The sequence below is a fragment of the Aquarana catesbeiana genome, linkage group LG09 (genome assembly GCF_042186555.1).
Source record: "Aquarana catesbeiana isolate 2022-GZ linkage group LG09, ASM4218655v1, whole genome shotgun sequence".
NCBI classification, from domain to species: Eukaryota; Metazoa; Chordata; class Amphibia; order Anura; family Ranidae; genus Aquarana; species Aquarana catesbeiana.
The window spans coordinates 255,765,767-255,909,945 of NC_133332.1; the positions used below are offsets into that span (position 1 = coordinate 255,765,767).

The 144,179-nt window shown below is 44.0% G+C and overlaps 1 protein-coding gene across 10 annotated transcripts; it reads left to right on the forward strand.

Moving 5' to 3' along the window:
• The first annotated feature begins 10,560 nt into the window (after positions 1-10,560).
• On the forward strand, positions 10,561-104,453 carry VSIG4 (V-set and immunoglobulin domain containing 4). Of its 10 annotated transcripts, XM_073600221.1 has the most exons (16): positions 10,561-10,741; positions 15,907-16,002; positions 34,663-35,013; positions 47,981-48,031; positions 52,275-52,331; positions 54,445-54,501; positions 61,547-61,678; positions 63,376-63,507; positions 69,352-69,417; positions 71,536-71,604; positions 73,245-73,316; positions 73,602-73,667; positions 87,832-87,963; positions 92,473-92,574; positions 95,538-95,559; positions 101,307-104,453. In XM_073600221.1, exons 2-16 carry the CDS (start codon positions 15,930-15,932, stop codon positions 101,482-101,484), a joined length of 1,560 nt encoding a protein of 519 aa, XP_073456322.1. In that variant the 5' UTR covers positions 10,561-10,741; positions 15,907-15,929; the 3' UTR covers positions 101,485-104,453. The 10 variants fall into 10 exon arrangements, with proteins under 10 accessions (XP_073456322.1, XP_073456324.1, XP_073456326.1 ...); XM_073600223.1 differs by lacking the exons at positions 10,561-10,741; positions 73,602-73,667 and having other exon boundaries at positions 15,843-16,002; XM_073600225.1 differs by lacking the exons at positions 10,561-10,741; positions 61,547-61,678 and having other exon boundaries at positions 15,844-16,002.
• The last annotated feature ends 39,726 nt before the right edge of the window (positions 104,454-144,179 follow it).

Consider the following 144,179-nt stretch of genomic DNA (forward strand, 5'->3'; position numbering starts at 1 on the left):
ATATTGTTTATAGATTTCTGTTTGAAGGCCATCACTACCCGGGGATTTGCTATTAGCCATTGCTGCCACCACCACAGTGAGCTTTTTACCTGTAATGGGAGCATTATTCAGCATCCTACGGTCCCTAGTAGACAATTTGGCGACGCTTCCTCCGTGGGGTCGACCTTAGAGGCACAGACATCCCTAAAGTGATTACTTAATATAGAGGGTATTTGAATAGAATCTATATGAGATACCCCTTGCTGCGAACGATAGATCACCGCTAGTAAATGCCCTGTATTTTCTCCGTCATCAAGGTACTAAGGTTTCCCAATCTTTAGTAGCTGTTTTAACCCCTTCATGCCTAGGCAGAGGCCCTAGAGAATAAAATGGCGATCGTTGCATAAAATGTGAAAGATGATATTACGACGAGTTAATAGATACCTAACATGTCATGCATTAAAATTGCGCACACTCGTGGAATGGGGACAAACTGCGGTACTTAAAAATCCCCATAGGTGGCGCTTTAAAAATTTCTACGGGTTATTAGTTTAGCGTTACAGAGGGGGTATTGCACTAGAATTATTGCTCTCACTCTAATGATCGCAACCATACCTCATGTATGGTTTGAACACTGTTTACATTTGTGGCCCAGGCCATCTTTATGTAGAGCAATAATTATTTTTTCTGATCCTCAGAGAGTTCTTTGCCATGAGGTGCCATGTTGAACTTCCAGTGACCAGTATGAGAGAGTGAGAGCGATAACACCAAATTTAACACACCCGCTCCCCATTCACACCTGAGACCTTGTAACACTAACCAGTCTCAAGGCTAGTTTAAGTAGTGCCATAAAGTTGCATAGACAGAAATCTAATCATGATAGGGCCCCTATGTGTGGCTGAGTAACGTTTCTTGTCTGGGCACTTATCCCTCCACACATCTCTCAAACCAAGCTCCAAGATCAACAACTTTATATTTATTGATTGAACACGTATCAATGTCTTTTTTCAAGCTACCTTTTAAGTGATAAGTAATAAAATAAGTGACATTTTAATTATATAAAAAATGTTTTTTTTATATAATAAAATATATATATATATATATATATATATATATATATTGTTTTTTCACTACTGGAGGCATATTTAAAGTCCCATTATTGTCTATATTGTAAATATCTTTATATTAGGGATGATGCCTTTTGTTTTTTTTTTGTTTTTTTTTTAAATATCTCTTTATTTGAAAAAGTTATCCGATACATCATGTACAACAGACACATCAAGAAAAAAAGGAAAAAAAAAAAAAAAAAGAGAAAGATACACAAATAGTGACTGCCATTAAAATCGCCAGCTCAGTAGGATCATCCATTACTCCCCTAAATTTCTCTGCATCCAGTATGTACCAATACAGACATGTCCATAGGCTGTATCTTACAAAAAGGGAAATATAGGAACAATTTCTTCATTTTCCCCTATTTTTTTCTTCCCCTCCCCTCCCCTTTCCCCCCCTCACCTGGCATACATCCTCACACATACTCTACATTCCCCTCATCCTATGTCAACCTCTCTTCACCTCTTATTCAACTCACTCCCAGTCCAGCCATGCTTTCCATATTTTCTTGAATTCCTTATAATTACCCCTTTTCTTGTAGATATACTTTTCCCTACATATCACTTCCGTTACTGCGTTTTCCCATTCTGCCAGTGTCGGGGCCTCCCTCCTCTGCCAATGCTGCGCGATAAGCTTTTTTCCCTGGAACAAGCATCTATCTCTTGACGTCTGTATGTCCTTTGAGATTCCTCCTTCCCCCTTCAGACCCAACAGGCACTCTCCCGCCTCCACCCTCAGCGATGTCCCAAACACTAAATTTATTTTCCCCACTATTCCTACCCAATATCTATGCAACTTGGGGCAGCGCCAGAACATGTGGATCAAGTCCCCATGCCCCCCTGCACATCTTTGACATTTCGCATCAGGTCTCTTGCCCCACTTGAATAGTTTCAGGGGTGTATAGTATGCTCTATATAACAGATACAAATGAGACATCACTTGTGAAGGAGAGAGGGTGACCCTGGTACCCAGCGCCAAGACTTGATCCCATTGACCGTCGCACATTGTTCCCACATCTTTTTCCCATCTAGCCCTGTTTTTATTTTCAACCAGACCTTCTTGAACTGCTGCTTTCAAGCAGCCATACATGTCCGAGATCAGCCCCTTTGTGGATCCCGCATCGATCAGCTTTCTCAAAGAGGTCATTTCACACCACACTGGTGCTTCCTTCCCAAATTGTGCCTCCAGGGCATGCCTGAGTTGCAGATATCTGTAAAATGACCTGTTGGAGATCGCATACTCCTCTACCAGTTCCCGAAAGGACTTTAACCTCCCTGCCCTATATACCTGTGCAAGGTAGTGGATACCCAACCGGTCCCATTCCTCTACGCGCCCCATTTTTTAGGGATGATGCCTTTTGTAGTACATTAATGATTGTTGTATTAGTGTGGCACTTCATCACCATTCTTTCAATGGAAACATCAAAACTGATGTGTCTTAGGTTGGTGCAAAGTGGTCCTATTGATTATATTTATGTTTTCATATAATAGATCATTCTGTTTTCATTCTAAACCCATAGATTGACATTACTATTGGCGTCTTACCGATATGCGTGTTTGTCATTTGTGTTGCCAGGTCTTGAGGAAGTTAGATGGGTGTGAGCTCTCTGGGTCTTACTAAACCTGGTTGCTTCATTCTACTCTTGTGCCACATTATTATATTTACAAATTCTATTTAAGGTCATGAATATAGCCAAAAAAAACATGCAAATGAGTGTTCCAATATATTCCTTTTGTCTTCCATGTACTGATTAGGGGGAATGAAATTAAGAGATTTTATGTCCCCCCAAATTTCAGCATAAATTGGAAGATTTTGCCAAAATCTTGTCATTTTGGTAAAAAGCATTGAATTCAATCAGGAAGATGAAACTAGGGTGGTTTTTGGTGGTTTGTAGGTGTGATATGGGTGCCGGAAGCTTCTGCACCTGTTCTTGTACAAAAATAACCTGACGAGTCTCATTATTTTCTTTTTTTCTGACACAGCGAGCTAAAAAGAAATTGTGAAAATAGTAGAATAAAAATTTGAAAGCTCCAGCACATACATAGTGATCAAACATTAAAAAAATACAATATACACTAAATACAATAAACTTCCCTAGATGACACCCCTTCACCAACAAAAAAACTACAAAAATATATATATTCTTCAAGCAAATTTAGCTTACACAGCTCAATGAGCAAAATCAGAGTTTTTTATTTGGTGAAACTATTCATCCCCTAGTCGTGTTGCTCTCATTTGTCAATGTTGTCAACAGTTCGACCTAACAGGCCTAAAATTAGCAAAAGACCTGAATTCGAACACCACTGAAATCAATGGTGATGGAATTTGGGTGGGCTGTTTGGCATTTTGAAAGACCCAATATACTCAGCCCTGAAAGGGGGCTTCAAGAGTACCTGATTTGATGAATCTCCCCTGTCCAGCTGTCATTGTGGCAGTGGCCATAATGGCACCTTAACTTTTATAATGTTTCTATGGTTAGTGTTGATCCTTCAGGGAAAAACAAAGCATTCAATTGGCAGCCAAGCCACTGACTTGCCAGGGCCCTTTCTAATGATTAAAGCTATTTTGGCCATACTTCTCCTGTAGGTCGTAGCAGTGCACTTATTTCTGCAGTCCCGTGACCCAGATTTAGCCCGGTGTTGGCTAACATCACAGAGCCGGTCTAGGCTCTCCAGGGATCCAGGGAACCCAACAATAGTTTTGGGATCTGCCCAGAAGCCTGACCGGCAGCTGGCTCAGCCTCTCAGCACCAACTGAGAGCCTGAGCCAGCTGCTCTCATCCCCTTCAAAGCCTGGCACTCCAGTAAGCACTGGAGGTGCAGAGCACACAGGTGGTAACTGACAGTCCCCACTCTCTGCTCAGTGAAGACCTGAGTTTTTTACTGTTTTTAAAAATAAACATTAACTTGCCACACTTAGAAGCGCCCTCTGGTTTACATTTTACACAACGGTCATGTGATCTCTCAGTTCTCAGTGTACAGCCAACGGGGGAAAGCTGCAAGATTGGATCAATAGGTTTTTTGTTTTTTTTCTATTTCTGCACTCCTCTTTTTCTCTTTTAATATAATAATGAATTTAAACTCAGGATGCAAGTTTCAAAATATGTTGCCAGTCCAGAAAGTAAAAGGAAATCTCTGCAATGTGGGGAGTATTCCTACTATAAGTTGTTCCATAACATGTGTCCCTAATTGGAAGAGTTCCCCTTACCTTAAAGTAGAATTTTGATTTTCACGTCGCTTTCTCATTGACAGTGGTCACCAGTAGAAATAGAGGGGATGAATCCTCCCAGTAGGGACACAGATAGCAATAAAAACCTGACAGATGTGAAACTACACTTTTCTAATTACATATTCCAATCCCATGCTGCTGGGGAGCCTGAGATAGGTGTTAATGGTTCAGGTTACGTTGCTATAGATCAGTGTTCTCCAAACTGGTAGTGGCCCTTTGCTTGCCTTTATCCGGCCCTTGAGACGTTTTTCTTGCCACTCACAACAACAATGGGGCATAATTCCAGCCACTGTCACCAACAATGGGGCACTATTCCTTCTACTGACACCAACAATAAGGTATAAATCGTTCCTCTGACAGCATAAATGGGGCACTATTCCTCCCAAGGACACCAACTATTTCCCCCCCTAATACCAAAGATCAGGCATTGTTTACTCCCACTGGGCACAGTCCGGCCTCCCTTACTTCTGAAGGACAATAAACTGGCCCTTTCTTCAGAAAGTTTGGAGACCCATGCTGTAGATCAACAAATGGATGGCCTCTTGTCCTGCACCTTAAGAAAAGGGACATTCTTATCAGAATAGTGGGGTACACATTTTGGACAAAGAGAACTGGTTCTCGAGAGGTGCGAAAGAGGCTGGAACAACTTATCCTGAAAAGGTGCGGGGACCGCCAATGCCTCCTGTTACCCACATATAATGTCATCTTAACATGCCTACTGGTTCTCCAGGGGTGTGAAAAAAGGCCATCTATATGACAAACTGGAACAACCATTCCTAAAAAAGGTGTGGGGACCTACAACACCCTCTGCCACCTACATATTATGTCATCTTATCATGTCTACCACAAGGGTTAGACAACAATCCACACCTCCAGCCATGTAACTCAACAATGATGTACTGGTACCACACCTCCTGTCTTGTTCTTGGACATCTGCCTTGACACATTCTATGGTAATTGTATTGGGGTGACAGAATCACTAGTGTGGATATACTGTAATTACTGGGGTATGTTACATAGTAGGCGAGGTTGAAAAAAGACACAAGTCCATCAAGTACAATCTGTGTGTGTGATTATATGTCAGTATTTATTACATTGTATATCCCTGTATGTTGCGGTCGTTCAGGTGCTTATCTAATATTTTTTTGAAACTATCGATGCTGTTCTTGACTCTCTAGTTCCAGTACATCCTTCCTGAGGACTGGTGCCCAGAACTGGACAGCATACTCCAGGTGAGGCCGGACCAGAGTCTTGTAGAGTCGGAGAATTATCGTTTTATCTCTGGAATTAATCCTCTTTTTAATGCATGTCAATATTCTGTTTGCTTTGTTAGCAGCAGCTTGGCATTGCATGCCTTTGCTGAGCCTATCATCTACTAGGACCCCCAGGTCCTTTTCCATCCTTGATTCCCCCAGAGGTTCTCCCATTCCTGACACTAAATAACCACTTGTCCTCTGGAGGATTTACCCCCTTCATGACCAGGCTATTTTCTTGTGATACGGCACTGCGTTACTTTACCTGACAATTGCGTGGTCATGCAGCGCTGTACCCAAATAAAATGTACGTCCTTTTTTTTTCCCCACAAATTAGGCTTTCTTATGGTGGTATTTGATCACCACTGCGTTTTTTATTTTTTGCGCTATAAAGAAAGGATAAAACCAACAATTTTGAAAAAAATAAAAACAATATTACTTTCTGCTATAAAGCATATCCCTTAAAAAAAAAATCTAATTTCTTCCTAAATTCAGGACAATATGTATTCTGCTACATATTTTTGGGGGTAAAAAAAATCACAATAAGCGTATATTGATTGGTTTGTAAAAAATTTATAGCATCTACAAACTATGGGGTATATGCTGTAATTTTTTTATTTATTTTTTTACTAGTAATGGTGGCGATCAGCAACTTATAGCGGGACTGCGTTATTGCGGCTGACAATCTGACACTAGCTGAAACTTTTAACACTGTGAGGACCAATGACACTAATACAGTGATCAGTGCTAAAAAGATGCACTGTCACTGTACTATGGACACTGGCTGGGAAGGGGTTAAACATCAGGAGCGATCAAAGGGTTAAATATGTGCCTAGCCAGTGTTTGTGTACTGTATGTGGTGCTTTTACTAAGGGGTGTCCTTTGCAGGAAAAGAAAATCCATCACATCACTGCTGACAGGATGGAGCTCTGCATTGTTTACATAGGCAGAGCTCTGTTCTGTCACTCCTCGCTGATCAGCAGGTGGAGGTGGAAATCCATTGGCTGGCACTCGCTGATTGGCTTCTGCTGTAACTAATCACAGCAGAAGCAGCGCACCCTTTACCCTTTACGGAAGTGCAGAATCACGTATATATAGGTAATTCTGCACAGCGCTGCTGCCCTGTAGCAGTAAATTTGCTATGGGGCGGCCGGCAAGCGGTTAACCACTCATGCCGATATACTTCGGCGGAAGGGCACATACAGGCATATTAACGTACCTATACGTTGCCCTTTAAGAAGCGACTTGCAGGCGCTTGCAGGTGTGATCGCGGGTCCCGCGGACTCGATGTCCGCGTGGATACCCGCAATCATCTCACGGAGAGGAAGAATGGGGAAATGCTGATGTAAACAAGCATTTCCCCGTTCTGCCTAGTGACACTGTCACTGATCACCGCTCCCTGTAATCGGGAGCGGTGATCAGTGTCGTGTCACACATAGCCCATCCCCCCCACAGTTAGAATCACTCCCTAGGACACACTTAACCCCTACAGCGTCCCCTAGTGGTTAACCCCTTCACTGCCAGTCACATTTACACAGTAATCAATGCATTTTTAATCACACTGATCGCTGTATAAATGTGAATGATCAGCGACTGACTCTATGTGAGGTGGAGGAATCTGATGGTGGAGGAATTGGGCATTAGCAAGGACAGGGGGTGCACCATCGTCCACAAAGATTTGGGTAAGCAGAAGATCTGTTTCTGGTTTGTGCTGCACAAGCTGACAGGTGAACAGAAAGCAAAACAGATAGAAACCTTTGGAGATTTCATTACCACGTGTGACCTAGATCCATCCTTTCTGTGGACCATCGTTGCAGGGGGTGAGACCTGATGCTACCAAGTGGCAATCAATGGAATGGCATTGGTCTTCCCTGCGACCATGCTGACTTCCTTCTGTTTCTCCACCTGAAGACTGCCAAGAAATGCGCACGTTTTGCAGACATTGATCGAGTCCTAAGGAGGCCTTTGCTGACAGTCTCCAGAAGCTTTCTGAACGTTGCCAAAAGTGTGTTGTGAAGGATGGCGATTATTTTGAAGGCCAATAAAGGTAATTTGTTTATATGTTCTGTTTTATTTGTTTTCTGATACCATTTACCAAACTTTTTAGACACACCTCGTGTGTATATAATCCTGTACTTAAGGGATTCCTTTTGAGTCAAGGCCTAGGTGGTGCAGACTGTGCCACTTCAAGCCAGGTTTTGGGTACCCTGTGAAAAATTAATATTTTGTTTGTGAATGGTCGTTATTGCCACTGCTTTTTGATATTGTTTACAGTTATTGTCACAGTTATTTACTCTGCCAAGTGTTCTGTCCAAATTCCTCCAGCCTTGGTGTGTCAGAGGGTGCAGTGTGGCCTTGAGGGTCATGATCACTAGGAACCAGTTAACACAACCATTCAGTAGCTGCTCAGGGTAAGTGGGGACTCGGTTCAGGATTTTCCTCTTCTGTGAGTGAAGAACGACAGCAGCCACATGCCCAAAAGCTATCACAGACCTTGTCGATGCTACTAAGAGTTGTATGGAGCAAAATGGACCGGTTTGGGTTGGGTTGAGTGTAGTGATCGACATCCCTAAAGGCACCTGAATAGAAGGACACATCCACCAAACAGTTATGGCTTCAGCTCCTGAACAGTGGGTGTTCATCTTGGGCATGAAGATAGTCTGAGCCACCTCCCACTCCTAGGCGTTACTGGAGTGGAGAAAGGGAATCATGGAATGCTTCAAAGGTGAGAGTTTTTATCTAACAGGTGACGTCGAGGCATGACTTATCCATCCCAGCCCTCCAGCAACTTCCTTGGCGAGTTCCAGCAAGGTGGCTCAAGACATAGTTGGTTACTACAGCCTCTGTAACTTCATCTGGTCTCCCGTCCACCTCTAATTTCATGAAGCTAAGGAGGATGGTAGAGATCTTCTCGAAGAGTCTGTTGGCACCAGCCAACTATGACTACAAAAAGCTGCAATTTTACCCTCTGGAGAAGGACTTTGGCAGCTGAATAGACCAAGCAATGCAGGTTGTGGAAGAATAGAAGGTGGTGGACGCCATAAAAAGATAGTGAATAATTGAAAGACTTGAGAAAAGCCAAGCATCACCACCAAAGTAGTGTTGACCAGGGCCTGGCAACGAAACCATGGAAGAATTCCTGTCAATGCTCAAAATATTACAGACTCTCCAGTGAAGTTGTGTGCCAGAATGCCATCTGATTTGATGGTTGGAACCAAAGATTAGATTCCAGTAGAAAAGTTTTACCCGAGGAATGCCCCGATCACACCTGTATGAAAGGGGAGGACCTATGCCGAACTCTTGTGGACACTATTCTCTAAGAATGAGTTTAATGTGGTGTGTCCAAAGAGTGCCCAGTGCCAAATTCACCTTCAGAAGGACAATACATTTAAAGAAAGATATCGACAGATTCCACTGGGTGATTTGGAAGACCTCTGAGAGCAGTTGGTGGGGTTATCCAAAAGCACCTGAGTCCTTATGCGTCTCCTATAGTGTTGGTCCAGAAGAACGGTTCACTGAGGATGTGCACTGACTACCGCACCCTTAACAGAAGGACTATTCCCAACCGATATGCCCCCCCACAGATAGAGGGTGCTCTGCAAGGCGTGTTGACACCAGCCATGACAGACTATGTGGGGTGTTGTATCAGCAGCACAATGGAATTCTAATACTTACCACTCATATGAGCCAGAGCCTTACCCCCAGTGAATGAAACTATGCCATGCACAAACTGGAGTTTCTTGCCTTGAAGTTTGCAGTGGTGGACAAGTTAAAAGATTATCTGTATGGCAAGGACTTCGAGATCAGCACAGATAATAATCTGCTCAGGTATATATATGCTCATCACGGCCAAGCTGCTGCCACAGGACAGTTGTTAGCTGCTGTATCTGGCTTCCTGGCAGCCTGGGAGTTGGAAATAGGAATGCTGATGCCCTATCAAGGTGACCCAATGATCCTGATTCTCCCTAAAAGCAGTGAAACTGACTGTTGTTGCAAGGAGTCCAAGCCTTGTGTCTGGGGTTTAGCATTGAGCCAAGGGAGCGATGGGGCTACAGCCACTGCCACAGGCATCCCTAAGTTCTACTGTGACCTCACCCAACTGAAAGGCAGTGACCTATTTATTCTCTCTAAGAAATACCTAAGAAAGGATCATGCGGAAGACACTATAGTCTGACTCAGAAAGATCTAGAGAATCATCATTTGGTGCTTTTGCCAGTGAGATGTCTAAAGGAGGCACAATTGGTCCACAAGGAATGGGATCTGTTACAGCTACAGTATGTGATGGGGTAGTCTACCGAAAAGGCCTCTTGAGTGATTGTGAAGACAAGTCGCATTTGTTTCTATATATAAGAAAACTGTTATCGGCTTTGCATGATGACCTTGGTAACTAAAAAACGGAGAGGGTTTTTAAGCTAGTGAGAGACTGTTTCTGCTGACCCTTTATGCCGGCTGAAGTTGAGAGTTACTGTCACTCTTGCCTACACTGCATCCAGAGAATGACATTGCCCTCCAGAGGTGCCCCAATGAGCCACCTCCAAAGTCCAGGACCCATAGAGTTAATGTGCATGGACTTCTTGTATCCTAAACTCGATACAAATGGATATGGAAATGTCCTGGTGGTGAAAGACCATTTCTGTCACAGCCACTGCTCCTAATGTTACATCTGTGCAGGTGCACAGGCCCAAACGTACCCAGCATGAACAAGGCCATAAAAGTAGAGTATAATATTCTCTTCACCTGATGACAGCGCTCAGTTTATCTAAGGCTAACAGTCCCGCTCTGACATGCTAACAACATTAGAGCGGGACTGTTTGCCTTAGATAAGCTTTTTGATCGCCGCAGCCTTCAGTATTGAGTGCACATGCTGTACCTGTCATTAGACTTGAGACTTCGTTCACAGTATACTACCCTCGGACCTGTTTATACAGATAGACCGCTGAGCTAAGATCTTCTATGTTATTGAGCATGTTGGTTTAGATAAGCTCTGTTATCGGGTGAGGAGAAAATACTCTACTTTTATATAATTGCTTGTTTGGCTACTCTTAGAAGCGCTCTCCTCCTTTTGTCTTTTAGATTCTCACTGTGTCTGTTTGAGATGTATCTGGTTGCAGTTGCTGCTGCTTGAAGATTAGCAAGTCGTCCACCTTCAACTGAATCTACAATTTGAACTTGTGAGAATTTAATTTTATTCCTCCACTGTAGTCTCGCAGCTACCCTGCACTGGCAAGGTGATTCGTAGATCGATTTTAAATTTTCTGTATACTATTTATTTAAAGGCTAATCCTGCCTGTAAATGCAGGATCATGCAGTGCTGCAGCACTTCAGTACATCTCTGTGATGTACTGAAGTGCTGCAGCACTGACATTTATCAAAAAGACAATTGTTGAAATTTGCAGACAAATGACATTTTATTCCTGGCTTCCTTAAAAAAAAAAAAAAGAAAAAGAAAACTGCACACAGACCCCTCCAAAGAAGCTGTCAATGACTGTAATTTGCTGACAATTAAGCTGGCTTTTGGTTGTGGGGGTCTGCGGGTGGAGGGCTTATCGGAATCTGGAAGCCCCCTTTAATAATAAGGGGGCCCCAGATACCACAAATGGCCATATTTTGGCAGTGATGTCCAGGCCCGGACTGGCCATAGGGCACACCAGGCATGTGTCCGGTGGGCTGGGGGCCGCATGTCACATCTCCTGAGTCTGTCAGCTGCTTGGGCCGGCCCTGTTCATCCGCCGCCGGCCTTTTGCGGCCACCTCCGCGGCTGACTCCGTGGAGACGACCACATTTCTTTCTGGCAGAGTCCCAGGTCCCCACTCTGCAGCAGCTGGGCTGCTCCTTGTGCCAGCGGTGCCGCTCACCACGGCCGGCTCCATGGCTGGCTACGCGGCCGTCCGGCCAGCCTCCAAGCTTAATAAGCTTGCAACTGAGAAGAAGTCAGGTCATGTGAAGGGGGTGGAGCTGGAGGAGACCCCCTTCTGTCATGTCGTGAAAGGACCTGGACGGACTGCTGGAAAGGTAAGTGACCCTATGCCAGCCTGCTAATGTGTTTTTTTTTTTTTTTTGTTGTTGTATTTTTTTAATCTTGCCTGCTAATGTTTTTTTTATCTTACCTGCCTTCCAATGTTTTTTTTTTTTTTTTTTAATCCTGCCTGACAATTTTTTTAAACTATATATAATAAAAGCATGCTTTGGTCAGTCTCTCTTAGAGATCCATTTTACACTGGGGCGTTAACGGTAAAGCGCCGCTAGTTTTAGCGGCGCTTTATCGCGGCACTTTGGCGCCGCTAGCGGGGCACTTTTAACCCCCAGAAGGGGTTAAAAGCACCCACTTAGCACTGCTTTCAAAGTGCTTTTTAAGGAGCTTTGAAAGCATTCATTTTAATGGGCAGGGGCGGTGGAGGAGCAGTGTATACACCGCTCTCACACCGCTCCAAAGATGCTGCTTGCAGGACATTTTTTCCTGTCCTGCAAGCGCACCGCCCCAGTGTGAAAGCCCAGAAGAGGTCTACCACCAGACCTCCTGTGTAACTCTAAACTGGTAACTTGTAAAGACTTTAAAAGCGTTGCCTATGGAGATTTCTAGTTAAAGTAATTTTGCCCTGTTCCTCGGGCAGATGCAATTTTAAAGTGTGACATGTTTGGTATCTATTTACTCAGCGGTAATTTACTTGGTTATATTGTGTCTTTGTGCATTAAAAACCATTAAAGTGCATTTGAAAAACCGCTGCACAAATATCATCTGACATAAATATGCGCAGCACCCACTATTTTATTGTCTAGGGTCTCTGAAAAAAAATCTATAATGTTTGGGGGTTCCAAGTCATTTTCTAGCAAAATAATTTTTTTTACATGTAGGAGAGAAATGGCAGAATTGGCCTGGACTGGAAATTGACAATTTGGCATTAGGAGAGTGTTTACCTGACCAAGTTGTTGGCGGCCTTTCATTGTCCAGTCATAAGCTGGGAGAATTGAGGTGACCATGCTGTGTTGCTTAACGACAGCAGAGAAAGGTCAGGCTGACTGTGCTATATGCTAGGGCTGCGTAAATCACAGGAGTGCATGGATACAAATTAAAATCCTTTGCAACAAAATTCAGGTCCTTTTTATATGTAGTTCAGCTGGAGTTCAGCTTAACCGCTTGCCGGCCAGCCGCCGTCAATTTACTTCGACAGGTTGGCACGATACCGGGAACCATCGTAGCTGTACGTAGGCGCGCACTGCGGGGGTGCCGATGCTCACGAGCGAGCACGAGAGGCAGAACAGGGACGTGTGTGTGTAAACACAAAGATCCCTGTTCTGAGAGGAGTGACAGATCGTGTGTTCCTAATAGCTAGGAACCACGATCCGTCAATTCCTCTAGTCAGTCCCCTCCCCCTTCAGTTAGAAACACGTAGCAGGGAACACAGTTAACCCCTTGATCGCCCCCTAGTGTTAACCCCTTCACTGCCAGTGACATTTTTACAGTAATCGGTGCATTTTTATAGCACTGATTGCTGTATAAGTGTCAATGGTCCCAAAAATGTGTCAAAAGTGTCCGATGTCTCCGCTATAATGTCGCAGTCCCGATAAAAATCGCATTTTTTTTTAAATGGGCTACTCAGCTTAGAATGACAAGGCCTATTTTTTGTCCCAGTCCGGGCCTGGTAATTTGCAAAGTCAGTGGCAGCAGAAGCTATCATATGATATGATATCTATATAGATATATATATATATAGATATATATATATATCTATATATATATATATATATAGATATATATACAGGTATGCAGAAGAAGTGCAGCTGCTACAGTATATATGATTTTTAGCTCCCACTGAAGGGGCAAAAGTTTGGTGTGAACCTTTTAGAATTCAATGAAGGGACCGTGCTCACTACTCAGGAAGCCTTCAAGGGTTAAACATAAACTAAAACCGACAAAATAAGGCAACATTATATCACAAAATAAACAGTGAATCCTAGTAAATTAAAATATGAACACATGTCTGAACGTTTGCCTTTGCGTGCTTGGAAGGGGGCACTTTACATTTTTTTTTTTTTTTTTTTTAGATTATTATTTAATTCATTTTATTAATTTTTTTACAATGTTGCTTTTACTTTTTTTTTTTTTTTTTTTTTATATCAATTTTTTTACTGTCACAAGAAATGTAAACATCCCTGTGACAGGTACTCTTTATGGAGGGATCTGGGGTCCATAAGACCTCAAATTCCTCCTTTGCCCTTGACAGCCTTCAAAACGCCAAGATCGGCGTTTTTGAACACTTTACATTTTCAGAACGTGGCGCCGTTAGGATGCCGGTAAGATGGAAGTGATGTCAAGTCATCGCTTCTGGGTTACCATAGCAGGGACCCCATCAAAAGCCGATCCTGACTTTCTTTAGGTCTCCCAACTAGCGGGCGGACATGCCGGCTAGTAGCTCGGGTCTCTCTGTGGAATGGGAGAGCCCGAACCAGGCGCGGAAGGCGGGCTGGGAGGGGGGAAACGTCCCCTCCTGCTTCTTTTAATAACAACTGAGTGGCTGGTTAGCCGCTCCAGTTGTTATTGCAAGAGAGCTGAGCAAAAGGCTTTAAAAAATGGTCCTGGTGTGATGCCTGCACCCCGGTACAACCACTTGAAGTCAAATGACGTAAGAGGTACGTGATTTGGCGGCAAGTGGATATAATTAAACTGGAAGCAATGAATTCTCGAATCTCAGGGTTGGAAGTATATTGAGGGATGCCATAGGAGTAGAAACTTTGCATGAGTGTCCGCCAAGATAGTTGTAGGTTTTCAATAATGATATCTGTTGACCTTTTTTTTAATAGTTTCAAAACTTAAGCTGGCCATACATGGATCAAAATTCAGCCGTTTCAGCCGGGACCAGCCAAATTTTACTCCATGTATGAGCTCCCTAGTTGTACACAAGTTGATTTATCGACTGTCGGGTTTTCCCAAACAATTAGTGCCACCAGCTAAAGCCAGCAACACAAATCATTGTTCCGCCTGCAGGGAAAGCTCCCCACCATCAGAACACAATAGTATAGTGGGAGGGATTCCCCCATCAACATTAACTGTGTTGATGGGGGAATCAAGCAATTTTCTTTCCTTCCACCAATGGTGGAAGGAAAGAAAATTGCATAATCTATGGCCTGCCCTAGGCTATGTTTACACTAGTTCCAAAACAAGGCGTTTCTCGAGGCTAGGTTCACATCTGTGCGGGTGGTGCCACTGCGGGACCCGCATGAATACTGGCAGCTGCAACCTCACCCTCACGGGACCTGTGGGCAGGTGCTGTAAATCCTAATGGCACGCCACCTGCCCTGGAAATTGCCACGTGTACTGGGAACCTTGGTTCCCATGTGGGCTGCAATTTCAAAAAGAGTGCATGGATTTCTTTTCTGCATGTTGCGGGGCACAGCAACTCCTTCAAATGAATGGGCTCTCGTGTTCGCGCAAACCGCAGCCCTTGCGGCTACACAGTTGTGAACCTAGCCTGAGCATTTTTGAAGATCCATGAACGCCTGTCAAAATTGCAGCACACAGTGTTATTCCTGGCCATCAGCACTGTTGTTCCTTTCCACTATAGTATTCTGACAGCGAGGGAGACTTCCCTACCATCAGAATTCATTGATCAGTGCTGCCGGCTATAGCCAGCCACACTGGCCAGGTAAGAAAAATCCGAAAGAGTGGTTGTACAGAAGTCATCAAACTATTAGATAAGCACCTGAACGACCACAACATACAGGGATATACAATTTAATACTGACATATAATCACACACATGGGTTGGACTTGATGGACTTGTGTCTTTTTTCAACCTCACCTACTATGTAACTATGTAGATCAACTTCTGGACAACCAACCTGCCCATACATGGTTTGAAATTTGGTCCGTCCCTACTGAACCGGCCAAATTTCGATCCATGTATGGCCGGCTTTAGAGTGGGGGGTTTTCCAGGCTCTGGCTATCATAAGTTTTGTGGCTGTAAAAATGTGGACAATTATCATAAGCTCGGAGCAAAAAATATTGGTGATAGATTTATTCAGCTTCTCTTGTGTGATTTTTATTTGGAGGTTTCCAAAAAAGCATTTTCACTCAAGGTCAGATTTAATTTATAAACCAAATTTTGTTATGCATATTGCACAATGTAAGAAAAAATTTACAGTACATGCAGTCACTTTAATAAAGAGCAACTGAGTCTTGAAGCCAAAATTGTTGAAATCTGTGACATTGTGAAACGCAGCTTTTTGCTATCTAGTAAGGAATTCAAAAAAGGAAGGAAACCAAATTGTGAGGTCCTAAACAGAAACAATAAGAACAGAACAAAAAAAGGAAGTATTGCTTTGTCTGTTGTCATTGCAGCGAGAACTTTGTTGGGAAGTAGAATGGCACATCGAAGGGTGATGGGGCACATCAGGTGGCTGGTTGTCTTTGTCTTCATCTACAGATTTGGAAGTGGTGAGTTAAAAATTCTCTTATCTACATATGGGAAATCTTTACTACTTTAGTATAATATTCTGTTATCACAAATGGTGATGATCTAATTGGGAAATTGCCAATTTTGACTAAAGCATGTGGATCCCCCTCCAAATAATTGAGTTTAGGTGTCTCTGGTGTTAATTCTACAACATACAAAGACATTTTAGACATTGGGGCTTTTCCAACCTTGTGGTAGCAGTTTGGGGAAGACCCTTCCTTGGTGCATCATGACTGTGCCCCTGTGTACAAAGACAGCTCTATAAACACATGGGTTGATGAGTTTGGTGTGGAGGAACCCAAGTGGCCTGCAGAGGTCTCATATTAACCCAAAAACTGCTTAAAAATTAAAAAAATATATATAATTTTTTTTATTTAGCATTTGGACACTGCAAAGACATGTTGGTAGGTAAATTAGATCCTGTCTAAATTGGCCCTAGTATGTAAGGTGGGGACGACCTTGGATTGTAAGCTTTTTGAGGGCAAGGACTGATATGAATGATACCATATGTACATTTTGAACAAACAATATCCATGATCAATAAAAGGTAAATGCATTTGGGGTAATGTAGTTTATTTAATGGTTTGTAGCAAGAGAGGTAACAATAAGCTGCCCTTGGTTCTCTCTTACTCCACTGCGCCAAAGACCAGAGACAAAACTAAATGATTGTTGTGTAAATGAATACAAGATGTGCACATACACAGTGTACAGTGAAAAGCTGCCACTTAAATAAATGTGTAAATTGTTCTGAATCCCAAAACTATACCTCTCACATGTATACAGATAGAGATAGTGGCGCTAATATATATTTGTACGCCGATCAGACTGCTGGGCCTTAGAAGGTTGGGTGAAAGACACACCAGTTTACACTTCAGGTCCGCTGTGACCACGGTGCAACGTTTGATCATTGATCCTGTTGTTTGCTGTGGATTTATTCAAAAGCTTATTTGTTTCAGTTTAAAAGTGAGTGCAACCATTGAAGTGTGTGTAACAAGGGGTTAAATTCTGTGTTACATTTATTCATAGGTTCATTCATATATTTACCCTTTCAGTTATGTGGTCAGTAAATGCAAGGATTAAAACACACAACACAAAGAATGTAATAAAAAGTTTTACTTAGCTTCGATTAAAGATGTATTACAGATGATACAATACAGGATAAATATAACATATTCAATTCCAGGGGACCCCATAACTACTGAAAGTTCTGGAAGGCGATGGTCTGTTCAAACTCTAGGCACATTCATGTCCTTAGAAGAAATCCACTGGCCTTCTCTATTGTCTGACCTTTTAAAGGCTAGATGGAAGGCGCGAAAAAGCTGGTTTTATCTGGTACTAACAAAAGACTTACCATAAAGTTCCCGAGAGACAGTGTCTGTGAGTGACCATTTGTGAGATCGGAAACGTAGATTATATATATATATAATTATATATATATATATATATATATATATATATATATATATATATATATATATATATATTTATATATATATAAGCAATCACCTTAAAACTATTACTAAGTTTCTTGTAATTCAACAACTAAAGTTATATATGAAGATAGACCCATACTACATTCCACCCCTTGACTTACAAGATTCTTAGTTTAGTTTATCCTTTCGCTTGTACTCCAATATAAACATTTCTGACTTCATTAATTTCATCCTTCACATTTCCAGTATTATGAGTATGTATGCGAAACACTCCTCATTATTAAATATGGTCCATCTCCCATATATCCCACCCCTTGGGTATTTTCCACATGTAAATCAATGTATAACAGATTTACATCCTTCCGCACCTTGTCTTATTTATCTAAAGTTCTATCTCTTGACCCACTTTCTCTGTCTGATTTACCTGTCCAGGAAATCTCATTCTGCTATGTTAGGGCTGACAAATAAAAAAAATGTCCAAGCCTTTAAAAACAACTATATGCTGGACTAACAAAATAACACCAAACTTCCTTTTGAAAGTACAGGCATGAGCATCAAACTTTCCTTTCCAAGAGTTTAAACGCATAGATACTTGTCAAAGTCCTCCATATCTGGTGATGGACAGCAGAGTCTTAGAAATCCGGTTACCAGATCGCAGCTGCAGCATAGCACTTGCAACACTGTAGAACTGAAAGAACTGTAGAATACAAAGTCCATATCCTTCGGACTATTGCAGCTCACAAGTCATAGACGTGCAGGCACATAACCACATAGTAGCTGGAACTTTTACAGACAGTTCAGGCACATGACCATTAGAGCAGATAAAACAGTTCAAGTACTTCACCATCAGATTCAGGTACTTAACCATGATAGCGGATGGAACAGTTCAGGTACTCAACCCTCAGAACAGGTGGAACTTGCACCAACAGTTCAGCTGCTGATCATTGGTAAAGACTTTATAGACTGTTGCTGCTGTCAAAAGTGTTTGTCTCCTTTCTCCAATATGCTTCTAGTTGACATCATGGCAGGTGTGTTACCAAATATATCAGTCCAACATTCCTTAATTAACAACAATGCCCATATAGCCCGTTATAGATTTCTAAACAAGCAAATCAATAATCATTAGTGACCTGGCTTAACACTGAAAAACTCAGCTTTCTACATGAAAGGTGAAATATTATTACAGGTATATTACTTATCCCCCACCTGAACTATACACTACTCTGTCTCAAACTATAGGCCCAACTTTAAACTGCTTCATGTGTGTTTCCTCTATGCACTTTGATCTCCTTCCACACTCTAAAGACATTCTGGCAGGCTAACCGGCTCTTGTCTACACTGATCCCAATATGTGCATATAATATGCCCATGCATATGTGTCACTGTATTCTACATGCCAGTCCCACCCCAAGCAATCAAGGAGAATTGAGGAAAACAAAACCTGAGAACCTATTTTATAACTCTTTTTCTTTACCAAGAAAATTTTATGAAAACTCAATCAGGTGTATAGAAGAGGGTGGTCAAAGAATCACTGAGTGTCAGATATAACTGACCATATACCCGTATTTATCAGCGTATAACACGCACAGGCGTATAACACGCACCTTCATTTTAAGAGGGAAGTTTCAGGAAAAAAAATTAAATTTTAAATAAGGAACTTTGAAGCAAAATAAGGGTCAGTGCCCATCTGCAGCCTCACCATTGCCATCAATGCAGCCTGATCAATGCCCATCTGCAGCCTCACAAGTGCCATCAATGCAGCCTCATCAGTACACATCAATGCAGCCTCACCATTGCCATCAATGCAGCAGCCTCACTATTGCCATCAGTGCAGCCTGATCGATGCCCATCTGCAGCCTAGAGGGGACAGGGAGGGGGGCGGGACGAGCGCCGACAGATTACATACAGTGAGAATCTCCTATGAGAGACAGAACAGTGGTCCAATAGCGGCCCAGGAGACGGGAGTTCCTATTACAGAGGCCGCCAAGTAAACAGGAGATTCTCACTGTATGTAATCTGATAGTGCTCGTCCTGCCCCCCCTCCCTGTCCCCTCCGAGGCAGCTAAAACTGAAGTATTTGCACCCGATTTTCATGGTGAAAAAGTGAGTGTTATACGCCAATAAATACAGTATATAGCACTAGAACTCACCTCATGTTGAAAGACTTGAAAATTGTGTTCATTGCAATAATATTAACCTAAAAATAAATAAAGAACCGCGCTACGTGCATAAGTGTGAAAACATAAAGCAAAGTGAATCGTGAGTGACCAAATTTGAAAAAATCCTGCTGCTAAACACTAAAACCTCGATATAAGGCAAAGATCAAATACATAACAATCAGTGTAGCGCTGGACAAAAAAATGTGACTAGTGACTGAAAATTAGTGCACAATCTCTGATATTACCAAGATATAATGCCAAATAAACTATTACTATGATGTAATACCAAATAAACAATATAAACACACATAAAATATTTATCTAAGGCTTATATCAATCTATGGTGCATAGTGAAATTCTCATGAGTGATATTCCTTATAAATATGGGTCCATGCCCAAATTGGTATATGTGAAAAGAATAAATATATAACACAAATAGTGAAAATAAAAAGTTCAAAAATTGTGTCCCAAATAACAATGTGTTAATTCCAAAGGAAATCCAGAAAAAGCTGTGTTGCAGGGTTCGGGAATACTTGATCCACCTCTCGTGTAGCCCACCACCAAATGGTAAAATTGAAGGCTTACCGAAAAGCCTGCGACCGCCCTTACTCAGGGGGGTCAAAACAGGCTTAGTTGTGGAAAAATCCAGAGATAATGAAGCCTCCGAGTTCTCTCTCACCTCATCAGACAGGCAGCCCACAGCAACGGGGACCCCGATGTGGAAATATACTCATAGGGATATCTTCAATATTTCATCTCGGACAAGGTCAGGTGCAAATAAGCCACAGCTCTCCATACAGTTCCTTTTCCTGTCTCGATATATATTAAATAATATTAACCTAAATGCACAATTATAAGTAGACATAAGTACTTTTTTGTCCTTGAAAAACAAAATGATTACTTTAAATTTAAACTGTCAATCATGCAGGAAAATGTACTTTATATGTAAAACCCCAGGCACACTCCCACAGTGGTACCAAAATAATTATGGCAGAATATACAGAAGTAGATGCTGCCATAATTTAGCTTACATATACACAGAAAAGAACCATATGTAAATGTTTGGGTATTCTTCTTATATAATTCCAGATATCAAAAATTTTGCTGTCAATATTTAAACATTATTTGTTCTATATCATTTTATAATCAACTCAATCAGAGAAAACCCTTATAAATCTATCATGCAGCATCGAGAGTATTAGCTGCTCTGGTTTACAATCAGTTCCAATGAAAACTTTCAGTACATTTGCATATTGCATAAAAATAACAACAAAAACAACATAAATTATTCAGTTTGACTGTAATCTTCATCTTTAGTTCTTGGACATCAAACCATATCAGACAGGTGATGCCGTTTAATATTGTCTAGGAACTAAACAAAATAAAAGGTATTTAGTGTGATATTTTTACAGTTCCTTCCTAGAAAGTAACACATAGTTAGCAACAAACACATTTAACCAACACTTTCCACAAACTACAAAACATATGGCCATTATTTCTGTTATTCATGAGTGCACTTTTTATCACCCTTTTTTATTAATTGAGCTCATTTTACTTAATTAATTATCACCACGTGGATTTTCATTAAAGGACATCCATTCAAAGTTGTCATTAAATCGGCGTTGCACCCAAAAGTGGAACTTCCGCTCATCGGATTCCTCCCCCCTCCGGTGTCACAGTTGGCACCTTTCAGGGGGGAGGGGGGTGCAGTTACCTGTCTAAGACAGGTATCTGCACCCACTTCCGGGAATAGACTCCCGCGGGACACAGGTCCCAGGAGATAGCGGGGACCATTGAGAAAGCACAGCGCGACTCGCGCATGCGCAGTAGGGAATCGAGAAGTGAAGCCGCAACGCTTCACTTCCTGATTCCCTCACTGAGAATGGCGGCGGCAGCACCCGAGGATCGAGGGACGGTTCGGTCTCGGGTGCCGACATCGCTGGACCCCGGGACAGGTGAGTGACCTTATTTTAAAAGTCAGCAGCTGCAGTATTTGCAGCTGCTGACATCTAAAAAAAAAAATGTTCGCGGGACTCCCGCTTTAACCATGGTTGAAATAATTCACAAGAACATTATATGGTGTTCATTACATTTGTGCACAAACATTATACATCACCAAACTCGTATTGATGATTCTATTGCAACCTCTTGTGCAATACCATACAGATCTACGAAACTTCTAGGAATAGATCTGGTTCCTTCTGTATTAATGAAAAAAACATTAGTGTTGTATCCTAGCACATGACACTATTACATTCACCAATAAAATTATAATAATCATGACTGCTATTCAGGATTTTAAAGGGTGTTAACATCAATCAGCCATTTACTTTCTTTGTTTCAAATAATCCTAGATTTTAACAAAAACTAACAATTTCAACTAGGATGTTATTTTTTTCAACATAATTAAGCATTTCTTAGATGTTCAGCACTGTCCTGCTTTTCACAGGCACAAGCTTGTTTAAGGGGGGGGTTTAAGGGGAAATCTCCCTCTCTTAAAGTGGTGTTCCGGCCGAAATTATACTTTTTAGATAGAAATACCCCTATAATACACAAGCTTAATGTATTCTAGTAAAGTTAGTCTGTAAACTAAGGTCTGTTTTGTTAGTTTATAGCAGTAGTTTGTTATTTTATAAACTTACAGCAGGCCATGGCCATCTTAAATCTGGGCATCTGAAGCCAGACTGTATTTCTTCCTGGATCTCATCCTTGCAGATCTCGCACATGCTCAGTGCAGCACAAGCAGTGTAATAGGTTTCAGGTCAGGTTTCCATAGCAACGGTAGTGTCAGAGGAAGTTGCCGCTCTTCCCAGAAGGCATTGCAAACAGGAAATGATGCGATGGGCCGCGGCCAGGGAGGAGGAAGTGAAAAATGAATACAGCAGATATACAGTAGGTGCTGAGAAAAAAATAAAAAAATATCCAATTTGTTTACAGTGCACAGTTTAGTGAGGGATGCTGAAGAGTTGTACAAGTGGGTGGAACTCCACTTTAAGGGATCGTCTCCATCCAAGCAGACTCACAAATACAGTCTACAGCTGCAGCTCTTCCTTTCACAACATGCTGGACTATTGTCCATTGTCGGGGGGGGGGGGGGATGGGGGTTGGGGAGAGGGGGATGCTGCAGGCTGCAGGCTGCATCCATTCCTGCTAACTACTGATCTTTTCAGTTAAACATACAAAAACTCACTTAAACATCAGTAGCCAAATGCATTTTTACATATCATCCATACAAGCAACTTTTCCTCGCCAATAGCTAGCTAAACAACCAACAAAAGAGCTCAGCATTTAAACTCAACACATATATTACTGCAGTAATCACAATCTAAGCATCAACACAGGTCATATTTTTCCTTTTCCTACCTGTTTTCTGCTCATCGTTTTCAAACCTCAAAGAACAACTATTTGAGCACCAGCGAAAGGGCCACTCTTCCACCTAACGCGGTCATCAGCTCCTCTCTTCCATATCTCAAAAAATCTAAAGCTTGCCGGGGGTTCGCTAAGCACACAATGACTGGAAACATTCGACCATCTACCCTCTTTGCTATATTTATCCAATTTAAATCAAACATATCTGCCACTAACTGCCACCAAAGCAAAGCTAGCAACAAACCTCCCATCACAGTGCACGCTAATAATACAGTTTCCCAATTGTCAAAAAACATTACAATTCACAACAGTATTACTACCCTGTTTCCCCGAAAATAAGACCTAGCGTGATTGTCAGTGATGGCTGCAATATAAGCCCTACCCCCCAAATAAGCCCTACCCTGTTTCCCCAAAAATAAGCCCTACCCTGAAAAGAAGACCTACAAGGACTTTAACTAGAGCTTATTTGGGGGGTAGGGCTTATATTGCAACCATCACCAACAATCACGCTAGGTCTTATTTTCGGGGAAACAGGGTAGGATTAATCACTGCACATCAAACCAGCACTGAAAGGGTTAAATATCCTGCTCACAGCGCCATTATGTAACAAGGGGTTAAATTCTGTGTTACATTTATTCATAGGTTCATTCATATATTTACCCTTTCAGATATGTGGTCAGTAAATGCAAGGATTAAAACACACAACACAAAGAATGTAATAAAAAGTTTTACTTAGCTTCGATTAAAGATGATACGATACAGGATAATTATAGCATATTCAATTCCAGGGGACCCCCATAACTACTGAAAGTTCTGGAAGGTGATGGTCTGTTCAAACTCTAGGCACATTCATGTCTTATCTGTACACATGTGAGAGGTATAGTTTTATGATTCAGAATAGTTTATTTAATGTAGTGTTTTGCATCTTTTGCATTGTTTTTTGTGCATTTGATTAGTATGGGTACTGTTGCTCTACATTTTTTGATTTTCCTTTTTGCTCCACTGTCTGTTTTATTTCTTTCTTTGACAAAAAATAATGAGGACATTGAGGGACCGTTTTGGCACAAGAAGAGGATCAGGATAGACGAAAGTAAATTAATTTAAATCGCATTGCACCCTTTAAAATTACCTTCATTTAAGCCTCCCATAGTGACTTCCATGTATTTCACCAAAATTATTCAATTTTTGCTGTCCCAATATTTGCTTAAATCTTGTGGAAATAAAAAATCTAAATTTTTTAAAATTTATAATACACATATGTTCTTTGTAGTCTATCAGCTAAACAACAAATAAACTACCATATCTCCATATAGAGAAAGATAACGATCCACTTTTCCTTCCATACTGTCAACCACCCAAGCCACAGTGCCTCCCCATCACCCACCTCACCTCCCAGGCCAAGGCTTAAGTCCAAGGTCACAACACCTCCCTCCCACCCATCTCAATTCCAAGTCACAGCCCCTCCCTCCACCTACCTCGCTTCCCAGGTCACATCGCCTCCCTCCACGCACCTCACTTTCCAGGTCATAATATCTCCCTCCATCCACCTCGCCTCCCTTCACCCACCTCACTTCCCAGGTAACAGCCCCCCCCCACCTTACCTCCCAGGTAAATGCTCCCTCCTCCACCCACCTCACCTCCCAGGTAAATGCTCCCTCCTCCGCCCACCTCACCTCCCAGGTCACAGCCCCTCCCTCCGCCCACCTCACCTCCCAGGTCACAGCCCCTCCCTCCGCCCACCTCACCTCCCAGGTCACAGCGCCTCCCTCCACCCACCACACTTCCCAGGTCACAGCGCTTCCCTTCATCCACCTCACCTCCCAGGTCACAGCATCTCCCTCCAGTCACCTCACTTCACAGGTCACAGCGCCTTCCTTCCCCCACCTCACTTTCCAGGTAACAGATCCTTCCTCCACCCGCCTCACTTCCCAGGTAACAGATCCTTCCTCCACCCACCTCACTTCCCAGGTCAAAGCGCCTCCCTCCACCCACCTCACCTCCCAGGTCACAGCGCCTCCCTCCACTCACCTCACCTCCCACATCATGGCACCTTCCTCCACCCACCTCACCTCCCAGGTCACAGTACCTCCCTCCACCCACCTCATCTCCCAGGTCACAGCACCTCCCTCCACCCACCCACCTCACCTCCCAGGTCACAGCGCCTCCCTCCACCCACCTCACCTCCCAGATCACAGCGCCTCCCTCATCCCACCTCACCTCCCAGGTCACAGCAACTCCCTCCACCCACCCACCTCCCAGGTCACAGTGCCTCCCTCCACCCACCTCACCTCCCAGGTCACAGCGCCTCGCTCCACCAACTTGACCTCCCAGATCACAGCACCTTCTTGTCACCGACCTCACTTCACAGGTAACAACTCCTCTCATCGCCCACCTCACCTCCCAGGTCATAGCACCTGCCCCTACTCACCTCACTTCCCAGGTCACAGCACCTTCCTCCACCTACCTTGCCTCCCAGGTCACAGCACCTCCCTCTACCCACCTCACTTCCCAGGTCACAGCGCCTACCTCCACCTACCTCACCTCCCAGGTCACAGCGCCTACCTCCACCCACCTCACCTCCCAGGTCATAGCACCTGCCCCTACCCACCTCACTTCCCAGTTCACAGCACCTCCCTGCACCTAGCTTAGTTGCCAGTTAACAGGGCTTCCCTGCACCCACCTCACCTCCCAGGTCACAGCGCCTCCCTCCACCCACCTCACCTCCCAGGTCACAGCTCCTCCCTCCATCCACCCACCTCACCTCCCAGGTCACAACGCCTCCCTCATCCCACCTCACTTCCCAGGTCACAGCGCCTCCCTCCACCCACCACACTTCCCAGGTCACAGCGCCTCCCTTCACCCACCTCACCTCCCAGGTCACAGCATCTCCCTCCAGTCACCTCACTTCACAGGTCAGAGCGCCTTCCTTCCCCCACCTCACTTTCCAGGTAACAGATCCTTCCTCCACCCAACTCACTTCCCAGGTCAAAGCGCCTCCCTCATCCCAGCTCACCTTGCAGGTCACAGTGCCTCCCTCCACCCACCTCACCTCCCAGGTCACAGCGCCTCGCTCCACCAACTTGACCTCCCAGATCACAGCACCTTCCTGTCACCGACCTCACTTCCCAGGTAACAACTCCTCTCATCGCCCACCTCACCTCTCAGGTCATAGCACCTGCCCCTACCCACCTCACTTCCCAGGTCACAGCACCTTCCTCTACCTACTTTGCCTCCCAGGTCACAGCACCTCCCTCTACCCACCTCACTTCCCAGGTCACAGCGCCTACCTCCACCCACCTCACCTCCCAGGTCACAGCACCTTCCTCCATCCACCTCTCCTCCCAGGTCACAGCACCTCCCTGCACCTAGTTCAGTTGCTAGTTGACAGGGCTTCCCTCCACCGACCTCATCTCCCAGGCCACAGTGCCTCCCTCCACCCACCTCACCTCCCAGGTCACAGCGCCTCCCTCCACCTACCTCACCTCCCAGGTCACAGCTCCTCCCTCCACCCACCTCACTTCCCAGGTCACAGTACCTCCCTCCACTAACCCGATATCCCAGGTCATAGCACCGTCCTGTCACTGACCTCACTTCCCAGGTAACAGCTCCTCCCTTCGCCTACCTCACCTAACAGTTTACAGTTCCTTCCTGCACCCACCGAACCTCTCATCTCATAGTGCCTCCCTCCACCCACAGAACCTCTCAGGTCACAACACCAATCACCAACCCCTTTTCCCCCAGTTCACAGTGCCTCTCTGTCACTCACCCCCATCCCCCCCCTTTCCCCTGTCTCAGCACCTACTGCCACCTAATTTTTCCCCAGTCGCAACAGCTCACTGCCACATTCTTCACTCCCCTTCCCCCCACCAATAGTGCTTTCCTTCAATCCACCTGTAGCAACCAAGCTTCGATCCACCTCCTTGCGATGAAGCTTATACCCCATCCACTACCCTTACTCATCACAGTTCAAGTACTATCTGGTGGCACAGTGGTGTAGTGGGTAGCATTCTCGCCTAGCAGTAAAAAGGGTCGCTGGTTCGAATCCCATCCTGCCTGGAGTTTGCATGTTCTCCCTGTGCCTGTGTGGGTTTCCTCCGGGTACTCCGGTTTCCTCCCACGCTCCAAAGACATGCTGGAAGGTTAATTGGCTTCTGTCCAAAATTGGCCCTAGTATAGTAATGTGAGTTGGGGACCTTGGATTGTGGGCTCCTTGAGGGTAGGGACCAATGTGAGTGTGCGATGTGTGTGTGGAGCGTTAGGTAAATTGACGGCGCTATATGGGTACCTTAAATACATAATGATATAATAGATAAACATCTATTGTGTCTGTACAGACACAATGTACAGGGATAGGGATAATTGTAGACACTCACTCAGGTTGAACTGGATGGACTGGTGTCTTTATTCAACCTTACTAACTATGTAACTATCTACCTGACCTCCCCCAAAGCACAACATCTCCCTTCGACCAACCTTCATCAGCCCTCATCATAGTGCCACCCCACCATACACCTCATCCCTAGCACTTTGCTTCTACCCATTTCACCACCTTGGTTACAATGCTTACTTTCCTCCTACCCCACCTAACACCTCTTTGTCATAGCCATCACCTCCACTCCATCAATGCAATGAGCTTGTCTACTCCACAAGTATCCCCTCTGCTGCCTCTGTCCCCCGTCTCCCGCACACTATACTCTGCACTGCTCCACTGACTTGGGATGCGCACCACACCTTTGCTAGTAATCAAAAACGATAAAGAACTAAGCTTGTATAGGAATCCTCAGACTACGACACTTCTGGGAGTGTCAGGCCACTGGTCCCCCTCTGTCCTCTGGGGTTCTATATGCTGGACCCTACATCTCTAGAGGACACAATGGTGATGTGAGGTCTGTCAGAAGGAAACACAGGGCAGGACTAGGAAACTGACATACCCGGAAGTGTCGGATTTAGACTATTCTTCTAAAAAAGGTGGATTGGGTATGGCTGGTGAGATTGCTTGAGATAGGACTGCAGTGTGCACAGGATCGCACTGGATCTCTGGCAGGATCAGTGGGTAGTTTTTAGCACTTATTGAACAGATGTAACAAAACACTTTCAATGGTACATTAAACAGACCAAAACTGAAGCAAATAAGAGAAGTTCATTGTTATGGTTTACATATTCCTTAATTCTTTTGTATGCAGGCAGTACGTGACAAAATCCTTTAAAGAAGTGAAGATAATGAATGTTCCTTCCTGAAAGCGTAATTTTTCTGTTTCCTTCATACAATATCAGCTCTTTATCCAAAGAAAACTAAAAGCAGGAAATAATAATGTAGAATATCCCCCAGTATTTCCAGTTTTGCTAGACATAAAACCAATTCATTTATAAACAATGCCCCATAGTTCTTCAAAGCTACATCCATTATATTGCTATTGATGCCCTTTGTGTTCCCTGCAGTTGCAATATAGTAAAAGGAGTTGATGGAACAAGAGCTTGCAAATAACCGGCCCGCTTTTAATGAAGCAACTTGTCAGATAGGGGTGAAAAAACAAAGTATTACCTAAAAAAAAAAAAAAAACCGAACTCATTTTTTTTAGTTAAAAAACTCAGAGGTCAGCAGTATTAAAATTAAACGAGCAGCCTTTGCTGCAATACTCACCTTCTATCCAACATGACCTCCTCTCTACTACTAGACCCGCATCAGTCAGCCCACTTCTGAGCCCAGGCTGATATGGATGGACCCTAGGTGCCATGACACTAATCTCGGAGTACTTATGCCTGGAGTTCTGCTTTAACAGCAAATGTATCCAAACAATTTTTAGGGTAAAAAAAAAAAAAAATCTGTAGTACTGTAACATCTATGCAATACATGTACATTTCCCATGTTTTTATCACTTTAAAGACCCTACCAGTACAGGAAAATACCTGTTGATCTTGCAGAAATGCTCCCAATTCCTACATTCTATTGTAGGTTGACAACTCTAAGAGCCCATTCACACCTGAGCGTTTTGTAGCTTGAAGCCTGAAGCTACAAAACGCTTGAGGGGAAAAAATCCATTATTCTCTATGTCGATGGTTCACATCTCCACTCCAAGTCGCCTGAAGCTCAAACAAGTTCTGGCCCCTTTTTGTTCGCGCGAATCGGGCAGATGTGGGCGTTTTTGGAGCAGGAAGCAGATGACAAAATCTAACAACATAGCAACAAATGATGAAACAGATGATCATTTTTCCTATTGGCTAATAAAAAAAATGCCAAAGCTCAAAAACGCCAGACAACGCTGCATGGAAATGCGCAAATATGCCCAAAAAAACACATGACAAAACGCCGGAAGAAACGCTCAAAAACGCTACGCTCAGGTGTGAATGCAGCCTAAATGGTGTCAGCCCTGCCCAGTTGTTTTTTGTTAAACTACCGAACCACTCCTCTCAACAGCATAGGAACTATGTATTCAGTAGTCCAAGATAATAACTGGATAGGGATGATAATACAGCTTGGGATAACATAGGAAGTGTGCACAAGACACATGCTATCTCTAAATGTCTGGCATAATCAATAGGTATTCTGTTGCACTTACTTAACAAATATAACTAAGCCCTTTCAATGGTATATTTATATATCGTAAACTTCCAGAGAAACTTCAAATTGTGAACCCCCAGGAGCTTTTGTCATAACGTCATAATGCAGCTGCAGCGATGACCGCGATATCGCCCTTCCCACCCTTCCCACTGTTTCGAGGGGGATGCTGTTAAGCAATTTTACTTTGCCTTTACTGGATCCAAAGGGTGCAAATAAGAGAAGTTCATTTTTAGGGCTTACATACACTTTAACTTGATATCTGCTAAGGAGGACATTTATAATAAATAAAAAAAAATGACTTCATAAAATTGTCCAGGGTTGTGGTAGGCTGTGCTTTTGATTAAAATTTAGAAGTGGGAAGCAGACGTGGAGTTAGGCCCAGGCAGTGTCAGTTAACATTAGATTGTCCGCCATACTGTCACAGTAACACTATGAGTCGCTGATCACCACCACCATTACTAGTACAGCGTCTATAGTTGCGTAAATTCCAGTATATATAACATAGTTTGTAAACACTATAACTTTCACAGAGACCAATCGATATACACTTGTTGGGATTTGTTTTTTTTTTTTTTTACCAAAGATGTGTAGCAGATTACATCTTGGCTTAAATTTATGAGGAAATTTGATTTTATAGGATATATTTTTATAACCGAACCTAGAAATTTTTTTTTTTTTTTTCAAAATGTTCTGTCTTTTTTTGTTTATATAAAATAAAAAACACAGTGGTGATCAAATACCACCAAAACAAAAGTCTTAAAAAAAATGATCAAAATTTAATTTAGGTAGTGTTGCATGACCGAGCAATTGCTGGTGTAGTGTTTGGGGGTTATTTAGCTCAAATGTAGTGCCTGCTAGCGAGTACAGTCCACACCAAATATTTCTATTTCAGGGCTTGTTGGCCCACTTTTATTAAAGTTCAAACAAAGTTCCAGAAACGAAAACAAAGAGTTTCCCTCACAAAAGGGTATTCACCATATGGGCAAATTCAGCCTCTTGGCTTACACATACAGCAGTGCTGCTCAGGCCTTCCACTTCAGGCTCTCGTCTGTCTCCTACAGACCGTTTCCTTACCAATACCGTACATATAGATAGCAGCCCCTCGCTGCTCTGACCCTCAGGCTTAGGTTTCTGGCTTTCCCACTGCTCACATGCACTCCTTGGCTTTCTCCCTTGCACGCCTGGACTCCTAGGGAGGGCAAGGCCGTCTTTTCTCTTGGGCACGCTGGGGACGGCCGGGGGGTATGCCGGTTGGCCAGTCCGGCCCTGGCTGGGGTCGCTGTTCAGGTAGGGTCCCCCAGGCAAGTGGGGCCCCCGGGCAACTGCCCAGCGACCCCAGCCAGGGCCGGACTGGCCTACCGGCATACCCCCCGGCCTTCCCTGAATGGGCGGGATTGTCCCGCAAAGGGAGGGCTTTCCCGATGTCCCACACGTGCACACAGAATCCCGCAGCCTGAGGCAGGTTTTCTCACTGTGCATGTGAAAAATCTTCTTTGCTTGGACCTTCCAGCTGCTTGTCTAGATGGTGATTGGCTGCAGCTCATAGCAATCATCCTGTACTCACACCGTGACTCACTCTGTGCGTGGGGGCGGGGTCAGTTGCTGATCTGTACTGAAGACGAGGAGGTGCTTTCCAATGGAGGAGGGCAGGTCAGTGTGCGTCTGATAGAAAAGTTGCTGCAGTTAAGCTGTGGCAGTGTCCTGACAGATGACAGACGGATTTCTGGTGAAGCCCGTGCCCAGAATCTTATCAGATTATTGGAAGACAGAAGCTGTGCTCAGGCTGCAGACACAGAGCACCACTTGTTCTGTCTGCTTCATCTGTACAGGACTCTGCAGGAGATAAGGAGAGTGTGTGCTGAGAACTGGGGAAGTGTTCTGTGTCTCAATCTGAATTGTACTGTTTATGCTTTCTCTCCTGAGCTCTCTGTCCACCCCCATTCATCCTCAATCCTGCAATCTCCCCATCCACCACTCCCCCATCCACCCCCATCCCAGCCATCCTGTGATCCCCCCATCCCAGCCATCCTGTGATCCCCCCATCCCAGCCATCCTGTGATCCCCCCATCCCAGCCATCCTGTGATCCCCCCATCCCAGCCATCCTGTGATCCCTCCATCCCAGCCATCCTGTGATCCCCCATCCCAGCCATCCTGCGATCCCCCTATCCCAGCCATCCTGCGATCCCCCATCTAACCCCATCCCAGCCATCCTGTGATCCCCCATCACAGCCATCCTGCGATCCCCCCATCCACCCCCCATCCCAGCCATCCTACTATCCCCCCATTCCAGCCATTCTGCGATCCCCCCCATTCCAGCCATTCTGCGATCCCCCCATTCCAGCCATTCTGCGATCCCCCCCCATTCCAGCCATCCTGCAATCCCCCCATTCCAGCCATCCTGCGATCCCCCCTATTCCAGCCATCCTGCGATCCCCCCTATTCCAGCCATCCTGCGATCCCCCCATCCCAGCCATCCTGCGATCCCCCCATCCCAGCCATCCTGCGATCCCCCCATCCCAGCCATCCTGCGATCCCCCCCATTCCAGCTATCCAGCGATCCCCCCCATTCCAGCCATCCTGCGATCCCCCCCATCCCAGCCATCCTGCGATCCCCCCCATCCCAGCCATCCTGCGATCCCCCCCATCCCAGCCATCCTGCGATTCCCCCCCCCATCCTAGCCATTCTGCGATCCCCCCCCATCCCAGCCATCCTGCGATTCCCCCCATCCCAGCCATCCTGCGATTCCCCCCATCCCAGCCATCCTGCGATTCCCCCCATCCCAGCCATCCTGCAATCCCCCCATCCCAGCCATCCTGCGATTCCCCCCATCCCAGCCATCCTGCGATTCCCCCCATCCCAGCCATCCTGCGATTCCCCCCATCCCAGCCATCCTGCGATTCCCCCCATCCCAGCCATCCTGCGATTCCCCCCATCCCAGCCATCCTGCGATTCCCCCCATCCCAGCCATCCTGCTATCCCCCCCATCCCAGCCATCCTGCTATCCCCCCCATCCCAGCCATCCTGCGATCCCCCCCATCCCAGCCATCCTGCGATCCCCCCCATCCCAGCCATCCTGCGATCCCCCCATCCCATCCTGTGATCTCCCCACCCACCCCCCATCCCAGCCATCCTGTGATCCCTCCATCCCAGCCATCCTGTGATCTCTCCATCCCAGCCATCCTGTGATCCCTCCATCCCAGCCATCCTGCGATCCCCCCATCCCAGCCATCCTGCGATCCCCCCATCCCAGCCATCCTGCGATCCCCCCCATCCCAGCCATCCTGTGATACCCCCATCCCAGCCATCCTGTGATCCCCCCATCCCATCCCATCCTGTGATCTCCCCACCCACCCCCATCCCAGCCATCCTGTGATCCCTCCATCCCAGCCATCCTGTGATCCCGCCATCCTGCGATCCCCCCATCCCAGCTATCCTGCGATCCCCCCATCCCAGCTATCCTGCTATTCCCCCATCCCAGCTATCCTGCGATCCCCCCATCCCAGCTATCCTGCGATCCCCCCATCCCAGCTATCCTGCGATCCCCCCATCCCAGCTATCCTGCGATCTCCCCATTCCAGCCATCCTGCGATCTCCCCAACCACCCCCTACCTGCACTCTGTGCATAGCTCATCCCAGAACCCTGCATTCTGTACATAGCTCATCCCAGAACCCTGCACTCTGTATATAACTCATTCCAGAACCCTGCACTCTGTATTTAGCTCATCCCAAAACCCTGCAGTCTGTACATAATGCACTCCAAACCCTGCATGCCTTTATCCTTTTTTTGAAATGAATGTGCTGGGGTTTGTATGTATCCATGAGACTCTTGCTTGCGAAACAATAATAAAAGCATATTTTATAGGTACAGGGAAACCTGAGTTTTGTTTAATGATACCCCTTAAGCTCCTCCCACTGTCAGAAGTTTGACCACACCCACATTTGCAGCAGCGCGCTATGCAAGGTTACTTCCTTCCTCAAGTGTCCCTCATTCGGAAGTTCAAAAGTTGGGAGGTATGCCTACCGTAATACCGGGAAATTTTCCGGGAGGCCGCCTGTCCTGGGGCCACTTTGAGTTGCGGCTGCAGCGCTCCGCTCTCCCCTCCTCCTCCTGTGTATCAAGGAACTGGCTGGATCTGTGTTCGGCGGCCTTCGCTGTAACAAGGTCCCGTCCCCCCTAGACCGGCTCGTGTAATAGTAGATTCAATCAGTGTTCCGCCTATCACACGAGCCGGTCTAATGGGACGGGACCTTGTTAAAGCGCGGCTGCCGAACATAGACCCAGCCAGCTCCGTAATACACAAGAGGAGATGCCCGCTGTGTGTGTTACCAGGCGATGGTGAGTCTGTATTAATTGGCACATTGATGCTGCATTCATGGGCAGAGTTTGGGGGCAATTGTGGGCACAGTGAGACTGCATTCATGGGCACAGTGAGGGTGCAATGGTGGGCACAGTGAGGGTGCAATGGTGGGCACAGTGAGGCTGCAATGGTGGGCACAGTAAGCCTGTATTCATGGGCACAGTGAGGCTGCAATGGTGGACATAGTGAGGCTACAATGGTGGGCACAGTGAGGCTGCATTCATGGACACAGTGAGGCTGCATTTGATGGGCACAGTGAGGCTGCATTCACAGGCACAGTAAAGCTGCATTTGATGGGCAATCGTGCATGATTGTGTAGACAGGGCCCCAGTGCACTGTATTGCCCTGGGGGCCTATAATGCTCTTAAGATGGCACTGAGGGAGTCCGGAACCATGTTCAGGTGTCTACAAAAAGACCAGCACACACCTGACCAATTAGTGTGTTGGCAGTTCTGAAAATCTGGACCCAGGACTGGAGACTTCATCCCACCCGGATCACTAAGAAATCTCCAGGCTCCAGGTCCCCAAACTGTTTTTTCTAACCATAAGGAAGCTGAAAATCCAGTTTCCTCCTAATCAAGAAAAACCCCTGAAGCCCCTCAACCTGCCTGGTTGAGAATCCTGCATCAACATCATCCTGGTGGGGTGCCACACCAGTTAAAGTAGCGCAATGCTGAACAGCAAAAAGCCTGGTCATGAAGTGGGTAAAACCTTCCGGAGCTCAAGTGGTTAACAAATTTTATTTTATTTTCTTCACCCAGGTTTATGTGACATCTCCCTCACCATGGAAAAGACAGTGATGGGCTATAGAAGTGAATCAGTGGTCATACCCTGCACCTATACAACATCGAATAATGAAGTCGTGATCAAGATTCAGTGGGAATTTGAAAACCATGTTGTCATATACAGAGCTGATGAACAAGACCATATCCCTCTTTTTAAGTACAGAAAGCGTGCAGTAATATCAAAATCACCCTCTGGGGATGTGTCCTTGATCCTTCAGAGAGTGGACATGGATGACAGAGGGAACTTCAAATGCAAAGTCACCGGGAGAGACAGCAATGGCAAACTGATAACGCAAGAACACGTAACTATACTTAAAGTCCTTAGAAGTAAGTGTGTACCTATAAACACGGTAGCTTTCCTAAAGTGTATCTAAGACCAAATTGTTTTGTGCAATTTTGGATGGAGTGGTGAGGGGCTGGGACCCCTGTCAGGTTTGTATGGCTCTAGAGATGAGCGGAAGAAAAGCGCCAAATGATCATCTCAAGAGTCTAATGGCCTGTTTTACAATCGCAGGTAACAGGAGGGCAAAAGGGCAGCCAACGCAATTCAGGGCCAAAATCCCTCTTCTTCGGGGCCTAAAACAATGTAGCACAAAGTATCTATACTGGACACAAAATATAGCTCCAAGAAAAGATCATAAGCAAGAGCAATAGTGTACAGATGATTTTGCCTGTATCCATGGCCAAGTGATGTCACATGTCAATTGGCCATGGATACAGGCATGCTTATTTGTAACTATTGTTCCTGTTTGAGACCCTGTACTGGAGCTATATTTTGAATCCAAGAGATACTTTTTGCTACATCATTTTAAGCCTTCATGAAGGTAAATTTTTGTCTCACTGAAACACTGAAGATACCTTTGTCGTTACCTGTGATTGCATTAAAGGACATTAAACTCTTAAGATGATTGTTTGGTGTTCTGTCTTGGATCATCTATTCATGCATTTCTTAATATGGGTGACCCCTGTTCCTCGGGAGGTCCCATATTTTGTAGAACTGCCAAATCCAAGACATTATGCCGGTGTCTTGTCGAATACTGTCCCCCATCGGAAAGTGTCCGCCCTGTACTGCACAGGCACAGTATGGAGGACAAACGAGACGCCGAAAGTCTCCGAAGTTTAACAGCTGATCATCAGCTGTACACGGCGCCTGCGCTTTTATTCTCACCCTGTGTCCAGGTTCATTCCCTACTATCCAAGTGGACATAGAGTTAGAATAAATAGATGCCGAGTGCAGCGAGGCCGTGCCCAAAGCGTGGCGAGCAAAGCCAGCCCATGAGGGGCCCTCTTACAAAGCCATCACTAATAAGTGCCCAAGCGCCGTGTACAGCTGATGGTCAGCTGATCAACTTCGGACACTTTTGGCATCTCCTTCTCCTCCGTACTGCGCAAGCGCTGTGCCTGCGCAGTACGGGGCGGACACTATGCGATAGGGGGACACTTCTCGTCAGAACACCGGACCTAAGGGTTAAAGAGATAGCACCTCATCTCCACTTCCCTTTGGAAGTTTGTATTACTTGTCTGTGTCTCTGCTGGGAAGATTCACCCCTCTGTTTGTCTTGGTGGCCATTTTCTTTGAGACTGAAACAAGGAGAAATCCAATATTTTGAGTTGTTACCAGAACAGGAATAGCGGAGAAATGTATAAGAAAGGAAGTTAAGGCATGTATCCTTACTGGGACACAGATGAATAAAATAAAATAAACTGACAGAGCGGGCCAACCACAAGTGCTCCTCCCCCACATTCCCTATGCCATTACTTTGCTGCTAGTAGAATAACCTCAGAAGACTAGAAGTGAAAGCCCTCCTATATTCAGTGAGTGAGGATGAAACTACTAAATAAAATAAGAGACAGGATAAACTCCAAATGGGTGTCACTGGACCAGTTGGAAGATTTCCCTTCTATTCCTCCACAAATAGAAAGAGGGGACACGACAATAAAAGCTTGACAACAGTCAACCCTTCCCTACCCTTATCCAAGACAAAATAATTTTTTTTTACCTAGAGCAGTCATTCACAACCAGGGTTCCTCCAGAAGACTGAAAGGGGTTCTTTGAACTGTGGCTAATTAACCTCCCATCGGGATGGCGCCTGCATAGTTCCAGGCCAACGCCACTTGGCATAGCCAGCTGCATGACACTAATGATCTTTTTAGCTATCTATAGGAGTGGCATTCTTCCCACTGACCTCTAGTGTAAGGGACATTTTCCTCTGTGACTACCAATATTAGGGGCATTCTTCTCACTGACCACTAAGGGCCCTTCTTTCCACTGGCCACCAATATAAGGGGCATTCCTCCCACTGGCAACCAATATATGGGGCATTCCTCCCACTGGCAACAAATATATGGGGCATTCCTCCCACTGGCAACCTCTCACCTCCCATAGATTCTGAGAAGATCTGATTTCTACAGACGGCATGCATGTGCTCCGGCCGTTTGGTGTCGCTGTGAGGAATGGTGGTGGAGGTGGAGGGGTGTAGTATGACCTCCGGCAGTTGGGTGTCGCTGACAGCCAAGTGACAGTGATACCCAACTGCCGGAGGTCCTACTACACCCCTCCACCACCATTCCTCACAGCGACATCAAATGGCCGGAGCACATCATTAGACTAAGAAGAAGTTAAACATTAAACCCATGAATGCCATCTGTAGAAATCAGATCTTCTCAGAATCTATGGGAGGTGAGAGGACAGAAAGAAAAGCCAAACCCCCCACCCCCCGAGACTGACAGAGACGGCGCATTAGAGTTCTGATTGGAGGTCCTAAGAATAGGCATTCACTGTTTGGATTCTGGAGACACCCATTACATCCAAGCTCAACTAGATCTGTAGGGGTCTTCCTGTGAGGTGAGAGGCTGGGGCAAACCATAAGCGCACTTCGGATGGTGGAAGTGGTTTATAATCTGGATGCATCGGATGATTTCTTTTTACACCTTCACTTAAATTTATGAACTTTTCTCTGATTGAACATCTTGATGATTTGGATTCATCAATTTCTCTTCATACAAGCACTTTGTATATGAACTTTTGTTTATTTGAGCACTATTATATTCATTGTGTTGCACTGTCACTTTAATATGGCACCTTATGGTGCGTGAAGTTCAGGTTATTTTGGTGCACTGTGACTTTGTGTATTTTAATGTTATTAATTATAGTTGTTTCCTTGATATCATAGCTCATCAAGTGAGCGCCACATTTAATTTTATCAAAGTGGCCCACTGTCAGTGGAAAGAATGGTGCCCTTTCGTTGGTGTCAGTGGAAGGAATAGTGCAAAAAAATATATATAAACAGCGCTTGCAGGATATGAATTCAAATAAATTATATATGTGTGTATATATATATAAATAAATATATATGTGTAAACCTTGAAATACAAAAGACCTAACAGCTGTCACAAAAGGTAATAAACCTCACAAAGTAAATAATGGTATATAAACAGTGCTTATAGGATAACTATAAGCGAGAATGAAAACATATAAAATCAAGTGGCAAAAAACAGGGATTATTAAATCATTGTGACCCTGCAGTGATAATTTCAATATAGTAGTAAATAAACATATTCAATAATCAAAGTGATAAGTGCTCAAAATCAAATAGTACTTCACTATTAGTCCTTTCTCTTTCTCCCCGTTCCTTGAGTTTGGTCGTTTACTCTGAAAGTCCCAGAACAACTTTTGAAGAGGCTCCTTTGCATATCCATTCAGCATATACCAGAACTTATTGATCACAGCGTTTTTGATCTCAGACTGCAAAGCTGAGGGTCTATGATTTCTGGTGAGTGGGGTCACAAGAGGGGAGTGTGGCACACGGCACCAGTCATTTTCTTGGAGCACAGATGCACTTTATTTGGAGCACTTATCACTTTGATTATTGAATAGGTTTATTTACTATTATATTGAAATTATCACTGCAGGGTCACAATGATTTATCCCTGTTTCTTGCCACTTGATTTTATATGTTTTCATTCTCTCTGATAGTTATCCTATAATCGCTGTTTATATACCATACAATGGGAGGAATAGTGCCTTATCATTGGTGTCAGTGGGAAGAATAGTGCCTCATCGTTAGTGTCAGTGGGAGGAATAGTGCCCCATTGTTGGTGTCAGTGGAAGGAATAGTGCTCCTTCACCGGTGTCAGTGGAAGGAATAGTGCTCCTTCCCCTGTGTCGGTGGAAGGAATAGTGCTCCTTCGCCGGTGGCGGTGGAAAGAATAGTGCTCCTTCCCCGGTGTCAGTGGAAGGAATAGTGCTCCTTCCCCGGTGGCGGTGGAAGGAATAGTGCTCCTTCCCCGATGGCGGTGGAAGGAATAGTGCTCCTTCCCCTGTGTCGGTGGAAGGAATAGTGCTTCTTCCCCTGTGTCGGTGGAAGGAATAGTGCTTCTTCCCCGGTGGCGGTGGAAGGAATAGTGATCCTTTCCCGGTGGCGGTGGAAGGAATAGTGCCCCTTCGCCGGTGGAATAGTGCTCCTTCACCGGTGGCGGTGGAAGGAATAGTTCTCCTTCCCCGGTGGCGGTGGAAGGAATAGTGCTCCTTCCCCTGTGTCGGTGGAAGGAATAGTGCTCCTTCACTGGTGTCAGAAGGAATAGTGCTCTTCGCCGGTGGAAGGAATAGTGCTCCTTCGCAGGTGTCGGTGGAAGGAATAGTGCTCTTCGCCGGTGGAACAAATAGTGCTCCTTCGCCGGTGGAAGGAATAGTGCTCCTTCCTTGGTGTCGGTGGAAGGAATAGTGCTCCTTCGCCGGTGGAAGGAATAGTGCTCCTTCGCCGGTGGAAGGAATAGTGCTCCTTCGCCTGTGGAAGGAATAGTGCTCCTTCACTGGTGTCAGAAGGAATAGTGCTCTTCGCCGGTGGAAGGAATAGTGCTCCTTCGCAGGTGTCGGTGGAAGGAATAGTGCTCTTCGCCGGTGGAACAAATAGTGCTCCTTCGGCGGTGGAAGGAATAGTGCTCCTTCCTTGGTGTCGGTGGAAGGAATAGTGCTCCTTCGCCGGTGGAAGGAATAGTGCTCCTTCGCCGGTGGAAGGAATAGTGCTCCTTCGCCGGTGTCGGTGGAAGGAATAGTGCTCCTTCGCCGGTGTCGGTGGAAGGAATAGTGCTCCTTCCCCGGTGTCTGTGGAAGGAATAGTGCTGCTTCGTCGGTGTCGGTGGAAGGAATAGTGCTCCTTCCCCGGTGTCGGTGGAAGGAATAGTGCTCCTTCGCCGGTGTCGGTGGAAGGAATAGTGCTCCTTCGCCGGTGTCGGTGGAAGGAATAGTGCTCCTTCGCCGGTGTCGGTGGAAGGAATAGTGCTCCTTCGCCGGTGTCGGTGGAAGGAATAGTGCTCCTTCGCCGGTGTCGGTGGAAGGAATAGTGCTCCTTCGCCGGTGTCGGTGGAAGGAATAGTACTCCTTCGCCGGTAGAAGGAATAGTGCTCCTTCGCCGGTGGAAGGAATAGTGCTCCTTCGCCGGTGGAAGGAATAGTGCTCCTTCGCCGGTGGAAGGGATAGTGCACCTTCGCCGGTGTCGGTGGAAGGAATAGTGCTTCTTCGCCGGTGTCGGTGGAAGGAATAGTGCTCCTTCGCCGGTGTCGGTGGAAGGAATAGTGCTCCTTCGCCGGTGTCGGTGGAAGGAATAGTGCTCCTTCGCTGGTGTCGGTGGAAGGAATAGTGCTCCTTCGCCGGTGTCGGTGGAAGGAATAGTGCTCCTTCGCCGGTGTCGGTGGAAGGAATAGTGCTCCTTTGCCGGTGGAAGAAATAGTGCTCCTTCGCCGGTGTCAGTGGAAGGAATAGTGCCCCACTGTTGGTGTCGGTGGAAGGACTAGTGCTCTATTGTTGGAGTCACTGGAAGGAGTATCCATCTGTAGCCCCCAACTGTCCCTAATTTCAAAGGACTGTCCCTGATTTGGAACCCTCTGTCTCTCATTCCTCCTCATTTGTCCTTCGTTTTGGTCTGATCTTTATAGTAGTATATAAAATGCACTATTTATCTTTCAAAAAGTGTTTACAATGCTAAACCTTTCATCCAGTTTCTGAATTGTTGCATTTGTACATTTCAAAACCGATGTAAAGGAAGAGTAATAGTAAAAAAGCACTTGCTGGCTTAACTAAACATTTTTTTGTATAACTCTCCTTTAAGGGGGTCGTGGCAGGGTGTGTGTTCTATGCTTAAATACTTTTGCTAATAGGTGTCCCTCCTTCCCATCTGAAAAAGTTGGGAGGTAAAGTTGGGGCGGTATGCCCCATCGTTGGTGTCAATGTGGAAGGTTAGTGCCCCATCGTTGGTGTCAGTGGAAGGAAAGCGATCCACAGTGGACTGCCTAATTACTGCCCTTGGCCCCATTGTTGGTGTCAGGGGCAGTAATTATGCCCCATCATTAGGGCCAGTGAGAGAAATAGTTTATAATTGGGAGAAATGGTGCTCCAAGGGCCAGATAAAGGCAAGCAAAGAGCCACATCCAGCCCTCGGCCGTAGTTTGGAGACCACTGATTTAGGGTAAAGCTCAATATCCATTATACCTTAAACATACATATGTTCATTATCTTACTGCTCTAAACTGATAAGAAAGCTAATTGATTTGTCTGGTACTAAACTTTTCTCTCCGTAATCTACAGATCTTTAAAATCATAATCATTAAACCTTGCCATTGTATTGTCCTTTCAAGAGGTCTTTGTAATCATTTTAATTCTGCAGCTTATTTTAAAATTATATCTGGCCTTGTAGAGGCACTTCCTGTTTAGAGTGACAACTCTCTATCTCTGTCTGCCAATTGTGCTCTTGTGTTGTCGCCCTATCCCATGGGCTTCCTATGGAACCTAAAAATGGTCTTATCAATACACTTTACATATGACCTATTATTGTTGCCATCAGGAAATGTCATGCAGCCATCGCTGGAGTGTATATAGATAGGAAATGATTGCACAGAGGCTGCAGGAGATGCAAAAAAGTAGGAATGTGACTCAATGGCAGGATCAGAAGGTATCATTTTAATAAAAGCTGCGGATTTAAAAAAACTAAAAACAAAAATTGATTGTTGAAATTACATTAACAAGCTAATATGAAATTTTGTGATTTGCCTTACACCTATTTTAAGGGTTTGTTTACATGAGCAGCTAGGGGGCGATAAAAGCAGGTGGTTGAGCCATGGTTTTGCTGCCCCCCAGCCCAGACCCCCCCCCCCCCCCCAACCACCCACCTAAACACAGAAATGTAGCCACTCAGTACACATGCTGTGGCTGTGATACTTTGCAAAAATCAAAGAGTATGTCTCATTCAGCTGGTGGTACCACAGCCGAACACGACCCATTCAAGTAAATGGGGCCACGTCGCAACCACCTTGCCACTGTGGGGGAATATGTGGCCTCCCCACCTCCTGTCAAACGCCCTCTGAAAATGGATCCACTGTGTCACTTTTCAGTGAGGCAACAATAATAGCTGCACATGTGAATGAGCCCTAAAGCTGAACTCTGGGATAATTTTTATTTTATTTATTTATTTAAGGTGCTTATATAGCGCCGTCAATTTACGCAGCGCTTTACATATACATTGTACATTCACATCAGTCCCTACCCTCAAGGAGCTTACAATCTAAGGTCCCTAATTCATATACTAGGGCCAATTTAGACAGGATCCAATTAACCTAACAGCATGTCTTTGGAGTGTGGGAGGAAACGGGTTAATCAAATATTCTTCCCTGAATCGTGCTTTGTGTATTTCCTCCAGATCTGTGCAACAATCCAGTATGAGACTTTTTCCTTTGTGTAATAAAGACCGGTCTCTGCTGCGCTCTTTCCTTGTGCAGGGTGACTGGTCTTGACTCCACCCTTTCTGTAGTTTTCTGTGGAGGGTGGGGCCTGCTGAGCCCCTCCCATAGCTCTGCACAGGGCTATGTACAGCACAGTGATTATATCACTGCTGCTTTACAAAGTAATACCAGTGTTTGCAAAGGGATCTGATGCATACAAAGTGGATTTACATCCTTTGCAGCTGTTAAGGAATACAGTGGGGAAAATAATTATTTGAACCCCAGCAGATTTTGTAAATTTGCCCACTTGGAAAGAAATTAGGGGTCTATCATTTTTATCATAGGTGTATTTTAAATTAAAGAGACAGAATATCAACCAAAAATACAGAAAAACACATGATACAAATGTTATAAGTTGAGTTGCAGTTCAGTGAGTAAAATAAGTATTTGATGCCCAAGCAAAACATGACTTAGTACTTGGTGGAAAACCCTTGTTGGCAAGCACAGAGGAAAGACGTTTCTTGTAGTAGGTTACCAGGTTTGCACACATCTCAGGAGGGATTTTGGTCCACTGTTCTTTACAGATCTTCTCTAAATCCTTAAGGTTTCTTGGCTGTCTCTTGGCAACTCGAAGATTCAGCTCCCTCCATAAATTTTCTATAGGATTAAGGTCTGGACACTGGCTTGGCCACTCCATGATCCTAATGTGCTTCTTCTTGAGCCACTCCTTTGTTGCCTTGGCGGTATGTTTTGGGTCATTGTCGTGCTGGAAGACCCATCCACGACCCATCTTCTGTGTTCTGGCAGAGGGAAGAAGATTCTCATCCAAGATTTTTCAATACATGACCCCGTCCATTGGCCTCTCAATGCGGCAAAGTCGGCTTGTACTTTTAGAAGAGAAACAGCCCCAAAGCATAATGTTTCTACCTCCATGCTCGACTGTAGGGATGGTGTTCTTATAGTCATAGTCAGCATCTTTCTTCCTCCAAACACGGCAAGTTGAGTTATTGCCAAAGAGCTCAATTTTGGTCTTATATGACCACAGAACTTTCTCCCAATCCTTCTCTGAATCTTTTAGATGTTCATTGACAAACTTCAGACAAGCCCATACATGTTCCTTCTTGAGGAGGGGGACCTTGCAGGCACTGCAGGATTTCAATCCATGGTAGGGTATTGTGTTACCAATAGTTTGTTTGGTGACTGTGGTCCCAACTGCCTTGAGATCATTCACAAGCTCCTCCTGTGTAGTTCTGGGCTGATCCCTCACTTTTCTCATGATCATCCTTAACCCATGAGGTGAAATCTTGAATGGAGCTCCAGACTAAGGGCGATTTGATGGTTATTTTGTATTTCTGCCATTTGCGAATAATTGTGCCAACAGTTGTCTCCTTCTCACCAAGCTACTTGCTGATGGTCTTGTAGCCCATTCCAGCCTTGTGCAGATCTACAATTGTGCCCCTGATGTCCTTTGATAGCTCTTTGGTCTTACCCATGATGGTGAGGTTTGAATGGAAGAAAGAGATTCTGTGGACAGGGGTCTTTTATACACATAACGAGTTGTCATTAGGAACACCTTCTTAATGACTTCAGCCCCGGAAGAATTTACCCCCTTCCTGACCAGAGCACTTTTTGCGATACGGCTCTGCGTCGCTTTAACAATTGCGCTGTGGTGCCACGTCGCACCCAAACAAAATTGACATCCTTTTTTTCTCACAAATAGGGCTTTCTTTTGGTGGTATTTGATCACCTCTGCGTTTTTTTTTTTTTTTTGCGCTATAAACAAAAAAGGAGCAACAATTTTGAAAAAAAGCAATATTTTTTGCTATAATAAATATCCCCAAAAATTAAATTAAAAAAAAACAAATTTCATACATATTTTTGGTAAAAAAAATTGAAATAAGCGTATATCGATTAGTCTGCGCAAAAGTTATAGCGTCTACAAAATAGGGGATAGATTTATGGCATTTTTATTATTTTTTTTTTCATTAGTAATGGCGGCGATCTGCAATTTTTTTTCGTGACTGTGACATTGCGGTGGACACATTTGACACTATTTTGGGACCAGTGACATTTATACAGCGATCGGTGCTATAAAAATGCACTGATTACTGTGTATATGACACTGGCAGAGAAGGTGTTAAACACTAGGGTGCGATCAAGGGGTTAAGTGTGTCCTAGGGAGTGACTCTAATGCCCCGTACACACGGTCGGACATTGATCGGACATTCCGACAACAAAATCCTAGGATTTTTTCCGACGGATGTTGGCTCAAACTTGTCTTGCATACACACGGTCACACAAAGTTGTCGGAAAATCCGATCATTCTGGACGCGGTGACGTAAAGCACGTACGTCGGGACTATAAACGGGGCAGTAGCCAATAGCTTTCATCTCTTTATTTATTCTAAGCATGCGTGGCACTTTGTGCGTCGGATTTGTGTACATGCGAACGGAAATTCCGACAACGGATTTTGTTGTCGGAAAATTTTATAGCCTGCTCTCAAACTTTGTGTGTCGAAAAATCCGATGGAAAATGTGTGATGGAGCCTACACACGGTCGGAATTTCCGACAACAAGGTCCCATCACACATTTTCCGTCGGAAAATCCGACCGTGTGTACGGGGCATAACTGTGGGGGGATGGGCTCACTACAACATGACAGAGATCACTGCTCCCGATGATGGGGAGCTGTAGATCCCTGTCATGTTGCTAGGCAGAACAGGGAAATGCCTTGTTTACATAGGCATCTCCCCGTTCTGCTGCTCCATGTCACGATCGCGGGCCCCCGGCGGACATTGAGTCTGCGGGACTCGCGGGCACGCTCACGGAGTATGCGGTGGGCGCGCGCGCCCACAAAGGGACGTAAAGGGACGTACAGGTATGCGGATTTGCGCAGCCGTGCTGTTGTGCCGACGTACATCGTCGTGCACTGGTCGGCAAGCAGTTAAATTGACAGGACTAATCTGTGTACTACATGAGCACCTACTGTAGTCAGTCTGTGGGAGACAGAATTATTGTTGGTAGGGAATCAAATACTTATTTCACTGAACTGCAACTCAATTTATAACATTTGTATCATGTGTTTTTTTTCTGGATTTATGATTGATATTCTATATATATTAAACAGTGCAGCGCTGGACATATATACAAGTAAGTTACTATACTAATCAAAGTAATATTAGTACAACCAATATAAGTGATAAAGTGTTAATGAAATAATGCAAGCAATAATGAAGATCCACCAATATATTGCTATCAATCAATGCAATAAAGTGCTCATAGATGCCAAACTATGAAATAGTGAAAATGTTCAAATAAAGTGAAAAATCCAAAAAAAAGGTCCAAAAATGATTATATGAAAAGTGCAAAATCCAAATACGATATTCCACTCGATAGCGCTGCCCGTCACCACGTGAAAAAAATGGAGGCTTACCAGAAAGCCTGCGACCGCTCTTACTAAGGGGGGTCAGTACAGGCTTAGTAGATCACCGCGGATGTCCCGACGGGATAACAGCTGATGGTCCTCAGATCTCCTTCCTCCCTCCTAGGTAGCTCGTCAGTGGCAGCGGGGGACACTCAGGAGAGCGTGGTCACAGGATGACTCAAGCAGCAAACACTTCAGCGGGGGTGAGCCATATCAAAAAGAAAGAGGAACTCCCATAGTGTAGAAAGCCAAGTTCCATTTATTTAAAATAGCAGACATACACTGCATAAAATTGCATATATGATATGTATAAAAACCCAGAAAGGATATGAAAAAAGACTCCACTGCCATTAAAATTGATGCGCGATGCGAGTTCACGTTGTGTCCCTCAACCCTTCACGTCGTGACCCTCAACCCTTCACGTTGTGACCCTCAACCCTTCACGTTGTGTCCCTCAACCCTTCACGTTGTGACCCTCAACCCTTCACGTTGTGACAACGTGAACTCGCATCGCGCATATAATCATTTTTGGACATTTTTTTGGATTTTTCACTTCGTTTGAACATTTTTTAACTATTTCATAGTTTGGCATCTATAAGCACTTTATTGCAATGATTGATAGCAATATATTGGTGGATCTTCATTATTGCTTATATTAATTCATTAACACTTTATAACTTATATTGGTTGTACTAATATTACTTTGATTAGTATAGTAACTTACTTGTATATATGTCCAGTGCTGCACTGTTTAATATATATACATCTTTCTTGCCCTCATATCGGGGTTATAGTGCTGAGCAGCAGGACTCCCACCACGGTTTTTTTGTTTTTTAAAATTGACATATTTTCATTTATTATTTATGCACCTAGCGCAAATCTTTTTTTATTGTTTGATTTTTTCATTCATGATTGATATTCTGTCTCATTTAATCGCTTCAGCCCCGGAAGATTTTCCCCCCTTCCTGACCAGAGCACTTTTTGCAATTCGGCACTGCGTCGCTTTAACTGACAATTGCGTGGTCATGCAATGCTGTACCCAAACAAAATTGACAACCTTTTTTTCCCACAAACAGAGCTTTTTTTTGGTGGTATTTGATCATCTCGGCGGTTTTTATTTTTTGCGCTATAAACAAAAAAAAGAGCAACAATTTTGAAAAAACACAATAATTTGTACTTTTTGCTGTAATATCCCCATTTTTTTTTTAAAAAAGCAAATTTTTTCTCAGTTTAGGCCGATATGTATTCTTCTACTTTTTTTGGTAATAAAAATCGCAATATGCATATATTGATTGACTTGAGCAAAAGTTTTATAGCATCTACAAAATAGGGGATAGATTTATAGCATTTTTATTATTATTATTTTTTAGTAATTAGTAATGGCGGCGATCTGCAATTTTTATCATGACTGCGACATTATGGCGGACAATTTTGACACATTTTTGGGACCATTGGCATTAATACAGCGATCAGTGCTATAAAATTGCATTGATTACTGTAAAAATGTCACTGGCAGTGAAGGGGGTAACACTAGGGGGCGATCAAGGGGTTAATTGTGTTGTAACTGAAGGGGGGAGTGGACTGTGTAGGGGAGATGACAGATCGCTGTTCATACTCTGTATGAACAGACGATCTGTCACTTCTCCCCTCAGAGAACCAGGATCTCTGTGTTTACTCACAGAGATCCCGGTTCTCGCCGTGTTACCAGCGATCGTGGGAGCCCGGCGGTCATCGAGACCGCCGGGCACTCGCATCGGCTCCGGGGGTGAGCTGCGGGCGCCTGCCCTTGCCTCAGGCGGCGCGCGCCCCTAGTGGCCGCCTTAAGGAGCAACGTAACATGACGCCGATTCGCCTGCCCGTGCCATTCTGCCGCAGTACAACTGCGGCGGGTGGTCGGCATGCGGTTAAAATACACCTATGATAACAATTATAGACCCTTCATTTCTTTGTAAGTTGGCAAACTTACAAAATCCGCAGGGGATCAAATACAAATAATTATTTTCGCCACTGTGTACTTATAGTTATAGTTTTTTGTGCCCAGAGTTCAGCTTTAAAATGTTATCACTTTTTTTATGTTACTAAAAGTTTTACCAAATTTATATTTCTGATCTTTCCTACTGCAAAAATTTTCAATAACATATGTGTTCTGGTATCGCAGAAAAAAATGAAAAGGGAAATGTGGACAGTGAAGAAGATGATTTCCAGACAAGTATTCCATTTCTAGAAGGATATCCCTTTATTGTGCAGCTTTATACACTGTGTGCTGTTTGCTTAACCGCTTTGCTGCTAGACATACACGTTTTGGGAAGTTTGTTTTATTCTTTGTAAACTGTGGTAGACCGGTATATGGTCAGTCATGTATATTTGTTACTCTGTGAAGGTTTGAATAAGTACTCCGCCTTATGTGTCCTAGAAGAACGTTCTTCTGCATATGACAAACGTCAATTTACAAGAATTTCAATGTACATGTTTGTATATACTGTATGTACACGTGTTCACTGAAGCTTTGAATGTTCGTTTAAAGTGGACCTTTTATTAGCTTTACAAGTCTGCATTAATACATTTTTGACATGTCACAGTATACAGCAACAGTATCATTTTTAATACAGTTGTGCTCAAAAGTTTGCATACCCTGGCAGATATTGTGGAATTTTGACATTAATATTGAAAATATGACTGATCATGCCAAAAAACTGTCTCTTATTTAGGGATAGCAATCACATGAAGCCATTTATTATCAAGTTGTTTTTTTTTGATCATTTTTAAATCATAATGATAACAGAAATCACCCAAATGGCCCTGATAAAAAGTTGATATACTCTGGAATGTTTGGCCTTGGTACAGACACAGAAGTTGGCACACACAGGTTAAAATGGCAATTAAAGGTTAATTTAAATCACAATTGGTGTCTGTGTATAGAGAGTTAATGAGCTTGTTAGCTCTCACATGGATACACTAAGCAGGCTAGACACTGAGCCATGAGGAGGTAGAAAAGAACAAAAGACCTGCGAAACAAGGTAATGAAACTTTACAAAGATGGAAAAGGATATGAAAAGATATCCAAAGCCTTGAATATGCCAGTCAGTACTGTTCAATCACTTAATAGGAAGTGGAAAATTTGGGGATCTCTTGATACCAAGCTAAGGTCAGGTAGATCAAGAAAGATTTCAGCAACAACTGCCACAGGAATTGTTCAGGAAACAAAGAAAAATCCACAGGTGACCTCAGGAGAAATACAGGCTGCTCTGGAAAAAGATGGTGTTTTTTTTTTTTAGGAGCACAATACGATGATACGTGAACAAAAAAGAGTTGTATGGTCAAGTTGCCAAAAAGAAGCCTTTACTGTACAAGTTCCACAAAAAAGCCTGGTTACTACACTACTCATTGGCTTTTTTGTGGCATTGGTGCAGTAAAGGCTTTCTTCTGGCAGCTCAACCATGCAGCTCTTTTTTGTTGAAGTATCATTGAATTGTGCTCCTTAAAAACAACCACACTGTCTATTTGGAAAGCAGCCTGTATTTCTCATGAGGTTACCTGTGGGTTTTTCTTTATATCCTAAGCAATTCTTCTGCCAGTTGTGGCTACAACCTTTCTTGGTCTACCTGACATTGGCTTGGTATCAAAAGAGCCCCGAATGTTCCACTTCTTATTAAGTGATTAAACAGTACTGACTGACATATTCAAGGCTTTGGATATTTTTTATATCCTTTTCCATCTTTGTAAAGTTTCATTACCTTGTTACGCAGGTTTTTTGACTGTTCTTTTCTACCACCTCATAGCTCAGTGTCTAGCCTGCTTAGTGCATCCATGTGAGAGCTAACAAACTCATTGACTATTTATACACAGACACTAATTGTAATTTAAAAAGCCACAAATGTGGGAAATTAACCTTTAATTGCCATTTCAACCTGCGTGTGCCACCTTCTGTATCTGTACCAAGGCCAAACATTCCAGGGTATGTAAAATTTTTATCAGGGCCTTTTGGGTGATTTCTGTTATTATGATTTAAAAAGGATCAAAAAAACTTTGTGATAATAAATGGCTTCATGTGATCACTATCCTTAAATAAAAGACAGTTTTTTGGCATGATCAGTCATATTTTCAATATCGATGCCAAAATTTCACAATTTCTGCCAGGGTATGCAAACTTTTGAGCATGACTGTATATATCATTTTTCAGGAAAAGATCCACCTTTTATCATTTAAAACCATTGAGCTCCAGTCAGTGACTATGCCTAGTCTGAGATGATGTCATCAACCTGCTGCAGGCAGGAGGAAGCACTTCCTCATTCTCCTCTCCCCCAGTGATCAGACTGCACATTGTAACTTTGTAGCCAGACAAATGTGGGAGGCTACAGAAAGAGCTGATCTGTGTCAGACATTTTGTTACCATGTGGGGAGGTGACGAAACGCGTAAAAGTGGAGCCTAGTGATGTCATGCTACAAAGAAATAGCTGGGCAACTGACTTGTGAAGTGATGCTGAAGTTTTAGCCTTAAACTGGAGCTCCACACAAAAGGGGAAGCTCCACTTGTTTGCTTCCCCCCCTCCAATGTCACATTTGGCACCTTTAGTGGGGAGGGGGGGAGCTGTTTTTGACAGGTACCTATAACCTCTTCTGGGAGACCTTGCTGCAGACCTCGCCGCAGGAAGTTTGGCCCCCCTCCTCCTTCCCCTGCCGTCAGGCCATTCAGAAAGTGCAGCGCATACGCAGTAGGGAACGGGCTTTGAAGCCGCAAGGTTTCCGAGGAACCCGAGAGCCTATTGAAAAATGGGCTTGGGTGCCGACATTGTGGGACCCCTGTACAGGTAAGTGTCCTAATATTAAAAGTCAGCAGCTACAGTATTTCTGTTGTCAAGTGAATGTAAAAAAAAAATGCCGGAAATTAACAATCAAGCAAGAAAAAAAACGGCGTGCCCACAGCCCCCCCCCCCCCCCCAGTCCATACCAGGCCCTTTGGGTCTGGTATGAATTTTGAGGGAAACACCACAAAAAAGGTTAAAAATGAAATGGTGTGGGACCCTCCCGCCCCCAAAATCCATACCAGACCCTTATGTGAGCATGCAGCCCGGCAAGCTCAGGAGAGAGGGGATATGAACCATACGTATGAACCATACCAGGCCACATGCCCTCAACATGATGGGGGTTGCTTTGGGGCATGGGCCTCTTCCCCACAACCCTGGCCGCATAAAACAAGAGTGAATTGACATTTTCAGGATCGCATACAGTATGGCTAACTGTCACTTTTGCTTGTGCTCTCAACCAAACTATCAAGCCATCAAATGGTGGGTGTCATAACTGAAAACAAGTGGACCGTGGCAGTTGCAGATCAAACAGAGACCAAGGTGGCAGCTTCCTTGTCTGAAAACAATAGGAGGGTTTAGTTCTAATTTAAGTGTGGTTGAGGGAAAAGGGTTTTCATATTTTGTACTTTGATATGGCCATAAGGCTCAATTCACAAAGCTCTGGCACAAAGATAACAATCTTATTTTGAGTTATGTGACTGTTATTTTCAAAACATTGGGCTAAAAATAACTGTCCCGTCTTTTAAAAATAAGCATCCACATCCTAATGAGATAGCTTTGTGAACTGAGCCTATTGAGTGCTTCTGGCTATAAAGGTGGAGCTCTACCCAAAAGGGGAAGTGCCACTTGTACGCACCCTCCACTGCCACATTTGGCACTTTTTGGGGTAGGGAGCGGGTACCTAGTTTTAACAGGTACCCACTCCCACTTCCTGGTAAGATTGGCAATTAGTGATCTACAACATTTCCGGCCCCTTCTCCTTTCTCCCGCTGCCTTCTGGGACACACAGAGGTCCCAGAAGACGGCGGGACCATTCAGAAAGCGCAGCAAGACTCGCGCATGCACAGCAGGAAACTGCCTGTTAAGCCTGAAGGTTTCATTGCTGGTTTTCCTTACCTACAATGCCAGCACCTGAACCCGAACCAATGGACGAGTCAGCTCTGGTGCTGAAATCACAGGATCCCTGGAGAGGAAGGTCTCCTTTATATTTAAAGTCAGTATTTGTAAATACTTTTAAGTACATTTTTTTACAGACTGGAGCTCCTCTTTAAAGGATATGAAGCCAATTTCTTTAAAATAAAGGTACAGTACCTCTGTGAGTGCAAGCATACATTTTTTCAGTATTTTATATGTAGATGATGACTCTGGATAATTCCTGAACAAAGATGGCACTGTCTTTCTGGAAAGATAAAGCAGATAAAGATATCATCAGGGAGAGTACTGTGATCTTCGTGACAGGGAATAAACACCTGGAAGAGCCACATTGACACATTATTTAAACTGCTGCATTAACATTAAAACGATATCTAATGATAGGTCCACTTTAAACTTGCTGCGATGTGGGTTTGATCATTTGCTTTATATTGCTTTTACCAGTGCAGCACTACAAACGTTAAAATAATTTACATTTACATCTTATTATCTCAGCAAGACCATCTACAGAAAAACCCAAAGTCACAATTGCAGACGATGAAATAACTGAAGGTAAGTGTTTTTTTTTTCTTGTCTTTTTTTTCTGTTCTATAACAATATTTATTGGCAGAACTTTCTCAGAGTAGGCCAAATCTTTTATGGCAGTTATACATTCTGAGCTCAGGCAATAGACAGGTCAGCCCTTTCGTTGGAGCTTACATTGGGGTGACAATTTTGCTTTGACAGGAAGAAAATACAAGTGAATATGAGCACAAATAACTATGCATTAGTGTTAATGGGCTTGGGTGCCGACATCGTGGGACCCCTGTACAGGTGAGTGTCCTAATATTAAAAGTCAGCAGCTAAAGTATTTCTGTTGTCAAGTGAATGTAAAAAAAAATGCCGGAAATTAACAATTAAGCAAAAAAAAACGGCTTGGGCTCCCCCCCCAGTTCATACCAGGTCCTTCGGGTCTGGTATGAATTTTGAGGGAAACACCACAAAAAAGGTTAAAAAAGAAATGGTGTGGGACCCTCCCACTCCCAAAATCCATACCAGACCCTTATGCGAGCATGCAGCCCGGCAAGGTCAGGAAAGAGGGGATATGAACCATACGTATGAACCATACCAGGCCACATGCCCTCAACATGATGGGGGTTGCTTTGGGGCATGGGCCTCTTCCCCACAACACTGGCCGCATAAAACAAGAGTGAATTGACATTTTCAGGATCGCATGCGGTATTTGGGAAAACACCTAAATACTACATATGATCTGGTTCTGTGAATGGAGCCCACAGCACCATGAAAGCTTTCTAATTTTTTTTTGAGTGGAGGAGGTTCACACTAACGAGAGTTGAGTCAAGGAGGAAATCCAAGGACAATGGCCCCTCTGTGTCAGCTAGTGTTGGCTTGAAGTCAGAGGAGACAGCATTGACATTGGATGGGCCATAGTAAACCTATGGGTGACGGCTAACTGTCACTTTTGCTTGTGCTCTCAACCAAACTATCAAACCATCAAATGGCGAGTGTCAAAACTGAAAAACACGTGCAGCACCGTGGCAGTTACAGATCAAACAGAGACCAAGGTGGCAGCTTCCTTGTCTGAAAAAAATAGGAGGGTTTAGTTCTAATTTAAGTGTGGTTGAGGGAAAAGGGTTTTCATATTTTGTACTTTGATATGGCCATAAGGCTCAATTCACAAAGCTCTGACACAAAGATAAGAATCTTATTTTGAGTTATGTGACTGTTATTTTCAAAACATTGGGCTAAAAATAACTGTCCCGTCTTTTAAAAATAAGCATCCACATCCTAATGAGACAGCTTTGTGAACTGAGCCTATTGAGTGCTTCTGGCTATTAAGGTGGAGCTCTACCCAAAAGGGGAAGTGCCACTTGTACGCACCCTCCACTGCCACATTTGGCACTTTTTGAGGTGGGGAGCGGGTACCTAGTTTTGACAGGTACCCACTCCCACTTCCTGGTAAGAATGCCAATTAGTGATCTACAACATTTCCGGCCCCTTCTCCCGCTGCCTTCTGGGACACACAGAGGTCCCAGAAGACGGCAGGACCATTCAGAAAGCGCAGCAAGACTCGCACATGCGCAGCAGGAAACTGCCTTTTAAGCCTGAAGGCTTCACTGCCGGTTTCCCTTACCTACAATGCCAGCACCTGAACCCGAACCAATGGACGAGTCAGCTCGGGTGCTGAAATCACAGGATCCCTGGAGAGGAAGGTCTCCTTTATATTTAAAGTCAGTATTTGTAAATACTTTTAAGTACATTTTTTTACAGACTGGAGCTCCTCTTTAAAGGATATGAAGCTAATTTCTTTAAAATAAAGGTACAGTACCTCTGTGAGTGCAAGCATACATTTTTTCAGTATTTTATATGTAGATGATGACTCTGGATAATTCCTGAACAAAGATGGCACTGTCTTTCTGGAAAGATAAAGCAGATAAAGATATCATCAGGGAGAGTACTGTGATCTTCGTGACAGGGAATAAACACCTGGAAGAGCCACATTGACACATTACTTAAATTGCTGCATTAACATTAAAACGATATCTAATGATAGGTCCACTTTAAACTTGCTGCGATGTGGGTTTGATCATTTGCTTTATATTGCTTTTACCAGTGCAGCACTACAAACGTTAAAATAATTTACATTTACATCTTATTATCTCAGCAAGACCATCTACAGAAAAACCCAAAGTCACAATTGCAGACGATGAAATAACTGAAGGTAAGTGTTTTTTTTTTCTTGTCTTTTTTTTCTGTTCTATAACAATATTTATTGGCAGAACTTTCTCAGAGTAGGCCAAATCTTTTATGGCAGTTATACATTCTGAGCTCAGGCAATAGACAGGTCAGCCCTTTCGTTGGAGCTTACATTGGGGTGACAATTTTGCTTTGACAGGAAGAAAATACAAGTGAATATGAGCACAAATAACTATGCATTAGTGTTAATGGGCTTGGGTGCCGACATCGTGGGACCCCTGTACAGGTGAGTGTCCTAATATTAAAAGTCAACAGCTACAGTATTTCTGTTGTCAAGTGAATGTAAAAAAAAATGCCGGAAATTAACAATTAAGCAAAAAAAAACGGCTTGGGGTCCCCCCCCAGTCCATACCAGGTCCTTCGGGTCTGGTATGAATTTTGAGGGAAACACCACAAAAAAGGTTAAAAAAGAAATGGTGTGGGACCCTCCCACTCCCAAAATCCATACCAGACCCTTATGCGAGCATGCAGCCCGGCAAGGTCAGGAAAGAGGGGATATGAACCATACGTATGAACCATACCAGGCCACATGCCCTCAACATGATGGGGGTTGCTTTGGGGCATGGGCCTCTTCCCCACAACACTGGCCGCATAAAACAAGAGTGAATTGACATTTTCAGGATCGCATGCGGTATTTGGGAAAACACCTAAATACCACATATGATCTGGTTCTGTGAATGGAGCCCACAGCACCATGAAAGCTTTCTAATTTTTTTTTGAGTGGAGGAGGTTCACACTAACGAGAGTTGAGTCAAGGAGGAAATCCAAGGACAATGGCCCCTCTGTGTCAGCTAGTGTTGGCTTGAGGTCAGAGGAGACAGCATTGACATTGGATGGGCCATAGTAAACCTATGGGTGACGGCTAACTGTCACTTTTGCTTGTGCTCTCAACCAAACTATCAAACCATCAAATGGCGAGTGTCAAAACTGAAAAACACGTGCAGCACCGTGGCAGTTACAGATCAAACAGAGACCAAGGTGGCAGCTTCCTTGTCTGAAAAAAATAGGAGGGTTTAGTTCTAATTTAAGTGTGGTTGAGGGAAAAGGGTTTTCATATTTTGTACTTTGATATGGCCATAAGGCTCAATTCACAAAGCTCTGACACAAAGATAAGAATCTTATTTTGAGTTATGTGACTGTTATTTTCAAAATATTGGGCTAAAAATAACTGTCCCGTCTTTTAAAAATAAGCATCCACATCCTAATGAGACAGCTTTGTGAACTGAGCCTATTGAGTGCTTCTGGCTATTAAGGTGGAGCTCTACCCAAAAGGGGAAGTGCCACTTGTACGCACCCTCCACTGCCACATTTGGCACTTTTTGGGGTGGGGAGCGGGTACCTAGTTTTGACAGGTACCCACTCCCACTTCCTGGTAAGAATGCCAATTAGTGATCTACAACATTTCCGGCCCCTTCTCCCGCTGCCTTCTGGGACACACAGAGGTCCCAGAAGACGGCGGGACCATTCAGAAAGCGCAGCAAGACTCGCACATGCGCAGCAGGAAACTGCCTTTTAAGCCTGAAGGCTTCACTGCCGGTTTCCCTTACTTACAATGCCGGCACCTGAACCCGAACCAATGGACGAGTCAGCTCGGGTGCTGACATCACAGGATCCCTGGAGAGGAAGGTCTCCCTTATATTTAAAGTCAGTATTTGTGAATACTTTTGCACGGGGTCTTTGGCTGGAAAGTGGGGTCCTCAAGGAAGGGGGCTGCTACCCCTCCTCTGTACAGGCTGCCATGCGGCCTCAGGTGGTCGACTGCAACCCAGATGTCCTGTAGAGCTGACTAGGAGAGAGACGCATCTAGAAGGATCTGTTCCTGGCTACTGTGAGTACAGATCTGCATCTAGGGGCCTTTTCTGTGAGGGCCATCTCTTCAGGCTAGTGAAGTCAGTGCACGGGTGTCAGCCAAAGGAGGAAGATTGTTGGGGTGCTGGCAGTGAAGTGGGGTGGGGGAGAAAATAGGGCTTCAAGGGGAATATTTCACTTTTCCCAAACCCAGGGAACTGTACATGGATGTAGTGAGATTATTGAGGACAGTGTTGTCTGAGGACTCTGGCAGTTTGTGATGAATGAGGTTTTTAATGCTCAAATGCCTGCACAAACGCTTCATATCACCAAAGACAGGGACCACTATAAAGATCTCTGACACAAGGATGGCACTCCGGGACACTCTGAAACTTGCATTGTCTCCACAGTTGCACCTCAACTGCCACATTTTGAATGTTTGCTGCAGAGTAATTCCCATTTTGTGTCTCAGTTTGCCATCTGTTCCGGTGCCTAAGCACTATAAAGGTTCTAAATCATGTTTTCCCCAGCTGGAACCCAACTGCCAGCATTCTTTTTTTTTTTTTTCTTTTTTTTATACATTCTTTATTTATAAGAATAGTTTTCACAGAATTAATCATAAGGGAAATGTATGGGAAGAAAAAGCAATGAACATATCGTAGTCAAACAAATACATAAAACACAATGTGTTTAAATATGAAATAGTAGAGAGTAGGTTTTATATAATAAGTGAAAGCAACATGAAGCATTAATCATATCGTCATAAAAAATAAAAATTCCACTTGGAAGTATTGTTTGTGTCGCATCAATGCTGTAGTGAGGGACAAGGAAGTAGACATTAAAAAAAAGGGGGAAAAGGGAAGGAAATCTGGAAAATCCTGCACTGCATCTTAAAGGCTGTGGCCTATTGTGGTGACCAGACACTCAAAAATCTTTGTGGCTGTGATTATCAGATTCTACACTCTAACGTTTATTTAAAGAAGATATCTGCCTTATCTTCTCCTCTTAAATTGCGGCCTAACTAAGCTGCTTACATACTGTCCAGCTTTCTGTACAATATGTGTGACTATTGTCTCTGAAATAATACTCTGTTTATTTGGAACTAAAACAAGGGTATGGAATGCAATTTCCCATCCATCAAAAGTCACAAATGGTACTATAAAGTGTGAGATTTCAGTTGGGCTTTAACAGTGTTGCTTCCTAAGTGCACTAAATGAGGATAAACTCGTTTTTAATATATATATATATATATATATATACACACACACACACACACACACTGGGAACGGAAAGTAATCGGACCCCCTTAAATTTTTCACTCTTTGTTATATTGCAGTCATTTGCTAAAATCATTTAAGTTCATTTTTTTTCCTCATTAATGTACACACAGCACCCCATATTGACAGAAAAACACAGAATTGTTGACATTTTTGCTGATTTATTAAAAAAGAAAAACTGAAATATCACATGGTCCTAAGTATTCAGACCCTTTGCTGTGACACTCATATATTTAACTCAGGTGCATTTCTTCTGATCATCCTTGAGATGGTTCTACACCTTCATTTGAGTCCAGCTGTGTTTGATTATACTGATTGGACTTGATTAGGAAAGCCACACACCTGTCTATATAAGACCTTACAGCTCACAGTGCATGTCAGAGCAAATGAGGATCATGAGGTCAAAGGAACTGCCTGAAGAGCTCAGAGACAGAATTGTGGCAAGGCACAGATTTGGCCAAGGTTACAAAAAATTTCTTCTGCACGTAAGGTTCCTAAGAGCACAGTGGCCTCCATATTCCCTAAGTGGAAGACGTTTGGGATGACCAGAACCCTTCCTAAAACTGGCCGTCTGGCCAAACTGAGCTATCGGGGGAGAAAAGCCTTGGTGAGAGAGGTAAAGAAGAACCCAAAGATCACTGCAGCTGAGCTCCAGAGATGCAGTCTGGAGATAGGAGAAAGTTGTAGAGAGTCAACCATCACTGCAGCCCTCCACCAGTCAGGGCTTTATGGCAGAGTGACCCGACGGAAGCCTCTCCTCAGTGCAAGACACATGAAAGCCCACATTGAGTTTGCTAAAAAAAACACCTGAAGAACTCCAAGATGGTGAGAAATAAGATTCTTTGGTCTGATGAGACCAAGATAGAACTTTTCGGCCTTAATTCTAAGAGGTATGTGTGGAGAAAACCAGGCACTGCTCATCACCTGTTCAATACAGTCCCAACAGTGAAGCATGATGGTGGCAGCATCGTGCTGTAGGGGTGTTTTTCAGCTGCAGGGACAGGATGACTGGTTGAAATCGAGGGAAAGATGAATGCGGCCAAGTACAGCTATATCCTGGACGAAAACCTTCTCCAGAGTGCTCAGAACCTCAGACTGGGCCGAAGGTTTACCTTCCAACAAGACATTGACCCTAAGCACACAGCTAAAATAATGAAAGAGTGGCTTCACAACACCTCCGTGACTGTTCTTGATTGGCCCAGCCAGAGCCCTGACTTAAACCCAATTGAGCATCTCTGGAGAGACCTAAAAATGGCTGTCCACCAATGTTTACCATCCAACCTGACAGAACTGGAGAGGATCTGCAAGGAGGAATGGCAGAGAATCCCCAAATCCAGGTGTGAAAAACTTGTTGCATCTTTCCCAAAAAGACTCATGGCTGTATTAGATCAAAAGGGTGCTTCTACTAAATACTGAGCAAAGGGTCTGAATACTTAGGACCATGTGATATTTCAGTTATATATATATATATATATATATATCTATCTATCTATCTATCTACACAGTAATTATTTCATCATGCTCATCTCTGCTAGAAACATTGTCCTCTGTGAAAGTTTCTTCTCCAGCTGTACTAACTCTCACATCAGGTTTGGTAGTAATAAGGATTTCTGTGATGATATATATATATATATATATATATATATATATATATATATATATATATATATATATATATATATATCATCACAGAAATCCTTATTACTACCAAACCTGATGTGAGAGTTAGTACAGCTGGAGAAGAAACTTTCACAGAGGACAATGTTTCTAGCAGAGATGAGCATGATGAAATAATTACTACAAAGTTCCCACACTTTGTAACAGGTATAAATGCTTGCATGTGTGTGGCATTGTCTTTTCATTAAGCTTTATTTCCCTAATGCCGTGTACACACGATCGGTTTTTCCGTCAGAATAAACTCTGATGTTTTTTTCGACGGAGTTCCGACGGAGTTCCGCTGAAACGGACTTGCCTAAACACGATCACACCAAAGTCTGATCGTTTAGAACGCGATAACGTACAACGGGACTAGAAAAAGGAAGTTCAATAGCCAGTAGCCAATAGCTACCCTTGCGTCATTTTGGTCCTTCGGAACAGCATACAGACGAGCGGTTTTCCAGATTGGAACTGATTCCGTTGGAAAGATTTGAAACATGATCTATTTCTAGGTCCATCAGAATTTTCGAAAGCAAAAGTCCAATGAAGCCCACACACGATCGGAATGTCCGATGGAATGATTCCGTCTGACCTTTTCTGCTGGAAAGTCCGGTCGTGTGTACGCGGCATAAGAGTTATCCGTGTTTCTTCTGGGAATTTACAACCTCAAATGCAGGATTACACCCATCTGTGATGCACAATAACAGAGGCATTACTAGAACCTTCAGGGCCCCGGTGCAAGGAACCATGAAGGACCCCCCTGACCCCCCCCTTCCATCTCAGCCTCAGGCTTCCAGTTATGGGAGGGCATCCACGAACATCCTCCTAGAACCCTGCCTCCCGTGTGCCCTCCTTTGGTCACAGCTGATCACAGATCATGGTAAAGGGCCATTTACAGTGGCCCTTTACCATGTGATCAGCTGATCCCATGTAAACACTTGCCGGTTATCGACAGTCCTTTCCTCCCACACTGTGTCTGTGTGAGGAAAGGAGAGCCGTTAACTGGCAAGACTGTCAGTACATTATTTACACTGATAATCAGGGCACTGATCATTAGCGTAGCCCCATCAGTGCCTATCTGTGCTCATCTTCACTGCTTATCAGTGCCCATTAGTACCACCTCTCAGTGCCCATCAGTGCAGCCTATCAGTACTCATCAATGCTGCCTATCAGTGCTCATCAATGCCGCGTATCAGTGCCTCTTCAGCAGGACTCTGAGCTGAAAGTGTCTCTCTCATACAGCCCTGAGCCTGCACTGACAGTTTCCCTTCCCTCCTCCCTTGCACAGATAAGGTAGAGGAGAGCACTGGTATGCTGCTGATCAAATTCTGCTGCTTAGCGTCACACTTCACACAGTGCACACAGGAGGAGAGGGGCAGGAGGATAAGTAGCAAATTGGCTGTCTCCTCTTCCATTCATGCAAAGGGAAGAAGGAGGAACTGTCAGTGCAGGCTTTGGGCTGTATGAGAGAGACGCTCTCAGCTCAGAGCCCTGTGGCCAGCAACCCTGTTGGAGCCCCCGACAGTGGCAGAACTCCAGCCCCGGTCGCAAGTGCTACTTTTGCGACTCTGGGAGTTTTGCCACTGCACAATAAAGTGGACCTGTCAGCAACCCTACAACTCTACATGAATTAGCCCGACATGTCACAATATACAGCAACTGTATCATTTTTCCAATCTTTAACCAATATAAAGCTGTTTTTGTGCTCCAGTTAGCAAATTTGCCTAGGCCAAGATGGTATCATTCGTCTACAGCAGGCCACAGAATATCCATCCACCTAGGAAGAATGTCTGTCTACCTATGGATCTGGTTTTATTTACTCCCCAGGTAGAACTAGGCTCCAGAATGTTTGCCTAACCAGATAAAATGTCCATTTACAGAATGCCTGTTATCTGATGCTGGAAGTATGAATTAAAGTTGACCTTTTAGTTACTCTGTCAAGTCTACATGACTAAATACCTAAGATGACAATGTTTGCTGCAGAGAAAATCCTGCATTGCATCTCTTCCTCCTAAATTGCGGCCTAACTAAGCTGCTTACATACTGTCCAGCTACTGTACAATATGTGTGGTTATTGTCTCTGAAATAATACACTCTGTTTATTTAGAAATAAAACAAGGGTATGTAATGCAAATTCCCATCAAAAGTCACAAATAATAACGAGTGGTGCTATAAAGAGATAAAAAAGTGTGAGACTTCAGTTGGGCTTTAACAGTGTTGCTTTTTAAGTGCACTAAATGAGGATAAACTCTGTTTTATATGTATATATATATATATATATCACCATAGAAGTCTTTGTTACTACTATACCTGATGTGAGCATTAGTACAGCTGGAGAAGAAACTTTCACAGAGGACGATGTTTCTAGCAGTGATGAGTACGAGGAATTAATTACTACACAGATCCCACGTGTTGTAACAGGTATAAATGCTTGCATGTGTGTGGCATTGTCTTTTCATATAGCTTTAATTCCCTAAGAGTTTTTTGTGCTTTTTCTGGGAATTTACAACCTCAAATGCAGGATTACACCCATCAGTGATACACAATAACAGAGCCGTTACTAGAAACTTTAGAGCCCGAGTGCAAGAAACCATAAAGGGCCCCCCTGACCCCCCCCCTTCCATCCAAGCAAAAGGCTTCCAGTTCTGGGAGGGCGTCCATGGACATCCCCCTGAACCCTACCTCCCGCATGTCCCCTGGGGCGTGCATCCAGTGTCGTTTGGACACAGCTGATCACGGTAAAGGGCCAATCACAGCGGCCCTTTATCATGTGATCAGCTGATCACATATAAACAGACTTTCCAGTTATCGGCAGACCTTTCCTCCCATACTGTGTCTGTGTGAGGGAAGGAAAGCCGTTAACTGGCAAGACTGTCGCTGCATTGTTTACACTGATAATCAGGGCATTGATCATCAGTGTAGCCACATCAGTGCTGCCTATCAGTGCTCAGTACTGCCGCTTAGGAGTGCCTATTAGTGCCACCTCTCAGTGCTGCCCATCAGTGCCACCTATCAGTGCTCATCAATGCCGCCTATCAGTGCTGCCCATTAGTTCCCCCTCAACAGGACTTCGAGCTGAAAGCGTCTCTCTCATACAGCCCAGAGCCTGCACTGACAGGGCCCCCTCCCTTGTTTCTGCACGGATGGAAGAGGAGAGAGCCAATCTGCTCCTGATCAAATTCAGCTGCTTAGCATCACACTTTCTGCAGTGCACACAGGAGGAGAAGGAGCAGATCTGCTCTCTCCTTTCCCATCCATGCAAGGGAGGTGGAACTGTCAGTGCAGGCTCTGGGCTGTATGAGAGAGACGCTCTCAGCTCAGAGCCCTGTGGCCAGCAACCCTGTTGGAGCCCCCGACAGTGGTAGAAATCCAGCCCCGGTCGCAAGTGCTACCTTTGCAACTCTGGTAGTTTTGCCACTGCACAATAAAGTGGACCTGTCAGCAGCCCTACAACTCTACATGAATTAGCCCAACATGTCACAATATACAGCAACTGTATCATTTTTCCAATCTTTAACCAATAAAAAGCTGTTTTTGTGCTCCAGTTAGCAAATTTGCTTAGGCCAAGATGGTGTCATTTGTCTACAGCAGGCCACAGAATATCCATCCACCTAGGAAGGATGTCTGTCTACCTATGGATCTGGTTTTATTTACTCCCCAGGTAGAACTAGGCTGCAGAATATCTGCCTAACCAGATAAAATGTCCATTTACAGAATGCCTGTCATCTGATGCTGGAAGTATTAATTAAAGTTGACCTTTTAGTTACTCTGTCAAGTCTACATGAATAAATACCTAAGATGACAATGTTTGCTGCAGAGAAAATCCTGCATTGCATCTCTTCCTCCTAAATTGCGGCCTAACCAAGCTACTTACATACTGTCCAGCTACTGTACAATATGTGTGGTTATTGTCTCTGAAATAATACACTCTGTTTATTTGGAAATAAAACAAGGGTATGTAATGCAAATTCCCATCAAAAGTCACAAATAATAACAAGTGGAGCTATAAAGAGATAAAAAAAGTTTGAAACTTCAGTTGGACTTTACCAGTGTTGCTTTTTAAGTGCACTAAATGAGGATAAACTCTGTTTTATATGTGTATATATAAATCACCACAGAAGTCTTTGTTACTACCAAACCTGATGTGATCGTTAGTACAGCTGGAGAAGAAACTTTCACAGAGGACGTTGTTTCTAGCAGTGATGAGTACGAGGAATTAATTACTACAAAGATCCCACCTGTTGTAACAGGTATAAATGCTTGCATGTGTGTGGCATTGTCTTTTCATATAGCTTTAATCCCATAAGAGTTTTTTGTGCTTTTTCTGAGAATTTACGACCTCAAATTGCAGGATTCCACCCATTAGTGATACACAATAACAGAGCCGTTACTAGAAACTTTAGAGCCCGGGTGCAAGAAACCATAAAGGGCCCCCCTGACCCCCCCCTTCCATCCGAGCACCAGGCTTCCAGCTCTGGGAGGGCGTCCATGGACATCCCCCCAGAACCCTACCTCCTGCATGCCCCCTGGGGTGTGCATCCAGTGTTGTTTGGACACAGCTGATCACAGATCACGGTAAAGGGCCAATCACAGCGGCTCTTTATCATGTGATCAGCTGATTACATATAAGCAGACTTTCCAGTTATCGGCAGACCTTTCCTCCCACACTGTGTCTGTGTGAGGGAAGGAAAGCCGTTAACTGCCAAGATTGTCGCTACATTGTTTACACTGATAATCAGGGCATTGATCATCAGTGTAGCCACATCTGTGTTACCTATCAGTGCTCAGCACCGCCGATTAGGAGTGCCTATTAGTGCCACCTCTCAGTGCTGCCTATCAGTACTCATCAATGCCGCCTATCAGTGCGGCCCATTAGTGCCCCCTCAGCAGGACTCCGAGCTGAAAGCGTCTCTCTCATACAGCCCAGAGCCTGCACTGACAGGGCCCCTTCCCTTCTTTCTGCACGGATGGAAGAGGAGAGAGCCAATCTGCTCCTGATCAAATTCAGCTGCTTAGCATCACACTTTCTGCAGTGCACACAGGAGGAGAGGAGCGGGAGGAGAAGGAGCAGATCGTCTCTCTCCTTTCCCATCCATGTAAGGGAGGTGGAACTGTCAGCGCAGGTTCTGGGCTGTATGAGAGAAACGCTCTCAGCTCAGGGCCCTGCAGCCACATACCCCGCTGGAGCCCCCCGACAGTGACTAAACGCCAGGGCCCGGTCGCTACTGCTACCTTTGCGACCCTGGTAGTTTCGCCACCTACAATAAAGTGGACCTGTCATCAACTCTACAAGTTTACATGAAATAGCCCTGACATGTCAAAATATACAGCAACTGTATCGTTTTTTCAATCTGTTACCAATAAAAAGCCTTTTTTGAGCTTCAATAAGTGACTTTGCCTAAGCCAAGATGGTGTCATTAGTCTACAGCAAGCCACAGAATGTCCATCCACCTAGGAAGAATGTCTTTCTACCTATGGAGCTGGTTTTATTAACGCCTTAGGTAGAACTAGGCTCCAGAATGTTTGCCTACCCAAATAAAATGTCCATTTACCTAGGAAGAATTGTCATCTTAAGGAGCTGGTCTGCCTAGCACTAATCTCCGGGCTTTGCCATCTTCCTAGGTAGAACTAAACTCTGATCAAAAGACACAACTGCTGACTCAATATATCCTTCTACTGATGCTTTAAAAAAAAAAAACTGATACATGAATTGTTTAATACATTGTTTGATGTGCTTATGTCAATGTTCTTTTCTTTTTGCTTACTTTGACTTATATCTGAGTGTTTGACCAAGGAGTGGTAGCCTTTGGTTTGTGGATCAACACTGAAAGAGGGACTGCCAGCTAAAAAAAAATGCAATATGCTGTATCTGTATATATACCAGCATGGTGACAGATGCATACTGCAACTATATTTTGCTATTTTTATCTCTACCCCTTTATGCCCATATCCTTTTAGTAACCTATAAGTTTACCTGCCCTATATAATTCCAACAGGAAAGTTTTAATATCATAGAGGACCATAGTTCTAGCATTGAAGAACATAAGAAAATAATTCCTACAATGAACTCGCAAATTGTGACAGGTATAATGCTAATTTCTTTATCGTACATCATAGGACACAGAGCCTCAAGTATTTACTTAGTTACCTTCAGGTGTCGACACTGTGGTTAACCCTTATATAACCCCTCCTCCTTCCAGGAGTACCTCAGTTTTTTGCCAGTGTCTAAAGGTTTTGGCACGAGTGAAGATGTTCTCTGCGGAGCTCCAAGAGGGATCCATACTGGATTTAAAAAGCCTCCACAACCGGATTCATCCCGCCACTGCGGCTCCAGGATGGTACCCGGGCCTCGCATAGAAGAACAAGGTTTTGCCTGTAACGCTCCTCTTTGAGGGCTGGACCCTAGGAACCAGGACTCTTTTTGGTCATGCTACATTACCTAAAGTTGTCCTGAGGGGTGCTATACATGTTCCAAAGGAGTGGAACCCCTATTGGTAGGACCCCAGTCTTTGAAGGTTTAACCATGCTGTCTGCTGTGATGGGTGAAGTTTGGATCTGTCTGTTTACAGCAGTATCCTGCAGCGAGGAAAAGGTGAGAGAAAAGCATAGGAACTGCAAAGGCCACCTATGACTTTTCTTTAAAATATATTGTAATGCCTTATGTACTCCTCTAGAGGGATTAAAAAAGTGTAAATGCCCTGTTTAAAAGTGCTTGATACAGCGTGTGTCCCAGCAGCTGGAGGGGGGTCTCCTCTACCCCTAAATGGGAAAACGAGTGGCTGGGGATATATGTAAAACCCCCCACCCCCTCGCCGCTCGCCTGCCCGCCTTTTTTGTTGCTAAAGCACAGAACATTACTTGCCGGTAATATGATAAGAGACATCGCAGCGTGGCTGCAGTCTCCTCTCCTTCTCTGCTGTGTACGATCAAAGCCGCTGTGCGTGTGCGCACAAGGCTGACATCAGAGAAAAGAAGGCAGGGAAGGGGCGTGGCTTAAGCGGTTGGCGCCGTGTGTGGACTCAGTGTCCTTACAACACACGGCGTACAGTAATAAGGCTCACACCTGAAAAACTTAAAAGCTTTTAAAGCTGATACTCTGTAACAGACGGTGTCTATCAGAGCAGCGGAAGCAAGGCTGCCACACAAACGCGCTGGTGCACGTGAGGGGGTTTACACAGGCATATGCAGTACAGGAAAAGACTTATTGTTTAGCATTAGATCATTCTATGCTGCCATTGTTTTTTTCCTACTAATGTTCAAGTAAATAGAACAAACTTATGCCCCGTACACATGGTCGGACTTTCTTCGGACATTCCGACAACAAAATCCTAGGATTTTTTCCGACGGATGTTGGCTCAAACTTGTCTTGCATACACACGGTCACACAAAGTTGTCGGAAAATCCGATCGATCTGAACGCGGTGACGTAAAACACGTACGTCGGGACTATAAACGGAGCAGTGGCCAATAGCTTTCATCTCTTTATTTATTCTGAGCATGCGTGGCACTTTGTCCGTCGGATTTGTGTACACACAATCGGAATTTCCGACAACGGATTTTGTTGTCGGAAAATTTTATATCCTGCTCTCAAACTTTGTGTGTCGGAAAATCCGATGGAAAATGTCCGATGGAGCCCACACATGGAATTTCCGACAACACGCTCCGATCGGACATTTACCATCGGAAAATCCGACCGTGTGTACGGGGCGTTAGAGTGCCTCTGCTTTTGTGCTTTGCACTGTGGCTTCAAGGCTTACTACTAAGGCAGTAAAACCACCTCCAGGCGCTGGGAACTCCAGTCATGCCTCCACATTGTCGTCCTCTCCGGAGATACCTGACATGGCAAGCCAGGGTGAGCCGTTGGAACCGGCTGGTGGTGCAACTGCTTGTCACACTTCAGCCTTGCAAGGCTTAGAAGGAAGATTAGACGCTTTAATTGCATCCTCCGTTGAAGGGGATAGGAAGCGTGCTAGATCTATTTCTCCCACTCCAGACCCTTTAACAGGGGAACAGTGGGGACAGGATGAGGTATTACCCTCAAACGTTCGGGAAAAACAAACTTGCGGTGACCTATGCCACTTCCGGCGCCTACACTCTCCTCCACCGCTGTATTCTGTGAGACACAGAATACAGCAGGGACCAGAGAGGACGCGCAGCGTGACTCGCGCATGCACAGTAGGGAACCAGGAAGTGGAGCCGCACGGCTTCACTTCCTTATTCCCTTACCGAGGATGGCGGCGGCAGCCGCCGACAGCCGAAGGACGGATCGGCTTCGGCTGCCAACATCGCGGGCTCCCTGGACAGGTAAGTGTCCATATATTTAAAGTCAGCAGCTGCAGTATTTGTAGCTGCTGGCTTTTAATATTTTTTTTTCAGCGAACCTCCGCTTTAAACAACTTTGTGTCGAGGACAAAGGATCCACTCGCATTTGAAACAAACCTCGTATGCGATATTCCATCCTACTTGCTAAATTTAACGGCTTGGCTATTGAAACCCACATTCTGAAGAAACCTGGTGTGAATCCAAGAGTTGGCACCCTCGGAGCTATATTATAGGCAGAATTCTTGCCTTTCTACATTTGGGCGTAGAGATGAAGTTGGCCCTAAGTACTATTAAGGGCCAAGTCTCAGCCTAATCAGTTTAATTTCAAAGACCGCTTGCTACGCATTCTCTAGACCGGGGTTTCATACAAGGAGTGACGCCAGTTACATCACCCTTAAGCCCTTGGGACTTGAATTTAGTTTTGTCAGTGTTACAAAAACAGCTATTTGAACCATAACAGCATATTCCGTTAGTCCTTCTGACTAGGAAGCTGATATTTTTGGTTGCTATATCCTCAGCAAGGAGGGTTTCAGAATTGGCTGCTCTTTCTTGTAAATAGCCATATTTGAATATTTACGAGGACAGAATGGTGTTACGCCCTCGTCCAGGCTTTTTGCCAAAAGTGGTTTCAGGCTTTCATCTAAATGAAGATATTGTCCTGCCATTGTTTTTCCCAAAACCATGTTCCAGGGAAGAAAAGTCACTACATTGTCTTGATGTAGTGAGAGTAGTGAAAATGTATTTAAAGAAAACTGCTCAGATTCGTAAGACTGATGTCTTATTTATTCTGCCGCTAAGTGGATTCGGCAAGTTATAATTCAGACTTATGATTCAAGGGGTAAGATTCCCCCTACTCAAGTTAAGGCGCATTCTACCAGAGCGGTTAGTGCTTTTTGGGCAGTGCGTCACCAGGCCTCCTTTGCTCAGATCTGCAAAGCCGCAACTTGGTCTTCGGTCCATACATTCACAAAATGTTATCAAGTGGATGTAAGAAGGAATGAGGATATCGCCTTGGGCGCAGTATGCTGCAGGCAGCAGTATAAGTCCTCAGGTCTGGGGGTGCCCTACGGGTTGTGTCTCCCTCCCCTCAAGTAGCTTTGCTTTGGGACGTCCCACTAAGTAAATACTTGAGGCTCTGTGTCCTATGATGTACGATAAAGAAAATAGGATTTTTAAACAGCTTACTTGTAAAAATCCTTTTCTTGGAGTACATCATAGGACACAGAGCTCCCGCCCCTCTGTTTTATGGGGTGTAAGTTTATTGCTTATATTGCTTAGCTACAAAAACTGAGGTACTCCTGGAAGGAGGAGGGGTTATATAGGGGAGTCACCTTCCTGTATTGATTATACCAGTGTCAACACCTGAAGGGAGCTATAACCCACTAAGTAAATACTTAAGGCTCTGTGTCCCATGATGTACTCCAAGAAAAGGATTTTACAGGTAAGCAGTTATAAAAATCCTATTATTTGTTTGGCTTTTTTTTATGACATTATTGTCCGTACAGCTATCTTTTATTTATTTTTGGCTTATTTTCTTCTCTGCAAATCTCTATTGTCAATCCAACGGACTGGCATGCCCGTAGAGCAGCTGGGACACAATTTTCTATTTGATGCCAGCGACAAACAAAATGTAAACTGTAGAGCTTGTAGCATAAAGTAAGGCAAACTAGCCACAAAAGCATTTGAAATGGAAATGCTGTGAAATCTTTTTTTTTCTTTTTATATACTACTTATTGAATTCTTATAATGTTATCTTCTGCTTTGGTACCATAGAAAATATTGTTACTGAAACTCCCGATATGGAAACTGAACAAACTACACGGCAGGACGTTAAAACAAGTAAATATCGATAAATGGTGTCACTGTCTTTGCAGCTGCTGATGACACTGTTCAGTTGCACTTAGAACCTTCATAGACTTGTACATGCGCCGCCTTCTTCCTGAATTGTGCTGTAATTCATGCTGGAGCTTCCATTGTGTGCTATGCTATCAAAAGCAGGAGCTATATTACCTTCAAGCAGTTTATTATGTGTTCATCTATACGGCGTTTGGTGCTTTTTGCTTGCTCTGGTGCTCAGCTTAGTGCTGCATTCTTTAGCTTAGTTCTACCATGGGAGCTGGATTGGCTTCCTAGCTTTTTCCCTGTCCATCATGTGATACTGGAGGTATTAAAGCTCATCTCTGAGGTAATTCTCAAAATGTCCCCAATCCCTTTCTCCAAACCCATCCCCCCAAAAAAAAAAATGTTCTGAGTCCACCACTCAGGACTGGAGACTGGGGACCCACCATTGCAGTCCAGGCCTCCTTCTGAGCAGTATTATTGCCTCCTGTCACCATTACATCATCACACCCTGCTATAGTCCTCAGGACCCCATGACGATCCCACTGATGGACCCAATAGGAAGTGTCCAAATCACCAGGCAGCGTTGTGGTCATCCAGTAGTAAGAGTGAGAACTTGGTGTGCCCTAAATTCAAGTTATCATTTGAGCTGCTTAGCTTTTTTTTTAATATATACACTATATTGTCAAAAGTATTGTGACGCCTGCCTTTACATGCACATGAAATTGAATGGCATCCCAGTCTTAGTCCATAAGGTTCAATATTGAGTTGGTCCACCCTTTGCAGCTATAACAGCTTCAACTCTTCTGGGAAGGCTGTCCACAAGGTGTAGGAGCGTGTCTATGGGAATGTTTGACCATTCTTCCAGAAGCACATTTGTGAGATCAGGCACTGATGTTGGTCAAGAAGGTCTGGCTTGCCGTCTGTGCTCTAATTCATCCCAAAGGTGTTCTATCTGGTTGAAGTCAGGCCAGTCAAGTTTCTCCACCCCAAACTCGCTCATCCATGTCTTTATGGACCTTGCTTTGTGCACTGATCCAAATCATTTGGTGGAGGGGGGGGATTATGACGTGGGGTTGTTTTTTAGGGGTTGGGCTTGGCCCCTTGGTTCCAGTGAAGCAAACTCTTAAGGCATCGGCATACCAAGACATTTTGGACAATTTCATGCTCCCAACTTTGTAGGAACAGTTTGGGGATGGCCCCTTCCTGTTCCAACATGACTGTGCCCCAATGCAAAAAACAAGGTCCATAAATAATGGATGAGCGAGTTTTGGGTGGAGGAACATGACTGGCCTGCACAGAGTTCTGACCTCTGCGAGCCAGGCCTACTCATCCAACGTCAGTACCTGACCTCACAAATGTGCTGCTGGAAGAATGGTCAAACATTCCCATAGACACACTCCTAAATCTTGTGGACAGCCTTTCTAGAACAATTAAAGCTGTTATAGCTGTAAAGGGTGGGCCAACACAATATTGAACCCTAGGGACTAAGAATGGGATGCCATTAAAGTTCATGTGCGTGTAAGGGCAGGCATCCCAATACTTTTGCCAATATAGTGTATATACTGGGGCAATAATATAGAGAAGGGGATAAAAGTTAATTGGGGGGGGGGGCGGGGGTAAATACTGACAAACGACATCTTAGCTCATTTTATCATTTGATGGCACTGTTCAGTTGTGCTTAGCATCTTCATAGACAAGTACATGCTCCATCCTCTTTTTAGATTGCGCTGTAACTCATGCCAGGGTCTCCAATCTGTGCTGTGCCATGAGTATTTTAGCTCCAAGTAGTTGCTGCGCATTCAGTATGTGCTCGCCTAGGAGCATTTGCCTTGAACTGTGTATTGCTGGTTCTCCCTGCTTTTTCTGGTGTGCAGTTTGTTGCATGAGCGGGAGCTTGGGGAGTTGGTTTGCAAAGCTTTTTTTCTTGTCTTTCAAGTGATGCTGAAGGGTTTCTTTAAAATTGACCCTTCGGTTCCACTTTTTATAATTACCAATCTGAAATATGTTTTAATTTTTGCAGTTTTTTTCCTTAATATTGTGGTGTTTAATTCTGCCTAGTTTGAAAGTGTCCTTCCCTAATAGCACTATATATATGTAACTGTTATCTTATCACAGGAATCTTTATTACCGTCATTCCTGATGTAAAAGTTAGTTCTGTTGGCAAAGAACCAGACTTGACTACAGGTAAATTACTGTAGGTTCATCTGTGTTATACTGAGTGAGTGCAGACCTCTTTTGCTCTAGGATTGTTAAAATTAAAGCTTATTCTTTATAGTCACTTTGAATTTTAAAAAGACAACAGAATTTCTATTGCACATATATATATATAGTTATGTATGGGCGGCAGAGTTGCTTAGTTGGTAGGACTAGTGCTTTGCAGCACTGGGGTCCCCAGTTTTGGGTCCTGGTCAGGACACTACCTGCATGGAGTTGTGTGTTCTCCCTGTGCTTCCATGGGTTTCCTCCCACACTTCAAAGACATGCTAGCAGGATAATTGTTTTTTGTCCAAATTGTGCTTAGTATGTGTATGCATGCATGTGAGCAGAGCCACTGATAGGGGGGTAGAACCGGCCCTCCTATACCAGACCCGGGCCCCATTAGTTCAGTAGGGGGCAAAGGGGACTCTTTAAATACCTTTGGATGCACACATGGTATTTCCACGGGCTGTGGCGGCCAGCAATGATAAAAGTTCCCCGGGCTCATAATTTAAGCAGCTGGGGCTTGGGACAGAATGGGAAATATTTACTCGGTTCCAGGAGCAGGTGGAGTAATCCTTTGTGCCGTGGCTCCCAACAATATAATTAAAGTTCTTCTATATAAATCCCCTGGGCAGGCCAGAACTTTAATTTAATTGTTGGGAGGAGCAGCAGGGAGGACTACTACACCTTATTCCTTCAGCAAGCCCAGAACACCCTAGCCAATGGCTTGACAAAGGTGGAGAAGAGTTGAAATGCATTGCCTGGCTAATGTACATGTGTCCAGATGGAGGGAAGCAGTGAACTCAGCTTTCCCCATTAAAGAGAACCCTACAGCTGTGAACATTTTGCAGGATCCACAAATGGTGGTCACTGGGAAGAGTTCTGTTACAGCCCCACTGATGGCTTTGAAGAACTCTTTCTGGTGTCCACTGTTGGTGGATCCTGCAAAATTTGCACGGTGGTAGGGTCCTCTTCAATGGGGAACACTGAGTTCACTGATTACCTCCTCCTTGACACGTGTGCATTGGCCAAGCAACACATTTCAGAGTCTTTTAAACCTTTGTCAAGCTTCTGGCCAGAGTGCTCTTGGCTTGCTGACATCAATGGGCACCACTACTGGTGGGGATTTAGAAGAACTGTTGCCAATGTCTACTATTAGTGGATCCTGCACAATGTACACAGTGGTAGTGTCCTCTTAGATGGGGGAATGCTGAGTCCACAGCTTCCCCTCCTCCTGGACATGAGTGTGGTAACCAGGCAACACATTTAGGGGACCTCTCCACTTGTCAAGCCATTGGCCAGGGTGCTCTAGCCTTGCAATCATTAATGGACAACCAGTACTAACTGAGCCTTGTGAACTAAACTGACACATAAATGTTAATATATTGTGACATCCTTTGACTTTTAACTGAGTAAATGACCATGAAATGGAGTGGTCTGCGAATCTCCACTGAAGAGCAAATGTCAGCTGAGCAAAATTGCAGTATATACCAGCCCCCCATGGTGGCATATGCATTTCAGCTATATTTTGTTATATCTGTAGCCCTTTGTGCTCATATTATTGTAATATCCTGTAAGTTTACCTACCATTAATACTACTAATAGGAAATGTTTTGCTATCACAGAGAACCCAATTTCTAACATTGATGACCATAATAGGAAAATAACTCCTACAAAGAACTCACAAACTCTGACAGGTATAATGCTTACATTTGTATGACATTGTTTTTGTAAAATTGTTGGCCTTTTTGTTATTACTTTTTTTCCTTCCCTATCGTCAAAAGCCAAGGCTCCCCCAATCTGGGGTGCCTGTAGAGCGTTTGCCCATGAACGAGAAATAAAATGTGGAGTTAAAAATAATTTAAGGAAAAATAATTGCAAGAGCATCTAAAATGAAAGTGCTCTGAAATTTAGATTTTTTTTGTTAATACCCAATAAATGACTCCCTTATAATATTATTATCCTCTGCTTTGGTACCATAGAACAAACTGTTACTGAAACACCCCATATGGAAATGGAAACAACTGCATGGCGGGACCTTAATATAAGTAAATATCAACAAATGGTGTCACTGTATATGTAGCTGTTGATGATGCTGTTCACTTGCGCTTAGCATCTTTATAGACATGGGCATGCGCCGCCTTCTTTCTGAATTGTGCTGTAATTAAGGCCAGAGTCTTCAATGCATGCCATGCCATTAACAGGAGTATACTGTATTAGCTCCAAACAGTTGCTGCACACGCAGTATGTGTTCAACTAGGAGAATTCACTATATACCACCTTCTGTCGGCTCCTCCTGCTTGCTCTGGTGTTCAGCTTAGTGCTGCATTTTGTAGCTCAATTCTAAGGAGTTGGTCTTCCTTGCTTTTTCCTTGTTTGTAATATTATACTGGAGGTATTTAGGCTTATCTCTGGGAAATTTCTCAACATCACTCCCCATTCCAGTCCCAAATCAAAAATCAATAAACCCTTCTGAAGCACCATGATGAGTTCATCATCACCTGAACCTTTATAGCACCTCTTCCAGGACTGAAGACCAGTGACCCACCACTGCAGTCCATGCCTCCTGCTGACCAGTCTTGTTGTTTCCTCTCATCATGACATCATCTCACCACTGCTCTAGTCTTCAGGACCCTATGAGGATTCTACTGAATGATCCAATAGGAAGTGTCCATGTCACTAGGCAGCGATGTGGCCATCCAGCATATAACCCTTCCACTCTTTATTCCAGAAGACAGTAGAGTCAGGACCTGGAATGTCACATGACCACATTAAGCATTTGGGCTACTAAGTTGATAGTTTAATGGAAGGGGAGAAAGTATTTATAAATGGCATCTCCTCCATTTTTATCTGTTGATGACACTGTTTAGCTGCGCTTAGCATCTTCATAGATAGGTACACACTCTGCCTTTGTGTTATAATTCACGCCAGAGTTCGCACTGTGTGCCATGCCGTCAGCAGGAGTATGTTAGCGCCAAGTAGTTGCTGTGCATTTAGTGTGTATGCACTTAGATGCATTCCTCTATAAGGCCTCTTTCACACGAGGGATCCGTATGTCCGTTTTTCATCCTTCCATTTTCGGATGAAAAACGGACATACATTCATCCCTATGGAGCGTCGGATGTCAGCGGTGACATGTCCGCTGACATCCGACCCCGCTCCGATCCGAAAAGTGTAACGGAGGAAAAACCTACTTTTCCATCCGTTTTCGGATCGGATCGGGTGACGACGGACACTACGGTCCGTCATCATCCGATCCCCCCATAGGGGAGAGCGGCGCTCTGACAGGTCTGTCGCTGCACAGCGTGCAGCGATGGACCTGTCATCTTCCTGCTCAGCGGGGATCGGCGGAGCGATCCCCGCTGAGCAAGCGGGTGTTCACGGGGCGGATCATCACTGATCCGCCCCGTGAGAAAGAGCCCTAAGATGGTCAGTTGGCTTTACATAATTACATAGTTACATAGTTGGTGAGGTTGAAAAAAAGACACAAGTCCATCAAGTCCAACCTATGTGTGTGATTATATGATTATATGTCAGTATTACATTGTATATCCCTGTATCTTGCGGTTGTTTGGGTGCTTATCTAATAGTTTCTTAAAACTATCAATGCCCCCCCTGCTGAGAACACTGCCTGTGGAAGAGAATTCCACATCCTTGCTGCTCTTACAGTAAAGAACCTTCTACGTAGTTTAAGGTTAAACCTCTTTTCTTCTAATTTTAATTGGTGGCCACAAGTCTTGTTAAACTCCCTTCTGTGAAAACGTTTTATCCCTATTGTGGGGTCACCAGTACAGTATTTGTATATTGAAATCATATCCCCTCTCAAGCGTCTCTTCTCCAGAGAGAATAAATTTAGTGCTCGCAACCTTTCCTCATAACTAAGATCCTCCAGACCCTTTATTAGCTTTGTTGCCCTTCTTTGTACTTGCTCCATTTCCAGCACATCCTTCCTGAGGACTGGTGCCCAGAACTGGACAGCATACTCTAGGTGCGGCCGGACCAGAGTCTCGTAGAGGGGGAGAATTATCGTTTTATCTCTGGAGTTGATCCCATTTTTAATGCATGTCAATATTCTGTTTGCTTTGTTAGCAGCAGCTTGGCATTGCATGCCATTGCTGAGCCTATCATCTACTAGGACCCCAGGTCCTTTTCCATCCTAGATTCCCCCAGAGGTTCTCCCCCCAGTGTATAGATTGCATTCATATTTTTGCCACCCAAATGCATTATTTTACATTTTTCTACATTGAACCTCATTTGCCATGTAGTTGCCACCCCATTAATTTGTTCAGATCTTTTTGCAAGGTTTCCACATCCTGCGGAGAAGTTATTGCCCTGCTTAGCTTAGTATCGTCCGCAAATACAGAGATTAAACTGTTTACCCCATCCTCCAGGTTGTTTATGAACAAATTAAATAGTATTGGTCCCAGCACAGAACCCTGGGGGACCCCACTACCCACCCCTGACCATTCTGAGTACTCCCCATTTATCACCACCCTCTGAACTTGCCCTTGTAGCCAGTTTTCAATCCATGTACTCACCCTATGGTCCATGTCACCGGCCTTTATTTTGTACAGTAAACGTTTATGGGGAACTGTGTCAAATGCTTTTGCAAAATCCAGATACACCACGTCTACGGGCCTTCCTTTATCTAGATGGCAACTCACCTCCTCATAGAAGGTTAATAGATTGGTTTGGCAAGAACAATTCTTCATGAATCCATGCTGATTACTGCTAATGATATCGTTCTTATTACTAAAATCTTGTATATAGTCCCTTATTATCCCCTCCAAGAGTTTACATACTATTGATGTTAGGCTAACAGGTCTGTAATTCCCAGGGATGTATTTTGGGCCCTTTTTAAATATTGGTGCTACATTGGCTTTTCTCCAATCAGCTGGTACCATTCCAGTCAGTAGACTGTCTGTAAAAATGCGGAACAATGGTCTGGCAATTATTTGATTTGACATGCAGTTTCAATGGATGAACGGCTATGAAATTACTTAAGACACCATACCCACTAGGGCCCATAGAGAACCATTATTTTCTAAGTGCCCTATTCACACTACAATTAAAAGAGAAGTCCAGCCTGAGCTCGTTAGGCTGGGCTTCTCCTATGGGTCACAGAAGTGCAGTCCGTCTTCAGCCCGTTTTTTGGCAGAGAGCGGTCTGAAGTCAGCTCTCTGCTGACGTCACAGGAATCAGTCCCTGCACCGCGTCATCACGACAATAAAGTCTGGATCCGCCAGGTGCCTGGACTGATGCCTGTCTCAGTGACCTGCTGAGAGGCTGAAACGGCCGCTCCCCACCCCCTCCACAGCTCAGCGCTCTAGTGAGCATGGAGGAGCAGAGCAGAGAGCCGCTGACTGACAGGCAGCAGCTCTCCTCTCAGGGAGCTGAGGGTACTGTGTTCGATGGCTCGGTTCTCAATGCAGAGGCGCTAGGGGACAGATCCAGCATCCACCTAGGTAAGTATGATGGGCAAAAAATAAAAAAAAATAAAAAGAAACCCTTCTCTTAAAAGTGGAGACGTGCAGGAAATTGCAGCATGTGTGCATTGTTTTACACCAGTGTTCACCTCCATCTCCATCCGTTTGTTTCTATTCAGCTCCAGTGTGGTGCATAGAAATTAATGAAATGTCACTTTGTGACATCTCAATAAAGCTAAAAGCCAAACTGTAAAATAGGGTAATTTGTGCCTTGCATTGTAAAAAACACAAGGCATCGTCCCCACCACTCAAACGAAACATATACAAGCATAAGCATGAAATAACAGATTGTTTTAAAATGTGGACTACAGGTGAATCAATGTACACGCATTCATCTATTTATAAACAATTCACACAAACATCAGGAATAACCCCTGTAATGTTTGTGATACATGAAACATTTCATTTTCTATGTATTTCCTATGTTTATTAGCTCCATCTAGTTGCCATAATGTGGTATTTTCCTGAGTAAGGTACAGTGGGGATGGAAAGTATTTAGACCCCTTAAATTTCTCACACTTTGTTATATTGCAGCCATTTGCTAAAATCATTTAAGTTTATTTTTTTCCTCATTAATGTACACACAGCACCCCATATTGACAGAAAAACACAGAATTGTTGACATTTTTGCAGATTTATTAAAAAAGAAAAACTGAAATATCACATGGTCCTAAGTATTCAGACCCTTTGCTCAGTATTTAGTAGAAGCCCCTTTTGATCTAATACAGCCATGAGTCTTTTTGGGAAAGATGCAACAAGTTTTTCACACCTGGATTTGGGGATTCTCTGCCATTCCTCCTTGCAGATCCTCTCCAGTTCTGTCAGGTTGGATGGTAAACGTTGGTGGACAGCCATTTTTAGGTCTCTCCAGAGATGCTCAATTGGGTTTAAGTCAGGCTGTGCCATTCAAGAACAGTCACAGAGTTGTTGTGAAGCCACAACAACTAGCTGTGTGCTTAGCTGTGTGCTTAGGGTCATTGTCTTGTTGGAAGGTAACCTTCGGCCCAGTCTGAGGTCCTGAGCACTCAGCATTAATGAGGAAAAAAATGAACTTAAATGATTTTAGCAAATGGCTGCAATATAACAAAGAGTGAAAAATGTAATACTGAATACTTTCCGTCCCCACTGTATTTCAGAAAAATACAGTCTTCTGACCACTGGAGGGAGCTGAAGATGTGATATGATATGGGTTATTTCTAAGGTTTGTGCGAATGCTCAGCAATTCTTTTTGTTATAAACAGACCCTCAAGTCTCTGTTATACTGGAACAATAATCCCCAAATACCTATTTGGAGGATTTTCTATTTTAGTAAGTTGTAAACGGGGACAGACCAGGCAACTCTACTAAGCAGACTTTGGCTTCTTGAGAAAAGAGAGAAAAACAAGACCAACTACTCATCCAGATTTCTTAGAACAGCAAACCCAGACCCTGATGAAGGGGTATTTGTGTGTAACCCCCAAAACGTGTTGTCTGTTAAATTTTGATGAGCTCTATTATGACAAATAATAAATTATATCTGGACTGATAGATTCTATTGTGACAAATAAAAATTATACGCCCTGGGGAGCTCACCCTTTCTCTCTACTTAAAAAGACACTTGACCACCCTCTAACAGGACCTGTTTTCTTGTTTCAAAAAAATAAAATGTGATATATAGTGTTAGTAGTACACATAACTACATGTAGCACCCTCCTAGGTTAGAGAAGGCTGCTAGGTAAATTTGGTTTAATCAGTGGAGCAGGGGTTGATTATCTAGGGCTGCTCAGTGTTTCACACGCTGCTGTTCTGTTACTTCCTACTGTCTTGTAGAGCATTCTAGAAGTATAGTGGGAGGAAGGGCAGAACAGGCAGCCTAAATATTTATGGGACTTTAGCCAATCCCTGAGAAGATGTGCTCAGAAGGTGGAGAGAGCTCATAAATAGTCTGAGGCCTGAGCAGCAAGTGCAATGTTCCTGGGCCCAGGAGGAGACCCCTGTGAGGGGGCGCTGCCCCCTGGTGCCGGATCCTAAAGGAAACTGTGAGAAAAACACCAAAGGTCCAAACTTGGCTTAGCTTGGTGCAGATCTGTATCCAAGGATCAAGTTGGGTCTGGAGAAGCTCACTGGAGAGAGCCAGGAGGAAGTTGGTGGGAAAGAGTTCAGTTGTCCTATGGTGGTGTGAGTCTACATCTCCCTCACTAGGAGGAACCTGGTGGACATCAGCAGGAGGCAACCAATGATCCTGTGGCTGAGTGAGTAGAGGACCCCAGTGCTCAAGGAAAGCAACTGTGTGTGGTTTTTAACTCTGGAAGGAGTACCGGTCATCAACAGCATAAGAAATCCTGTGGGACATTCAACAGTCTGTGAAGTGCAACCAGAAATTGAGGAGCCCTCAAGTTATCCAGATTTACAGTTTCCGGATATCCCATGCTCCCTCTCCATATCCCAGTTTATTGTTCCTGATAAAAACCCTAAAAGAACTCCTGGACTGTTTTCTGAGCCAGTGGAAGAATGAGGAAAATGCTGTGTGCCTGGCTATGGGTGCTTTAAGTGGGGGAATAGGACTGTATTCGCCAGCTGCTCCTATGGGGGTGAGCTACATACATGATATGAGAGATAGAGAGAGATAACTGCAAGTATATCTGGAATGAAAATGTGCAATGCGGGTTTTAACACCTAACCAATGACTCCTCCTTTTGCTTTGGTACCATAGAAAATCCCATTACTGATAACCCAGATATGGAATGTGAGATCACCGTGCGGTGGGGTGATATCCCGAGTAATATATTAATAAATGGTGTGTTCATACTATAACTTTATACCTCATTCATATACATACTGTATGACCAAATGTTTATGGACACCTGACCGTTAAAGCTCTATGAGCTTGTTTGACATTCAATTCCAAAACCATGGACATTAATATGAAGTTAGCCCTCTTTTTGTGGCTATAAAAGCCTGCCATGTTTCTGGGAAGACTTTCCACAAGATTTTGGAGTGTATCTGTGGGAACCTGGCTCACAATTGCCATTCTAATTTATCCCAAAGGTGTTCAGTAGGGTTGAGGTCAGGTACTGATGTTGGATTAGAAGACCTGATCCCAAAAGTGTTTAGAAGGGCTGAGGTCAGGTACTGATGTTGGATGGGAAGATCTGATCCCAAAGGTGTTTAGTAGTGTTGAGGTCAGGTACTGATGTTGGATGGCAAGATCTGATCCCAAAGGTGTTCAGTAGTGTTGAGGTCAGGGCTCCATGATGGCCACTCAAGTTCCTCCACTCTAAAACTCATGGAGATGGCTTTGGACACAGTCATGCTGGAACAGAAAAGGGCCCTCTACAAACTGTTACCTTAAAGTTGAAAGAGTACAATTAATATGTCTTTTTATGCTGTAGGAGAAGTACCCTTCACAGATTCTTTAACAATTAGACAAGATGTCAAAATATGTTTGGTCCTATAGGCACTGTAGGTCTGATGGTCAGGTGTTTACCAACTTTAAGACATATAGTATATACTGTGTGTGACATTCTATCAAAAGGTGGGCATTATTGGCAACCATTTGCTCAGCATGTGTTCTCCTAGGAGCCTCTACTCTGTCCTGCATACTGTTGGTTCTTCCTACTTGGTCTGATGTACAGACTAAACTTTTGTTATTTTTTTTTATTTTTGAATTTAGTTGAGAGGGATTTGAACCCCTGTCAGTTTTTATTGCTGTCTGTGCCCCCATTAGGTAGATTGATCCCTTTCTATTTGTCCGATTTACCATTATCACTGAAAGAGGAAGTAAAGGAAAATCCCAAATTTTTGGTTGACATCAGAACAGTAAGGCCTCATGTACACTGCTGCTGGTAAACAGACGTTTAGGAGCAGTTGGGAGTTTTTTTCAACTGCCCCTGAACTCTCCTCTGTTATCTTATCAGTACATGTACACAGGGTAGTTTACAGTAGTTTCTAGGCAGTTGAGTTTAGAGGCATTTTTTGGAATGCAAAAAAATCGGTTCAGAAGCTGAGTTTACAGGCATTTCAAGCACCAAACGCTTCTAAACGCGGTAAATCGCGTTTAGCTGCGTTTCGTTTTTCATTTTTGGCTATTTTTTGTTTTTTTAAACACCTCTAAATGCAAATGCAGCATGTAAACGCGGCAAAACAAAGGTTTTAAATGTCGGTTACTATCTGTCAAGTTAAATAGTTCAGGAAAGGTTGTAAAAACGTCCCGTGTACATGAAGCCTAATAGAAATCTTCTAATGGAGCCTCTAGTTCTGGTGATACCCCAGGACTCCCTAATTTTGGAGGGATTTCCTCTCACTTCATGTTTTGACTATGGGACAGGAAGTGAAGGAAAATCTCCCCAATGGGACACAGATGGCAAAAAAAATACATGACAGGTGTTATAATCCTCCCTTACGCTATCTCAAAATTAAAAAAAAAATTATGCCTTTAGTGACACATTAATGCTACTTATTTCTACCTGGTGAATTGGAATTGTTGCCTTGCATTTTCCTTGTCCACCACTTGATGATGGAGATATTAACTAATCAAGAACAATACCTGTTCTGTGGATGTAAGTCTTTAGAAGTGGGCATTTCTGGGCAGGATGCATTTGTAAGGCCCGCATGTGATGGCGAGCCTCCATGATTACAAGAACGGAAATCAATGAATGAAATGGGTGTGCTGGATGTTTGCTAGATGTCCTTCCAGCCAGAAAATGAGGTGAGCTCTATCTGACTTGCTGCAGCTTCTAATGCACATTGTGAGAAACTTACACTGTGCAGTGAAATCAGAGTAATTAATTTCAGTACAAGACGCCTGACAATGGTGCAAGATGAAGGAGAAGGCTTCAGGTCAGTTTTAAAAGGAATATCCCAAGCTTTGTATGCCTCCTCCATTTGCACCATGACATATCTAAATATGGAAAAAATGACACAACTCCATCAACCTTGCCTGGAGAACATCATCCACTAAAACTCATCCACTAGAAGGCCAGAGATACACAGCTAAGAAGAAAGAAGTTGTGCATAGGAGAACGTTGGAAAAAAGACGCCATTTATACAAAAAGAATTCCTAGACTGATTAAACCAAAATGTACCTTTTTGACCTTAGCACAAAACATCTGGCAGAAGGCCACCACTACTCCTTAGGCCTCTTTTACACAAATTGGACAGTCCATTCACCCCATGGACCGATGGGTGTAAACAGACTTGTGTCTGTTTACACCTGCCTACCTATGGTCTGGTCAAGTCCGCTAAAAACAAACAGAAGGGGATCCGTCCTCCTCCATCTAGGTGGATCCGAGGGCAGTCAGGTGTAAATGGACAATGGAGTCTATTTACTCCTGGCCGCCCATAGAGCAGAGTGGGCTCTGTCCATGTCTGCTCTATATAAACTGAGTGGACGTGGATGGCTCATCTGCCCGCTCTGCTCTGATAAGCATGGGATCAGGGAACAGATCCCTGCTAATCTCAATGGTGTCTGCCCTGTGTGAATGGGAGCCTTAACCCAATATCTTCAATGTGAAGCATGGTGGTGGAAGCATTGTGTAGCTTTCCCTAGGCAGAGACAAGGAACTGGTCTGGGGATGGGGGAGGCAAATATGGGACATTCTAGTGGAAAATCTCAGTCTCAGATCTGAGACTGAGTTGGAGGTCCAATGTCCAGCAGGACACAGACCCAAATAAAGCCAAAATTACTGTACAGTAGTTTAAAACCAAGAACCCAATGTCTTAGCATGGCTCAGGAAAAGCTCAGATTTAACGCATTGCAGAATTTAAAGGCAAGGTTTTACTGTTCACCAAATGATATCCAAAAATTAGCAGGACCCAGATGTCCAATGCTGGCTGAGTATTTCCATAAATGACTGCACCTTTAGTTGCAGCCAAATGTGTCTCTACTAAGTAATTTTACTGGGTAGAAGGTAAGTATTTAAAGTGGATCTTCGCTCTCTCCTCAACTTTCCACCGTTCACCTTCTACCCCCGTACTCACAGATTTAGATGGGGTTTTTTTGGAGGGGAGAACAACTTTTTTGGGGACCTCTCCCGTTTCTTCCTGGTTTCTCTTCTAGACGAGAATGATGTTTACAATGCTGCAACCTCCTGGGATACCTACGCCATGGATCCCAGAAGGCCACAGGGTATACTCTCTGGAGCATGAGCCATGCTGAGTTATCAGGAGATGCCGGATATTCCTTCATGGGTTTTGCAGCTGCCCCGCTGATGATGCATCAGGACACATGCGGATCATCACAAGGCCCCTGCACAACCCGGAAGAAACAGCAACCAGCTCCCCCATGACATGAAGATGAACTGGGGGTGCTACAATGAAGCGGTGGATCTTGTGAGGACACCACTGGATCACCAGAGGCGAGTATGTTGGTTGTGCACAACCCAGATGAAGCGGTAAGAGGAGGGTGGGGGGATGGTGGTGGGATTTGGGAAGGGGGGAGGGAGTAAAGTTCTTCTAAGTATACAGCAAATGTGTTTGATTAAATGGTAAATACAGTGACTTTTAATTTTATTTTATTGTATTACATTTACAGGTTTAAAACTGATAGATATTATATTTCTTTTTACTGTTCATATATAAATTCTTTATTTTCCAAATAGCCATTTAATACATGGTGTACTGGTGACATTGGTGTCACTAATTACTTTGGGCTTTTGAAATTATGTTTGAAGCCTTGCAGAGCGGGTGAAGAGTGGTGATGATCTTGGCCTTGATCTTGGCCTACTGGCTGGAAATATAAATTGTTTATGAATATTAATATATATATATATATATATATATATATATATATATATATATATATATATATATATATATATATATATATATATATACCGATCAGCCATAACATTAGGACCACCCACCTAATATTAAGTATGGCCCCTTTTGCTAAAACAGCCCTGACCCACTGAGGCATGGACACCAAAGTAACATCCACATGGATGGCAGGATCCAAGTTTTCCCAGCAGAACATTGCCTAAAGCATCACATTGCCTCTGCCAACTTGCCTTCTTATTCCGCATCCTGGTGCCATCTCTTCCCCAGGTAAGTGACGCACACGCACCCGGCCATCCACATGATGTAAGAGAAAAGGTGATTCATCAGACCAGGCCACCTTCTTCCGTTGCTCTGCAGTCCAGTTCTGATGTTCATGTGACCATTGTGGAAGCTTTTGGCTGTGAATATGGGTCACATGGGCTTCACAGCCCCATACATAACTAAACTGCGATGCCCATTTTTTTTCTGCGTTCACCACAACAACTTAATGGACAACATGTTCACTTGCTGCCTAATATATCCCACCAATTTTTAGTTGCCATTGTATCGAGATATTCCCTTTACCTGTCAGTGGCCATATATACACACACTGATGAGCCACAGCATTCTGACCACTGACAGGTAAAGTGAATAACCTTGATTATTTTAACAATAGCCTCTGAAAGAGGGTGTGATATTTCAGGCTTTAGGTGAACATTTTGGCCCTAAAGTTGGTGCGTTGAAAGCCAAAAAATGGGCAAACGTAACGATTTGAGCGACTTTGACAAGGGCCAAATTGTAATGTCTAGGCAACTGGGCCAGAACAACTCCAAAACTGCGGCTCTTGTGGTCTTGTAGGATGTTCCTGGTCTGCAGTGGTCAGAACCCACCAAAAGTGGCCCAAGGAAGTAAAACTGGCAAACAAGGGACAGGCGGCCAAGGGTTTTTGATGCATGTGGGGAGCAAAGGTTGCTCTGTAAAGCCTGATCCAATAGAGGAGCAACTGGAGCTCAACTGGAGCTTGCTAATACTGGTTCTGATAGAAAGGTGTCAGAACACACAGTGCATCGCGATTTGTTGTGTATGAGGCTGCATAGCTGCAGACCGGTAAAGTGCTTTGTCCACAACCAAAAGAGCCTACAATGGGCACCTAAGCATGAGAACTGGACCACAGAGCAATGGAAAAAGGTGTCCTGGTCTGATGAATCAGGTTTTCTTTTACATCATGTAGATGGCTGGGTGTGAGTGTGTTGCCTACTTGGGGAAGGATGCACTATGGGCATACCGCCCAACTTTTTTGGATGGGAATGAGGGACACCTATTAGCAAAAGTATGTAGGCATAGGACATACCTCCTGCCAAGCCCTCTTAAAGGAGAATTATACAAAAAAAAGATGAGTTAAACCCACAAGTGCTTTTTTTTTAAACAATAATATACATATATACTGGTGTTAAGAAATTAAAATTCAGAATATATATATATATATATATATATATATATATATATATGTTTAGCACTGAGAAAAACTTTTTGAAAGATGTAAAGGGGTAGATTTATTAAAACTGATGCACTCAGAATCTGGTGCAGTTGTGCATGGTAGCCAATCGGCTTCTAACCTCAGCTTGTTCTATTAAGCCTTGGCAATAAAACCTGGAAGTTGATTGGTTTCTATGCAGAAGTGAGCCTGATTTTGCACTCTCCAGCTTTAGTAAATAAACCCCAAAGTGCGTTTTACATACAGCTATATAGAGCAGACCAAAATGAGGAGGGCAGAGGGACTTTGTTCCAAATCAGGGACAGTCCCTCAAAATCAGAGACAATTGGGAGCTATGACTAAGGGAAGACTGCAAGCCGACAGAGGCAGTCATCTGCTACTGACTGATAGGTGCCAGATAACACAGCATACCTTCAGAGGTCTGGTGCTCTTCAATCTCGACGGATCAGAGTTGTTTTGGTGGGAAAAGGGGGACCTACTCAATATTAGGTGGGTGGGCATAATGTTATGGCTAATCGGTGGTGTGTGTATATGTATATAGAGAGAGAAGAGAAAATATTTTGGTATACTAGTGCCCTCTAGTGGTTTCAAAATATGCAGTCCTAAAACCATCAATTAGAAGTACAGTACGTCCTGAAAGGCGTCTCTTGAGATTTATGCTACAGTATCTCACAGAAGTGAGTACACCCCTTATATTTTTGTAATTTTTTTATTATATCTTTTCATGTGACAACATTGAAGAAATTACACTTTGCTACAATGTAAAGTAGTGAGTGCACAGCTTGTATAACAGTGTAAATTTGCTGTCCCCTCAAAATAACTCAACACACAGCCATTAATGTCTAAACCACTGACAACAAAAGTGAGTACACCCCTAAGTAAAAAAAGGTCAAAATTGGGCCCAATTAGCCGTTTTCTCTCCCTCGTGTCATGTGACTCGTTAGTGTTACAAGGTCTCAGGTGTAAATGGGGAGCAGGTGAGTTAAATTTGATGTTATCGCTCTCACTCTCTCATACTGGTCACTGGAAGTTCAATATGGCACCTCATGGCAAAGAACTCTCTGAGGATCTGAAAAAAAGAATTGTTGCTCTACATAAACATGGCCTAGGCTTTAAGAAGATTGCCAAGACCCTGAAACTGAGCTGCAGCACGGTGACCAAGACCATACAGCGGTTTAACAGGACAGGTTCCACTCAGAACAGGCCTCGCCATGGTCAACCAAAGAAGTTGAGGTCACATGCTCAGTGTCATATCCAGAGGTTGTCTTTGGGAAATAGACGTATGAGTGCTGCCAGCATTGCTGCAGAGGTTAAAGGGGTGGGGGGTCAGCCTGTCAGTGCTCAGATCATACGCCGCACACTGCATCAAATTGGTCTGCATGGCTGTCGTCCCAGAAGGAAGCCTCTTCTAAAGATGATGCTCAAGAAAGCCTGCAAACAGTTTGCTGAAGACAAGCAGACTAAGGACATGGATTACTGGAACCATGTCCTGTGATCTGATGAGACCAAGATAAAGTTATTTGGTTCAGATGGTGACAAGCGTGTGTGGCGGCAACCAGGTGAGGCGTTCAAAGACAAGTGTGTCTTGCCTACAGTCAAGCATGGTGGTGGGAGTGTCATGGTCTGGGGCTGCATGAGTGCTGTCGGCACTGGGGAGCTACAGTTCATTGAGGGAACCATGAATGCCAACATGTACTGTGACATACTGAAGCAGAGCATGATCCCCTTCGAAGACTGGGCCGCAGGGCAGTATTCCAACATGATAACCACCCCAAACACAACCCCAAACACACAAGACGACCACTGCCTTGCTAAAAAAGCTGAGGGTAAAGTGATGGACTGGACAAGCATATCTCCAGACCTAAACCCTATTGAGCATCTGTGGGGCATCCTCAAACGGAAGGTGGAGGAGCACAAGGTCTCTAACATCCACCAGCTCCATGATGTGGTCATGGAGGAATGGAAGAGGACTCCAGTGGCAACCTGTGAAGCTCTGCTGAACTCCATGCCCAAGAGTGTTAAGGCAGTGCTGGAAAATAATGGTGGCCACACAAAATATTTACACTTTGGGCCCAATTTGGACATTTTCACTTAGGGGTATACTCACTTTTGTTGCCAGCGGTTTAGACATTAATGGGTGTGTGTTGAGTTATTTTGAGGGGACAGCAAATTTACACTGTTATACAAGCTGTACACTCACTACTTTACATTGTAGCAAAGTGTCATTTCTTCAGTGTTGTCACATGAAAAGATAGAATAAAATATTTACAAAAATGTGAGGGGTGTACTCACTTTTCTGAGTTACTGTATATATATTTTTATCTCAATCTCTTTCTTAATATCCGTGAATATTTTATTTTCATTTTTTTATATTCTCTTTTTTTTGTTGCTAATGACTGTTTGTAGTTCTATTACTTCCTGCATTTTGTATGCACATATTGCCTTGTACATATGTTACATAAGTAAGTTTTTTTTGTTTTCCTTTTTACACAATAGGAGCTTCCAGTGAAGATGACTCAGCCATTGCCAGGACAAAACAACCCAGGAAGTTCAATTCAAGCTCATTTCCCGCATACTCATTTACCACTCACGTTATGCACAATAACCCACCAGCTGAAGCCATTAAAAGTAAGTTGAAGAAAGACATTATCGGTGTAATGGACTTTTATTAGGATACTTGTGTTGCAAAGACAGTGTGTCTTTAATACTGAACTCCAGGCAAACCCCCTAAACACACATGAAATATATATGGGTGACATTTTACCTGTCCATCCAGTCCTGATTTATACAGCTCTGCCACACATCACAGTCAGATGGATGGAACTACTTTCACTGTTACAGTTATAGACTGTAGATGGCGCTTGCACTAGTTGTATTTAACAGAAAAAATAAATAAATATATATATTTAACAATGGTAAGAAGACAGCATCCTAAATAACTACTTGACCCCCAGGCCAATTCTGAGATTTCTGTCATACAAGTAAAAATCTGCATTTTTTTGCTAGAAAATTACTTAGCGTTGCATATGATGGCACAGTGGCTGCAATTGATGGGCACAGCGGCTGTATTTAATGGGCACAGTGGCTGTATTTGCTGGGCACAGTGGCTGCATATGATGGGCACAGTGGCTGTAATTGATGGCACAGTGGCTGTATTTGCTGGGCACAGTGGCTGTATTTGCTGGGCACAGTGGCTGTATTTGCTTGGCACAGTGGCTGCATATGATGGGCACAGTGGTTGTATATGATGGGCACAGTGGCTGCATATGATGGGCACAGTGGCTGCATATGATGGCACAGTGGCTGCAATTGATGGCACAGTGGCTGCAATTGATGGACACAGTGGCTGTATTTGATGGGCACAGTGGCTGTATTTGATGGGCACAGTGGCTGCATATGATGGGCACAGTGGCTGCATATGATGGGCACAGTGGCTGCATATGATGGGCACAGTGGCTGCATATGATGGGCACAGTGGCTGCATATGATGGGCACAGTGGCTGCATATGATGGCATAGTGGCTGCATTTGATGGGCAAGTGGCTGCATTTGATAGGCACAGTGAGGCTGTAATTGATGTTTTTTTTCTGAATTTTTCAGTTTGTTTGCGCACCCCCAAAAATTTTAAGCACCAGCCACCACTGATGCAACCACTGTGCCCATCATATGCAACCACTGTGCCCAGCAAATGCAGCCACTGTGCCCAGCAAATACAGCCACTGTGCCCATTATATGTGGCCATCAAATACAGCCACTGTGCCATCACTTTTTTCGGCTGAATAAAAAAAAGATACCAGGGTCATGACTGCAGCCATGGTCCCAGTATTACCACTTCAACCTGAGGACATGCAGACATGTCCTACAGGTGGGAAGTGGTTAACTGCTGACAGAGTGTAGGTAAGTGGTCATGTCCTATAGTACAGTACTCACATCAGTGTCATCAAAACACTTCAAAGATTGTGATGCTTCATTACTTTCAGGCATCTTATACCAGTAAATAGCAATTTTAATTTTCACTGTAAGTACCTATACATCCTTCCCTTCCCTCAACAATAACGTATCGCTAACACATATGGCCAAGAGTTTGTGAGCATCTTGACCATCACACCTAAATGAGCTTGTTGGACATCCCATTCCAAAACCACAGACATTAATATGAAGTTGTGCCCCTGTTGTGGCTACAACAGTCTCCACTCTTTTGGGAAGGTTCTCCACAAGATTTTGGAGGGTGTCTGTGGGAATGTGTACCCATTATTCCAAAGTAGCATTTGTGAGGTTAGATACTGATGTTGGATGAGAAGACCTAGCTTACAGTTGGCGTTCTCATTCATCCCAAAGATGTTTAGTAGGGTTGAGCTTAGGGTTCTGCGCCAACCACTCAAGTTCCTCAACACCAAACTAGTGAAGTCATGTCTTAATGGAGATTTCTTTGCACACAGGGGCATAGTCAAGCTACAAAAACAAAAGGGTCTTCACCAAACTGTTACCACAAGTTTGGAAGAACACAATTGTCTAAAATGATCAGGAAACGCCTGAACTCAATCATTTGGGGGAGATGGCCACATAAGTTTGGCCTTGCTTTATCACCTATGAACCAGAGATACATCAAAGCTTAACTTGTGTCTGTATGTAAAAATTGCTATCTGGTTGCACCTCTTCTACATCTCATAGACTAGGTTAGGGGGTAAGGAATGAAGTAAAATACTTACCTGACTCCCAGCTGTTGCTGTGTTCCTCCTGTGTTCCTCCTGTTGTACAACTAGTCCCACAAAGTCGCTCACCGGTTGCAGACTCTCCAATGTCATCACCTTCAATGCAGTGCCAGCAGTTGTGTTCGGGGATGTGGCCAGGCGTGTTCAGACACTACAGTAGTCCGAACCCGTTTAAACTGTTCCGCCAGGAAGTTGCCACTGTGGACTTAAATCTTAAGCGGCCAAGGCATTCCTCACAGCCGCAAGTATACGTGTGGCTGTGGGGAGGGCAATGCCTTGGCTTCCTATGACTAGTGATCTGCAATGACAGCTTCCTTGTGGGATAGCTCAGGGGGGTTTGAACTAGTATCCAAACAAGCCTGTGCTCATCCCCAGTCTTTTATAGCAGGTGAGGACTAATAAGGCCTGCCCACGGAGAAGTGCGGATGAGAGCACCGGCTGCTGGGGGAACAAGGAATAAAACAATGCATTTCTTTTTATTCCTTCATATTATAATTCTTGTTTCTTCCCCCCTAGACCACATGTGTCAAACACAAGGCCCATAGGCTGAATTTGGCCTGCCAGGCCATTTCAGAACGTGGGGGGAGATGAGGGCTGTGGAGGGAAGTGTGTGTAGAGATGGGGAATGAGTGAGAGTGGTGCAGAGGTCAGAGCTGAGCAGGGGTGGAAGTGAGATGTGGACAGCCTGTAAAAGAGCTGAACCCTGCAAACTGTTAATACTACATCTCTAAACTCTACATTCTGTATGTAATGCACTCCTCAACCCTGCACTCTATACACAGCACACCCCTGATCTCTGTACTCAGTATGTTGCAAACCCCTGAACCCTGCACTTTTGCATTGCGCATAGGTCACCCCTGAACTCTGCACTCTGTACATAGTGCACCCCCAAAACTGCACTCCTCACACACCATGCCCCTGAACGCAGCACGCTGTACATAGCGCACCCCTGAACTCTGCACTCTGTGCATAGAGCACCCCTGAACTCTGCACTCTGTGCATAGAGCACCCCTGAAACTGCAAATGTTATGTAGCACACCAGTAAACTTTGCACTCGGTATGTAGCGCACTCCTGAACTTGGTAAGCAGTGCACCCCTGAAATCTGCACTCAGTACATAGCATACCTTTGAACTCTGCACTTGGTACATGGCAGACCCCTGAACTCTACTCTCCCTAAATCTTGCACTCTGTACACAGAGCACCATTAAGCTCTGTACAAAGCGCACCCCTGAACTCTGCACACAGCGCACCCCTGAACTCTGCACTCTGTACACAGCGCACCCCTGAACTCTACACTCTATACACAGCGCACCCCTGAACTCTGTACACAGTGCACCCCTGAACTCTGCACTCTGTACACAGTGCACCCCTGAACTCTGCACTCTGTACACAGTGCACCCCTGAACTCTGTACACAGTGCACCCCTGAACTCTGTACACAGTGCACCCCTGAACTCTGTACACAGCGCACCCCTGAACTCTGTACACAGCGCACCCCTGAACTCTGTACACAGCGCACCCCTGAACGCTGCACTCTGTACACAGCGCACCCCTGAACGCTGCACTCTGTACACAGTGCACCCCTGAACTTTGCACTCTGTGCACAGCGCACCCCTGAACTCTGCATTCTGTACACAACGCACCTCTGAACTTTGTACTCTGTACATAACACATCACTGAGCTCCACACATATTGCATTCCTGGTATTTATGGCCTTTTTAGGATCCTCCCACTGTTAGTACAATTTGGCCACCTCCATCGTTTGATGCGGTTTAGTGGGAAATTGGGCATGATTGAGTTCCTGCACCTAGCCCCGGATAAATGTATATAGTCTTATGCCCTGTACACACAATCAGACATTCCGACAACAAAATTTTTTCCGACGGGTGTTGGCTCAAACTTGTCTTGCATACGCGCGGTCAAACAAATCTTGAAGGAAATTCCGAACGTCAAGAACGCGGTGACGTACAACGCGTACGACGAGCCGAGAAAAATTAAGTTCAATAGCCAGTGCGGCCCTTCTGCTTGATTCCGAGCATGCCTGGAATTTTGTGCGTCGGAATTGTGTACACACGATCGGAATTTACGACAACAGATTTTGTTGTCGGAAAATTTGAGATCCAGATCTCAAATTTTGTGTGATGGAAATTCCAATGGAAAATGCCCGATGGAGCCTACACACGGTCGGAATTTCCGACAACAAGCTCCCATCGAACATTTTCCGTCGGAAAATCCGACCGTGCGTACGGGGCATTGCAGATACAACCGGCCCTTTGAGGGCAACCATTATGCTGATGCCGCCCATAATGAAATGGGGTTTACCACCCCTGCCCTAAAAGCTGACTGCCAAATCCGCCTTAACATATTAGGGCAGAGTATTAATAATTGAAAATGAACGTGTCTCTTTTGTTGTTTTCTCTCGACAGGCTCTGGAATATCTTTGTACATTCTTATTATTGGTTTACTCTGTATAGTATCGGTTTTAATCGTCACTATTGTTCTGATTGCCAGAAGAAGGAAAACGAAGAGTAAGTTGCTGTAAAAATGCTGTAGATGTCATGCATGAATAACAAAATATGCAGTAACAGTATTTAAAAAAAAAAAATGGAGTGATGTGTGTCCCAGCAACGACCTTTACATTGTGCGCTTAACAGACCCCATTTTGAATAGGATTTATGGTTTTCTGAACAACATCATCGATGTGGAATTCAGGTGTCAAACTGCGTTTCTGTAGATGTGACTCCTTTTCCTTCATAATGTATCTTCGGAGTGTACTCTTTGCTTATTGCTTGCATGTTCCTGTTTGTTATGTTGTACAAGACACATTGTGAAGGCCGTCGCTTTATGAAGAATAGCTAATAGCAGTTAACCACATTTTACTGGGCTTGTCTTGCAATGTTGAACTTAGTTTTAAAGAGGAACTGCAGTCCACTCACATAATTTTGTTATAAACACATCTTTGCCATTCTGAAGCTTCCCTCCATCCACTTTGCATATTATTTTATATATACTGTGATTCTGTACTTGCCAAATATGCTGCAGAAATGCTACCGTCACAAAGCATTGCAACCGTGGCGTGTAAAACACCCTCATCCGCTGCCATTGCAGTTTGTTACCCCAACATTTTATATTCCTGATATGTGCCTGTTGTACCATGTACTTATATGAGAAATGATCCTGTTCTCTTTGTATTGCTTCTTTTATGTGAAATCCCTGGTGTTTCTGCCAGTCCCTCTTCTTTTCTATTAAAAACTGACCACTAAGCAGAAGAGTACATCGTGGTCAGTTCTCTAGCTATGCTGGGAACTCAGTGTACTCTCCTCCAATGATCAAACTTGTCCTGACACACCCCGCTGCACAGCCATTCACTGGGAAGCTCAGTGTGCTGCTGCTGCTCCTCCCCCAGCTTTTATGCAGCTGAGAACAGAGGGAATGTGATCACTTATAAAAAAGTTAAAAAAAGGTATTTATCTTCTTTTTTTTTTTTTTTTTTTTTTTTATACCTATACAAAAATGTTTTGCCTCTCATTTCTATTTTAAACTAAATGGGCTGTTTTACAAGGTGATCGTTTACAATCACGTTAAGGGGGGGGTGGTTGGAGGGTGGTTGGAGGGTTCTACCACTCAGCCAACCACTCATTTTTAACAACCCCCCAACCACATGTCTAAATGAGACCTTAGAAAAGTGCAAAAAAAGACCTGTTGATCTGCCAGAAATCCATCGCGCTTGTAATGTCCCGTGCTCTCTGCATGTAGTGCAATCAACTTCCATGCAGCCGGGGCTGCCTGATTTTCTCTGTGGACTACAGAACACCTCCCCCCATATCATACAGATGAGGAGAGGGGGAGGGTTTCTTCAGTCTTGTCTTAGGATAACAATGCTGCTTCTCCTGTTATACAGTGTGGTGAGTGAGCAATACCATCCTTCTACAGGAAGTGTGTTACTGGCAGGATCACCGAGTCATAGTAAGGGTGAAAAAAAAAAACGAATGCAGCCGTCACATCCAAGGAGTTTAGATGCACAATCCAATAAATCTTTATCCAACCAGGCAGGACATTGTACTACCTAGACATTGGCTGATCTAACCGAGATTGTGCAATCAGATTGCAACATGTATGACCAGTTTTAGTACTACATACAACACTTATTTAAAGCTGAGCTGGCTTTTCCAGTGCTTTTATTCACAATTAGGCCTCATTCACACATTCGAGGGCCGTATTTACCAGCACAGGGATCACAGGTGTTCCGTGTATCTGTGTGCAGACAAGTCTCATTGATGGGATTGGGATGAAGCGTGTGTGTGGGTCGGGGTGCATGACCCTCAATGCAGTCATTGTGCGTTCAGTGCCATATACGCTCATGGATGTCCAATTGAGGGTAGTGTCTGTGTTCATGCAGCCGCTGCATCCCCATTGACATCAATGGGACTTGACTTCACAGAGATGTACGGAACACCTGTGATCCCCGTGCCCCCCCCCCCCTGTAATGTCCTCTGCCCCTCCCCCCCTCCCCCCGTAGTGTCCTCTGCCCCCCCCCCCGTAGCAGGATCCTCTGCCCTGCCCCCCCCCCGTAGCAGTATCCTCTGCCCCCCCTCCCCTCCACAGTAGTGTTCTGTACCCCCCAACGCAGTGTCCTCTGCCTCCTTCACATCATCCCCACCCCCCCTGTAGTGTCCTCTGTCCCTCTCCCCCCCTCACCCCCTCCCACTGTAGTGTCCTCTGCCCCCCCATAGCAGTATCCCCACCCCCCACAGTAGTGTTCTGTACCCCCCCAACGCAGTGTCCTCTGTCCCCCCTCCAACAGTGTCTCCTCTGTCCCCTTCACATCACCCCCCCCCCCACATACACACACACACACACACACACACACACACACATAGCGCTGTGTAGGTAGCACTTTCTACCTGAAAAAATGAATAACAATGAATGGCGCCCTGTGAAATCAGTGAACAAACATAATAAAAGTTGCCCCTTTAAAAGTGAACAATTTACCAAATGCTGTGGAAAAATGATATTAAACGATGAGGCACTAGTGATGTTCAGTAAATAAAAAATGCAAATACAAATAAATAACAAGCTAAAAGTCCATATGTGTTAAATCTGAACACCAAATTGTGATGCTCAAAATCGGATTCCTAGTTCTTCACCACAAGTGCTCCAGAGATGGGTGGCCACTCACCAGAGAATTGTGACCCCTTTTTACAGGAAGGTCAAACAGCGCTTCTGGAATACCAATGTATTCCACTGACAGCACAGATCCACTCCACCACCACCGTATTCGTAGACCAGCTCCTTGCGGTCGACCACGATCATTGGCTTACTGACCCCCAGCTTACACTGTGGTGCCCCCCTTTGTGAACAAAGCTTTAGAAGAGCTGCTGTTACCCACATCAAAGGATTCATATTCAAGAGAACAAAACACTAACAAATACACACTGTAAACCAGTCTGAAATTTGTGATAACGATTTCCTTTCTTTTTTTTTTTTTCAGGTTTCAACTACGACCTACCCACGTAAGTTCAAGAAAATTAATTTTTGTACTCTGAAAAGAAACTGGTGTGTCAGACACTGTTTTTTTGATGACCAGAATTTGCCATTTTGGGGTAGGGATGGAAAATGATGGTAATACTTGGTGGTTTTTAGGTATGCACTGGGCTTAAAGTTCATTGCACTTCATTTTTTAAACTTGCTTTCTTTTTTTGGAAAGTGGAAGTTCCGCATTAAGCACTCCTTAACCCCCAATATGCCACATTTGGCATGTCTTTTTTTTTGGGGGGGGGGGGGGAGCAGGTACCTAGTTTTGACAGGTACCCAGCTCCCACTTCCACTCAGGCCGCCTAGGTTACTCGAGCGGAAGTTTTCCTCTCCCCCTCCATCCCTGCAATCTTCTGGGACATGTCACAGGTCCCAGAAGATTGCCCGGCCATTGAGGAGGCTCAGCGTGACTCACCCATGTGCAGTGAGCTTCCGACTGTGAAGTAGGGTTGCCACCTGTCCAGGATTCACCCGGACAGTTCGGGTTTGGAATCATGTGTCCGAGTTCCAGACTGCCTGAAACCCGGACACATTATTTAGACTGGACTATGGTTTTCCAGCAGGGTTGCTGGCTGCAGTTGTCTAAGCTGAGAGTGTCTGTTACACTGTCCAAAGCCAGCACTAACAACCCGCCTCAAACACACACAGACAGGAGAGGAGAGAGGGTGCGATCTGTGCCTCTTCCCCCCACCCCTACCCTTCTGTGTCTGCCCACACTCCAATCCTCAGCACTGTGCCTCAGAATAAGTAAGTTGGTGCCAGAAATTTGAAGTCCAGCAGCCTCAGATACATCTGGATGAGAGGTGCTGACTGCCAAGGGGTGAGTGAGCTCACCATCCATCCCTGTCTGTAACTGAAGTCTCCCCCCTTCTCTCTCCTGCCTCTAAATAAGTACACTAAGGCAAATCAGGGTTGTCAGAGCACCCCTTACATCAGATTTCCCCTTTACAGCAGAGGCCACAGTGTTTCCCCTTACATCAGAGTCCTCTCCGTACATCAGAGTTCTCAGTGTTCCCCCTTAAATCAGGGTTCCCAGAGGATCCCTTATGTTAGAGTCCCCAGAGTTGTCTCTTACATCAGAGTCTGCAGAGTCCCCTCTTACAGTGAAAGGGAACTCTGCGAGTTCAGATGTAAAAGGAGAACTCTGTGGACTCTGATGTAAAGGGGGACTCTGTGGATTCAGATGTAAAAGGGGAACTCTGTGGACCCTGATGTTTCTTAACTTCATATGATTAGAAATGTTATTTAATAGCAAAATATATGTATAGTTTTTACTATAAAAAAAAAAATTGCCGTGTGCCGCTAAAGTGTTCCGGTTTGACTTGAAGAAAAGGTGGCAACCCTACTGTGAAGCAACCACAGCTGTCACAACCGGGTGCCCACACTTGCAATGCCAGCGATGGGGAGAGCCGAGGTTTCGAGCTGCCGCATCGCTGGATCGTGGGACAGGTGAGCGTCTGTTTTTTAAAAGTCAGCAGCACTTTTTGTGGCTGTTGACTTTATAGAAACTCAAAAACGTCTGGAACTACGCTTTGGGGACCTATCCACACCAAGTGCTTTAGGACTGCGTTGGCCGGGTATTCCAGAGCAGTCCTACTACAAGATGAGGCAAAATGCCCTGTCTGCTACCTGGCCGGTGTGGTTCTCTTTGATCACTAAGCACTCATGAAGGACAGAAGTAGGGATCACTGTGGTCTTGCTGGAAGAGGTGACAACATAAGTGTGCTTGAGCCTGGCACGATGTGAGCGCAGACCAGAAGGGGAGTGGGAGCCACCTCTTGAGGGAGTCTATTCTACATTTTCCAAGCTCTTACTGTGAAGAAGCCTCTCCGTATTTTGTAATGAAATCTCTTTTCCTCCAGCTGTAAAGAGTGCCCCCTTGTCCTCTGTGATGACCTTAAAGTGAATAACGCCGCACCAAGTTCACTATATGGACCCCTTATGTATTTGCACATGTTGATCATATTCCCCCTTAATCTCCTCTTCTCAAGAGGGAATAAATTCAGTTTGGTTGACCTTCTCCTCACTTTCTCCAGTTCCCCGGTGTACTTTTGTGAGCCCAAAACTGAGCTGCATATTCCAGATGAGATTTTTTTATATTATTCTGTTTCCCTATAGGTTTATTACAACTGATCCCCAGCCTCAGCTGCACAGAATGAATGAACAGGAAGAGCTCTGCACAGTCTTCCTGTTCATTCATAAACTGAAGCACAGTAAACATAGTTTCAGTTATGAATGAACACTGTGAGTAATCGGGGTACCAATCACTCACTGTGTTCATTCAAAAGATGAATGACCTCTCTGTGTGTCTGCAGCAGCCAGCGGAAGAGGAGAGGAGAAGCCGGCAACGCTGTGGGGTGGCGCACACCCAGGACACCCTGTGCGCACGCCTATGATAAGTTGTTTGGGCCAAGTTGGCCCAAATGAACGTTTTCCCTTATTAACATGTGACCGCTGTCAGCTGTATAAACTGTACGTAGCATCAGCTACATACAGTATACAACGCTGTGTGGTTGGCAATGGTACGGGACCTTAACGTCCTGTTCCTGGAACAAAATCAAATTGGGCTGAGAACTGCAGAAGCATTCAGAGAAAGTCTTGTATTATGAATGACAAAGGTTGCATGTGTTAGTAAAGGAAATAGTGTGTTTGGGCTACCTTGAAAGGGGCCCAAATGAACTATTTAACCGCTTCAGCCCTGGAAAATTTTACCCCCTTCCTGACCAGAGCACCTTTTGCTATTCGGCATTGTGTCGCTTAAACTGACAATTGTGCGGTCGTTCGACGTTGCACCCAAACAAAAATTGACGTCCTTTTTTCCACACAAATAGAGTTTTCTTTTGGTGGTATTTGATCACCTCTGCGGTTTTTAATTTTTGCGCTATAAACAAAAAAAGAGCGACAATTTTGAAAAAAAAGCAATATTTTTTTCTTTTTGCTATAATAAATATCCCTCCAAATATATATAAAAAACTAATTTTTTCCTCAGTTTAGGCCAATATATATTCTTCTACATATTTTTGGTAAAAAAAAAAAAAATCGCAATAAGCGAATATTGATTGGTTTGTTCAAAAGTTATAGCGTCTACAAAATAGGGGATAGTTTTATGGCATTTTTATTATTAATTTTTTTTTAGTAGTAATGGCGGCGATATGCGTTTTTTTTGTGACTGCGACATTATGGCGGACACATCGGACGCTTTTGACACTATTTTGGGACCATTGTCATTTATTGTCAGAAACCATGAACCAGACCGAGACAGAAGTACAGTAAAATCACACTTGTTTATTAATAAAAATGAAAAGGTAAATAGAGTAAGCGTCATCAAAGCATAGCCAGAGTTCAGTAACCAGATCGGGTAATCAGCCAAGCCAGAAGTCAGGGATCCAAGTAGAGGAACAGCAAGCAGGATAAGGAGCCAGAAGGGATGTCAGCAAAGCCAGTCTTTAAACAGGAACGCAGAAGATGGTTTCTTGTGATGTGACCAAGGCGAAGGCAGGAATGAAGTGAGCTGGAGATCTTTAAGTAGGCGGAACTGACGAGCAGATCCACAACAGCTTAACTGTGGAGAGAGATGAAAGCTGGCAATTAGCCGACAGCTGAGCGGCCAGCCCAGGGAAGGAAGGGCTGAGCCAGCCCTGACATTTATACAGCGATCAGAGCTATAAAAATGCCTTGATTACTGTGTAAATGACACTGGCAGGGAAGGGGTTAAACACTAGGGGGCGATCAAGGGGTTAAGTGTGTCCTAGGGAGTGATTCTAACTGTGGGGGGGATGGGCTACCACTGACATGACAGCGATCACTGCTCCCGATGACAAGGAGCAGTAGATCTGTCATGTCACTAGGCAGAACGGGGAAATGCCTTGTTTACATAGGCACCTCCCCTTTCTGCGGCTCTGTGACGCGATCGCCGGGTCACCGGCGGACATCGAGTCCGCAGGACCCATGGGCACAATCACGCTGTGCGTGGCGGGCGCACGCCCACAAGCCTTGCAAATTAAAGGGGACGTACAGGTACGCCCATTTGCCCACCACTGCCATTGTTCCGACGTATATCGGCGTGGAGCAGTCGGCAAATAGTTAAAGTGAAATCAAATCTGGATTCAGGCTTTAAGTTTTAACTAGAACAAGAGAGGAGGAAATATTTTTCAATGGGGTTGACAACTGTCCAAGAGGGGACCTCTTCCACTTTAGAGAGATTTCTTCTTACTTCTTGATGTGCCTTCTAGATAGTAAGTGAAAGGATATCTCCCCAGTGGGACACAGATGGTATAAAAAAAACACCAAAAAGGGGTTTTGTCATTCCCTAATGTGTGAAAAACATTTTAGATTTAGGTATACTTTAGGAAGTTAAAGTGGGCCTTGCAGAGCAATGTAAAGCCTACTTTTAGGGCCTTGGGTTCCTAAGGTTGAAAAAAGAAAAAGTTAACTTTATACTTGCCGTACCCCTTTCTTCCACATCGCTGGGTGTGATCTCACTGTCCTTCTGAGTCATTCCAGGGAATGGAGAGCAGGCAAAATCTCATGATAGGTCACCCAAGTACACTATATTGTCAAAAAGTATTGGGACAGCCTTTGTCCGTAGGGCTCAGTATTGAGTTGGCCCACCCTTTACAGCTATAACAGCTTCAACTCTTCTGGGAAGGCAGTCCATAAGGTTTAGGAGTGTGTCTATGGGAATGTTTGACCATTCTTCCAGAAGCTCATTTGTGAGGTCAGGCGCTGATGTGAATGAGAAGGCCTGGCTCACAGTCTCTGCTCTAATTCATCCCAAAGGTGTTCTATAGGGTTAAGGTCAGGACAGTCAAGTTCCTCCACCCCAAACTTGCTCATCCATGTCTTTATGGACCTTGCTTTGTGCACTGGTCCAAATTATTTGGTGGACAGGGGATTTTATGGCGTGGGGTATGTTTTTCAGGGGTTGGGCTTGGCTCCTTAGTTCCAGTGAAGGGAACACTTAAGGCGTAAGCATACCAAGACATTTTGGATCATTTCAACAGTTTGGGGATGGCCCCTTCCTGTTCCAACATGAATGCGCACCAGTGCACAAAGCAAGGTCCATAAAGACATCGATGAGCGAGTTTAGGGTGCAGGAACTTGACTGGCCTGCACAGACCCCTGACCTCAATCCCGATAGAACACCTTGGGGATTAATTAGAGCGGAGACTGCGGGCCAGACCTTCTCGTCCAACATCAGTGCCTCACAGCACAAATGTGCTTCTGGAAGAATGGTAATTTCCCATAGACAAACTCCTAAACCTTGTGGACAGCCTTCCCAATAGAGTTGAAGCTGTTATAGCTGTAAAGGGCGGGCCAACTCAATATTGAACCCTACAGACTAAGACTGGGATGCCATTAAAGTTCATGTGTGTGTAAAGGCAGGCATCCCAATACTTTTGACAATATAGTGTATATTGCAACCGTGTCTTCTCATTAGATATTTGCTGCTCTGTCTTCCAGGATCTAGCCAGGAGTGCACTGTCACCCTCGTCTAGGTGCCTCTACAGGTGAATTTTTGGAACTGCTATCATTAGGTGATTTGTGAAGGAGGGGAGAACCCGGATGGTAAAAATGGACCTTGAATTTTATTGCAACGTCCGCTTTAAAATAGGACGTCAATTTTTGAGATTATTACATACCTTTTGTATAATAGGAATTAAAAAAAATGACATGAAATAAATTCTAATCCTTTTCTTTTACGTTTTCTTTGTTTTACCTGCAGTATGAACCAGCTGGCATTGAATTTAGAAGGACGTTCATGTGAAGCAGCATCAAATAATTATGAGCCTGATTTTCCCGTGGCTCAGTATGAGAGCCTTCCAATGTGTTCTCCTATGTATGAGCAGCTTGTTCTGAAAAATCCAGAAGCAAATGACAACCAGTGTCAAAGTTCAAAATGATGTGCACCATGCATCTTTCCTTAACCTAGAGCTCACCATGATTTAAACAAAAAAAAAAAAATGAATAACCATAATCGGCCTGGACATGAAAGAAAGGATCATTGACTTCTGCAATGACTGCAGGTGATCCACATAGCCACTTGTGATTGAGAAAGCATACCCATACACCAATAGTACCTACACTATATGGCCAAATGTATGTGGACTCCCTCTAAATAATTGAGTTCAGGTGTTCCCAGCGAAGGGTTCTGTTAACACTACAAAGACATTTTAGACAATTGTGATTTTCAAATGCTGGGAAAACAGTTTGGTGAAGGCCCTTTCTGTTTCAGCATGATTGTGTACAAAGCCAGCATTATCAAGACATGGTTTGAACATTTGGGTGAGAAGGAACCTGAGTGGCCTGCACGGAGCCCTGACTTCAACCCTACTGAACACCTTGGGGATCAGGTCTTCTCATCCAACTTCAGAACATGACTTTAAATCTACTGAACACCTTTGGTATCAGGTTATCTCATACAACTTTAGAACATGACCTTAACGCTACTGAACACCTTTGGGATAAGGTCATCTCATACAACTTTAGAACATGACCTTAACTCTACTGAACACCTTTGGGATAAGGTCATCTCACACAAATTCAGAACCTGACCTTAACCCTACTGAACACCTTTGGGATCAGGTCTTCTCATACAAGTTTAGAACATGATCTCAACCCTATTGAACAGCTTTGGGATCGGGTCTTTTCACCTAACACCGGTACCTAACCTTAACTCTACTGAACACCTTTGGGATCAGGTCTTCTTACCCAATATCAGTACCTGACCTCAACCCTACTTAACACCTTTGGGATCAGGTCATCTCATCCAACATCAGTACCAGACCTCAACCCTACTGATCACCTTTGGGCTCAGGTCTTGTCATCCAGCTTCAGAACCTGACCTCAGCTCTTCTGAACATTGGGTCTTTTCACCCCATGTCTGTACCAAACCTCACAAGTGGACACAAATTCCCACAGACACAAATTTTGTGCAGAACCTTTGCAGAAGAGTTGTGGCTGCTGGATTTCCAGCAAGCTCATATACCTGTAGGTGTGATGGTCATGTGCCCACCAATGTTTGGCCATATATTGTATGCTTTAATGAGTTATTGTTTACCATTGCTCCTGCTTGATGAAAAATGTAATTATGATGCAAATTTTGATTCAAGTTTTTATTGCCAGTAATGTGCTGCATTGCATATACATATAAGAAATTCGTTTTAAAAATGTCTCCAGCATTTGCACAGCCATCACAAATAATCACCATAGTTTGATTTCGTATTAGCCTCCTGCATTCCCCTGTATGGCGGCAGTCGGGGGGGTCAGAACCAAGAGTGCTGAATGAAAATGTATTGACAAGAAACATGTTGATAGGAGGAAATAACATAGAGAGCAGAGAGTTGACCTCATTCATCTGCTGTCCTTCACTGTCCAATCAGTAGACTAGGGTTGCACAGAGGTGTACTCTTTAGGTGTACGTGGTATCATCTACCTAGCTGTGCTGTGTGGGTCTCAGGACTTAAGCCACAGAAATACAAATTCTTTGGAAAGAAAGAAAAAAAGCCCCATACAGTATATGCATATTATCTACTGTATCTCCTATCAAAGCTTCTATTACTGCTCTATGTGGCCCCTTGACATTGTGTCACTGAAACAGGAAGTGGGGAAAATACCATTAGATCTGAGTTAGAGCTCCCCAATTATGCTCAGGCTCATGGGCCATATTGGACCTCTGCAGAGAGACTACTGTTTTCTCACACAGAGCAATGGGTCCTGGCAAGGGACAGGCTTCTTGATTTGGGCTGTGGCTGTATTCTAAAAATAGCAGACTTTGCACGCCTTTTTTGATGCACTTTGAATGTATGTAGTGGATTACTACTGAAAGTTCAGTTAATCTTTAATGCCAAATAGTTGTCATGATATTGCAACAATTCTATTTATATTGCCAATGTTGATATTTACCCATAGTCAGAATTTTTCACCAAATACTATTTTCTCAAGTTTAGATGAAAGTAATACGTTTGGGCTGTGCCATTTGGCAGAGCTGTGTAAATCTTAGGACTGGATGGGCAGAAACACACATTCTTTGGCATGTAAAATAGCTCAATATATATGACATTTATTTTGCTTTCCTGATGTTTAGCTTTAAAGTGTTACTAACCCCACAACAGTACAATCAGGCTGTATATGAAGTAAAGCATGCTTGTTATACTCACTGTGGAACCTAAGGGGTTAATCCTCTGCATTGTGTAACAAGACTGCTTGGTCTTGTATGCACAGATCCCATTCACCCTGCACTGTCCCCCTGGACAAGTGTGGATAAGACAGAGCCTTTGGAGTCAGGCTGCACATGCTCAGTTTAGTGTGTATTGCTAGAGAGGTTTGTTTTTTTTCTTGGGAGAGTGCATGTGATCAGCACAGAGCCAACCAGCACTGTCCAGACAGAGGGTCAGGGGTCCTGCGTCCTGATAGGACAGCTCACTGCAGTATGTAAACACCTCTTACAAGCATCACCAGGAACTGATAGAAGTCACAAGACTGCTATATACTGCTATTGAGAAAAGGTATTTAGCAGTTTATATTTACTAAAATAATTGCATTTCCATGTTCTGTGTACTGTGGGAGATCAGATATAGTGCATGCAGACTCCGGGGGTTTAGTAACACTTTAAGTCAGCTATAACATTATCAGAATTAATCCCAGTATACTTTGCTGTATTTAATTTGCTATTCCTTTAAATAATTTGTTTCAATTTTTTTTGACAATGTGTTTTAACTTTTCAAAATAGAAAATGCATATATTGCACTGAATACTTTTTTGTTTGTTTAAAATAGTGCAATTTTTTATATGTATATTTTTAGCTCTTATATGTATATTTTGTTGTCTACTCCAGAAATGAATAAAGAAATAACAATGTAGCGCTGAAAAAGTAATATGTATCATTCTATTTTGTCTTGGCGGTATATACAGTACAATGTGACAAGCAATGAATCACAAGTGAGGGAATTATATTTCATTTATACACAAAAGGGTGATAGTTATAAGTTGGGCGTATTTTTATTTTACAATTTTTGTATTAAATTTTCTTTTAACCCCCTGCCTCCCCAGGTACTTTCACCCGATTCCTGCCCAGGCCAATTTTCAGCTTTCAGCGCTGTCACACTTTAAATGACAATTACTCAGTCATGCAACACTGTACCCATATGAAAATTTTAGAGCTTTCTTTTGGTAGTGTTTTACCACCACTGTTTATTTTTATTTTTTTTGTAAACAAACAAAAAAAAGACAGAAATTGAAAAAAAAAAAATTTTAATAGTTTGTTATAAAATTTTGCAAATGGGTAATTTTTTTTCCTTTACTGATGGGCGCTGATGAGGCTGCACTGATAATCACTGGTGGGCACTGATGAGGCGGCACTGATGATCACTGATGAGGCTGTACTGATGATCACTGATGAGGCTGTACTGATGATCACTGATGAGGCTGTACTGATGATCACTGATGAGGCTGTACTGATGATCACTGATGAGGCTGCACTGATAATCACTGGTGGGCACTGATGAGGCGGCACTGATGATCACTGATGAGGCTGCACTGATGATCACTGATGAGGCTGTACTGATGATCACTGATGAGGCTGTACTGATGATCACTGATGAGGCTGTACTGATGATCACTGATGAGGCTGCACTGATAATCACTGGTGGGCACTGATGAGGCGGCACTGATAAGCACTGATGATCACCTATGAGGCTGCACTGATCATCACTGATGAAGCTGCACTAATGATCACCGATGAGGCTGCACTGATAATCACTGGTGGGCACTGATGAGGCGGCACTGATAGGCAGCACTGTTGGCACTGCACTAATAATCAGTGCGATCGATGACAGCGCGAGGAAAGAAAAGCTGCTAACTGGCTTACGTTTACTTCCATGATCAGCTGTCATTGGACACAGCTGATCACGTGGTAAAGGGTCACTGTGATTGGCCCTTTACCCGTCGATTTGTGATCAAGTGAGTCCAATATAGTGGTGGTGCGTCCAAAAGGGCACACAGGCGCCGCCCCCTCTCTCCAGCCACCCCTCTAGCACCAATAGATAGATTCATGCATTGCTTGAATCTATCTATGGCCGCCGCTGCCACCCCCTATTCAGGCACAGGGCTCCTGAATTACAGCGGCGGGGGATGTTTTTGAAGCACCTGATTAGAGCCATAGGCTCTAATAGGCGTCAAAAAAGATGACCCGCGAGCGCCATACTGGACGCTCGCAGGTCACTCAGCTGTGTTAGAAAAGCGAATGAATATTGGCTTTCCTAACACTAAACCGCCTCTCCGCCAATCAGGTGCTTAGATCTGTTACCCGTCACCTCATTGGCTGAAACGACAGGCGCTGTGATTGGACACCTATCAGGCGTCCAATCATAGCAGAGGGCGCGAAGAGAGGATGGGAGAAAACATTGAGGAGCTGTCCCACCGCCACCAAGGCATGGTAAGTACAGATGGCGGGCGGGGGGCACACTGGCAGCATTTGATTTGGCACAGTGAGGCTGCATTTGATGGGGCACAGTGAGGCTGCATTTGATAGGGAACAGTGAGGCTGCATTTGATGGGGCACAGTGAGGCTGCATTTGATGGGGCACAGTGAGGTTGCATTCTGCACAGTGGCTGTATTTGATGGGGCACAGTGGCTGCTTAAGATGGGTACAGTGGCTGTATTTGATGGGGCACAATGGCAGCATTTGATGGCACAGTGGGAGCATTTGATATGGCACAGTGTCAGCATTTGATGGCACAGCGTCAGCATTTGATATGACACAGTGCAGTGTCGGAACTATAGGGGTCGCTGCAATTGCACTTGCGACTGGGCCCTGCTATTCTGCCGCTGTGGGGGGGGCCCAAGACCCGGCATCTCCCCCTGCACCTCTGGCTTGCCGTTTAGAATGCAGTGGGGGGCGGAGGGAGGCAGCGATCAGCAGCTCTATTGTGCCTGTGGGCGGTGGGATCTCCCTGGAGCTTGTAGTTCTCTCTTCCCAAGTGTCAGTGTATACAGTGGAGAGAAGAGGGGAGGGGCCCCTGACCCGGGCAGGTATCAGTTTCCCTTTCAGTGAGTCGCTCTGCTTGTACACTGTTGCTGATACATGCCCGGGTCAGAGGCCCCTCCCCTCTCCACTGTATACACTCGGGAGAAGAACTACAAGCCTAATGGAGATTCCCTGCCTGTGGACACCATAGAGCTGCCGATCGCCGCCTCCCACCTCCACCAGCCAGGTACATGGGGAACCTTTTGAAGGAGGGGGGGTCAGCTGTCTGGGAACCCTGATGTGGGGGGGGGCTTTCTGGGGACATTAATGTAAGGAAGGGGCCCTCTGGGGACCCTGATGTAAGGAGCGGCTCTCTGGGGACCCTGATGTATGGGGGAGGGCTCTCTGGGGACCCTGATGTTAGGGGGGCTCTCTGGGGACCCTGATGTAAGGAGGGGCTCTCTGGGGACCCTGATAGGGGGGCTCTCTGGGGACCCTGATGTAAGTGGGGCTCTCTGGGTACCCTGATGTAAGGGGGGATCCCTGGGGACCCTGATGTAAGGAGGGAGGCTCTCTGGGGACCCTAATATAGGGGGAGGCTCTCTAAGGACCCTGATGTAAGGGGAGGCTCTCTAGGGACCCTAATGTAGGGGGGCTCTCTGGGGACCCTGATGTAAGGAGGGCTCCCTGGGGACCCTGATGTAAGGGGGGTTCTCTGGGGACCCTGATGTAAGGGGAGGATCTCTAGGAGCCCTGATGTAAGGGGAGGATCTCTGGGGACCCTAATGTAGGGGGAGGCTCTCTGGGGACCCTGATGTAAGGAAGGGCTCTCTGGGGACCTTGATGTTAAAGGGAGCTCTCTTGGGACCCTGATGTAAGGGGAGGCTCTCTAGGGACCCTAATGTAAGGAGGGCTCCCTGGGGACCCTGATGTAAGGGGAGGCTCTCTAGGGACCCTGATGTAAGGAGGGCTCTCTGGGGACCCTGATGTAAGGGGGGTTCTCTGGGGACCCTGATGTAAGGGGAGGCTCTATGGGGACCCTGATGTAAGGGGAAGATCTCTTTGGACCATAATATAGGGGAGGCTCTCTGGGGACCCTGATGTAAGGGGGGGCTCTCTGGGAACCCTGATGTTAGTGGGGCTCTCTGGGTACCCTGATGTAAGGGGGGGATCCCTGGGGACCCTGATGTAAGGAGGGAGGCTCTCTGGGGACCCTAATATAGGGGGAGGCTCTCTAAGGACCCTGATGTAAGGGGGGGCTCACTGGGGACCCTGATGTAGGTGGTGGATCCCTGGGGACCCTGATGTAAGTGGGGGATCTGCATTCAGATATGTAACAAGATATATATATATACACACACACACATATATATTATATACATGTGTATGCCCGCCAAACTGTATGACTTTCCTTACTTAGCTGCTATGGGCTCTAGCCTGAGATCTTTTGTAGACCTAGCAACTCCCCTGGTGGGGGCCCTTCATGGTTTCTTGCACCGGGGACCTGAAGATTCTAGTTACGCCTCTGTCAGCATTTGATGGCACAGTGGCTGCAATTGATGGCACAGTGGCTGCGTTTGATGGCACAGTGGCTGCGATTGATGGTTTTTTTTTTCAGAATTTTTCACTTTGTTTGCGCCCCCCCCAAAAATTTTGAGCACCAGCCGCCACTGGTCCAAAGGACTCAGTGATCCCAGAGCACGGCGCCTGCATGCGGCGCGATCATGGGAGGATGTCAATAGACGCCCTCCCGGCAAAGTAAGGCTGCTATAGCACGGACACGGAAGGGGTTAAAGGATTGTAAGGACTCGTTCACACAGGCTTACTACAACAACTGTCCATAAATCTATCTGCTGCTAAAACTCTCAAAACGATAGAGTTAGGACCACAGTACACAGAGGAGCCTTGGTGTGGGCACTTGCGGTTTCCACATATATTTGCAAATGTGCACAACTAAAAGCCTCTGTTTTTAACATAATCTGACAGACGGCCAATTTGGTTTTGTTGCAGGCTAGCTGGTATGAGGGCTGTGTTTAGTTTATTGTCAAGTGAAGGCAGCTCCCATTCATTTCAGCTGGGATGCAGCGGCTGCACAAATACAGCTGCTGTTTTCAAATTGACAACTGTTTGGGTGCGCGACCCCGGGCACACACTGTCTGCATTCAGGGGGGCGCGCACCTACCTGGCTGTCAAACTGGGAGCAGCAGCTGTCCATGAAATGGCTCTGCTTGCACTGGGATGCATGGAACACCTGTTCCTCCTGAACCCCACACCAGCACGCCGCAACGGTGTGGGGGTAAAAGCATGGGTGAACTGCGAGAATTTACCCCCCCCCCAACTGCTAGTGTGGTCAGTGTGTTGGGGAGCACACAGGAAGCACGCTTTCAGCACAAAGTATATACGGGGCACATGGGCTTTAAGGTCCACCCACAAACAAACAAAACATTTCCCAGCACACTTACCAGCCAGCCTGCAAAACAACCAAATTGTCCCGTCTAACAGTTTATGTAAACTATTCAGGTCCGCCCCATAGCAGTTTTACTGCTACAGGGCGGCACCTGTGCGCTGAATCGTGTTTATCCACAAATCAATTTTTGGTATAATTTTCCTTTAAGGGGGCGTGGCAGGAGGTGTGTCCTATGCCTACATACTGTTGCTGATAAGCGTCCCTCGTTCCCATCTTAAAAAGTTGGGAGGTGTGCTAGTGTATGTATATTTTGTAAATCAAAGTCTCCATCATTTACATTTACTTCTTCCATCCGAAGTACCGGTTGATCCTGTCAGTCATCTTTCTATCTTGTTCCAAACTGACCACACAAAGTACAGAAGCTGATCTGTGTTAGTGTGGTCAGTATACATTCTTTGGCTGGCCATTCAGAGGTACAGGACACTGTACTTGTATTGGGTAATTTGATCCCCCAACATCACTGCCCCCCCCCCCCCCCAACCAATCACAGCCTGCCTCTACCCCCCCCCCCCTATTTTTTTATCACACCAAACCTCTTAAGTTATGCCCACCCCCCCCCCCCCCCAAGCTCAAGCACCACCAGCATTTTGCTGCCTTCTGAACAGACTATGAAATAATACAGGCATGCTGTGTGTATGCACAGGGTCCTGTAACTCTGTCCACCTACTATCAGGAAGAAAAGATGCATGGTCACATGACAGAACTTTTTAACCTTGTTAAAAAAAATATATATATATAAGGGAGATAATTTCTGAAGCTAAGAAAAAGCAGTTATGGTGCCGGCATAGTTATAACTGTATTAGAGATTGTCTAAACCATTGTATGTTCACAATTACTTTATGGATAGGCTATAGCATGGGGTAGGCAGCTGTTTGTGGAACTACATCTCCCATGAGGCATTGCAAGACTGACAGTTACAAGCATGACTTCCAGAAGCAGAAGCATGATGGGAAGACTAAGGCTGGCCATACATTATACAACTCTCTTGTTTAATTTTTCATTATATACCAAAACCATATAATATAAGGCCAGAGCTAAACACTTTCAATTTGAATGCAATCAGGCAGGCCCTTTATACTACATAGTTGAAGGTAAATCTAAAGGAAATTGAATAAGAAAAATGTATAATGTGTGGTCAGCTTAACAGTTACTCCCAAATGCGAATGCATGATGGGATGGGGGGGAGGGGGCAGTTGCCCACCCCTGGGCTATAGGCTTCATTCACAAGACTAAGGAGCTTTGTTTTCAGCCATGTGATGTTTTTTTTTTTTCAAATTCCACTGGAAAAAAAAGTCACATTATGTTACTCTTAAAGCGGGGTTCCACCCAAATTTTGAACAATATCTGTATGTATTCTCTTCCTTGCCTAGATGCTGACATGCCGTTTAAAAAAATTTAAATCGCCGTAATTACCTTTTATTTTTCTATTCTTCTTTGCACTTCCTGGTTCTCCTCCCGTGGGAGTAGGCCTGTTTCTAGCCTCTCCCAGACTCCTGGGAGCTAGTCTCAGGCTTCCCAGGATGCCACTGAGCATGTGCGGGAACGAGCGGTGAATGCTGGGACCACAGCATTCACCACATCCAGGAAATAAATACTTGTGGGCTTCAAATGCCCACAATGAAGATGGAAACCGCCTGCAGTGAATAATATAAGTTATTCTTTCTGACGAAATCTGACACAGGCGGACATATTACACACAATATGTGAGTATGTAATGCTGAGAAGAAAAGTTTGTGAATGAACTCAAAAAAAAAAAAACGATAGATAGGTGGACCCCCGCTTTAACTTGATATATTGTGCTTTGTGTATCAAGCCTAATGTATAAGTAATAAGAAGATGAAGAGGTCGACCTAAAAGAATAAAAACCTGGCTGAGACTCAAACAACCACCCTCATACAGTTATCATGATATGTTTTGTTTTTTTTTGTACATAATACATTTTTTTGGCACTTTTCTAGATTTGCAGTTGCGTTATCTCTAGTGGGCATGTACACTGTTCATATATAAAAAGTAAAAATGGTATAAAGGTTAAAACATAGAGTGGTTGTTTGACTCTCAGCCAGGCTTTTTTTGGTGGATCTATTAATACATTTACTGGTGACTCCTGGACATGTATACTGTTTTGGGAACTTTAAGAATATTGAGAACACATTTTTTGTGGGTAAGAAAATAAATATCAGTCATGGAAAGTAAAATCAGTTTAATATAGATGCACAATTTTAACAAGGAGGAAAAAAAAAAAAAAGGAGAGAACTGGCACTATGAGTAGAAATCCGGCTCCAGAATTTTTTTGTGCCCCGAGAGGGTAACGGGTTGAGTGTCGGTGCCTCACTTGGGGTATTTGACAAACTGACACTGTTATGTTGAGTGTCAAACTCAGCTTGTCAAATACACTCAGTGCTGCACCCAAAAATTGACCCTTCGTCTTCACTCAATGCAATACTGAAAGAAAATTGTATAGTTATACTGAATAAAAAGCATATATATACATATTTTTTTAAATATATATAGTTGATGACTAAAGAACCCTAGATGTAAACTTACCACCATCCCATGGCCACAACCTGCAATTAATACATTCATTGGGGAAAATCTTGCATACTTGCTGTAAATTTGTCTTATTTATTTCAGGTATTTATTAATTTATATAATAATTATTAATTATTATTATATAAATTAATAAATAAATTATATACATACCTAAAATAAATAAATTCATAATTATTAATTTATATACTATATAGTCAAAAGTGATGACTAAAGAACCCTAGATGTAAACTTACCTCCATCCCATGGCCACAACCTGCAATTTTTACATTCATTGAGGAAAATCTTGCATACTTGCTGTAATTTTTTAAAATTTATTTCAGGTATTTATCTAATTTATTTATTAATTTATATAATAATTATTAATAATTATATAAATAAATTATATAAATACCTAAAATAAATAAATTATTAATACTTATTAATTTATATACTATATTGTCAAAAGTGATGACTAAAGAACCCTAAGTGTAAACTTACCCTCCATCCCATGGCCACAGCCTGCAATTTTTACATTCATTGGGGAAAATCTTGCATATTTGCTGTGGATTTTTTTTTTTTTATTTATTTCAGGTATTTATCTAATTTATTAATTAATATAATAATTATTAATAATTATTAATTATTATATAAATTAATAAATTGTATAATTACCTAAAATAAATAAATGAATAATTAATAATTTATATACTATATTGTCAAAAGTGATTTTTATTATCGATCCACATACCCTATATTACCAGAAGTATTGGGACGTCTGCCTTTACACGCACTTGAACTGTAATGGCGTCTTAGTCCATAGGGTTCAATTATTATTATATAAATACCTAAAATAAACAAATTCTTATTAATTTATATACTATATTGTCAAAAGTGATGTTTCTTATCAATCCACATACACTATATTACCAAAAGTATTGGGACACCTGCCTTTACACGCACATGAACTGTAATGGCATCCCAGTCTTATTGAGATGGCCCACCCATTGTAGCTATAACAGCTTCAACTCTGGTGATCCTGCTATGAAGTTCCTTATTCAGGCACTTCCGGTTAGAAACATAGAAAAGAGATGGCAGAAAAAAAGTCAATTGAGTCTGCCCGTTTTTTGTTTTTTTTATGTATAACTCTTTTTTATTTTTATTTTTTTATGTTTGTTTTTTTGTTTTTTTTTTTGGTAACTTTTTGTCTGAGTTGTTTGTCTTGGGGTGACGACGCTCTGTCCGTGTCTCCCTTTTGTGCTCCCAATAACTGCGCAGTGCAACATCCTGCCCGATAGGATGAAAATGAATGGGATCGTTTTGGGGTCGTGCTCATATTACATTGTTTTAGGAAATCTAAAAGGAGTTTGTACAGTTAGATTGCAATGTGTATGGGAGAGCTTAGGACCAGAAATTTAGTGAAAGATGTTAACTGGACAATTGCATTGTTCTGAGAAAGAATTACCAACCATTCTTCAGTTAAACAGTTACATGCAAACCTGCAATACAAGAAGATATGAAACCCTTTTTCGAAGCCTCACTGACAGACGCATTTTTGATAAAAAATAAAAAACCCTGGCAAAATTGCCTCTTACATTGGTGGTCAACGGGGATAGACCCCGCCTACGGTGGTAGTCCGAATGCTGCCCCTACAGTGTCATGCTGCTTGCTTTGCCAAGGGGTGTTGGTCCCGAGTCAAACAGCTAAAGTTCAGGGAAACCCCTATCAACCTCTAGAGGAGCCCTAAGATTCCATGATATCCTGGTCTTGATTTATATGCTTGTATCAATTAAACATTATTTATTCAATATAATAAATGGCAATAGCAATAGTAGGGATGAACCAAATTGTTTAAATTTCACTGAAATTGAAGCATAGTTCTAAAGTTTGTTTTTTTTTTTTTTAATTTTGAATTATGGTAAAATGCATTAAAGTCAATTGGGAAAGCAAAATCAAAGTGGTTTCTGATCATTTTAACATGAGTTTTAAATGGCTTCTAAGAGTTACAGAAGCCCCTTTCAACTATCCTTGGCCCGTGCTTGCAAAAAAAAAAAAAAATAACCCATCATCATTAGCCTCATCATTTAAGTTGTTTTTTTTTTTGTTTTTTTTTAACAGGAAGAGAAAATCAGGCAAATAAAAAAATAAATAATTAAAAATGGCAGTACACAAATAGTTTTCAAATGCAGAAAAAAGAAAACAATACTAACAATGCTAATTTAAATAAACGAAATACTCTAAAACATTGTAACACACACAAAAAAAAAAAAAAATATGTAGATTTATTTTTCAAGCAAATTTTTCCAACATCATTGCGCTCATCCTCACAGCCAGTACACCAAGAGATCCATATCATTTTCTTGCTAAACAAGTTATGCACAGAATACATTTTTGCTTCACATTTGCAGAAGAACATAATTAACAGACATCATAGCAGAAATAAAGCAAAGTGTAAGAGGATTATGAAAAAACAAAAAAATAAAAAGACAGAGAGAAGGGGGGGGGGGGGGGTAGAGAGAGAATGGTAAAAAGAGAGAGAGGGAGAAAATGGTAGAAAGAGAGAGAGAATGATAGAGAGAGAGAGAGGGAATGAGAGAGAGAAAGAGAGAGAGAGAGGGAATGGTAGAAAGAGAGAGAGAATGGTAGAAAGAGAGAGAGAATGGTAGAAAGAGAGAGGGAATGGTAGAAAGCGAGAGAGAGAGACTGGTAGAAGGAGAGGGAATGATAGAAAGAGAGGGAATGGTAGAAAGAGAGAGAATGGTAGAAGGAGAGAGAGAGTGAATGGCAGAAAGAGAGGGAATGATAGAGAGATAGGGAATGGTAGAAAGAGAGGGAATGATAGAGAGAGAGAGAGAGAATGGTAGAAAGAGAGAGAGAGAGAATGGTAGAGAGAGAGAGAGAGAATGGTAGAAAGAGACAGAGAAAGAGAGACAAAAAGAGAGTGAGAGAGAATATAAAAATAAATATTGGAAATAATAATATTTTAATATTGGAAATAATAATAATAATAAACGTAATAATAAATAAATGTATACATAAATAAATGTAACAAATAAAAATATATAAAAAAAGAAACGTGTGAAAGGACTATTTATAAAAACAAAAAAAAGAGAGAATTTAAATACATGTAAAAAAATAGAACTACATGTAAAAATAAATAAATATAAAAAAATATTTTTAAAAAGCAATGTGTAAAAGGTTTATATATATATATAGAGAGAGAGAGAGAATATAAATACATGTGTAAAAAAATGAATGTCAAAATAGATGCATAAATAAATGTGAAAAAATAACCAAATGTAAAAATAAATACATAAAAAAAATGTAAAAAAAATTAAAATGAATGTACAAAAAAAAATGAAGAGACGTGAGAGATGTACAAGGTGCATGTAACAGAAAACTGGAGGGAAGGTTAGAAGGGGATACATAGGTATAGTTACAGAGCATGAAAGAGACGATGCAGGTTCACCAGACAGGAAATCCAGGTCTCGGGGCCCCTGAGGGACCGCTCTCCCCACCATGTTCCAGCAATCAATGTGCCTTTTAGCAAGCAGGCCTCTCAATAAGAAGGGTGCAGCAGTTCTTAAAGAGGAAGCTGACAAAGAGGAAGATAAGTTTGAGGTTTGCCAGCAGGAAATATCTGGATGTAAAATGACAAAATAGTATCTGTGTTGCGAAATCCATGACTTGCCGACCATTTAATGGCAAAAGATGCTGTTGCTGAACCCTGTGAATTGCTCCATGTCTTGCTGAACTTTCATAGTAAGTACTGAACTATTGTAATTCCGAGAATGTATTAAAACTGATCAGACTGTGTCTGTTATTTAAAAGCTGGATATTACAGCTCAAGCCCTTAAAGTAGATGTAAACCCAAACGTAACCATATTATCTTTGCTCTGTGCGCTGTCTATCAGAAAAAATGCCCTTTTTTAAGGCAATTCTTGTTTTTGCCTTTTTTTCCCAACCTGAGCTGATCTCCTGCAACCTCTTTGCAGCCGTTTTCTGTCTACATGCACTCCAGCAATGGCAGCATGGCATTTCTCAAGGTGGGTTTTCTAATGGTGAGACAGTGGACCATGCCTACATAATTTAGCCCTTGTGACAGGGCGACAATGCAGGAGACTGGGACAAAGCGTTGTCACCCCGTAACAGGAAGTGTCTGAGCGGGAACTCTCTTGGTAGGATCACCAGCTATCATTTTCCTGAAAGCTGCAGAATAAAAATGGCTTTAACATGTTAGGGGCCTATTTATAAAGCATTGGGTTTGACATTCACCAGACATTTACTGGTGCTGAATCAATCACTGTCATTTAAAGTTCATGCACCAGGTAGATTCACCTGCAGTGAATGTTTGGTGAGTGTCAGATGTGCTGCTTTTTACAGCCCAGGCCAAAAGTTTTGAGAATGACACAAATATTAGATTTCACAAAGTCTACTGCCTCTGTTTTTAGGATGGCAATTTGCATATACTCCAGAATGTTATGAAGAGTGATCAGATGAATTGCAAATAATTACAAAGTCCTTCTTTTGCCATGGAAATGAACTTAATCCTATAAAAACATTTCCACTGCATTTGTGAAGAAGGCTTCAGGGCGCCCATGAAAGTCCAGCAAGTGCAAGGACCGTTGATTCAGCTGCGGGATCGGGGCACCACCAGTGCAGAGCTTGCTCAGGAATGGCAGCAGCCAGATGTGATGGCATCTGCACACACAGTGAGGAGAAGACTTTTGGAGGATGGTCTGGTGTCAAGAGGGGCAGAAAAGAAGCAACTTCTCTCCAGGAAAAACCTCAGGGACAGACTGATATTCTGTAAAAGGTACAGGGATTGGACTGCTAAGGACTGGGGTAAAGTCATTTTCTCTAATGAATCCCCTTTCCGATTGTTTGGGGCATCCGGAAAAAACCTTGTCCGGAGAAGAAAAGGTGAGTGCTACCATCAGTCCTGTGTCATGCCAACAGTAAAGCCTCCTCAGACCATTCATGTATGGGGTTGCTTCTCAGCCAAGGGAGTGAGCTCACTCACAATTTTGCCTAAGAACATAGCCATGAATAAAGAATGGTACAAAAACATTCTCCGAGAGCAACTTCTCCCAACCATCCAAGAACAGTTTGGTGAGGAACATTGTCTTTTCCAGCATGATGGAGCACCATAAGGCAAAAGTGATAACTAAAGCCTTTTCCAATGGGAAATGTGTGATGACAGGCTGTTGGCGGTTCCGTGTGTACACTTCCATCGGACAATTGTTGTCGGATTTTCAGCGGCCAAATGTTGGATAGTAGGTTTTAAAATTTTCCGCAGACAAATGTCGGGTTTTCCAAGCGTGTGTACACAAGTCCGTCGGACAAAAGTCCAAAGTACAAACACGCATGCTCGGAAGCAAGAAGGAGCCAAAAGCGATCGGTCTTGTAAACTAGCGTTCGTAATGGAGAATTAACATTGGTGATGCGGCAAATTCTGAAATCTCGAAATGCAGCGCACAATTCTCTTCCTCTTTAATGGGATAATAATGAAGCTGCTTTGCTGGGGATACTGATTGAGTTATTGCAAACAATTTTTTTTAAGGTTTTTTTTTTCTCTAGTGATATCAAGAATATTATTATTATGCTTTCATTTTATTTTTTTTTTATTTGGGCAAGTTACCACAACACCATTATCCCATAGTTTTTAAGATAAAAGATGCAACTATGTTGGTGTCCCTTGTCAATTTTACATTGTATTTTTTAAAATGTAACTGCCTACTCCCAAACTGTCATTTGAAGTAAAACTCTATATAGCCAAGTATTATTCTACACAATTTTTTTATTGCGCATTAAAAAAAGAAAACAAATAAAACTAGACATGCTATCTGCCAATAGAACTTAACAAAAAAGTACATTCTATGCATCCAGAAATTATATGAATCAAATCATTATTAAACCAAAAAATAATGTCAAAGCAATAACACCAAGGCCAATAATAAATAACACGTTATCTCCTCCGATTCTGCAACATGTCTGGTTGACAAACGGCCGTTCAGAAACGAAATGAAAAGCGTGGACTGAAAAGTGCAAATCAACAGATATGGTTCTAATTTTTATCTTCATGAGCTGCATCCTGAAAAATAGTTGCACACAAATATAGTTGCTGTCGAAAACTGATGACATGAATAAGCTTACTTGTGAAGAGTGGGACGTTTTTCTTGGGAAGATAAAACCTGTAATAGTCCAGTAAAGAAACCTTGTCAAATTTTTCTTTGGCCGCTAAGTGTTCGCTAAGTGTAAACGCATTTTTGTGTTGGGCCGCATGTAGCTCATGGGCTATAAGTTGGACACCCCTGGTCTATAGATTGTACAAAAAATAAAAAAATTTACAATTTTTTTTACTTACATTTTAGTAAGTAAATTCAATAAAGGTAACATTTTTTTTCCTAAAAAATAAAATAAAATAAAAATAAAATAATTTATGTAAGAGAATTTCATAAAGATAATCTTGTTTTTCAAAATCAATATTTTTAAGTAAGTTTACGATTTTGTGTTGGACACCCCTGGTCTATAGATTATGAAATTCTCTTACAAAAATGATTTGATTTTTTGCACCATATAGACCAGGGGTGTCCAACTTATGTAAAAATTTTGAATTTTGAAAAACAAGGTTATCTTTGTGAAATTCTCTTACATAAATGATTTTATTTTTATGCACAATCTTGTAACCTTGTTTTTCCTATAAAAACAAAATCATTAATGAAAAATAAAAAAATAAAAAAATAAATAAAATAGAATCATTTATGTAAGAGAATTTCATAAAGATATATATATATATATATATATATATATATATATATATATATATATATATATATAATTTTTTTTAATTTTTTTTTTCAGGAAAAATCAGGTTAAAATCAAATCATGTTTCATAAAGCTAACCTGTATTAGTAACAGAGGTAATATTACTTAAGATAACTAAAAAAATCTTTATTTTTGTTCTTTATTTTTTTAGGACACACAATATCATCTTTCTGAAATTCTCTTAATTTTTTTTTCTTTTGGGAAGAATAAACAGACCTAAAGCAGAAATTTAAAACTGTTTCTGGTGTAAGGGATGTACCAGGAGTAAGGGCGGTTGTAATAATAAGTCATTCACCACATCTAGCTTTTCTCTCCTTTTATATTTATTTGATATATTATCAGAGAATAGTGTATGGAGAGGGTTAAGCATAGTGACGGTTTTTCTTTATTATCTGCTTCCACCCTGTACTAAAAAAATACTCTGCTATCTCCTCCTCTTTGAGAGAAGCACAGTGCCAGTCATAGCGGTCTGTGGCCTTTTATGTTATGTGGCCGGCTTAGATCACTCACACCAGCTTTGTAACCACCACCAGAGTAGAAAACTATATTTATCACACAGCTGTGCACGGTGCAGGAACCATTTCGAGCCAATCGCACCCTTAGCACCTACTTCGCCTTCATTTCATTGACTCCATTGCATTTGGCCAAAATGGTGGATTTTGCTGAAATGTCCTGATTTACATCAGGTTGGACTTGATGGATTTGTGTCTTTTTTCAACCTCACCTATTATGTAACTATATGATTTCACCAAAATGTTGGTGAAGCAAACCACTCTCAGTTTCACTTGTCCTTAGTAGATGGAGACCATATTTGGTTCAACGTCAGATTAAAGACAATTTTGACTTGCCTGAAAACTGTTGTTGAATGTCTCCTTTAGTATATACTATAGATAGTATTGTGACGTACTATGGAAAAGGGGTTACTTGTGCGCTACTCTAAATGTGAAAATTAAGGCAATATAAATATTACTATAATGAAAATGGAGCAGCTCTAAATGTATATACTATTATAATAATAAAGATGAAATAAAATGTAATATCTCCTCAAAAACAACTCATTAAAGTCCAAAAAAATCATCAAAGTGCAAGTGTAAAATTCATATATGTTCACAAAAAACATCAAAGTGCAAGTGCAAAATACATACATAATAATATATTCAATTGATTCAGTGCCAAAATTGATTAATAAAGTGCAAATGCAATAATGTGATAAAAAACAACAATATTCAATTAACTCAGTGCGAAAATACACAGTATAATGAAAAATGAACCAAAAATAGTCTCTCAAAAATGTGCAAAAAAAAAAAGCAGAGGGTGAAGAAAAAAGTGTCCAGATATAAAAAGATTTGAAAGTGAACATCATCCGAATAGTGGACCCCTTTATTAATCCTTAACCAGTGTGCTCCAGCCTCTCACCTCAAATCAAGACTACAATAGGTCTAGTCTCACATCCAAATACTCCTTCATGGCAATATCCAATCATCTTCTTCTCCATTTTGGAGGTGACACACTGGAACAGGGAGACAGCAGTTGTTATAAAAGAAGATAATTTTCCTGTGTAATCCACGTTTTTTTAAAACCTCTTTCCAGATCACCTCCAGGTAATGAGCATTATGTGGGAATAAAAAAAACCTCCATTGGGTAGAAGTCAATTAAAAGATCAATTTATTTAAACATAGTAACTCACAGTTTAAAATTACAACGATCAGCAGCATGTAAATCAGATACTTCTGGTCTTGGCCGTGACCATAAGTGACATCACCTGGCTCCTCCCGATGCGTTGCGTCACTAAACACGTGACTTTTTCAAGGGTTAACCCTTGAAAAAGTCACATGTTTAGTGACGCAACGCAGAGGTTTCCTTTATTCCCACATAATGCCTGTTACCGGAGGTGATCTGGAAAGAGGTTTTAAAAAACGTGGATTACACAATTCCAAAAAGAAGATGATTGGATATTGCCATTATTGCCGGGACGCATTAGGATTGGAGCATGGGACGCTGCCATAGACAAACAACAGGAGACGAGCTCGGCGCTCGTAGCTACTACACACTGCAGCATTGTTTTAAATGTAAGTTGATTGGACTTGTTTTATTAAATAAATATACCTTTTATATGGGATCACGCTATGTGCGTCTCTTTCCCCCTCACACTGTACATCAGTACTCTACCTGACGAACACTGAGGAGAGAGGCACGGGGACAGATTCTAGATTGGTGACACTCCTGGAGGCATACGAGCTCGGCGCTCGTGGATTGATGCCCACACTCACTTCATGAAAGTGAGTGCAACCTCCCCCTGTGTGTGTCTTGCCCCCCCTCCACTGTGGTCGTTGCAGAGTTATTTTACATGCTGTATACTTTTTATTTTTTATATTTCGCTTGGCATGTTCATCATTGTCACTGCCTGTATACAAGGAACGTCTACACCTGCGGGTCATTTGCAACACAGGCTGTACACCTTACAGCTGTAAGGTAATCGGCTTGCAAACACGGAGGTGTCCTCACTGAAGATCCCCCCTCCCTTCACGATTGGACTTGTTTTGTGTTTCTCATCACGTGTTTTTGCTTTTTGGACTGGATGATAGAACTAATATTCATGTTTGTCCTAGGGATTTGTCACTTGTAGTTCACCAGGATCTGGCACGTTTTTGCTAATGGGGCACTAGCCCACATATATATTCTTGCATTATATATATATATATATATATATATATATATATATATATATATTTTTTTTTTTTTTTTTTTTTGCATTGTGTCATTATTCACCCTATTTGTGTTGGTATATGCATTTTTGTTTTGCTATATTCAAGCAGTCACTGTTTCACGATTACCTTTATATATTAGGCTTTGTCTGCCCGCAACATGTCATGTTGATCAGCTACGTTGCACTGCACTGCATCCCCACCATGTTCTTTTAGCATGTAGGATCTATTCATGCATTGGCCCGTTTCTGCTTTTTCAGTTCTTCTCTACTTTGCCACTTTAGTCATCTTTGTAGCTCCCCCCCCCCCCCCCCCCTTCATCACAGCGCAACTACCATCTTCCCCCACTTTTGTCCCATTTGTCCTGCCTTGGATCAGTACTTAGGTGTTGCAGCAGTGTCCTTTTAGCATAGCCCCCCCCCCCCCCCCCCCCCGACAGCGCAGGAGTTTCCACTTTCACAATTGAATATATTATTATATATTGTGAGAGTGAGAGCCCCCTGTCTTAGTGAAAATGTGTGTAAAATGGACACAGGACTCTCAAAGAAGCAGTTTGAGAAGTTCCAGCAAAAGATTGGTGAGCAGAGAAAACTATGCTTTAAGTTTTCTCTGGATTTTGTAAACCTGGATTAGGGCTGGAAACTTGCAGACTTCAAAGAGCATTGGGAGGGATGGAGTCTTCAGTCATGTGTACGGGTTTTCCAGAAGCTCTGCAGGTTGTTTGTCTGTGTCCAGGTGCACACACCCGTTATAAGGCAGAGCTGAGCATAGCTCAGTGTGTGTGGGAAAGGAGCTGGTGTTGGAGCAGTTGCTGCAGACAGGAAGGAGATGTGCTACCGTTTAAGAACCCAGGCAACATCTTTGAGACGGTACTCCATGTGGGAGACGTTTCAGGTCAGTGGACTGAGAGAGTTGGGCCAGCTGAGAGAGTTGGGGAGATAATAGCTGAGACAACTGGAAGAGAGAGTCTTGGGGACCGTGAGTCTTGGAGGAGTGTGGCGAGCCCCTTCCTAGAGGCCAGGAGTGGGCCTGTGCAGCAAGGAACTGCACCCAAGGCTGAGCGAGCCTTAAGAGCCAGGTGGATTGGCATTTTTCAGTTGTTGTTTTGGGAGAAGAACCCCTGTGTGGGAAACCAAATGCGTGTGTGAACTTTCATCTTTTGGTTACTTTCAATAAAAGTGGGCTACCACGCCCTTAAAGCTTAGTTCCTGTTGGCTGTGAACTCACTTAAAACGCATCTATCACTGAGATAGACATCCCCCAATGTCACAAGTGGTGGAGAATGAGGGCATACAGACGGTGAAATCCGGGTCTCTGCACCAGCAGTGAATTTGTCAAGGAACTGTCAGTGGCTGTGTATGGAAGTGCAGCCAGGCAATGAGCATTGTGTGCAGGTAGTGAACCTGTGAGAATTTTTTTTTTTATTACTGCTGTAAACTGTGTAACAAGCTGCTGTGCATGTGACTGCAAAGATGAGGCAGTCAAAACACAAGAAGTTCATGTTAATTCAAGTTAAAGGGGAAGTGAGCTCAGCGTGGCCTGAGAAGATGTCTCCACCTAGGAGGGCCAGTCAAAGGGGGCCAGTGGTGTATGATACCGTCAATGAGTGGTTCAAGCGGAACCAGAATAAAGAGTGGGGCGCAATGCAAGGGGCTCAGATCTTGGCCTCTGACTATATGCAACCCATGCTGCCTACAGAGGAGGTTGGGGACTTCCTTGTAAGATTTGAAAAAGTTGCCGTAAAGAGAAAATGGCCTAGGAACCAGTGGCCAGATTGCTGCAAACCATATTACGGATAGAGTTCTGGTCGGTTTACCATTTGATGGACGGGGACCAGGATGACTACCGCAAATTTAAAGAGGAAATGCTTCTTAGAGGAGCATTCCATCGTATCATGGGCTTGCCAGCAATGCTCCAGGATGGGAGAAGTGTCACCGGAAGACCTAGGTTTTGGAAATCCAGAGAAACACAAGGTTTTCTGTTATGGCTGCTTATGTGAAGTGGTTAGCCCAGAAAGAAGGGCACAACAGACTGAAACCTCCATGAGGTGTAGCCAACCATCTTTGGCGTGCTGGTCTGCTGTTACCCCTAGCAACAGGGATCCTGTGTTACATGCAGGGGGTGTCGGTGGATCCGGAAAGGCTGCAGTGTTGCTCCATGACCACATGGAAGAGTCAGCCTATGGAGACACCACAGATGAGAGACAACGCACTCAAATGAAGACTATGACACCGGCTACAGGAATTGGTAAGACCGTTGCAGTTTATGGGACAGAACCCAATGAAGTGGAAGTGTGTCCAGTGGGGAAATCCGCAGTACAGGTGGATTTGCTGCAGTGTTCTACCCAGAGTAGTGGGGAGGCACAGGGTAAAGCCCTATTGGCAGCAGGACTAAAGACTAAAAAGACATGGGCACTCTGTATGTACCTGGTGGAATCCAGCAGAGTGCTGGAAGAGCTGTACTAGGGGTGACCAAAGAAATCTGTATACCATGTTCCCTAGTGACAGAGACAGGTGCTGCGGGGTTGCCCAGGGAAACCTCCCAGGAGTCCACAGTTTTGGAGCGGAGGGTTTCCCAGATCAGCTCAAGTGAGTAAGAGGCTACCCACAATAGCTACAGCTATGTCTAAGTGTCATGATGATCCTCTAAAGGTTGAAAATTTTATTTCTGGAAATGTCATATTTGAGAATAATGTTGGTAATGTGTTTACTAGGAAGGATGGGAGTAGGATGTCTCCCGTGACTACCAGAGGCAGAGCCGCAGGGTTGTCCGTGGAAATCTCCAGGGATCTCCCTGTGTTGGAACTGGAGGTTGTTCAGGACCGCTGTGGCACTACTCTGGAGGAACAAGGAGGGACTGCACCTCACAGTGCGAGTGTGTGGGTGCAGACCACCCGACTGGTATGTGACCAGATTGGTGAACAATTTATTTACCCTGTTAAAGCTGGTAGTGTAAAGCTAGGTGTGATGGTAGCGCCACCAGAACAAACTGGTCAAAATAATGTATTGCACCCTGCCTTGTGTGATGAAGCATTGTCCCAATGTGACATAAGTGAAACTGTGCTTGTACAATGTGACGCGTATAGAGATGACAAATGTACAGTATTGGGTAATGAGTCCCGAGTTCCTGTGGTGCCTCTTGGAACAGGTGATGCAGCGCTGCAGAATGCCTGTCAGGGAAGTACCACTGACTGGGAAGCGTGGTGCAAGGAACAGTCGCAACACTAAACAAAGCGAATGTGGAAGGCTGAAAGGATCTGGAAAGCCTCACACCGGGATAAATAGATTAAATTCTTCTTTTATTCGTGAAACAGGATCATAGGGTACATAAGACACCACTGGAGTGGTACAGCACAACATCAGACACGTTTCACACTTACACAAAGTGCTTACTCATGAGTAAGCACTTTGTGTAAGTGTGAAACGCGTCAGCTGTTGTGCTGTACCACTCTAGTGGTGTCTTATGTACCCTATAATCCTGTTTCACAAATAAAAGAAGAATTTAATCTAATTTTCCCGGTGTGCGGCTGTCCAGATCCTTTCAGCCTTCCACATCCACACTAGAAATTGCCAGCACCTGGGGCTCTCTCCTTTCTCCTGGAGGACGAAGAATTCTAGTTTGGATTTTCCTGAGCGGTGGTAACCATTTCTGTTTCGTTTAAATATCTGGACTAAACAAAGTGACCATGAGTTACAAAGCTATGATGGGTGACACAGATGTGGACATAACACGGACTGGTTAAGGGCACATGCATGGCAGTTGTGTTATCTGCAGCCCGACTGCTGGAAAATAGTGAGTGCAAAAATGGCAATGAGACATACATCGGACATCGCTCCAGTTGAGCACCAGGCTGTGAAGACCGATACCCCCAGTGAGGTGCAGGTCGCTGTAAATGTCTCTACCTTTCCAGCTTCAGTGGATGAGCCCCTCCGCGTCATTGATAATGGAAAAGTCCCTAGAAAGGTCTTGTATGTGATGTGGATCGCATTAAGATGACTAATGTATTGTTGAAAATGCTTGAAGTCCAAAAAAGCACATTTGCTGTACACTTGCGTGTCTCCACCGTGGTCGGACAAGGTTGTACTGTGTAGTACCGGTAGGTGGAGTCAAGTAGTGCAAGCTGTTAATCACGAGAGGAACTGGTTGGTACCATATCTATTAGCAGTGTGGCAAATGGTCTCAAGGTTCTCTGAAAGGGTGCTTCTAGTTACCCGCTGAGATGGAAGGCACTCAGGAGAACGTTTTAAAACATCAGAGGTCTCTCAGCCTGATGCGGTGACTAAGAAAACTCCTGCTGGTGTGGTCTGAGTTGCGGCTGAGCAGTGGTCAGTAGAGGGCACAGACACTGCCTCACCCACTAGACCTCACGTGAAGGAAGGGCCCGAAATAGATGTGGCAGTAGCAGAGATTTTTCCTGTCATTCACAAAGAGGTACAAATTAGGGTTCCGGAGACACTGTATGGGGAAGCATTGATGGTATTGGAAGTGGCAACATCAGAATTTGTGCTCTGTCGCTGGTTGGTACTGCTAACGAGGGTTTAATTGCTGTGGGTAACCTCAGACAAGTTGTTAAACCAAAAAAACTTGTTGTAATGGGAAAAAACTGGTGTCAGTGAGGGAAAAGGTGGTTCCCCATCAGGCGAAGTATTAGGAACAGGTTCCCCATATCAAGAAAGTGAGGGTATCAGGGAAGGCAGAGTTCCCCCTAGAAAAGCAAGTAAGCCCATGAACCCAAGAAGTGGGAGAAAGTGTAGGGTAGAAACGAGTGGGATCCCATGGAGAGTCAGAGTAGGACTTACCTGAAAGCACACCCGTAAAAAGGGTTGGGCCTACACAGCTGACAGCCGGCACAGATGTGTCCCAACCTTGATGATGAGTGCTGGTGTTCCTCCCTCCGGATCGAAACAAAGGGGGGGGGGGGGGGGGATATGTGAGAGTGAGAGCCCCCTGTCTTAGTGAAAATCTGTGTAAAATGGACACAGGACTCTCAAAGAAGCAGTTTGAGAAGTTCCAGCAAAAGATTGGTGAGCAGAGAAAACTATGCTTTAAGTTTTCTCTGGATTTTGTAAGTCTGGATTGGGGCTGGAAACTTGAAGACTTCAAAGAGCATTGGGAGGGATGGAGTCTTCAGTCATGTGTACGGGTTTTCCAGAAGGTCTGCAGGTTGTTTGTCTGTGTCCAGGTGCACACACCCGTTATAAGGCAGAGCTGAGCATAGCTCAGTGTGTGTGGGAAAGGAGCTGGTGTTGGAGCAGTTGCTGCAGACAGGAAGGAGGTGTGCTACTGTTTAAGAACACAGGCAACATCTTTGAAACTGTACTCCGTGTGGGAAAGGTTCCAGGTCAGTGGACTGAGAGAGTTGGGCCAGCTGAGAGAGTCAGGGAGGCCATAGCTGAGACAACTTGAAGAGAGAGTCTTGGGGACCAGAGGGGACCGTGAGTCTTGGAGGAGTGTGGAAGCCTGGAGTGTCAGGAGAGCCCCTTTCTAGAGGCCAGGAGTGCAGCAAGGAACTGCGCCCAAGGCTGAGTGAGCCTTAAGAGCCATGTGGATTGGCATTTTTCAGTTGTTGTTGTTTTGGGAGAAGAACCACTGTGTGGGAAACCAAATGCGTGTGTGAACTTTTATCTTTTTGTTACTTTCAATAAAAGTGGGCTACCACGCCCTTAAACCTTAGTTTCTGTTGGCTATGAACTCACTTAAAACGCATCCATCACTGAGCTAGACATCCCCCAATGTCACAATATGTATTTTGCACTTGAACTTTGATGATTTTTATGTACTTTAATAAAGTTCCTTATGAGGAGGCATTACATTTTATTTCATCTTTATTATTATAATGGTATATACATTTAGCGCTGCTCCATTTTGATTACAGTAATATTGTGATGTACTGTTGTTGCACAGATTGGTATTTCCGTCTTTCATTTTTTTTATAATGGCTGGACTAGAAGGACTATTGTCTTTTTCTAACCTTACTATGTACCATCATGGCAGGGTAGTAGGTCATTGGCCCTCTGAGAGATTTCCAAAATTACATCCCTGGGGGGTTCCCTAATCCAGCCTGTGATGAACAGAAAGTGCCAGTGCCCATATTTGAGTAGTACTGTCACCGCTATCCCCACCCCTTTACTTACGTGGTTGGGGATTCCAGCTAAATCCCAACCACTGACACCCGTCTACCACAGCTAGCTACACACCAAACTGACACCTGCCCACCCCCAACCCATGGCACTCCAGATTTACACCCACCTACCCCAAAGTAATGACACCCCAAGCTGACAACTGTCCATCCACACTGCAACCCACCACTGACACCTCCGGACACCCAACTGACATTGACACCTCCACACCCCCTGATATGCCAGACTGACACCCACCTACCCCCAACCACTGGCTCCCCAGATTGACAACCGACTACCCCAGCTACCTACACTCCGAACTGACACCTGCCCACCCCCAACTAATGACCCCCCCCCCAGACTGACATCCACCTACCCCCAAGTAATTACACCCCAAACACTGACAACACCCAACAACTGACATTAACACCTGACATTGGCACCTCTATATCCCCTAACATCCCAGCCTGACACCCACCTACCCCCTACCAATGAAAGCTTAGATAGACACCCAATTGGACCATTGGACCATAGACTCCCATCAAACTCCCGGGGACTATTAGTTGGGGTAGGCGGTGAATGATACAGGGCAGAGAGCTGACATCCCAGACTGATTTTCAACCACTGACACCCCAGACTGACCCCTTACACCCAACACTAACACCCCAGAATGAAACCACCCACCCCCTGACACCCCACACTGACACCCGCCTACACCCAGCCACTGACACCCCACGCTAATATCCATCCATACCAACCAAGGGCACCTCAGACTGACACACATCAGCTTTCCAACTGTAGAGATTTGTCATCCTCGATACTGCAGTTGTATATGATTATGCATTTTATCCTTTTATGTTTGTGAGTATGCTTTTGGTGTTTTTTAAATAAAATTTCTAAGGTGTCTTAGGTAATGCACTAGGCTTTTTTTATAGTGTTTTGGAGTCTCCCCGCTCAAGGAGTGCAGCATTGCCAAAATTACCATCAACAGAATGAGCACTGAGGTTTGACAGTCTTTCAGACTGACACCTGCCTACCCCTCAACCACTGACACCCCGCATAACCCCCTGACACCTTTCACCCATGGACACCCCACAATGACACCCCCCACCCCAAACACTGATATCCCACACTGACAATCCCACACCCAACAACCCACATTGACACCCATCTACCCCCAAACACTGACAACCTACACACAAAACGACAGAAGGATGGGGATTATTACGATGCCAAGGCAAGTCAATCAATAATTTTTTAAAGAAATACAAATTTTATTACAAAATAATATGAACAGGTAATACATACTCTAGTTCATATGATAGTAAACATGCATAAAAGAAGTACAAAAAGTTTACTGTAGGCCAGAGTAGTGGTGGCCTAATTACAGTGACAGGTCAGGTCTTCCCAACATGTTTCGCCAAGACATTGGCTTCTTCAGGGGAGTAAAACATGACCAGTGTAAGAATTATAGTTCGACAGGAAAATAAAAAACATAATGTTAAATGAATATACATAAATAAATGCTAAAGTAATAATAGCACATTATACATGGTGCGCAATACCGGAATTTGAGACGTCAGGGCACTAAGGGTCCCATCATAGTCCCGCCACGTTAGTGGCATCAACATGAGCCCACACCAACCAGATCAATCCTCCACCTACCCAAATGTCCCCAATGGGAGGGTCAGCAAGAGGTGCCTCCAGTGGAAGTTAGACCGACACTGCCGTAGTGTGGCTGCAAGGGGAAAAAGGAAACCAATAAAAACTAAAAAAGAAGAGAAAGAAAATTTGTGCAGCCAGATGTGCCCAGTATAGGCCCAATCTCCGGCCTAGCAGCTCGAGTAATACAACACATGTCCACCCAGAAAGTCGTCCAGGTGGCACAGAACACAGATCACCTGACCTCACCTGAATATATAGGCTCTCCCAGCAGGCCAAGGGATCCAAAAATACCCCTGCCCATTGGCTGAGATACCCCATATACCCATAATCTGACATTGTGTTGCCCTTCTCGTATCTAGTACCACCAGGTACCTGGCCACCTAGTGGTAAAAGAGAAAAGTGCAACAAGGCCAAACTTAGGGAGAAATCAATGGATCTCTAACAATTAGCCAAGATGACTATTCCTGGAAAGTACATTTTGAGGAGCAACCCTGACTAAACTCCCAGGTGCTACATCAACAACTGACATCCCAGACTGACACCCTCCTACACTGACTCCCCAGAATGACACACACCAACATCTAGCCACTAGCACCCCAGACGTTCACCTGCCTACCCCCATACACTGACAGCCCAAACTGATTACCCCCTGACACCCCAGACTGACACCTTCCACCCACTGACACCCCATATGGATACCCCAACCACGAACATCTCACACTGACACTTTCCCACCCTAAACCACTGACACCCCTTCCCCATGACACCCCACACTGACACTCCCCCATTGCAACCACTGACACCCCAAACTGACACCTGCTCACCCCATCTACTGACACCCCATACCAACATCTGCCTATCCCCAACCATTGACATTGACCCAAACTGACACCCTCCTTGACACCCCAGACTGACACTCGACACTAACTGACACCCCCACCCCCAAAACCACATACTGGCAACCACCCCCACCCCGACACCCCACAACTACGCCCCCAACCACTGACACCCACCCCCAACCACATATTGAACCTAAAAGAATATGAACCTAAACATTAAATAGATCAGCAAATTAGGATAGAAAATAAACCAAATAAGCACCCCTATCAGTGTTATGTAGTTTGTCCTAACCACTGAAACTATTACTTTTGCTGGACACCCCCATCTACTGGCACCCCGGACCAATACCTTTTGTACAGGACAAAGGTGAGGGAGGCTTAAAAGGCAGCAGAGGGAAATCAGCACCTGTGTTAGGGAAGTGAATGGAAGTGAGGCTCACATGCTGTGTAACAAGTGGGAGCTCTCAGACAAGGTGAGACATGGGCTGCTAACCCCCTTGTGTGGCCTGCCTGGCACCCTTACTTTGGAGAGAGCCTAACCCCTGTATGGGACTGAAGATTAGTGGTGAGCCTGCAGTTTAGTTACTGATAGCAGGATTTGGACTGTTTATTTACTTTGACTGAAGTAAGCTGTCTTTTTTTTTATTTTTTTTTAGCTGTGGTTCAAATAAATGAACAGTTTTGCTTTTACCAAACTGGCTGGTGGTCATTCCAGAGCTACCCCAGGTCACACCATCCACCCCCAACCATTTACACCCCAGACAGACAGACACACACACTCCCAGACAGACACCCGCATACCCCCAACCACTGACACCCCCATTACCCCCTGACATCTTTCACCAATGCACACCCCACCCCCTGACACCCCACACTGACACTCCCTACCTCCAACCACTGACACTCCCATAACCCCCTGACAACTTTCACCCATGCACACCACACACTGACACCCCACATTGACACTCCCTACCTCCAACCACTGCCACTCCCATTACTCCCTGACCTCTTTCACCAATGCATACCTCCCAAATGTCCCTGATTTGGAGCAATGTCCCTCTTTCCTCCTCATTTGTCCCTCATTTTAGTTTGATCTATATAGATGTATATAGAATGCACTTTTTATCTATCAAAAAGTGTTTCCCAGTGCTAAACCTTTAATCTGATTTCTAAATTGCTGCATTTGTTATTTCCAAAAGCCAATATAAAGGAATAGTAGTGGTAAAATAAGCACTTGTGGGTTTAACCAAGCCTTTTTTTTTTTTTGTATAATTCTCCTTTTAAGGGGGCGTAGCAAAAGGTGTGTCCTATGCCTGCATACTTTTACTGATAGGTGCCCCTCATTCCCATCTCAGAAAGTTGGGAGGTATGCACCAATGCACTCCATACCTCCAACCACTGAGACTCCCCTTACCCCCTGACATCTTTCACCAATGCACACCCCCGCCCCCTGACACCCCACAATGACACTCCCTACCTCCAACCACTGACACTCCCATCACCCCCTGACATCTTTCACCAATGCACACCCCACACTGACACTCCCTACCTCCAACCACTGACACTCCCGACACCCCACACTGACACTCCTATCACTCCCTGACATCTTTCACCAATGCACACCCCACACTGACACTCCCTTCCACCAGCCACTGACACCCTGGACTGACATTCCGCCTACCCCAACCACTGATACCCCCCCCCCTCCCAAATAACACCCTGACACCTTTTTTTTAACCCATGAACACTTGCATCCCACAATGACCAACCCACACTGACACTCTCCACCTCAAACTACTGACACCCTCCTGCCCCAGTTTTTTACACCCCATAACATCAGCCAATTCATAACCATTGAAACCCCCCCCCCTCAACCACTGCTACTGCTGACTGACACCCCATCCCCAATCACTGACACTCCATATTGATACCCCAACACCTCACACTAACACTCTCCCACCCCAAACCACTGACACCCCCTCCCCTTGACACCCCACACTGACACTCCCCCATTGAAACCGACCACATCTATTTACACCCCATATTAACATCTGCCCATCCCTAACCATTGACACCCCTTCTTAATCCTGACACCCCCAGACAAACACTCAATACCAACTGACTCACCCCCAACCACATATTTAACCTAAAAGCATGTGTAAAATGAACCAAAACATTAACTAGACCAGCAAATTAGGAGGGGAAATAAACCAAATAAGCACCCCTAGCAGTGTTATGTAGTTTGTCCTAACCACTGTAACTATCACTTTTGCTGGACACCCCAGACCGACAACCACCAACCACTTACATCCTAGAATAACTGTCCTCCCCAACCAATGACACCCCAGACAGACACCCACTCCCAACCATTCGCATCCCAGGCTGACACCCACCTACCCCCATAACCCATAGACACCCCACACTGACACCCCACCTATGCCAGCCACTGACACCCCCCATAACACCTTGACACCTTTTAACCATGAACACTCCACACTGACACCCACCTACCCCAGTGTTTTACTCCCCATAACATCTGCCCATCCATCACCACTGACACCCCCAACCACTGCTGCTGCACCCTGACATACCATCCCCAATCACTGACACTCCAAATTGTCACCCCCACCCCATGTTGACACATGCCTAACCCAATCGCTGACAACCCCCCCCCCCCTCTCACTTTAATAACCTACACTGGCATGTGTATAACCCCCTTCCACCGACTCCCAACCACTGACAACTGTCCTTCCCCCAACCACCCCACACTAAATTTCTAAATAAAATAAAAGGGTGGAAGAACTGGTTAGTCAATATCCTTCAAATAATAATTTCATACAAATTAGCACAATGGTATATTTATTTAATGCATGTAGTTATATAGCGGTGGCCATCAAAACATGTCTATCTCACATGGATAAACGTACTAGAGCCAACATAGTGCCCTAACTGGGATTTGAACTTGGGACCCAAGTGCTAGCAGTCTAAAGAGCTAACCACTTGGCCACTGTGCTATCTCTGCACTGCAGCATATTAAATCAAGTCCTAAGTTAATCAATCAAATAAAGAAATCATTGGAGGGTCAATATCCTTAATGGATATATTCTAAAAACTCAAGTGTAAGAACTACACTTTAACAACATAAACTAATTTTGATCCCATGTCCAACTACTGACACCTGCCTACTCCCAACTACTTACACCCAATACCAAAATCGCCCCACCCTCAACCAATGAAACCCAGCCTGACATACACCTGCTTCCAACCACTGACACCCCTAAACTGGCAGCTCCCCAAAACCTGACACCCCAGACTGACATGCCCACCCACTGAAAACCCCCAGCCACTGATTCCCCACATTGAAACCTCCACACTCCCTGAAACCCCACATTGACAAACCTTAACCATTAACACACCCCACACTGACACCGTCTTACCCCAACTGATGACACCCTAGACTAATACCTACCCCAAACACTAACACCCCAGGCTCACACCAGCCTACCCTAACCACTAACACCCCAGATTGAGACCCGCCTAACCCCTTACACTGCAGACTGAAACTTTCAACCATGATACAGGGCAGGAAGCTGACATCCCCGGCTGATATTCACCAAATAAAACCACCCACCCAAGCCTACCTCCAAATATTGACACACCAGACTGACACCTCACCACCTCCACCTAGACTGACACCCGCCCATCCCCAACTATTGACACCTCAGACTGACACCAGCCCACCCCCTGCCACTGACACCTGCCTACCCCAATTACGAACACCCCAGATTGACACCTCAGACTGACACATGCCTACCCCCAACAACTCACACTCAGGGCCCACCCACAACCACTGACACCCCAGACTAACACCCCCCCAACCACAGACTCCCCCAACATATACCCCCTCCCCCTACCTCCTGACACCACAGACTGAAGTCTCCAACAACTGAAACTCACTAGCCCCATAACACCCCACATAACCTCCCCCTCCCAACCACTGAAAGCTTAACTACCCCCCCCCCCCCATCCAACCCCCAACCTCCTGGGACTATTAGGGTAGGCAGTGACTAATACAGGGCAGGGAGCTGACGTGCCAGATTGACTCATGCCAACACCCAATTATTGGCACCCCAGACTGACACCTAACTACTTCCCAACCACTGACACACCAAACTGACAGCTGCCAACTTTCACCCCTTGACACTGCACACTGAAACCCTCCCAACTGCTTACACCCAACCACTGACACTCCAGAACAACATCTGCCTACCTTGAAGTAAACAACACCCAAGACTAGCAACCTCCCACCCCCAACCACTGACACCCCACATTGTCACCCCCAACTGCCACCCCAGACTGACAATCAACAGCCCCAAACTACAGATAACTCAGACTAACAGTGATCCATCACCTCCTAGGACTCCATTATGACACCCCCCTGAAATACTGAAACCTCACACTGTCACCCTGATACCCCAAACTGACACCTGCCTATCCCCAACCAGTGATGCCCTAGTCTGGCATCTACCAATGGCCAATAAATGGCATCCCAGACTGACAACTGCCCTCCTCATCCACTTACAACCCACAATGTCACCCCCACCCGAAACCCCAAATTGACACTGCCTACCCTAATCACTAGTACCACAGACTGACACCCTCCTATCCACAACAACTGACAGTTAAGAATGAAACCCACCTAATTCCAACCACTAATACCCCAGACTGTCCCCCCCCCCCACTGACACCCCAGACTGACACTCCCCCATCTCCAACTACTGACACCTAATGATGAAACCACCCACCTACTGATACCACGCATGTACATGCCCCACCACTGACAACCCACATTGAGTCCCAACTTCACCCCCTGACACCTCTCACTGACACCCACCCACCTTGAACCACCCACCTCTCTGTCACCTCACACTGACACCTGCCGACCCTCCAACCACAAACTCCAGATTGTCACCTGCCTGCCATAACTAATGACACCCTGGACTGACAACCACTCACCCCCAACCACTGACATCCCAGACACACCCACCCCCAACAAGGGCTGCTGTTAAAATTCATGGGGCCCTGTACAGGCTACCTGGGAGGGCCACCTCCCCAAAAATATCAAAACAATATTTTCACTACAGATGCACTAAAATCATTATTGGCGGACACAAATGTAACATAACTTACAAAATTCCTGCTAAATCAAAAAGATAAAACTGTATTACTGTATTGAGTTAATAAATAAAGTTTTGTATGCAAATGAGGTCTTGAGGCTTATTCACATGGGTGATGTTGCATGTATAGTGTGAATCAGGGCAGTGTGTGCGAGAAGGGGTATTGTAGGGTTAAAGGGGACCGTGTATATAGGAAGAGGGATGTAGGGTTAAAGGGGGGGGGGGCAGTGTGTGCAGGAAGGGGGTGTAGGTTTAAAGGGGGCAGTGTGTGCAGGAAGGGGCGTGTAGGGTGGAAGGGGGTGTAGGGATAAAGAGGGGGAAGTGTGTGCAGGAAGGTGGGTTTAAGGTTAAAGGGGGGGCAGTGTATGCAGGGAGGGGTATAGCATTAATGGGGGGGGCAGTGTGTGCAGGAAGGGGGGGGTTGTAGGGTTAAAGGGCACAGTGTGCCTCCACACTGGTACTCCCTCATCCCCAACCACCAACACCCAACCAGTGACAGCTCACATTTGCATCCCCACTGCTTGACACCCAAAACTGACACCCACCTATCCCAGCTATTTACACCCCATAACAATATCCACCCATTCCCATCCACTAACATCCCAGACTGACACCCCCAACTACTGCACACTGCACTGACATTCTGACCCCAAACCACTGATACCCCACATTGTCACCCTCACACATGCCTACCCCAACTATTAACACCTCAGACTGACACTCTGCTACCCCCAACCAAAAGCTAATATGTGCCAGGCATGCATGAACCCCAAAAGCTCCATTAGGCCGCCACCTAAAATGATGTATCCGTCTGACCACCACCACAATGGGTGGGGACAGCATCAGAGGCACTGGACTACAGAGGTAGGAGACTGGAGGCCACAAAAAGCCAAACCACCGCAACAATCAAATGTCTGGCCCAGTCCCAGTCATCCACATACTCAACAGGGCAGCAGTTAACTGATCTGCTAAAGTAGACACTCCTATTTAATGTATAGGTTGCCATCCCTATTTCTGGTCTGCATCAAAATAAAGCATAACTGCCAGGTATTTTCAAATGAAAACTGCACATTTAAAAGGTTGAAAACAACTCTTGGAATTACATAAACATAATAAAGCTCACGGTATAAGGCCAAAGATAACTTAAAGCTGAACTTTACCCATAACAACTTGATAAAAAATAATGTTCTTTAGAAAGGAACATACATTCTACATTAATAATTATGCTACCAAAATTGGTGTGTACTGTAAATTTCCTCCAGAATTGCTCCTGTTTCTGATTCCTGGAGGCTGCCATTTTGCTAGGGCACCTGAGCAGCAGGAAATCATAAAGCGGAACTAAACACGTCAATTTTACAGTCTCAAAATACCGTTACATTCCTGGAATGCTGGGATTGCTAACTGCAGCATTTGCTTGTGTCCTCAACCAAACTGTCAAACCATCAAATGGCTGGTGTCATAAGCTGCTTCCTTGGCTGTAAAGGATAGGTGGGTTTAATTCAGCTTTAAATCTGTCAGCACGTTGGCCTCTACAAACTACAGGCATACCCCACTTTTAAGTACACAATGGGGTTTATTTACTAAAGTTGGAAAGTGCAAAATCAGGCTCCCTTCTGCATAGAAACCAATGAGCTTCTAACCTCAGCTTGTTCAATTAAGCTTTGGTAATAAAACCTGGAAGCTGATTGGTTTCTATGCAGAAGTGAGCCTGATTTTGCACTTTCCAGCTTTAGTAAATAAACCCCATTGTGTACTTAAATGTGGGGTATGCTTGTAGTCAATGCCTAAAAATGCAGAGCAACTGAGCATGTGCAGAGCAGGGTGAGACCGTATAGTTTATAGTATGGTTTTTAACCACTTGCCTACCGGGCACTTACACCCCCTTCCTGCCCAGGCCATTTTTCAGCTTTCAGGGCTGTCACACTTTGAATGACAATTGCGTGGTCGTGCTATACTGTACCCAAACATTTTTTTTTTTTTATCATTTTCTTCACGCAAATAGAGATTTATTTTGGTGGTATTTAATCACAGCTGGGTTTTTTATTTTTTACAAAAAAAAAAGACCAAAAATTTTGAAGAAAAAAAAAATGTTTTTTTTTTTTACTTTTTTCTGTCGGTAAATTTTGTAACTAAGTAATTTATTGCCTTCCTCTGATGTGTGCTGATGAGGCGGCATTGTTGGGCACTGATAGGCTGAACTGGTGGGCATTGATGAGGCGGCATTTATGGGCACTGATGAGGCACTAATATGCCGCACTGGTGGGCACTGTTAGGGGGCACTGTTAGGTGGCACGGATGGGCGACACTGATGGGCATTGATCGACAGCAGTGATGGGCAGCACTAATAGGCGGTACTGCCAGCACTGACTGGCATCGCTTATGGGCACTGATTGCTACCACTGGGGGGCATTGATTGCTGGCAATGGTGGGCAATGGTGGGCACTGATTGGTGACCCTGTATTGCTATATTGTAATCGGGGCACCGATGATCAGTGCCCTGATTACATTCCTAGATGTACCCCTGCATGGAAATGCCGCTGATCTTCTCTCCTCGCCATACACTCTGTCAGTGTGAGGCGAGGAGAGTCGATTACCGGCATCTCCGTGTTTACATGTGACCGACTGTGATTGGACACAGCCGATCACATGGTTAAAGAGCCGCGGACATGGCTCTTTGCAGAGATCCACCATCATTATTAATTTTTTATTTATACACTGATAGTATTTAGTCATACTATCATCAGTGTATAAATAAAAATTAATAATGATGGTGGATAAATATTTTAAATGTTCAATGATAAAATAAACTCTCGCTAACGTGACCAAATGATATATCAGTAAATAATGAGTAAATATATATGAGGAAATATATAATTCATGGAAATGAAAATTATTGTAATAATATATAAGATGGTCCAAAATCCTAAGAGAACCATTGGTCACTTTGGCTGTTATCTATGTGATGGCCACAGACAGGCACAGGCAACAGTTACCAAACAAAAATGACAGTGATGAGATTGTACAAAATAAATAATTAATAAAGTGTCTTAATTTTAGTGAATAAAATATGACTCGTATTCACTAAATTAAGACACTTTATTAATTATTTGGTAGAACGGCAAGCACTGTTTGCACATTAGGTAAGAACAGGTCACAGGTTGTGTGCACGTTTTCATATTTTACTCACCGGGGGCTGCAGCCAGGGCAGGGTGTGCTCAGTGCTGGCCAGTGGCACTGGTCAGGGCCTTGTGTGCCTGTCCAGGGGGTGAGTCTGACAGGCCAAGTCTGCGCTGTCCATCTCACTTGCAGACGGTGTGCTGCCAGCTCCACTGAACTTTCCACTCCGAGGCTCCTCCTTCAGCCCGCTTGGCTCCTAGCAATCGGCTGTGGAGTCAGGATCGGATTGTCTCGGGGTTTCCGGAAATGCGTGTGCATGCGCAGTTCTCACCCGATCCAGTTGCCATTTTTGTTCGGCTTCTATGGGCATAAAAAAAAGTGCCTGTTTTTACGGGCTGCCCGTAAACCTACGGGCGGTTGGCAACACTGGAGTACACCCCTAAGTGAAAATGTCCAAATTGTGCCCAAAGTGTCAATATTTTGTGTGGCCATCATTATTTTCCAGCACTGCCTTCACCCTCTTGGGCATGGAGTTCACCAGAGCTTCGCAGGTTGCCATTGGAATCCTCTTCCACTCCTCCATGATGACATCACGGAGCTGGTGGATGTTAGAGACCATGAGCTTCTCCGCCTTCCATGTGAGAACGCCCCACAGATGCTCAATAGGGTTTAGGTCTGGAGACATGCTTGGCCAGTCCATCACCTTTACCCTCAGCTTCTTGAGCTGTTTGGGGTCATTATCATGTTGGAATACTGCCCTACGGCCCAGTCTCCAAAGGGAGAGGGTCATGCTCTGCTTAAGTATGTCACAGTACATGTTGGCATTCATGGTTCCCTCAATGAACTGTAGCTCCCCAGTGCTGGCAGCACTCATGAAGCCCCAGACCATGACACTCCCACCACCATGCTTGACTGTAGGCAAGACACACTTGTCTTTTTACTCCTCACCTGGTTGCTGCCACACACGCTTCACACCATCTAAACCAAATACGTTTTTTATCTTGGTATTATCAGAACACAGGACATGGTTCCAGTAATCCATGTCCTTAGTCAGCCTGCAAACAGTTTGCTGAAGACAAGCATTCTTGTGCATCATCTTTAGAAGAGGCTTCCTTCTGGGACGACAGCCATGCAGACCAATTTGATGCAGTGTGCAGCGTATGGCCTAAGCACTGACAGGCTGACCCACCCACCCCCCCACCCCTTCAACCTCTGCAGCAATGCTGGCAGCACTTATGTCTATTTCCCAAAGACAACCTCTGGATATGACACTGAGCACGTGCACTCAACTGCTTTGGTCAACCATGGCGAGGCCTGTTCTGAGTGGAAACTGTTGTGTAAAACCGCTGTCTGATCTTTGCCACCATGCTGCAGCTCAGTTTTAGGGTCTTGGCAATCTCCTTAAAGCCTAGGCCATCTTTATTTAGAGCAACAGTTCTTTGCCATGAGGTGCCATGTTGAACTTCCAGTGACCAGTAAGAGAGAGTGAGAGTGATAACACCAAATTTAACACACCTGCTCCCCATTCACACCTGAGACCTTGTAACACCAACGAGTCACATGACACTGGGGAGGAAAAATGGCTAATTGGGCTCAATTTGGACATTTTCACTTAGGGGTGTTCTCACTTTTGTTGCCAGCGATTTAGACATTAATGGCTGTGTTAAGATATTTTGAGGGGACAGAAAATGTACATTGTTATACAAGCTGTACACTCACTACTTTACATTGTAGCAAAGTGTAATTTCTTCAGTGTTGTCACATGAAAAGATATAATAAAATATTTACAAAAATTTGAGGGGTGTACTCACTTTTGTGAGATACTGAGGCTATACCTGCAAAAGGGGCCAGCCTGAAGTCAACTAGCAGGACTTCATTTTCTGACTAAAGTTCCACTTTAAGGGACTGTCACGTGGTTAACAGGAACATACACTGCTCCAAAAAATTAAAGGAACACTTTGAAAACACATCATATCTCAATGGGGAAAAATATAATGCTGGATATCTATACTGATATGGACTGGGTAATGTGTTGGGAACAAAAGGACGCCACATCGTTTGATGGAAATGAAAATAATCAACCTACAGGGGGGTGAATTCAAAGACGCTCTGAAAATCAAAGTGAGAAAATGATGCAGCAGGCTAGTCCATTTTGATGAAATTTCATTGCAGCAACTCAAAATTGTCCTCAGTAGTTTGTATGGCCCCCACATGCTTGTATGCATGCCTGGCAACGTCAGCATGCTCCTAATGAGATGGTATGGTATCCTGGGGTATTTCCTCCCAGATCTGGACCAGGGCATCACTGAGCTCCCCTCATTAAGTCAGTTTCCGATTGTTTGGTCATTCACACCAGTGGCCTGCTGGAGGTCATTTTGTATGGCTCTGGCAGTGCTCATCCTGTTCCTCACAAAGAAGCAGATACCAGTCCTGCTGATGGGTTAAGGACCTTCTCAGCCCTGTTCATCTCTCCTAGAGTAACTGCATGTCTCCTGGAATCTCCTCCATGCTCTTGAGACTGTGCTGGGAGACACAGCAAACCTTCTGGCAATGGTGCGTATTATTGTGCCATCCTGGAGGAGTTGGACTGTCTGTGCAACCTCTATAAGGTCCAGTCATCTCCTCCAACTACCAATAGTGACACTGACCCTAGCCAAATGCAAAAATAGGGAAAAACAGCCAGAAAAGATAAGTATTTTTGGGGTGTCTTTTGAATATAGCCCTCTGTAGGTTGATAAATTTCATTTCCATCAAATGATGTGGCACCCTTTCATTCCTAACACATTAGCCAGTTCATATCAGTATGATATCCAGCATTATGTTTTTCCCCATTGAGATCTGATGTGTTTTCAAAGTGTTCCTTTCATTTTATTTATTTATTTTTTTTCTTGAGCAGTGTATTTGAGACCCACCCTGTCATGGTCGATTCCTGGAAAAGTGACAATGTCTCTTAAAAGTTCACCTCCTGGCCACCTTATGCTCTCCTTCTGTCACAACCACAAAGCCAGAGTCACATGCCAGAGTATCATCATCGAACACCAGATGGGTATGGGATGGTATGATATTATTATTTATTTTTTATGGTTGAACTAGATGGACTTTTGTCTTTTTTTTCAACCTAATGAAACTAAACGACTAACTATAACTATATATATTTTGCAATGGCTGCAATGGAAAAGGGTTGGGATGGGCGAGGGGATGCAAGGGGTACAGTGAAAGTGCATATAAATGAGACAGGGGGTGGGTTTTAAGGAGACCCTGTTATTTTGCCTTTCATAGGTATGGTATTGTTAAACAATATCTGCAATGCTAATCCTGTTTGTTTTGTTTTTTTGTTTTTTTTTGAAGATGCTTATGGTAACTCATGGGTTAAGAAAGCAGTGGTGTAATGTACTGCAAACCGTTAGTTTCAAAACACACATCATGTTTCCTCACTATGTACAAACCCCCAGCAGGCAGTTAGATGTTGAAAACAACTGAATCTGAATAGTTCCTCTTCACAAAAAGATGTGCAATGTGCAAGGTCTCAGTCTAAGTAACCCATTGCCTTTTAAGCCTAAAATTCTACATTTTCTGCTTAGCTTTTCTCAAATTAACAGAGGGCAGAAATGGTTAAAATTTTGTTTAGCTATAAAGGTCATATTTATTATTATTGATCCACCCTGTAACAACATGTTTTTATCAATCTAAGGATAAACTAATGCTATGTACCATAGGGATCAATGACTGTCAGCTTATGCTATATAGCCAGAGGTTTGTATAAGCTTGACTATCGCACCTATAGGAGTTTGCTGGACATCCCATCATAAAAACATGGCCATTATTATAGAGCTGCCCTGCCGCCCTCCCCTCCTTTGAGTTTCTAATCAGGGATGGGTGAACGATTCGGCCCGAGCACAAGTTCAGGCTGAACTTTGGTTGTTGGGATGTTTGGCGAACACCAAAAAATATGTGGTGTTCGCGGCAAATTCGCAAAGCCACCAGAACACCGTTAAAGTCTATGGGGCACAAAAAATCTAAAGTGCTCATTTTAAAGGATTATATGCAAGGTATTGCCATAAAAAGTGTTTGGGGACCTGGGTCCTGCCCCAGGGGACATTTATTCATGCAAAAAAAAATGTTTTAAACTGCCGTTTTTTCGGGAGCACTGATTTATTTTTTTATTCTTATATATTTATTTTTAATGCTTAAAGTGAAACAATAAAAATGAAATATTCCTTTAAATATCATGCCTGGGGGGTGTCTATAATATGCCTGTAAAGTGGCGCATTTTTCCAATGTTTAGAACAATACCACAGCAAAATGACATTTATAAAGGAAAAATTGTCATTTAAAACTGATCACGGCTGTAATGAATTGTCGGGTCTCGGCAATATAGATAAAACTCATTGTAAAAAAACGCATGGGTTCCTCCCCCAGTCCATTACCAGGCCCTTTGGGTCTGGTATGAATATTAAGGGGAACCCCCAAACCAAAAATTTTTTTAAAAATTGCGTGGGGGTCCCCCCAAAATCCATACCAGGCCCTTCAGGTCTGCTATGGAAATTAAGGGGAACCCTGCACCAATTTTTTTTTAAAAATGGTGTAGGGGTCCCAACCAAAATCAATACCAGACTCTTACCTTAGCACGCAACCTGGCAGACCGCAGGAAAAGAGGGGCGACAAGAGAGCGCCTCCCCCTCCTGAACTGTACCAGGCCACATGCCCTTAACATGGGGAGGATGCTTTGGGGTCTGACCCCCAAAGCACCTTGTCCCCATGTTGATGGGGACAAGGGCCTCACCCCCACAACCACCGGGCAAGGGTTGTGGGGATATGCGGGCGGGGGGCTTATCGTAATCTGGAAGCCCCCTTTAACAACCATTCACAAAAAAAACCTGTCAAAATTGGTAAAAAAGACAAGAGACAGCTTAGGACAAGTCCTTTTTTGAAAAATAAAAATGTCCCGCGATGTAAATCTACGCCGTCTGACGGACCAAAAAAAGAGAAAAAAAAAGCAGAGGGCAGCGTGGATTTACATCGCGGGACATTTTTTATTTTTTAATAAAGGACTTGTCTGAAGCTATCTCTTGTTGTCTTTACCATTTTTGTTGTGAAATTGTACCCCTACCATGTTACCAATTCACATAGGAGGGGCGGGATCTGGGGGTCCCCTCATTAAAGGGGGGTTCTAGATTCCGATAAGCCCCTCGCCCGCATACCCCCACAACCACCGGGCAAGGGTTGTGGGGATGAGGCCCTTGTCCCTATCAACATGGGGACAAGGTTCTTTGGGGTCAGACCCCAAAGCACCCTCCCCATGTTGAGGGCATGTGGCCTTGTACGGTTCAGGAGGCCTGCCAGGTTGTGTGCTTGGATAAGGGTCTGGTATGGATTTTGGGTGGGACCCCTACGCTATATATTTTTTTTTCCATTTGGCGCAGGGTTCCCCTTAATTTTTATACCAGACCTGAAGGGCCTGGTATGGATTTTTATTTTTTTTTAATTTTTGGTTCGGGGTTCCCCTTAATATTCATACCAGACCCAAAGGGCCTGGTAATTGTTGCCGAGACCCAACAATTCTTTACAGCTGCGAGCAGTTTTAAATGCCAATTTGTTTCTTTAGAAATGTAATTTTGCTGTGGTACTGTTCTAAACATGGGGAAAAATGCACCACTTCACAGGCATACTATAGACACCCCCCAGGCATGATATTTAAAGGAATATTTCCTTTTTATTGTTTCACTTTAAGCATTATTAGAATCACTGCTCCCGAAAAAACGTCCGTTTTTAAAACTTTTTTTTGTTTTTTTGCATTGATACATGCCCCCTGGGGCAGGACCCTTGTCCCCAAACACTTTATATGACAATAACTTGCATAATAAGCCTTTAAAATTAGCACTTTTGGTTTTTCAGGTTGGTGTCCCATAGACTTTAACGGTGTTCGTGTGTTCTTCTGAATTTTTTGCCTGTTCGGATGTTCTGGTGCGAACCGAACCGGGGGGTGTTTGGCTCATCCTTATTTATAACAGCCTCCACTCTCCTGGGAAGGCTTTCCAGTAGTTTTTGAAGGGAATGTGTGTCCATTTTGTGAGGTCAGGTACTGATGTTGCATGAAAAGACCAGGCTCATAATCGGCTTTCAAATTCATCCCAAAGGTGTTCAGTAGGGTTGAGGTCAGGTATTGATGTTTGACAGGAAGGTCTGAT

What these genes read in the sequence shown, in the direction of transcription:
- VSIG4 (XM_073600221.1), top strand. Translation starts at nt 15,930, where the DNA reads ATGGCACATCGAAGGGTGATGGGGCACATCAGGTGGCTGGTTGTCTTT. An exon ending in TATACTTAAAGTCCTTAGAA is followed by an intron (nt 35,014 to 47,980) that starts GTAAGTGTGTAC and finishes CTGGTATCGCAG; the next exon opens with AAAAAAATGAAAAGGGAAAT. An exon ending in ACCAGCTGAAGCCATTAAAA is followed by an intron (nt 87,964 to 92,472) that starts GTAAGTTGAAGA and finishes TTCTCTCGACAG; the next exon opens with GCTCTGGAATATCTTTGTAC.